Here is a 144,179-nt window from a genome sequence, read left to right as displayed (position 1 = left end):
GGCCCCGGGAGAGCTTGCGGCTCCTAATCATCCTACAGCCCCCAGCATGATGCCCTTTACCATGCCTTACTACTTCGGGGCCCCATGGTTCCCTCGTTACAGGGGAGAGACCCATACCCTAAGGGACTTTAAAGAAAAGTTGCTGGCATTATTCAAACTGTACCCTATAAATGCCGACCAGCAAATGGAAATCCTGCTGGCACAACTGGAGGGAGCTGCCCGTAGAGAAGTGTTATCCTGGCCGGCTCCTGAGCGGAGTACTATAGAACAGATATTCACCCGCCTCAGGGCCACTTTTGAAACTAGGACTGCCTCAGAGATAAAGATGCATTTCTTTGGCAAGAAACAGAAGTCCGGTGAGTCCCTCCGTGACTATGCCCTATCACTTCAGGAGGCTTTAGGGGCTGTAATGCAGATAGATCCCAAAGAGGCTGATAACCAAGACCAGACCCTGAGGGAACAATTTATCAACGGGGTGTCTAGTGAACAAATAAGGACCCAGTTAAAGATGCTGTCTGCCCAGCACCCTAACAGTACCTTTCTGGACTTTAAAGAACTGGCTATAAAAATTCTGGGGTCCTCAGTATCTCCTGAGTTGAGCACCCCACCTGAGTCATCAGCCTGCAGGCCAAAACCGCTTATCACTAACCGAGCTGAGGCCGGCCAAGCTGTTCAAGTGTCAGCTACCGATACTATTGCCATGCTGACAGAGCAAGTAAATCACCTCACTAAAAGTCTAGAGAAAGTGTGCAGAAAAATAGAGGAATGGGAAAAACCCATAATGCTAGAAGAAGAGTTCCTGTCACCTCCTAGGCCGTTCCCACCTCCATACCAAGAGACTCACCCCAGGGATCCTGGGAGGCGTAATAGAGGTCGCAAGAAGCCCGTGTGTACATACTGCAAAAAGCTGGGACACACAGAATCCACGTGCTGGCAGTTAAACGGGCAACCCCTGAGGCTGAGGACCAACCCTCGGGAGGTAGAACACTAGGTCCAGAGGATCCAAATTGGATGCCACGTTATGTAGGATCCCATCCTAAAATCAATATAGAGATCAACAGGATCCCCTTTGAAGCCCTATTAGATACTGGGTCTCAGGTCACTACTATTCAGCTGCCTGCATTTGAAAAGTTCTGGGACACCAACCAGTTGACCCAACCGCCTGAATCCTGGGTGGAAATTATCGCCAGCAATGGCAAACCAGTAAAGGTTCATGGATACTGGGAACCCACCCTGCAGGTGGGAGAAGTAACCCTGCCTCAACAGGGAGTGATCGTAGTACAGGCCGGTGACAGAGGAGGACATCCTGTCATTCTAGGCACCAATGTCTTCAAAAACTGTTATTCAGAAATACTTGCTGTATTACATCAGACTTTGCCCACTGCTTCCTCTGCATCCAGGAGGGTGATTCAAAAGACTATTACTGTGTTAAGTGCCCAGCAGAGGTTTGCTAATGGGAAAGGAGAAATTTGTACTGCCAAGATCCGTGATAATAAGCCTGTGACTTTGCCTCCTAATTCTCAAACTCTTTTATGGTGTCGTGCTGTCCTGGGAGTCGAAGGCTGAGATTATCCAGCCCTGGTGGAACCAATCCAGATGGAGGATTATCCTTATGTGAGAGCTGCCAAGTGCCTGGTGAACGTCTCCCAAGGTAAAGTACCTGTCCGTCTGATTAACCTGAGTAATCATCCCGTTGCGCTTACTAAGCATTGCCCTGTTGCCCAGCTGTCCCAGGTGTCCTTCCAAGACATCATTCGTCTTCCAGTGACAGAAAAGCCGCCAGCTGCAGACAGCGGATGTTCGCCGGTGACCCAGCCACAAGTGCCCTGGTGGGAAGAGCTCCATGTCGGGGACGAGAATACCCCCCAACGGCAACAAGAAGGGATTATACAGCTTGTCAAAGAGCACCACCAGGCCTTCAGTAAGCATGCCACTGATTATGGAGAGGTGAGTGCCATACAACACACTATACCTACTGGCTCTCATCCTCCTATCAAGGAGAGGTACAGACCTTTACCGCCTACTTCATATCAGACTGTAAAGGAAATGATCCAAGAGATGAAGGACTCTAATGTAATCCGGGACAGCCGTAGTCCGTGGGCTGCACCCCTGGTCCTTGTAAAGAAGAAGGACGGTGGTATCCGTTTCTGTGTGGATTATAGGAAAATTAATCAAATAACCCACAAAGATGCATACCCACTGCCCCGCATTGAGGAGTCACTAACTGCTCTGGGCTCCTCTGCCTATTTCTCCACATTGGACTTGACCAGTGGCTACTGGCAAGTACCCATGGCCCCTGCAGATAGGGAAAAGACTGCCTTCACTACTCCCATGGGCCTGTTCGAATTCAATTGTATGCCGTTCGGGCTATGTAATGCCCCAGGAACTTTCCAGAGATTAATGGAGCGGTGTTTGGGTCACAAAAACTTCGAAACAGTGCTGCTGTATCTAGATGACGTTATTGTGTATTCAAAAACATATGAAGACCATCTGAAACATTTGGCAGAAGTATTTGAAATCCTTATCAAATATGGCTTGAAGGTAAAGCCATCCAAGTGTCACCTGCTCAAACCTGCAGTAAGATACCTGGGGCATATAGTAAGCGGAGAGGGAGTGCAACCTGACCCTGATAAATTAGCAGCTGTCCGTAATTGGCCGGTTCCTACTACCGTCAAAGAGGTGAGGAGTTTCCTTGGTTTTGCCGGCTACTATAGACGTTTTATCCCCCATTTTGCTCAAATAGCTGATCCTATCCAGGAACTCTTGAGGGGGCAACCCAAGAAAAGCCCTAGAACTCCTGTGCCCATTGAGTGGAATGAGAAAAGAGAGATAGCGTTCCAATTGCTAAAAAAGAAACTGACCGAGCCTCCAGTGTTAGGTTATCCAGATTATAGCAAGCCCTTCCATCTCTATACTGATGCTAGCAAGCGAGGCCTGGGAGCTGTGTTAGCCCAGATCCAAGAGGGAAAAGAGAGAGTGATAGCATATGCAAGCCGCTCCCTGAAAGGAGCTGAGAAAAATGACCAGAATTATAGTTCCTTCAAACTAGAGTTCCTGGCATTAGTGTGGGCGGTGACAGAAAAATTCAAGGATTATCTAGCCGCCACCCCGTTCATTGCATTCACTGACAATAACCCTCTGGCACATCTCAATACAGCTAGATTGGGGGCCTTGGAGCAGAGATGGGCCTCTCGCCTTGCCAACTATAATTTCTCTGTAAAGTATCGTGCTGGACGTACTAATGATAACGCTGATGCTTTATCCAGGCTTCCCACAGAGACAGCTCCTGATGATGTGCGAGATGCTTGGGAAGATGTAGAGATGCCGGCTTTCTATAACAAATTTGCTCAACAGGATCAGGCTCGAGCTACCAATAACAGAGCTGCAGTTCCTTCACCCTCCAGTAGGCCTGAACCTAAGGAAGAAAGGTGGGTGAAACTACAGTCTGAAAGTAGAGTGCTGGGTGAGTTGTTGGACTTCATTACTAGTGGCAGAGCCCCTGAGAGGATCCGGCGTAAGAGTGCAGATCCTGAGCTCATCAAATTGTGGAGACAGCGCCATCAACTCTTCATACAAAAGGGCCTATTGCTACGGAGAAGCCTAGACCCAGTGTCCAACGAGAGAGTGCACCAGATTCTCATACCCCGACGAGATGCAGGTATGGTGTTGGAGATGTACCACAATCAATCCGGTCACTTTGGGGTCCAAAAGACTGAAGCTACTATCCGCCAGCGGTTTTACTGGGTAGGCATGAGAGAAGACATGGAGAAGTGGTGTCGAGAGTGTGTAGCCTGTGCCTTGAAACGAAGTGAGCACCATGATCAGAGGGCACCACTGAGACCCATTGTAAGTACCCGTCCTCTTGAACTTGTCGCCATCGACCATGTAAAACTGGAGCCTAGTCGCTCAGGGTATGCTTATGCCATGACTATTATTGATCATTTCACCAAGTTTGTTGTAGCAGTGCCTGTGAGAGACCAGACAGCCAAGACTACAGCCGAAATGTTCTGGAAGCATTTCCTCCTGCCCTATGGATGTCCAGAAAAGATCCTCACCGATCAAGGACCTGCTTTTGAGTCCCATCTGTTCCATGAACTGTGCCGCTTACACAACTGTAAGAAGATCCGGACGACGGCCTACCATCCTCAAGGTAACGGATTATGTGAAAAAATGAATCAGACCTTGATAGAGATGCTGAGGGCCGTGCCTCCTGAAAACAGAGGAGATTGGCCCAGTCTGTTGCCACAGCTCATGTTCACATACAATCATACCATACATTGTTCCACCGGGTATACCCCTTTTTACTTGATGTTTGGGCGCCAAGGGACATTGCCTGCTGATCATTCATTGGACATACATGTGCCTGATTGCATTAACCCATTACCTAACACCGACTGGGTTGCTGAGCACCAAAGGCGATTAGATGCAGCCAAAGCCATTGTTCAGGAACGTATGGACCTTGCTAGAGACCGACAGCAGAGAGACTATGATCAGGCAGCCCAGGCAGAACCCTTGACCATAGGGGCCGTGGTATGGTTAAAGAATAACCGTCGTACCAGCAAATTGGACAGTAAGTGGGAGCGAAGTCCCTATGTTGTCACTGCAATCCCAAATGTTGGAACTCACACTTATGAGATCACCCGGGAAGACAAGGGATCCCAAATTGTACACCGAAACCGGTTGAAGCTCTGCCTGACACCAGAACCTAGTGCCGAGAGTTCCGGATCTGAATATCCTGTGTCAGAGTCAGCAATACCGCCCGAGGATCCTATGCAGGCTGTCAGTAATCTCAGGTATGACGCTGATCCCATGCATTGGCTTCTGACACCGTGGTTGAACTTGCTGGTGCCTGCTCCGGCACCTACTGTAGTTTCACCTCCAGAAGAGCCGGTTCAAGATTCCCTGGATCCAGTTCCCCCTGTAGTGGATATTGTTGTTCCTGTTGTTCCAGTTGTTCCTGTTGTTCCAGTTGTTCCTGACCGAGGTCTCACGGATGGAGACCCTCCTGTTGCTCCTCTCCCTTCTACCTCGTTGCTAAGGGAAGAGGAGACCCCTGTGTTGAGAAGGTCTACCCGGATGACCAGGGGACGTCCGCCAGTCCGTTTAGGAGACTTTGATTATTCTGGTGGTGTCTCCTCCCAGACAGTTGCCATGGGAAATACCTTACTTGACATTTGTGCGCAAGAATGGACTCCTCCACGTGAGCCCTTGCCTGTGATACACCCACGGGAAACTCCTGGGTAGTTCCGTTATTTTGCTGTCCTTTTATTGTGCAACTTCATACTAAGGAACCGTGCCCGGAGACAGACTCAAAAGTACCTGAGCCTCTGAGATTCTTACTCTTTTAAAAGTAATGTGCCCAGAGATGGACTCCACCGAATGAGAGCCTCTGTGATTAATAAGAAATAACCTGGGTACGGACTCATGTTTGTTCTTTGAGCCTCCAAGAACTTTTATACTGTTTTATCCATTTTGCTGTTCTATCATGGACTTATTCATTGTCATGGACTATCCTGGTTATAATGTTACGCTGTGCCAGGTCAGCGCCCCCGTTCCATTCACTATCCTGAGAGAAGAGAACGACGCCCCTTGTCACTACCCTTCACTTTTGCCAATTGGACCTGATGTAAATGTAAATGCAGATGAATTACATGTATGTATGCCTGCATGTCTCTATTTTCTATTTCAGGTAGAGATTCCAGTTGGGCGACCCATGATGGAGTACGAGGTCGTACTCAGCTTAAAGCAGTGGGGTATGTAGTGTACGGGAACTGTAATACCCGTCACTACCAAAGTGTCACTTGGTGTGCTGTCGTCCCTCCTTAACTATGGAGAAGTTGGTATATGTCAGTTTTATAAAATGTCATGTAATGTAATGTTATGTATTTCCCTGTTACTGTGAAACTTGCATGTACAGGCCTGCAGGGGTGTCATTCCAGCTTCTAGTCGCTAGAGGGAGCTAGAGAGCCCTAGTTTATATAAGGCCCAGACAGGGAAGCAAAGGCCAGTCTAGACCACAGCTCAGAAGTTTCTAGAGCCTGAGGAAGTGTCCAGAAGTTGAGAGAGACAGAGAAGCAAAGATCAGGAAAGCAAGAGGTACTCAGAAAGACAGAGGAGGTACTTATTAAAGCTATAGCCAAGGAGATAAAGCCAGAACTAGGTTAATGGGCCTTGGTGAAGATATGCTATTTTCCAGGATCAGACAGAAATAGAGTGCTAGCTCCTGTGCTGCAAGTCCTGTGTTCAACACTCTGTAATCACCTTGCTGTAACTGAATTGCCTGCATCGACCGAATTGCAAAATCGACTGTATGCCAAGGAACTGCGATTCCAATATTGTCTCTGCTTGAAAACTACTAAAGTTGGAGTTCTGTTTTAATACTACGTTTCCTCAATTTATTCCTGCATCCGCAAACGGCGTGCCACCGTTTACTTGGCACTGGCGTCACGAACTATTTCTACCTATACCTGCCCTTGCAGAGAGTCAGCTGTACCAGGTTAGTGTATATTGCACTACATCACCCAGAAACACCTATTGCACACAACTTGAGTACGCTGCAATTCTCCTTAGGGAGTTATCTAAGTAGTCCCCTCGTCTTCACCCTTTACTCCCTGGACTCTGCTGCTACCTCTTGGAGCAGTCTCTGTTCGGTGATTGCTGACCCATGGGGATCAAGAAACAGTGGTGTAGAACCTGAGGGATCAGGCAAAATCATAGTCAGGAACAGACCAGGGTCAGGGCAGGCAGCTCTGAGTCAGTATGGAAATCAGGCATCATTCAGGCCAGGCGGCGAAGGGTCAAATTCAGAGGCAGGCAGAGGTCGATACATGGAAAAGCGAGCAAGACAAGTATCACACTTTAGCAGGAAAGTAGACAACTAGAACTTACAGTTCAGACACCCTCCTACTGGGGGAGGTGCCCTAAATACCCTAGGATGGCCAGCTATAGGCTTGGGAAGATTATGGTTTCCACCTGCTGGCCCTTTAAGAGCCAGAGAGAGCGTGTGCACCCTATGGGCAGCAAGATGCAGAGCTGACGGGAAGCAAGCCTCAGCCTATGTGGGGTCGGCGGAGCAGCTCTTCCCTGGCTACCCTGCCCACTCGGAATAAAAATAGGGATGCCGGCGAGCATGGGCCGCTGGAGAAGCGGAGCATGCAACCAGGTGAACGCTTTGGTGGCTGTGCCCAACAGAGAGATGGTGGTGGGCACTAGCCCCCGGACACAACCACAGAACTACACAGTTCCTTCCCTTCTGAAGTGAATGAGAGCAGGGCTGCAGTAACCAGCACCTTCAACTGCACAATGGATGTTACTGACAGAAACCCTGGGTTACCATAGTAACCATAACCCTACAGTAACTTACAATGGGTGGTGTACGGTAGTGACAGTGGTTGGCACAGTACTACGGTATGATACCGGTACAGTACTCTGGCAGGCAATGCCACACTTCTTTCTGGTACGTACACTGCCCCTGAGCCCCTAGGCAGCAATTTGTACGTTACGAGGGAGATCCGACACGAGAGATGACAGGGTGCTGATTGGTGGAGGAGGGGGAGGGAGCAGGACGCGCTCACCACCAATCAGCACCTCCAGCTCCAGGCAGCAGAGAGGAGAAGGACATCCTCCTGCTGCCTCATTCATCTACGGTAGTGGTAAGTTAGAACGTGCGGGCTGGCGGCAGTACAGGGTAGAGAAGCCGCCCAGCTCGCCCAGCGATGTACCCGTATGGTACCATAGATGGAAGCGCGGCTGCCAGCATGTATTCGCGGGCTAGCGGCTTCACTGAAGGCTAAGTGTTGGCAGCCTGCGCTGCTGTAACTCCTTCCCGCCTCCGATCAGCTGGGAGAGCGCCGAGGTCCTGCCCGCCCGCCCTGGCAGTTTAGGAGCCATTAGTGAGCGCTCCTGAGCTGCTGAATCCATAAATATAAAATTTATCTAGGGCTTATTTTTGGAGTAGGCCTTATATTTAAGCCCTACTCCCAAAACCATGCAAAATAGGGCTAGGTCTTATTTTAGGGGTAGGGCTTAATTTTGGGGAAACACGGTAGTTACCCCAAGGAGAACTCACCTGTCCACCCAAAATGTGGAGAGACTGACCTTTGTCAAGATGAATCAGGCTTGGATCAGCCAGGATTTCCACCCACCAATGCCTGATGCATCAGATTAGATCATCCATGTTGCCTCACCCAAAGCTTGACAAAAGAGACCGGTTTCTTCTGGCTACCTGCTTCAGCTACTATTCTGATGCTGCCACCCTCCTGATGCCACACATATGATGCCAAGTGCTCCTTCTTACACCCACCATCGTCAGCGGGTACTGTTATTGCCACCCAACTCCCCACCTTTGTCACCGGGTCACTCTGTGGTCTCCTGATGCTGCTGCCAGCTCATCACTCAGGTCTCCTCATGCTACTGCTGCCACCTCCTGTCACGGCTGAGGATGGGGGAAATCCTCAGCTGTGCGGTGCTGGAAGGTGTCCAGTCGCTACTCGCCAGGAACACAGAATTAGGGAGCAGGTCACCTCCTGTTGCGTCCCTAACGCTGACCCTGTCTCCTACCTGCATGGGCCGACCTTGATGGTAGGAGGACCCATGCGCAGGAACCTCGGATCCCTGACTTACCCTCCGACCGGTCCCTGGGCTAACGAGCAGGGTAAGACAACCCACTCCTCCTAGGCACGGAGGAGCAGGAGTCTCACTGGCCAAGCAGCATAAAGAAGGGGGTACATAAACAGGACTATGGATAAGACAGGTGAACCAAACAGTTCCACACAAACCTGTCTCAGCCTTGCTGACTGGAACCTGTGCTAAGGAAAGGCTGTCCACACAGACAAAGGTAAACAGCACACACATGAAGACACACAGGGACCAGGACATCCATAGCTGCACAAAAACCAAAGACACAAGACATCAACAGTACATCACGGTATTAGAACTTATGACCGGAAGGGTGGCCCTTACAAGAAGATGGAAATCACAGGAGGCTGCAACAGCAAAGCATGACTGAAGCAACCTACTGAGCCATGCCAAAGTGAGAGGCTTTATAGGCCTAAGAGGCCACACCCAACGGTCAGACACACCCAGTGACATCACACACACTGGGAAGGGAGTTAACCCTTCCAGCACCACAGGAAAGGGAAAACACAAACTTAAAAAGGAACAGTGTCCAACACAACAAACACACTGTGGTTGTTGCCGCAGGCAATGACATGGGTGGCAACCGTGTCCTGGAAGTCAGCCCCAAGGCCGGGACACTGCCACCACATGTACACAACGAGAAACGTTGCCACGGGCAACCACAGTGCAGGAAAGGTGTCCGTGCACACCACACAATACACAGAGTGCACACAGACTAACAACAGTGCATACATACACGCACACAAACTCCAAAGGGACCGCACACATACCTGTTGTCCGCGGCAACCGCACTTGAGGCATACAACATCAAGCCTCAAGCTGCGGTTGAAACAACAACCCAAACCGCGGGCAACTGTATGCGGCTCCCAAGGAGTCACGGCCAAAACCGTGGCCGTGACATCTCGCCACTCTGTCATTGTGCCACTCTGTGGCCTCCTCATTCTGCTGCTGCCACCTCCACACTATGTCACCTTGCCAGTCTGTGGCCTCCTCATGCTGCTGCTAACTGAATGCTATGTCACCTTGCCAGTCTGTGGCCTCCTCATGCTGCTGCTGCCACCTCCACACTATGTCACCTTGCCACTCTGTGATCTTCTGATGCTGCTGCCACCTCCACACTATGTCACCTTGCCACTCTGTGGTCTTCTGATGCTGCTGCCACCTCCACACTATGTCACCTTGCCACTTTGTGCCCTCCTAATGCTGCCACCACCTTCACACTGTCATTGTGCTACTCTGTGGCCTCCTGATGATGCTGCTGCCACCTCCACACTGTCATTGTGCCACTCTGTGGCCTCCTTATGCTGCTGCCACATCACACTATGTCACCTTGCCACTTTGTTGTCTCCTCATGCTGCTGCTAAATCAACACTATGTCACTGGGCCACTCTGTGGCCTCCTCATGCTGCTGCTAACTGAACACTATGTCACTGGGCCACTCTGTGGCTTCCTCATGCTGCTGCCACCTCAACGCTATGTAAATGGGCCACTCTGTGGTCTCCTCATGCTGCTGCTGCCACCTCCTCACTATGTCACTGGGCCACTCTGTGGTCTCCTCATGCTGCTGTTACCTCAACACTATGTCATTGGGCCACTCTGTGGACTTCTCAAGCTGTTCTCCCACCCTCCCCACTCCATGACTGGGCCACTAGTTTGCCTTTTTGGCCTGGTTGACATCATCATTTATTTGACCCGTCTTCTGATCCGTCAAAAGGAAGATAAAATAAGACGCACAACGGATCCTGTCTGTGTAGCAGCTGTAAGGCCTGTATGGTCCCATCAGAATTGGCTTATGATTTGGTAGCCAAAAGCAGGAGTGGGTACAAAACACAGAAGACATGCAAATATTCCATTCACGTGTCATCTCTGTTTTGGATCCACTCCTGATGGACTACTGACGAAACGCTGACCGAGTGAAGGCGTATGCTCAACAAACAGGATCTGTTTTTTGGGGGCTTTTTGTTCTTACGGATCAGAGGAAGGGCAAAATAATCAGTGACGACGTCAACACAAACTTACTTGCTGACACCCTCTCCACTCTGTCTGGGGGAGGGGGCTCTACTTGTATAAGCGTTTAATAGAACAGGTTTTGTAGACATCTATGAGGAATCAGCTGACGACGGTGTAAAAGAAGTGTGCTTTTTTATGCTACAGTAGGATCTCTGGCTTCTGCACAGTTCTTTATACCTGGTGCTAACATCGACCTATAAGGCTGAGTTCACACGGGCGAGATTTCCGTGCGGGTGCAATGCGGGAGGTGAACGCATTGCACCCGCACTGAATCTGGACCCTTTCATTTCTATGGGGCTGTGCACATGAGCTGTGATTTTCACACATCACGTTTCGTGAAAATCACAGCATGCTCTATATTCTGCGTTTATCACGCAACGCAGGCCCCATAGAAGTGAATGGGGCTGAGTGAAAATCGCAAGCATCCGCAATCAAGTGCGGATGCGGTGCGATTTTCACGCATGGTTGCTAAGATGACAGTCTATTCACTGTATTATTTTCCCTTATAACATGGTTATAAGGGAAAATAATAGCATTCTTTAATACAGAATGCTTAATAGGTGGTCAATTGAGGGTTAAGAAAAAAAAAAATAATTAACTCACCTTCTCCTCTTGATCGTGTAGCTGCCGGTCTCTTCTTACTTCTTTAATCGTGTGCTGCCGTCTAAAGATCCTGTGGTGACGTCATATCACATGGTCCAATCACATGATCCATCACCGTGGTATCAGCTTTCCTTCACATGCCCTCAGAAATGCTCTTCTATGAGTTTTGCTCAGTGATTTCATCTCCTGTGAGAATCTGTTGGCGTTCCTGTTGATTTCACATGCACCAGCACAAACTCTGCTGCCCCGCCCCCACATCCTGCTACATAGCACAGTTAGCAGCCACTGAAATATAGGCTGCTGGAACTTGCAAGTAACTTGGTAGTAAGATTTCATTCCAATCCACAACATGGCGAGTCTTACAATATGCTACAGCTTGTAATCAGCAGATCTATTTCTCACTTTGCATTCTGTAGAAAGTCCATTATTTGTAGACACAATAGATATTTCTGCTGATAATTTTAGTGCAGTGATCTACAGTCAGAACCATGGCGTTATAAGCAGGATATAGATCTCATTACTGACAGCTCTCACTACATGCACTCTCCTCTCAATACAGTATTGTGTGCAGTCCGCACAGTGAGCTGTCACTTTTCCCACACAAATTAGTGACGACACACAATGCTATGTACACATATAAGTACACAGTGGGGGAGATTTATTAAAACTGGTGTAAAGTAGAACTGGCTTAGTTGTCCATAGCAACCAATCAGATTCCTCCTTTCAGTTTCCAATGAAGCTGTGAAAAATGAAAGGTGGAATCTGATTGGTTGCTATGGGCAATTAAGCCAGTTCTACTTTACACCAGTTTCATAATATATATATATGAAAAAAAAATGACAGCACTCTCAAACACTTTATTCACTCCTGTGGTCGCAATGTTTTCAGCTCATTCACAGAGTCTCTTTTCAAGCTATGAGCTAAAACTTTGCGATTAGTGTTGAGTGAACTTGTGTTTTAAGTTCGGCGTACGAGGTTCAGGTTATCTAAGAATTCCATTATGGATTCCGCTACCACGGACCATAAGGGTCCATTCACATGTCTGCAACTGTTTTGCGGTCCGAAAATTGCGTATCCACAAAACACGGACACAGGCACTATGATAGAAATTACATGCTCTATTTTTTTTTTGCGGGCCCGCGGAACGGAAGTGCGGATGTGGTGGTGCTGTCCGCATCTTTTGCGGCCCTAATAAAAATGAATGGGTCCGCACCCCTTCCGCAAAATTGAGGAACGGATGCAGACCCATTATGCGGACGTGTGAATGGACCCTTAGTTATGGTCCGTGGTAGCAGAATCCATAACGGAATTCTTACATAACCCGAACCTGAAACTTGTACGCCAAAACACAAGTTAGCTCATCCCTATTTGTGACCACAAGGTTGAATAAAGTGTTTTTCTTTTCACAATTTTTTTGTGAGAATGCTACACTTACATATTCAGATGATGGATTATCTGTAAACTCACTGAGAGCAGCCTGCTGTGGATAGGAAGCACAGCAGGCTGTAGAACAAAAACGAAAAAAAGATAGATAAAAAGAACCTTCCAGAAGTTTTAATCTAAACAAGCCTGATGCATTTTGTCCTGTGGCCCAATGAGGTTAAAATAGAATTCTTTGGCCACAATAAGCAAAGGTATGTTTGAAGAAAAAAGGGCACAGAATTTCATGAAAAGAACACCTCTCCAACTATTAAACATGGGGGTGGATCAATCATGCTTTGGGTTGCAAAGAAAAAAAGGGGGTAAGTCAGCACATCCCAATGCGCAAGTGAACGCCACCATGGCTGAAACCATAAAAGCAAAAAACAAACAATGCAACAGCACTCTGCAATCATGCTTTGGGGTTGTGTTGTAGCTAGGGATGAGCGAAATGACTTCGGATGAAACATCCAAAGTCAATTCGCTTATAACTTCGTTCTAATACTGTACGGGTTCGGTTCCAAGTGGTACCTTGGAACCGAACCCGAGTTCGGGAAATGTTTTTTTACAGTACAAATTAATTTATGAAGTTATTGCGCAAAGTCTTGCGAGACTTCGCAAAGCAATAACTTCAGCTCATCTGAGCCAACACATTCTAATATTGTACGGAGCTCCTGCTTCCTACAGTATTAGAACAATGTTTTATGCTCATCCCTAGTTGTAGCCAATGGCACGAGAAACATTTCACGGGTAGAGGGTAGAATGGATTCATGAAATTCCAGCAAATTCTGGAAGCAAACATATCACCAACTGTAAAAAAGCTGAAGTTAAAAAGAGGATGGCTTCTACAAATGGATAATGGTGCAAGCTGAAGGTTTTTACCATGGCCCTCACAGTCCCCTGATATAAACATCATTGGAAATCTGTGGATAGACCTCAAAACAGCAGTGCAGCCCAGGAATCTTACAGAACTGGAACACTTTTGCAAGGAAGAATGGATGAAAATCCCTCAAACAAGAATTAAAACACTCTTGGCTACAAAAAAGTTTACAAGCTGTGATATTTGTCAAAGGGGATCCTACTAGGTATCTACCATGCAGGGTACCAACAGATTTGCTTCAGGGCCTTTTCCTTTTTTGTTATTTAAAAATGTAAAAGATGAAAATAAAAAATTAAAAAGTTTTTGCTTAACCCCTTCAGGACACAGCCTTATTTCACCTTAAGGACCAGGCAATTTTTTGCAAATCTGACCAGTGTCTCGTTATGTGGTGATAACTTTAAAATGCTTTTACTTAGCCAGGCCATTCTAAAATTGTTTTTTCGTCACATATTGTACTTCATGACACTGGTAAAATTGAGTCAAAAAAATTCATTTTTTGCAAATTTTAAACTTTCAATTTCTACTTCTACAATACATAGTAATAACTCCAAAAATAGTTATTAATTTACATACCCCATATGTCTACTTCATGTTTGGATCATGTTGGGAATGATATTTTATTTTTTGGGGATGTTACAAGGCTTAGAAGCAAATCTTGAAATTTTTCAGAAATTTTCAAAAACCCAATTTTTAAGGACCAGTTCAGGTCTGAAGTCACTTTGCGAGGCTTACATAATAGAAACCACCCAAAAATGACCCCATTCTATAAACTACACCCCTTTACAAATCTTGTTAACCCTTTAGGTGTTCCACAAGAATTAATGGAAAATAGAGATACAATTTCAAAATTTCCCTTTTTTGGCAGATTTTCCGTTTTAATAATTTTTTTCCAGTTACAAAGCAAGGGTTAACAGCCAAACCAAACTCAATATTTATGGCCCTGATTCTGTAATTTACAGAAACACCCCATATGTGGTCGTAAACCGCTGTACGGGCACACGGCAGAGCGCAGAAGGAAAGGAATGCCATACGGTTTTTGGAAGGCAGGTTTTGCTGGACTGGTTTTTTTGACACCCTGATGCACCCCTAGAGTAGAAACTCCATAAAAGTGACCGCATCTAAGAAACTACACCCCTCAAGGTATTCAAAACTGATTTTACAAACGTCGTTAACCCTTTAGGTGTTCCACAAGAATTAATGGAAAATAGAGATCCAATTTCAAAATTTCACTTTTTTGGCAGATTTTCCATTTTAATATTTTTTTTTCCAGTTACAAAGCAAGGGTTAACAGCCAAACAAAACTCAATATTTATGGCCCTGATTCTGTAGTTTATAGAAACTCCCCATATGTGGTCGTAAACCGCTGTACGGGCACACGGCAGGGCGCAGAAGGAAAGGAATGCCATACGGTTTTTGGAAGGCAGGTTTTGCTGGACTGTTTTTTTTTTACACCATGTCCCATTTGAAGCCCCCCTGATGTACCCCTAGAGTAGAAACTCTATAAAAGTGACCCCATCTAAGAAACTACACCCCTCAAGGTATTCAAAACTGATTTTACAAATGTCGTTAACCCTTTAGGTGTTCCACAAGAGTCATTGGCAAATGGAGATGAAATTTCAGAATTTAAATTTTTGGGCAAATTTTCCATTTTAATCCATTTTTCCCAGTAACAAAGCAAGGGTTAACAGCCAAACAAAACTCAATATTTATGGCCCTGATTCTGTAGTTTACAGAAACACCCCATATGTGGTCATAAACTTCTGTACGGGCACACGGCAGGGCGCAGAAGGAAAGAAATGCCATACGGTGTTTGGAAGGCAGATTTTGCTGGACAGTTTTTTTTGACACCATGTCCCATTTGAAGCCACCCTGATGCACCCCTAGAGTAGAAACTCCAAAAAAGTGACCCCATTATAGAAACTACGGGATAGGGTGGGGCAGTATTGTTGGTACGGTACTAGTTTAGGGTACATATGATTTTTGGTTGCTCTATATTACACTTTTTTTGAGGCAAGGTAACAAGAAATAGCTGTTTTGGCACTGTTTTTATTTATGTTATTTACAACCTTCATCTGACAGGTTAGATCATGTGATATTTTTATAGACCAGGTTGTCACGGATGCGGCGATACCTAATATGTATACCTTTATTTATGTAAGTTTTACATAATGATTTCATTTTTGAAACAAAAAAAATAATGTTTTAGTGTTTCCATAGTCTTAGAGCCATAATTTTTTCTGTTTTTGGGCGATTACCTTGGGTAGAGTATGGTTTTTGCGGGATGAGATGACAGTTTTATTGGCACTATTTTGGGGTGCGTGTGACTTTTTGATCGCTTGCTATTACACTTTCTGTGATGTAAGGTGACAAAAAATTGTTTATTTAGCACAGTTTTTATTTTAAATTTTTTATGGTGTTCATCTGAGGAGTTAGGTCATGTGATATTTTTATAGAGCCGATCGATATGGACGCGGCGATACCTAATATGTATACTTTTTTTTATTTATGTAAGTTTTACACAATAATATCATTTAAAAAAAATTAAAAATCATGTTTTAGTGTCTCCATATTCTGAGAGCCATAGTTTTTTCAGTTTTTGGGTGATTATCTTAGGTATGGTCTCATTTTTTGCGGGATTTGATCACAGTTTGATTGGCACTATTTTGGGGTGCATATGACTTTTTGATCGCTTGCTATTACACTTTTTGTGATGTAAGGGGACAAAAAATTGTTTATTTAGCACAGTTTTTATTTTTTATTTTTTACGGTGTTCATCTGAGGGGTTAGTTAATGTGATATTTTTATAGAGACGGTCGATACGGACGCGGTGATACCTAATATGTATACTTTTTTTTATTTATGTAAGTTTTACACAATAACAGCTTTTTTAAAACAAAAAAAATGATGTTTTAGTGTCTCCATATTCTGAGCCATAGTTTTTTTTATTTTTTGGGCGATTGTCTCAGGTAGGGGCTCCTTTTTTGTGGGATGAAGTGAGAGTTATATTGGTACTTTTTTGGTGGGCAATATGTATACTTTTTTCCCCCCTATTTGTTACCAATTTTTTTTAACTTTATTTGGGGAAAATGACGTTTTTTTGGGGGGGGGGGAAACTTTAAATTTTTTGGGGGGGAAACTTTCTTTTTTCAACTTTTTTTTTCACTTTATTTTTTGTCCCACTTTGGGACTTGAACTTTTGGTGGTCTAATCCTTTACAATGCATTCCAATACTTCTGTATTGAAATGCATTGGCTGTATGAGTAATACTGTGTTTATTACTCATACAGCTCCCGGCCTGTGAGATCCAGGGGGCTGGATCTCACAGGCACGTCACAGCCAGGCACGTCGTGCTGCCTTCCATGCCATCGGGTCCCCCCTACAGCCCCATGGGGACCCGATGGCACCGCCGATCGCCGCCGCAAACCGCAGGTAAAGCCGCAAACCGCAAGTCTGAATTGACCTGCGGTTTGCAGCGATCGCCGACACGGGAAGGGGGGGTGTCACGGGACCCCCCCCGTGCATTTAGCCAAGGTGCCTGCTCAATGATTTGAGCAGGCACCGGGTTCCGATCACCGCCCGCCGGGCGGCGGTGATCGAAAATACACAGGACATACCCATACGCCCTGTGTCCTTAAGTACCAGGACATCAGGGCGTACCGGTACGCCCTGTGTCCTGAAGAGGTTAAGTGGGGAATGTGTCATCTTTAATTTTATGCCTTTTGGAGATCATTTCACATATAACTTGCTTAACTGTTTACAGTAACAGTAATTTTGCTCAGGGGTGCCCAAGCTTTTGCATGTCACAGTATATTCCACTACATGGCTGCCTTGCTACCCCTTAGACCTCATGCACACGACCGTTGTGTGTTTTGCGGTCCGCAAATTGCGGATCCGCAAAACACGGATGGCGTCTGTGTGCGTTACGCAATTTGCGGAACGGCACCGACAGCCATTAATATAGCTCCTTATTCTTGTCCGCAAAACACAAGAATAGGACAGGTTATATTTTTTTTGCGGACCACGGAACGGAGCAACGGATGCGGACAGCACACGGAGTGCTGTCCGCATCTTTTGCGGCCCCATTGAAGTGAATGGGTCCGCATCCGAGCCGCCAAAACGGCGGCTCGGATGCGGACCAAAACAACGGTCGTGTGTATGAGGCCTTATTCTGGCCCTGTGCAGTCACTTTAACCATTTTGCGATCTCTGTCATACATGTACAGCGGAAGTTGGCACTTTTAAGATGGCAATAGCTGCCAGGTTTCTGCTCTTTCAAACAGCAGAGGCCCGTGGTGACTGTATGCAATCAGCTGTGGCATTTCAGTGGTGCAGACGTGGGAGGCTTGCGCTCCTGCAACCCGAACAGCGTTCCAAGGCTAAGACCGGAGAACCTATTATGTTGCGGTGATAGCCTGGAGGCTCAAGCAGGCTCCAATAGCTATCACTGGAATATTCCAGTACAGGCCCGCAGGTGACAGCACTGTATTGGAATACAGTAAATAGCCTGTTCTGTGATGGATATACTGTATACTTGTCACAAAACACAATTGGCAATCTAATGATTGCCAGTTATAGTCACCTAGAGTGACTTAAAACAAAGTTAAAAAGTTTTTAAAAATATAAAAAATTATAAAAGTTAAAATTACCCTCCTTTCCCCAAAATAAAAATAAACAATAAAAAAAAACACATTATAGGCATCGCTGTGTCTGAAAACACTGATTGTGCCTCAGGTGATGTATGGAGCGGGCCTGGTGGGTGATGGCGGTATCATACAGCCAGCACCCGCCCACACTAACAGGAAGCGGTGATCGCACCGCCCCTGTCATTTAACCCATTAAGCTCCGTGATCAACGCTGATCGCGGCACCTGTTATTGAAGGCAGAGGGATGCGGCTCCCTCTGCCTTCCAATTGGATCCCCCACAGTGAAATGGCGGGGCTCCGATCGGTTGCCATGGCAGCCTGGACGCTGCTGAAGTTCTCTAGGCCTGCAATGGCTTTCTCCATACTGAGCTATGCATGAGGCATAGCTCAGAATGGAGACTGTAAAAATCCTATTCACCCCAATAGAGATCTATTAGGGTGAATAGGAGAGGGGATCAAAAGATCCCATGTACTAGGCCCCTAAGTAAAGTAAAAAAAAATCAATATATTAAAAGTTTAAATCACCCCCCTTTCCCACTTTTACATATAAAAATATATAAATTAGGTATCGGCGCGTCCGAAAATGTCTGAACTATTAAAATATTTAAAAATTAAAAAAAAAAATCCTGTACGGTGAATGCCGTAATTAAAAAAAAATGTAATCACGTGATTCGCCATTTTTTTTCATCTTGTCATCTTGTCCCCCAAAAAATTTAATAACAGTGATCAAAAAGAACTACATACCACAAAAATTGTACCAATAAAAGATACAGTTCGTTACTCAAATAAACCTTTATACAGCTGTGTAGACCAAAATATAAAAAAAGTTATGGCTGTCAGAATATGGCAATGCAGAGAAAATTTAGATTTTTTTTAAAGTTTTGATTTTTTTTAAAGTAGTAAAACAAAAAAATATATACAAGTTTGGTATTGCCACATTCCTATTGAGCCGCAGAATAAGGATGTCAGGTCATTTTTAGCACACAGTGAACAATGGGATGTCAAAACCCCAAAAACCTTGGAATTCCGTTTTTTTATTTTTTATTTTGCCACACAAAGAATTTTTTTCCCGTTTTCCAATACGAGATATGTTAAATTAAATGGTGGCATTACAAAATGCATCTTGTACCGCAAAAAATAAGCCCTCATATAACTATGTGAACAGAAAAGTAAAAAAGTTATGGTTATTGGAACGAGGGGAGGAAAAAATAAAAATGCAAAAATGAAAATAGGCCTCGAAAACAAAGAGTTAAAATAGTACAATATTTATCCCATGCGGCGAATTACATAATGTAAAAAAATTTAAATGGACAATTCGCCTTTTTTGTCACTTCTCCCAAGCAAAGTAATGACACACAAACACACTTCACTTGGTATCACTGAAAAGTATAGATTACCCTGCAAAAAATGAGCCCTTAGGCTAATGGTGGAATGAGCAGGGCGAATCTCTGGCTCCTGAACATCTCCGGCTTATTTATTTTGGCTGCTATTTATCGCCGATGGGTGGCAGGAAGGGACTCTCTTCAACACCCGCACCCACGGATCGGGATTCTGGAGGTATTTCCCGCTTTTTTGGCTCGTCCGGACAGCCTGCCGACCCGCCGAGGGCAGCGTGTCTACCAATATGGCGAATGCAGCACGTGGGGCAGCCTCGCCTGCGCATACCCAGAACTCGAGTTCCTTGACATGTGGACTCTCCACACACCGAGACGCTAAGACCACCGTATCCCCGGGTTCCTCTGCAGCAGCAGCGAGTCCCAGCTCAGTGTCCCCCTCCTCTCCCTCCCTTTCCAGCAAGGAGGCTCCCCCACCATGACACCCAGGTCAGTGAGGTTGTCAGACTCAAAAGACCAAAATGGCGACTGGGACTGGAAAATGCACCTTAGGCCTCTTTCACACGAGCGTGGTGGATTGGCTCCGGATGCGTTCAGGGTGCGTTCAGTGAAACTCACACCATTTTGCAAGCGTTTTTCACGCCCATGATAAAAAACTGAAGGTTTACAAACAACATCTCTTAGCAACCATCAGTGAAAAATGCATTGCATCCGCGGTTGCTTGACAACTCTCAGGGACAACGCCATTATCTATAGATGGGGATACCCCTTTCATCTAATTGCCAAGAAAGATGGGAAAACAGCAATTTTTAAATCTCTAGCTGATTTGCCAAAACTACTGGAAGTCTTTGATCTGTCATCATTGGAACTCCCTGAGTGGCGAAGGCCACACTCATCCACTTCATTCCACCCCGCGATAGCTGGCAGACATCGGCGCCTAAGCCTCAGAGATCTTCAAGGCGACCTCAAGCACTAGTAGACTGAATAGCTCGACCGGAAGCTTATGTTATTTTCTTTTGTTTTCTTTTACTTTCCTTCCTTTTATTACAGGTCCATCTCTAGTTGCTAGCAGTGACTATGTCCCATAACAGCTTATCCTGGACTATTACCTTTGTCTGCCTTATTGGTTCACATTTAGGCTGTTAGCATATGATTTTTATGCCCTGTTACATATCACGTTACCTTCTTATTGATGTCGGAGATTAGTATGGCTGCCGTTTAGCCCTTGACTTCTATCCCCACTTGGTGTGACTGAGGTCATTGTTTAGTACTCCACTGAGCTGATCTAGCTGGCTCTCCTTTTTTCTGTTTGAATTTTCACCCCTGAATGTTATGTTTTTATACTCTCAACCTTGTACCTGTCTTCCCCACCATATGTCCTACCCTCCTTTTATGTCCCTACCCTGGGTAAGAGATCTGACTATTTTGAGAATTATACTGTTTACCTAACCACCATTATGACACCTCTCTCATTCTGCACCTACAACGCCAGAGGTCTCAACAAGCCTGAGAAACGTAGCCAGATCCTATACCGTTTCCATAAAAAAAGGGTTATGCTAGTCATGATCCAAGAAACCCATTTTAAGGCTACATCCACGCCCAGGTGTAATAGCAGATACTATCCTGACTGGTTCCATGGACCCAATCCTACTAAAAAGGCAGGAGGAGTCTCTATTGCTTTTCATAAAAATTTCCTCCCTACGGTCTTGTCCTCAGACATTGACCCTAGAGGTCAGTTTGTCTCCCTTAAACTCTCAGTTGATCACTCCATTCTCACAGTCGCTAATGTTTATTTTCCTAACCAGGGACAGATGACCTTCGGATCCAAAATCCTCAGACGCTTGGCCAGATTTGCAGATGGCTCTGCTATCATCCTAGGAGGTGACTTTTAAAGGTGATGGATCCAACCATTGATTCCTCGTCTGGTAAGTCCTCTGTCTCCCCAGTGTCCCTGCGCGTGTTCAGGGTCGACCTTGCGGCACTTCGGCTGGTTGACCTGTTGCGTGTTCTGCATCCAGATGTCAAGGACTATAACTTCCTTTCACAAGCTCACAATAGCTATGGAAGGCTTGATCACCTTTTTATTTCTCATAAACTCTTAAATTCTGATCCCAATTGCTCAATGGATGCTCTCTTATGGTCAGACCATTCACCTGTATACTGCCTATTATGCCCCCATTCCACACCCTCACTACTTGGAGACTAAATGATAACCTTTTAAATGACTTGGTCTGTATGATGGATATACAAGCCTCTATCCTGGATTTCACTAGGAATGAGCAGTCTGACACAACTGCAGCACCTGTGAAATGGGAAGCCCTCAATGTGTGATCAGGGGTTTATTCCTATCTCACGGAGCCAGACTCAAAAAAGAACGTTCATACAAGCTTGCCACCCTTCTTGCGGATCTTGATCACAAGGAGACCCTAAATAAGACTTCCCCATCTGACCAACTCAAAGAAGATATCTCTTCACTACGCCAGCAAATACTTAAGATACTAAATCAAAAATCCAGTGTATCCAAGATAAAATTAAACAAGGCTTCTATGAATACGGAGATAAATGAGGCAGATGGTTGTCGAGGGCACTCCACCCCCGGATAGCTCTATCATATGTGTCAATTCTTAACATGGCTTCTAGAGGCCCAGATCACTCTCCCTCAGAGATAACATCTGAGTTTAAAGAGGACCTTTCATGGGTCCAGACTTTATAAACTAAGTATCAGGGTATGTAGGGCATACAGCGGGGATCAAAAAGAAGGAGACGCCCATTGAGAAACAGGGCAGCCTCCTCCTCCCTGTACTGATGTGAAAATTAGCATACAGGGCGGGAGAATTTAACGGGGGACACAGTGGGCAAACGGAGCGGCGCTCAGAAAAATAGTAAGCGCTATTAGATCCCCGCTGTATGCCCTGCATACCCTAATACTTAGTTTATAAAGTCTGGACCCATGAAAGGTCCTCTTTAAGGCCTACCATGCCAACCTTTATAATCTTGGGGCTAGAGGAGGTGGCAATTTTGGGTCTACCCCTGAAGACATAAGACATTATTTAAGCCAGTTTGGTCCTACACGTATCTTAGATACCTCATCCTCTATCTTGGAGGAAGATTTTTCTTCCTCGGAGCTTCTGTATGCCATCAAGGATCTCAAAACCGGGAAAAGCCTAGGTCCAGATGGTCTGACTCCCCGTTTGTATAAGCTACTTGGAGAGGAGCTGGCTCCAACCATCATTCAGGCATTTAACTCAATCTCAAAGGATTGCCCTTTTCCCCACCAGGCTCTACAAGTTCACATTACAGTCATTCCCAAACTGGGCAAGGGTGCTTCCCTATGTGCCAATTACCGACCTATCTCTCTACTTAATGTAGATTTAAAGTTATATGCCAAGCTTCTGGCCCTGGGACTAGACCCACACTCCTGGATGCATTCATAGGGAAAAGGTGGGCTTTGTCCCGGGTAGGGAGGCTTATGATAATACCCTAAAGTCCATGGGTTTAATATCTAGAGCACAGCTTATGAAAACACCCTTCTGCCTGCTCACAGTTAATGCTCAGAAGGCATTTGACAGGGTTAACTGGCAGTTCTTGGCGGAGACACTGGTTTGTATAGGTGTCACGGTGGGGAATGGGGGGAAACTCCCCACTGTCCAATGTCTGAAATTAAGGAAAGCCACTAGGCCTGGAAGCCAGGATAAGGGAGATGGTCACCTTCTATGGCCACCCTCATCCTATCCCTGACCTCCTAACCTCATGAGCGAACCCAGATGGTAGGAGGTCTCATGCACCGGAACCTGGGCCCTACTGACCCGGTCCCTGCAATATGGAAGTCAGAAATAATAGATGGCCGATTCATCCACGACACGGATAAATTGGAGTCTCCCACAGGCCTAGTAACAAGGAGGAGACAGCAATCAACAACAGAACGGCAGGTAAGTGTCCTGTGGCCAGATGACCACAGACAACAGAACGACAAGATCACTTGCCAGAAGCCACAGCTTGCTGTCTTGGAGTTCCCCCTCTGGGGAACCCCAGGGACCCCCTTCCGGAGGTACAACAAACAGGACATGTTTAGCAACCATGCGGGATCATCCACACTATAGACAAACCACACATGGAACAAACAACTAGACAAACATCAACTCATAAGTGCAGCACCACACATAACAACAATGGGGAAGGGTAGACATAGGCAAGGACCTCAATAGCATCCAAGAAAGGAGCAAGCTCTTTCATACAAAGGCAGACTTAACAAAGATCTCAGTCTCACAACAGTATATGAAGAGACCTGAGACCACACCCAGCTCCACCTTGCTCACACCTGAACCATGAGCACACCAGAAAGGAAGGGCAACAGCCTAAAAGGGAAAGCACACACGCAAGCAATACAACAACACGTTGCCACTGGCATCAGCATGCGTGGCGAAAGTGTCACGGCAAACTACCTTTTGAGCTCTTTGGAAGTCTCAGCAACTTCAAGGTGAATATCCAGAAGTCAGAAATATAGAATTTCACCCTCCCTCACCGAGAAGCCACCCAGCATTCTCCTTTCAATGGACTTCACAATCAATTAATTACGCAAATCCTTCCCATCTTTTAAAATTATAAACCCGCAGCTCAGATCCATTGAGTTGAGTCTCCAGAGGTGGTCCTCTCTCCAAATCTCATGGTTTGGCAAAATCAATGCCCTTAAGATGGACATTTTACCCAGACTTCTGTATCTATTACAGACAATCCCTTGTGGGATCCCTCAAGCATTTTTTGCCCACCTGAGGAGACTGACTTCTCAATTCATATGGAAAAACTCTAGGGTGAGGTTAAGCTATAGTCAGCTGACGCATCCAAAGACCTCCGTCGGAGTGGGCCTCCCCAACTTTCTCACATATTACTGGGCAGCGATTGTGAATTGTGTCCTTGACCTTCTTTCGCTCTAAGAAATTGTGGGCGGAGATAGAAGATAAAACAGTGCCACACTTGGCATCGGGTATTTTTTGGCTCCCATCCTCTGCACAGGCCTAGTTGCCCCACCCTCAACCTTCACCACTCATGCTTTCTTTGGTGAAGTCATGGGGCAAGTTGGCATCTAAACTTAATCTAGTCACCAGGCACCAAGCCCTCTCACAGTCTTGGCAGATCACCCAGCTCTGCCTCCGGGCCTCAAATCTTTTCTGACCTTTCAATCCCCGAGTGGGAATTTAACTAGGGTTATAGACCTCTACAACAGTAATGGCTTACACTCTCTCAATGACTTATCACACCTTCTCCCTCATTCCCCCAGACATTGGTTTCTCTATTTCCAACTACGCAACTTCTTTAACTCCCTGGCACCTGGATCGCAGTTATGCGCCCCTCTATCAGACTTTGAAAAACTGTGTGTTGCGGACTCGGCACCTGGACACGCTTTCTCACTCATTTACAATTTACTGAACACTGGGGAGATTGGGGATGGGGCAGTCAATGCTTTGCCAACAGCCCCTAGGTTCATTATCACTTTGGAGGAAGAAATAGGCACCACTCTTACAGTGGAGCAATGGAGTAGTTCTCTATTATTTACTCATAAATCATCAGTGTCGTGTAGAGTGCAGGAACTCAACTACAAGATACTGACTCGTGGTATAGGACACCGGTAAACCTCCACCAGTTTTATCCTACTGTACCTGATAACTGCTGGCATTGTTCGGCAGCGGTCGGAACAATGATTCACATCTGATGGGATTGCCCGGGGGTGCCTCCTTTGTGGCGAGATGTATTCACCTTGCCCCGAACAGGGACATCTTCTCCCAGATCACTCTACGTTGGGGCACTCCAGAGATCAACTTGATGGCGACCCGGTTGAACGCGAAGGTGGACAAGTTCTGCTCCCTCTACAAGGAGGACAACCCTGTGGCGATAGACGCCCTGTCCATTCCATGGAGGTTCAGGCTGGCATACATATTCCCTCCACTTTCCATGATACCAAGGGTATTGACGAAAATCAAACAAGACCAGACCCCGGTCATTGCAATAATACCATTTTGGCCGAAGAGGTCTTGGTTCACCCAGCTCATGAAGATGAGTCAGGGCACATATTGGAGACTTCCCCTAACGCAGGACCTTGTGTATCAGGACACAGGTCCCTGCGTAGATCTGAGGAAACTCAATCTGACAGCCTGGAGATTGACAGGTCCCTACTAGAAGCTGGAGGGCTTTCTGCGGAGGTCTTGAGAACTATTTCACACTCCCGTGCGGAGTCTACAGACAAGGCGTACTCAAGAATTCACAAGATCTTTCTTCAGTGGTGTGCTGTTAAAGAGGTAGTACCCTCAGATCCTCCTCTTTCATCTATTTTACAATTCCTGCAGGACGGCCTGGACAAGGGTCTAAGCCCGTCTACTCTCAGAGTCCACACCAGTGCTCTCTCTGCCTTTCTAGGTAGACCATTATCTCAAGACCCCCTACTCAGGAGATTCCTCAAGGGAGCCGAAAGATTAAAACCTAGAATCCTGAGACCTATCCCTGAATGGGATTTATCCATTGTTCTAAAGGGGCTATCCTCTTCCCCCTTTGAACCCCTAGAGAATGTAGACCTTAGATTCCTATCTTTAAAGGTTACATTTCTACTGGCCATAACATCGGCCAAAAGTATTGGAGAGTTACAGGCCTTGGTGGCCGCTGAGCCTTATACCCTCTTTCTCCATGACTGTGTCCTGTTGAGATTTTTACCGACCTTTGCTCCCAAAGTTCCCTCATTCGGTAACCGAAATCAGACCATCTCCTTGCCGGTCCTGTGTCCTACTCCGTCATCTCCTGAAGAGGAAGCCCTTCACTCCTTGGACATTTCCAGGAATCTCAAAATCTAGCTGAACAGGACTGCGGACTTTAGAAAATCAGAGCACCTGCTGCTATCCTTCTCCGGTAAAAGCAAAGGTCTAATGGCCTCCAAACCCTCTCTAAGTAGATGGGTAAAAAAGGCAATCTGGGAAGCTTTTCTAGCCCAGGGGTTGGCTCCTCCATCCTTTGTCACCGCCCACTCCACGAGGGCAATATCGACATCCTTCGCGGAAAAAGGTTTAGTTCCGCTAGAACAGATTTGTGCTGCGGCTTCTTGGAGCTCCCACAGCACTTTCGTCAAACACTATCGCCTAGACTCTAGGCACTCTGAGGGGGTGGCATTCGGACGCACCATTCTGTCTGCCGCCCTCTCATAAAAAAAAAATAAAAAAAAATCTGTATTGAGTACCTATTAGGGGACCCTCCCAATTTGTTCGTGTTACTTGCTAGGTCCCCACTTGTGCTGCTGGTTAGGACGTAAGGGAAGCGTTAATTTTTAACGTAAATTTGTTTTCCCTTAGTCCTAACAGCAGGACACAAATTTCCCACCCTTGTGGGATGTGGGCAGTCTGCCCTTTTATAGGGGTGGGTTTTACTAATTATTTAATTAGTGCTTGGTAGGAAATTTATTGTCAACAAAAATTCCACCTGTCCTACCAGTTTCACAGGGGAGAACTCCCCACTTGTGCTGCTGTTAGGACTAAGGGAAAACAAATTTACGTTAAAAATTAACGCTTCTTTCTGGACACCAGATTATCTGCTTAGACGTTCATCCATGTAGCAGGATATATGTTTCTTCCTGCATGACCGAGATATCCTGGGTCTATCACCTCCATAAGCTTATTGCTAAAATGCTATCTTTTTACATGTTTAGTACATACATGTATAGATTATTCAACTAATTTGAAAAAAGTTTAAACTGTCCTGATAAATATATAAGAAAATACGAAAAATACATTTGACATCTTATGAATGATTTTTGTATTGTGTGTATTGTAAACTCTAGCCCATATTTACTAATGTATCTAGGCCAAAAATCTGTCTAAAAGGTGGTGCAAAATGGCTCATGTAGGGTGTTTACACTTTTGTCCTACAAGCTCAATGACAGAGTGCAGCTTATCGAAAAAGTGGCAGAGCTTTGAATGAAAGTGAATGGGGCTTAATATGCCCTATTTTGCGCTAAAATTTTGGCTGCCTGTTATTTTTGTGCAAAATCCGTGCCAAAAAAACTGTGTGAAACGGCTTCTAAGTTGTATTTCATATGTTAAATTCTCTGCCTTTTCTGAGATCAGTAGCCCTAGTGGGTAGTCATGTCAAAAATAATAATAATGATCTTTTTTTATATATCGCCAACATATTCCACAGCGCTTTACAATCAGGGGGTTCAAGAACAAATAGAGCCATAAATAACATAGCAACAAACAGGTCAACAGTTAAAACAAGGGGAACGAGGGTCCTGCTCAGAAGAGTTTACAATCTATGAGGAGATAGGGGGGACACAAAAGGTGACAACAGTTTTATACAATGGTCCGGCCATCTTAACACAATGGGGGAGTAGATATAAGGCTACACAAGCCAATCACCAGCCGATATCTGTAGTACTTCTGAGAGCATTATACCATATATCTTTGGAGGCTCCACTCATTTGTCTCATGATCACATATGGAAATCACTGACCAAAGCATTGATGTGTTAGGGTACTTTCATACTTGCGTTTTTCTTTTCCGGCATAGAGTTCCATCCTACGGGCTCTATACCGGAAAAGAACTGATCAGTTATATCCCCATGCATTCTGAATGGAGAGCATTCCGTTCAGGATGCATCAGGATGTCTTCAGTTCAGTCTTTTTGACTGATCAGGAAAAAGATAAAATCGCAGCATACTACGGTTTTATATCCGGCCAAAAAAACGGAAAACTTGCCTGAATGCCGAATCCGGTATTCAAAATACCGGAATGCCGGATCCATCATTCCGGTCTGCACATGCGCAGACCGGTAAAAAATTTAATTCTTTTTTTTAATGGATCCATTTGTCCGTGTGACAAACGGACAGACGGATCCGTTCTTGCAATGCATTTGTAAGACGGATCAGGATCCTGATCAGTCTTAAAATGCAATCAGTTGCCATACGTTTTGCAGGATACGGCAGGCAGTTCCAGCTAAGGAAATGCCTGCCGGATTCCTCTGCCGCAAGTAAATAGCCTTAACTAGGCCTAAATGTGTATAGAGAAATAGCTGTCAGTTGCTGATAAGACTGCCACCCATGGCTACTGAGCTCAGAAAGAGCAGAGATTTTACCTACATTCCAAGAGCCATAACTTTTTTAATTTTCCATTCACATAGGTATTTGATGGCTTATTTTTTGTTGGACAAGTTGTATTTTTTAAGGGCACCATTTAATTTATCATGTCTTGTATTGGAAAACAGGAAAAAAATCTTTGTGGGGTGAAATTGAAAAAAACAAACAAAATTCCGCCAAGATTTTTTGGGTTTTGAGATAATGGCATTCACTGTATGATAAAAATGACATAACTTGTGGGTCAATAAGATTATGGCTATACTAAACTTGTATCGTTTTTATTTTATTACTTTAAAAAAAGTAAACGTTTTAAAAAATCTAAAATTTCTTTGCATTGCCATTTTCTGAAAACCATAACTTTCCTTAAATTTCCATCCATGGAGCTGTATGAGGGCTTGTTTTTTTTTTTTAAACGAACTGTAGTTTTGTTTTGTTCTATTGATGTGGTATTTATGACTTGTTAATCACTGATCACTGTCAATTTTGCAGTGACAAAAAAATGGCGAATCGTGTTTTAAATTTTTTTTTATTTACAGCGTACATCACACACGAAAATAATTTTTTTTACATTTTAATATAATATGTTTCTTTTTCATTTATTTATATATGTGAAAATTGGGAAAGGGGAAGATTTAAACTTTTAATATTTTATGTTTTATTTTACTTTTTTTTACTTTTTACCTAAAACATTTAACCCCCTTTAGAGGAACCGCATTCTTGTGCCTTACCTCACAGATGCCGCAATCACTGTTGGCATCTAAGAGGTTAAATGATGGGATTAGGCGCAATTGCCATTCCCCGTCATTAAAGCCGGGTGCTTTCTATAGTATAACAGCAAGCACCCGCCGCGTATGGAGTGGGATCATCACAGAAGTCCGCTTTATACATTCCCTCACACATTATCACTTACATATATATGATAATGCGTGAAGGTGTTAAGGGTCTGAACAAACACAACTTTGCAATGGCATTTATTTTTTTTATGACATCTGGGTTTTTGTGACTTTTTTTCTTCAGGTATTTTTTGCAAATAGTTGCTCAGATTTGCTAATGTGTCTGTGCCTAGAATCTGTCTAAAAAGTGGTGTAAATTGGTCCAACTAAGCTTAGCAGTAAGGGGGGATGGGACTTCACAGAAAAGGGTCACTTCCTAAACTGTGATATTTTGCACCAAAATTGCACAAAAATCTTGATGTAAATATCTGTCTCAAAGTAAGAGTTCATGAACATGAACATATTTTTTTCTGTGTTCATTCCTTTATTATTGCAGCTCATATTCGGGTCCATTCACAAAAAAATGGAAATGACTCCATGTGCATTCCGTGTCTGTATGTCCGCATGGCCAGGCTACAAAAAATAGAACATGTTCTATTATTGTGCACAAAACGGACAAGGATAGGACTGTTCTATTCGGGGCTGGCCCTTCCGCTCCGCAAAATGCAGAATGCACATGGCTGGTATCTGTGTTTTGCGGATCCAAATTTGCGGACTGCAAAACACCCAATGGTCGTGTGCCTAAGCCCTAAGCCAACCAATAGTTGGTGTAGAGTCATAGAAAAGTGTCTATTCCTGCACCAATTTATCATCCAGCCTGCGCCCCTGTGGTAACTCTGGTGCAGGTCTAGACAGCCGGTCTAAGCTTACAGGGGCAGATTTATCAGAACTGTTGCAAAGGAAAACTGGCTTAGTTGCCCATAGCTACCAATCACATTTCACCTTTCATTTTACAAAAGAGTTTTGAAAAATGAAAGGTGGAATCTGATTGGTTGCTATGGGCAACTAAGCCAGTTTTCCTTTACACAGGTTTTAATAAATCTGCCCCACACAATCTACATGTAGAGAAGGTGATATGAAAGTGCCATTTTTGAAAAGAAGTCACAAAGACAAATAATGTCACCTAATTAACAAAAAGACCCGTAGCAAAAACAAAAAACGCTTTTGTGGTCTGCATTTTATATTTTCCATAGACCTGAAGCTAACATCTTGAGAAAAAAATGCAGCGAAAATGGAGATGCCACTAAAAATTACACATTTTCAAAGACTTATTTGTGTTTTTTTGGGACTTTATTAAATAGTTTTATGGTCAAATATACATAATTAAATGCAGTATATGTGATGTTTGGAGTGACTTGTCTCCCTTTGGTATTTCCTGCTTTGGGGCATGTCACTATTACATTTATAAGTTTGGAAAAAATGCAAAAAAATAAAAATTGTGAAAAGTGTGTGAAGATAGCATAACTTAACTTGACCTAAAGGAGTTGTTCAGTTTTTTATGGAAAATGTATTCACTTTTAAATGAAAAGGCTTCAATTCATCACATTTTTAAAGGGAATTTCCAGGATAGGACATCAGTATCTGATCGGTGGGGCACCGACAGCTGGAACCCCGCCGATCAGCTGTTTGAGAAGGCATTGGCACTCCAGCTTTTCCTAGGCCAGGTGATGTCACATGGGCTAGCTCCTCTGTCACATGGGCTAGCGCAGCACAGCACAGCCTCATTGAAGTGAAAGGAGCTGAGCTGTGATACCACGCACAGCTGCTATGCAATATATGGGTCTGTGCTTAGTTTGCTGAAAGAAGGCTGTGGCGTTACTGCGAGTGCTGTGGCTTCTCAAAAAGTTGATTGGCAGTTGTCTCAGATGTCGGACCCCCACTGATCAGATACTGATGACTAGGGATGATCGAATCGACTTCGGATGAAACATCCGAAGTTGATTTGCATAAAACTTTGTTTCAATACTGTACGGAACGAGCGCTTTGTACTGTATTAGAATATATTGGCTCCGATGAGCTGAAGTTATTACTTCACAAAGTCTTGCGAGACTTCACATAATAATTTCAGAAATTGATTTATACTGTAAAAAAACATTTCCTGAACTCGGGTTCACTTCCAAGGTACCACTTGGAACCGAACCCGAGTTCGCGATTTTTTTTTACAGTATAAATCAATTTCTGAAGTTATTATGAGAAGTCTCGCGAGACTTCGCGAAGCAATAACTTTGGCTGATCGGAGCCAATACATTCTAATACTGTACGGAGCGCTTGCTCCATACAGTATTGAAACAAATTTTTATGCAAATCGACTTCGGATGTTTCATCCGTAATCGATTCGCTCATCCCTACTGATGAACTATCCTATTCACTTAAATTTTTTGTTCTTTTAGGGGACTTGAACATGCGACCTTCTGATGTGATGAGGTCCTTGCAGTTCCCTCCAGTGCAGAGCGAGCTTCAGTGCGTTCAAGTGTATGTGAGAGTGTGTATATATATATATATATATATATATATATATATATATAATTTTTTTTTTAATATTTATTATTAAACCCCTGAAAACCGCTTGAGACATTAAAAATGGGCCAATTGATTACAATGAGGTCCTTCTGTTCTTACAAACAGCCAAAAATAGGACAGCCATGTAACAACCCTTACTAAAATGGCCGTCATGTGAATGTAGTCAAAGAGTGTTGTACTGAACAACCTGTATGATTTATGAATAAAAGAGACTGCAGACTGATACTGAGGTGTCAAGATTAGCTGTGAATTAAGAAAATGAAGAGAAGAGCCAGGCTGGGGACCAAAAATGAATAGGGACCCATCCTAGGCATCAGAAATTGGAGGCAGACCCATGCTGGCGCTCAGAAAATAAGAAGGGACACATGCTGGGGCCCAGGAATGAGAAGCGACCCATACTGGGGACCAGGAATGAGGGGGGATCCATGCTGCAGACTAGGATTAAAAGGGGAGGGGGCAAAGCTAGGGCCAGTGAATGAAAGGGGAGCTGTTCCAGGGACTAAAATAAGAAGCAATACATTTAAAAAGTGAAACTCATATAGATTCAATACACACTATTTTAAGCGTTTATTTCTTGTTGATGATTATGACTTACAGCTAATGAAAACCCCAAAGACAGAAAATTAAAATATTGTGAAAAAGTTCAATATTGTAGACTCATGCCCCAGATGTCATAGCAAGCAATTGAAGCCCCACTATTTCACCATGGGAGCACCAATAGGAGGACTGAGGGAAACCCTCCCTCTGTCTAACCCACAGATCTGAGGGTATGAGGGATTAAATGACCAGGATCAGAGTAATCTCCACTCCTGGTCACTGCTGGCGGGTGCCTGCTTTAGGGTCCATTCACACATCTGCAATTGGGTCCGCATCCGTTCCGCAATATCGGGAACGGGTGTGGACCCATTCATTCTCTATGGGGCCGGAAGAGATGCGGAGAGCACACAATGTGCTCCCCGCATCCGCATTTCCGGAGCGCGGCCCCCGAACTTCTGGGCTTTGGCCCCCGAACTTCCGGGCCGCAGCTCCGCAAAAAAATAAAACGTCCTATTCTTGTCCGCAATTGCGGACAAGAATAGGCAGTTCTGTGGGGGGTGCCGGCCGGGTGTATTGCGGATCCGCAATACACTACGGACGTGTGAATGGACCCTAAATATACAGCTGGCACCAGCCACATATACAGTGAGCTAAGTTTATAGGTACATCATGGTCGGTTAAAGGGATAAGCTTCATTCTTTATGCATTTTTCTTTCTGGAGACTTAATCGACCATTTGTCTGTGCAATTTTTTTATTATTCATTGTACTTTTGTTTTAGTGATTTTAATGTGTATAATGTACTGGCATGTATCTATATGCCAGTACATTAGCCTGTATAGCAATAGTAAATAGGCAGTTGTTAAGGCATACATACTGTAATCATGCTTTCATAACAGGACATTTCATCAAACAGCTCTAGGGTCCTTTAGTGGACCTGGGCTGTCTACCCATGATATTGTCCAGAGGTTTAGTTCAAGTAAAGTGGTCATATGACTCTTAAATATGGGGTGGTGAAAAGTAACATTTGAGAAAGTGTGCATTTTTTTCCAGCAGCTGTGGGACTTTTTTCTTGATATTGTGTGTGGTCTCTTGTTTTAGGATTAGGGTAAGGTTTGGGGGTAAGGGTTGTTTTGTGGGATATAAACTCTTAGAATGATTTTGGGGTGGGATTAGATTCGCTTAAAAAGCCTTTACATTCTAGGAACAATCATCTACCCATACAAGGTATGCGCTCAACTGTGTCACAGGTATTTAGGAGGGTCCTTCATTATTGAACCTTTTGAATATTGGCCACGTTGATTGTGGCATTCAATATGTTTCTCTGATGTGAGTGATTGGAAGTGACTTTATATTTTGTGGAGGACAGGTGTAGGCATGCACTTGCCTTTCAATACCAAATGTAGTCCTTCATAAAAAATAAAAAAAAGACCAATAACGTTTGTGCATTTTATATGTTGATTTTGGTGTGGAGCCATAGAACAGATGATCCTTTGATTACTGGCTTAATAATCTACTTCTGGACATGTTCATTCTATGGAGAGTGCTGTACTGAGCAAAAATATATATGCATATGAGGATTAACAGCCCTACAGTTCTCTGATAGCGGCTAATGCACTTGTGTTTTTACAGCAAACTTAATTAAAACTATTAAGAGAAATCCAAGGGCTGAAAAATTCATTGACATACACTGTCTCCATTTATATGAGGACAAAGAATTACTGTCTTGTGTCAGCATTTCCAAGCTTCGATCTTGCAGGAAAATGTTCTTATGCTCCCATTTAAACAAATAAAAAGACTATGAAAAATATTTTTTGTTACTTTTTCTCCTGCTTTTAAAATGCCAGTATTTTCTTTAGTCGATTTTGTGCCTTTTAGAACATGCCCTTATTAAAAGAGAGTGTTAATTTTAAGTCCCTATAGGATTAGTTCCTATGTAAGTTTGAAATGTGCTCCCTCTCTTGTTACTGAAGCTGACCTTTCAGAGCCCTATTTGTTTTTATTACAAATGCTTGTTCTACATCCATTTCTGTTTGTAAAAAATGATCACATTTAAAAAAAATGGTAGCTGTATATTTTACGTGTTCATGTATTGATGAATAAACAGACTAATCGTAATCTGAAATTGTTGAATTGATTTAAAAGTTCTGACGTACAAAAACCATCGGTTTGATTTTGAACATTTAAGGCGTACCGAATGTGTAAAGGATGTTTTCTCTGCATTGGAGGGTAGAATCAATTTGCCAGGTTTGAGATTCTTAGCAAAACCAAAAATAAATGAAAGGTTTTGTCCAGTCTTTTAAATAAAGTTGAATGATTGTATAGTGAAGTCGTGCAACTTTTTAAATCAGATAATTTTTATTGAAGTAAAAATAAATACAAATGTATTAAAAAAATACAATAACAAAATCCCCCATAACCCCAACATTATAGGAAGAGAGCAGCAAATTTTACATATTAGTCAGATACATTAGAATATGTGCAAATACACAGATCACAGTAATGAATTCAATAACTGTCGTGCAACTTTTTAATATGCTTTGTATTTGCACGTCTCACCATTTGCAAGATCTCTGCTTGTTTATAGTGAATGGACACATTTAGTAAAACCAGTACAGATTGAATAATTCCCAGCGGTAAGTTTGCTACAATTGTATCCATTATAAGCAATATTGTGTAAGGGTACAGCCACATGTTCAGGTTTTTTGCCAGAAACCTTTCTGATCCCCACCAGAGCTTATTATAGTCAATGAGGATCTGGTGATATCTGGCTATGCCCGATAGGGTAACAATAGTAGTCTGTTCCTCTGCCGGAACAGACTACTGGACTTCGCAGAGCAGATGTGAACCTACCCTAAGGGCTCATTCACACGGCCGTATGAACGGATCCGCTCCCGTTCCGCAATTTTGCGGAAGGTCTGCGGTTCCATTCATTTCTATAGGCCCTCAAAAGATGCGGACAGCACACCGTGTGCTGTCTGCATCCATTATTCCGTACTGCGGCTCCACAGAAAAGTTAGAACATGTCCTAGGAATAGGCATTTTAGGCATTTTCTATTATGGTTGCGGCTATATGAGGTCCGCAAATTGTGGAAAACACATGGCCGGTATTCGTGTTTTGCCGTCTGAATGGGCCCTTAGATATATACATGAACAGCACATTCTATCATGTGTGTCCTAATGTTGATAACATGTATGAGGCTGTAGGACAAGATATTTAGATCAGGGAGGGATGAGTAGGGTACACTAGACCACTGGTTTCCAAACGATGGTCAGAGGAATTTCATGGTTTTGTGGCAGGGCCTCTAGTGTTCCACAGACTGGCTGCCCAAGAGACTGGGGCATATTAATATTTATATATCCACTACAGGGGTCACATTTTTGTAACGTGATGCTACAGTTAAGGTGTTGTCAAAGTGTTATCCATTAAGTAAGTGAATATTAATGAAGCACATCCTCCACTAGACTATTGGTGTCCACCAGTAGTGAAATTAGCAGGACATTCTTAAAGGGAATGTATCACCTATAATTTTTTTTATGACCGTTATTACTAAATATATATCCTTTTTATCTAATCTATTTTAATTTTCTAATAGTAGATTTCTTTTTTACTGGACATAGTTATGGGCCATCTTACCTGAGCTGTTAACAGCATTTAGAGATATGCTTTACAGCAGCCACATGAGCAGTAGACACAATAGACTGGAGGGGACCTCATTGACTTCTATGGGAGAGTCTTCTGGGCATGCTCTGTGACCTGTGCAGAGGTCATTGTACAAGGAAAGAATAGATAAGCTCTGACAATCACCTATTGTGAATGGTGAATTCTGTACCTCACATATCAGTACACTGCTGTATATACTATATATCTGTACACACTGCATCTATTATACCTCGTACTTCACATATCAGTACACTGCTGTATATATACTATATATCTATACACAAAGCATATATTATACCTCGTATCTCACATATCAGTACACTGCTGTATATACAATATATCTGTACACACTACTGTACATCTATTATACCTTGTATCTCACATATCAGTACACTGCTGTGTATACTATATATCTGTACATATTGCATCTATAATACTGTGTAATATATGCATAATATATGTATAATACATATACAGAGCAGTGCGTTGATGTGAGACATACAAGGTATAATACTGTAGATACAGTGTTTACAGAAATATATGATCAGTTATACATTATGGTCACTGTGTGTGTGAGGTACATGAGGTAGTGGTCGCTGTAACTGTCTGAAATATTATACATGAGTGAGCAATGAGTAAAAACAGGGCATGGGGGGGGGGGTAAATGACGAGAAGTGGCGGACCTCCTCTTACCACTCCATTCCAGTCTGTATGGATCAATGCAGAGCTGATTGTGAACTTCTAATACTTGCTGTTGTCATCACAGGTCCTGGCAGATGTACCTTTCAAACCTAGGAATTACACCATTTTTGGTGCAGTTCCTTTGCTAGATCCTGCAGGACCTGTGATGTTGAAGATGATGTCATCACAGATGTTGGCAGATGCACCTAAGAACTAGACTTTTCACTGTGCAGTTCCCTTACAGGACCTGTGATGACATCATCAAAGGTCCTTTAGCTTTAGAAAGATAGACAGGAGCAATTAGTGTGCGGGGCCTCTACTCCACTGCGGGCCCCTCTTCCTCACAGGCCCCATAGCAGCTACGTGGTCTGCCTATATGGTAGGTACGCCATTGACTCACAGTATGATACCCTTTATGTGCCCTTTAACAGAATAATGCACCATTATGTTCCCCCAACACAATATGACATTCTCCACCTGGATGCATTGGTCAGAGGTTAGGGATTCCTGACTCTGGAGATAGGTGCAGGTCCACAAGGTCGGACCTGCATATTTCAGAAGCTTATTGCATATCCTGTGGATATGCCATAAATGTCTAAGGTGGGAATACCCTGTTATTTTCTTGGTGGAACTTTAGAAACATTCATCTTTGAAGTAAAGGTGATTATTTGTCACTTAAGAGACGGAAATCAATATTGGCTTTTTGATGCACTTGGCTAAAGGCAGGTTTATACCGCACGATGATACAGCCAATTGTCGGGATGGAAGTGTTTCTTCCTGACAGTCGGCTGCTCGCTCAGTGAAGTAGACCACTGCATTTTCACAGTATGAGGACGAGGGATCGCTCTTGCGATCATTGTTTCTGGGCAGCAGATCGCTGTTTTGACAGCACGATCTGCTGCCCAGAAATGATGATTGGTGGTGCCAACAGCAGGATCACCCGATGAATAAACATTTTGCTTGTTTATCGGGTGAACAGTGGCACATTTAGATGGACAAATTGTTAGGAACAAGCGTTCACAGGAATGGTCATTCCTGATAATCTGCCTGAAAATCGGGCAGTGTAAATCCACCTTAACCTTCTCCTCCCAATGCTACTTTTTATGGGTTTGTGTGCTTTCTCACTCTTTCCCTGATTTTTATCTTGATTAGTAGAATTCAGTTCGACATTCTTGTGAATCAGCACCGATTTGACCTGATAAAGGAAGAGCATCTACCAAAATAGTTTAGCTTGCACATTACTCATTTCTCCACTACAATCATCTCACCACACCCACTGAAATCATGTACTGTAATGCACAGATGAGCCGTGTGAGGTTTGCTCATTGCAGAAGGCCTTTGCTATGGTAGATAAAGGGGGAGCATTGGGCTGGGGACTCCCCTGTCTTACATCTATATTGAATAATTTGGCATATGAAAAGCTAGGTCTTAAGGTTACAATCTCTTTTAAAGAGATTATCCCATGACCAATGTAAAAAATGAAAATCATATAGTACATGATAATCTCTTTCTCACAAAGCTAGAACCAGCCCTGTACCTCACATGGAACCAGAGGTCTCCACATTCACTGCTCTGCTAGATTTATATCAAGCTGGCAGCTCACGAGGAGTGTCCTTTCTCAAGGGGTGTGTCCATACTGCTCCAGCTCTCTACCTGTAACTATCACAAACTAGATAAGGCATTTTGGCAGATGAAGGATGGAAGTGAGCATGTGCGACCACCTCAGTAAGGTGGACAGAGAAATAAAGAAAAGAACAACCAGCAAGAGGTGCTATGCATATACATATTATTGAATAACTCAGTGTCTATACAAAATTTTTAACGACATGCAATTACAAAAATATTCAGGTCTTGGTTTAAAAAATGTAGAATATTTTTTGTGGGACAACCCCTTTATTTAGTGCTTACGGATGAGCGAACTTCAAGTTTTGAAGTCTGGGTTTGGGTATACGCTGAATTGCATTACCACAGACCATAACGCAATTCCATAATGCCTTTAAAGGAATTCTGTTATGCATTCCGTCATTGAATTGCATTATGTTCCATGTTAACTGAATCCATAACGCAATTCAGCGTAAATCCGAACTTCAAAAACTGAAGTTCGCTCTTCCCTAGCAGTGATGTTGGAGCTGAGATTTTTCTGTCTGAAGTTGTAGATACAGTGTTAATAGGTCCAAAAAAGGGAGAACTGTAGTTACCTTAGACCACATGCTGTTACAGTATATGAGTTTGTGCATAGTTGGAATGATTCATTACACCATTAGAACTTTGGAGGGGTCATTTATCAAACTGGTGTAAAGTAGAACTGGCTTAGTTGCCCATAGCAACCAATCAAATTCCTCCTTTCAATTTCCAAAGAAGATGTCCAAAATGAAAGGTGGTATCATATTGGTTGCTATGGGCAACTAAGCCAATTTTACTTTACACCAGCTTGATAAATGACCCCATTTATTTATACCAACAGCCTTTGGTACTCCAGGTGCTGTGAAACTACAATTCCCAGCATGCACACTTGCTCGGCTGTTCTTGTAACTCCCATAGAAGGGAAAGGAGGATTCTGGGAGCTGCAGTTCCAGAACAGCTGATGTGCCGGACATTGCTGGTCCCTGATCTATACGTTTGCTGGTAAGAATGAGCATTTATGTTGGGTTTCCACTGAGCAGCAGTGATGTGGCTGCTGTTTGTGGTCAAAACACCCTGGTGGAAACACAGCCACATACAGATGACCAAGAGGTTCTTAAAACCATCTGATACAGGTGTTGATGGTGAATGCAGATATTTCAGCATTGTAGGACTTAAGGCCATTAATTCTGAGTGTTGTGAACAATCAGAGTTTCATTTAGTGTTACCATCTTCTGTCCAGGATCCAAAGTCTTTTGTTAAAAACTTCCAGTTGTTTAAAACTAGAAAACGATAGGTGTTGGAGATATAGCATGCTTGGTTTGCCTTGCTGAGATCCGAAAAGATGTACAGTCGTGGCCAAAAGTTTTGAGAATTACATAAATATTGGAAATTGGAAAAGTTGCTGCTTAAGTTTTTATAATAGCAATTTGCATATACTCCAGAATGTTATGAAGAGTGATCAGATGAATTGCATAGTCCTTCTTTGCCATGAAAATTAACTTAATCCCAAAAAAAACTTTCCACTGCATTTCATTGCTGTCATTAAAGGACCTGCTGAGATCATTTCAATAATCGTCTTGTTAACTCAGGTGAGAATGTTGACGAGCACAAGGCTGGAGATCATTATGTCAGGCTGATTGGGTTAAAATGGCAGCCTTGACATGTTAAAAGGAGGGTGATGCTTGAAATCATTGTTCTTCCATTGTTAACCATGGTGACCTGCAAAGAAACGCGTGCAGCCATCATTGCGTTGCATAAAAATGGCTTCACAGGCAAGGATATTGTGGCTACTAAGATTGCACCTCAATCAACAATTTATAGGATCATCAAGAACTTCAAGGAAAGAGGTTCAATTCTTGTTAAGAAGGCTTCAGGGCGTCCAAGAAAGTCCAGCAAGCGCCAGGATCGTCTCCTAAAGAGGATTCAGCTGCGGGATCGGAGTGCCACCAGTGCAGAGCTTGCTCAGGAATGGCAGCAGGCAGGTGTGAGCGCATCTGCACGCACAGTGAGGCAAAGACTTTTGGAAGATGGCCTGGTGTCCAGAAGGCCAGCAAAGAAGCCACTTCTCTCCAAAAAAAACATCAGGGACAGATTGATCTTCTGCAGAAAGTATGGTGAATGGACTGCTGAGGACTGGGGCAAAGTCATATTCTCCGATGAAGCCTCTTTCCGATTGTTTGGGTCATCTGGAAAAAGGCTTGTCCGGAGAAGAAAAGGTGAGCGCTACCATCAGTCCTGTGTCATGCCAACAGTAAAGCATCCTGAGACCATTCATGTGTGGGGTTGCTTCTCATCCAAGGGAGTGGGCTCACTCACAATTTTGCCCAAAAACACAGCCATGAATAAAGAATGGTACCAAAACACCCTCCAACAGCAACTTCTTCCAACAATCCAACAACAGTTTGGTGAAGAACAATGCATTTTCCAGCACGATGGAGCACCGTGCCATAAGGCAAAAGTGATAACTAAGTGGCTCGGGGACCAAAACATTGACATTTTGGGTCCATGGCCTGGAAACTCCCCAGATCTTAATCCCATTGAGAACTTGTGGTCAATCCTCAAGAGGCGGGTGGACAAACAAAAACCCACTAATTCTGACAAACTCCAAGAAGTGATTATGGAAGAATGGGTTGCTATCAGTCAGGAATTGGCCCAGAAGTTGATTGAGAGCATGCCCAGTCGAATTGCAGAGGTCCTGAAAAAGAAGGGCCAACACTGCAAATACTGACTCTTTGCATAAATGTCATGTAATTGTCGATAAAAGCCTTTGAAACGTATGAAGTGTGTGTAATTATATTTCACTACATCACAGAAACAACTGAAACAAAGATCTAAAAGCAGTTTAGCAGCAAACTTTGTGAAAACTAATATTTGTGTCATTCTCAAAACTTTTGGCCACGACTGTAGACCATTGTTTGCATGGATTGTAATATTTTTTAAGCAGGTTGGTTTTGCTGGACTATATTAGTTGCCACACACAGTCTTGGAAGTCATTTAATTTTGTTTATTTGCCTTGAACATGTAATTATTTGCAATCCAGCATATTATTCCTATTCAATGTATCCTGTTTATGGCCAACATGCTCTTACATTATACAAGGTATTAGATAAACTCTGTTTTGACTCCTTAATTTAAGGCTCAGCGGGTTTCACCTCTGATGTCTATTTTACTAATTTGTTTTTCTCATCGTGCATATTTATGACCACTTTCTGGGCTTGTTTCAACTTCCTTAATTAAAACCATGATATCCCATCCTTTAATGGCATCCAAAAGGCAATAGTTAATGAGAATAATTGTTTTCAATGCATTCCACTTCTGAAGCTTTGATGTTCACCAAGTTGCCTCCTCATCTCTGCACCAGAAGGTTGTCATTTCCCTCATTTTTATGTTAGTTCAAGAAGAAAGCTTTTACAAATTAGTGATATTTGTCCCTTGTATTTTATGTCTTTCTAATGCATTGATAAAGTTAACTGAACCCATTGCTGTGCTATATACAAGTTTGAAAATACTGAATAATCTGACTTTATGTCCACTGCTCGATTACCAAGATTTATGAACACTCAGGTTTTTTGCATGAAAGTTTTACTAATGTTGAGGCTAAGGGTGCTATGACATGGGTGTTAGCAACCACAGGTAGTGCTTGCGGTTTACTGCTAATTGCTGGTCTAAACCTGGATTTGCAACTTGAAACTAATACAATTTAGTGATAAATCATGAGCGCTACTTACACCCGCTAATGCTCATGTGTAATAGCACTCTAAGTAATGCTTTAGTTAGATTTTGGTCAATATCCATCTAACCAGTATTATTCAAGACATCCAACCTCAGTTTGAGCCTAATTGGTCACCATGGGTTCAGTACCTCCACCAAAATAGTGATAAGCACCCTGAGCCAGGGGCGGGCCTGGAAAAAACCTAAAAGTGGCTCCATGTTGTAGATGGGGCAAATTTTCCCCACTTTTTATGCCCTCCGCAAAATTCACAAAGGGTATCCCCCCCTCAAGGGACGACCCATAGTGTCAGGTGTAGGATCTATTACCCACAGTATGAGCACTTATGTTGATAAGATTCTGCGCCCTTTTGTTTCATCCCTTCCCTCTTATATTAGAGATACATCAGATCTGCTACTTAAAATTGAAAATATCTATGTGGACGAGAACGTACATTTGGCGTCTATTGATGTAGAAGCTCTCTACACAAGTATCCCAAGTATTTGGTTATGATAAATTTGATGGTGCTCCTGGGGATCATCAAAGATTTGGTTATTTTTTATAATCTAACCCTGACTTGTACTTCTCAATAACATTGTCCCTTACTTGTTTGGAGAGTTCCTTGGTCTTCATGGTAGTGTTTGGTTAGTGATGCCTCTTGCTTAGGTGTTGTAGCCTCTGGGGCCTTTCATAAAAGGTGTGTATATGTAATGACAGATCATGTGACACTTAGATTGCACACAGGTGGACATCATTTCACTAATTATGTGACTTCTGAAGGTAATTGGTTGCACCAGAGCTTTTTATGGGCTTCCTAACATACGCACATGACAATTTTCTGTTTTCTATTTCTAAACAATAGTTTTATTTATATATTTTTCTCATTTCACTTCACCAACTTAGACTATTGTGTTCCGATCCATCACATAAAATTCATATTAACAAAACTTTGAATTTAAGGCTGTAATGTAACAAAATATGAAAAAAGTCAAGGGGGGTGAATAATTTTGCAAGGCACTGTACATTGTGTGTCAGGACGGATCCGTTTGGCTCCGCTTCGTCAGGTGGACAGCAAAACGCTGCAGGCAGCGTTTTGGTGTCCGCCTCCAGAGCGGAATGGTGACTGAACGGAGGCAAACTGATCCATTCTGAGCGGATCCTTTTTCATTTAGAATGCATTGGGGCAAAACTGATCCGTTTTGGACCGCTTGTGAGAGCCCATGATGGATATCTGCTGGTAGCCATCCCCTGTGATGTCATAGCCCTATATCATCCTGCGTCCTGTGAGCTGAGCATAGGGAGAGACGTGGTAAACACTCATGTGCTAGGGACAGTGTTTCTGAAAACGATTAATAGAAGAATATTGGAGAGGGAGAGTGCAGGGAGACTGCAGGGAGAGTGTATCGCCATATGCATCACGTTGAAGTGCACCGACATTCAGAGTTAATCTGTTATTTTAGTGATACAGTTAGTGTGCCTCAGTATTAAAGGCAGGTGTCATATATCACAGTGTGCATCATTTTCTAGTGTACCAACATTCAGAGTAAGCATGGAGTTTCAGAAGCTTTCAGGCTCCCATGGTAGCTAACCGGAGCACCACGATTTCACTGAGGGAGCTCCGATCAGAAGACAGAGGGAGCCGCATCCCTCCGCCTTACTTCACAGGTGCCGTGATCGGTGTTGATAGCGGCGTCTGAGGGGTTAAATGACGGGGTTCGTTGGGATCGCTGTTCCCCCTCATTGCGGCCAGGTGTCTGCTATATGATACAGTAAGCACCCACCGAGGTATGGAGATCCATATATTCCCCCACCGTGACATACGGATATACCTGATTTATAATGATTCTTGACAAATTAATATGGAACTAATCAAATTTCTTTGCTAACTTCGGTGAAGTTGCCAAATGGAATTCTTTAAAACTTTGCTGATCTATAGTCATCATATCAGATTGGTGGGGTGTGACATTTGGCTCCCCTTCTGATCAGCTGTTTAATGGGGCTATGGGGTTATGTCCTGTTTATTTTTTATGTCGGTCACCTACCTGCATGCAGCCTACTTCAAATGAATAGGATGAAGCTGCAATAGACTGCACCACCCCTACTAAGTAGATGGCATGTAGATAGACAGATCAATGGAAACAATGAATAGGCTACACGTTCCATCGTCAAGGTTTCTTCAAATAGCTGATTTGCCTCATGCACATGACCTTATCCATATTGAGAATCTGCAAAACAACGGATACTGGCCATGTGCACCCTGCATTTTCCCCTTTTGCACATCCCACACTATGTTAGAAATGCCTATTGTTCTCTGCAAAATCGACAAGAATAGACACATTCTATTTTTATTTTATTTTTTTGCAGAACCTCAGAACGGACATACAGTGAAAAATTGGCTTCTACCTCTTGGGGGTTTTATGCCTTCCTCTGGTTGAACTCTGCAGAATAACAGGCTGAACTGGATGGACACATTTCTTTTTTCAGACTTACATGCTGCTATGTTCTTTTGTATGGGAATGGGCTAAAGGTGGCCTAATAAACTATTAAAGGGAAGGGAAGTTTATAGAATAATAAAACATTTTTTTAATAAAAAAAATGAAACTTATTCGATTTTATACTTACCGTCCTGATCCCTGTCTGGTCTAACGCCACCGCTGCCTCCTACCTACTGTTTTTGTTGTTGTTGGTGGCAGCAGTGATGAGTCTGTTACGCATACCACTGAGGCCAGTAATTGGCTGCAGTGTTCACGTGCAGTATTTGGCACGTTACCACTGCAGCCTAAATATTATATCATGGCTACAGTGGCAAGGAGGAAAGGAGTAGCAATGAAAGACTGCAAGTGCTAAGAATAACTTTTTTTAATTATTATTCTGATCAGTGGCGTAACTACCGGGGAGGCAGCTGCTTCGGGGCCCAGCGCCCCGGTAGCGTGTGTGACAGTTTATTTTAAAGTTAGTTAAATATCGATTCTTGTCTGACCAGGCCCCCTCGCTAATGTGATCTAATCTTACTGTCTCCTGATGTGTCTGGGATTCGAACCCACAACCTCCAATGTATCAGTGGCAAAGCATTTACACACACAGCCAAAAAGGCTGCATTGCAACTGATTGAAAAAATATGAGACTTCTACTGTTATAGCTGGCTAAGTGTACATCTATACACATGACAGCTGCCCCAACACACCCAGCACTGCTATATCTCTATATGACAGCTGTCCCAGCACACTCAGCTCTGCTATATCTCTATATATGAGCAGCTGTCATGTGTATAGATGTACACTTAGCCAGCTATAACAGTAGAAGTCTCATATTTTTTCAGTCAGCAGCAAGGCAGCTTTTATGGTCTTGTGGTTAATTGCTTTGCCTCTGATACAGAAGGTCGTGGGTTCGAATCCCAGCAGAAACTTTTCTGAAATACAAGCACTGACTCCATATATGGACATACAGGGCGGGACACAGGAAGAGGCTGCATCGCATCGCTGACATGGAGGTAAGTAGAGGTGTTTATTTTATTTTTTTAATACCCGACTGTTACTGCCATGGGGGGAGCGGGAGACACTTGATACTGGCACATGGGGGGAGGGGGGTTGGCACCTGATACTGGCACCTGGGGGGGAGGGGGGTTTGAGGGTTGGCACCTGATACTGGCACATGGGGGGGGGAAAGAGGCACCTGATACTGGCACATGGGGGGGGAGAGGGGTTGACACCTGATACTGGCACCTGAGGGGGGGGAGAGGCACCTGATACTGGCACATGGGGGGGGAGGGAGAGAGGCACTTGATACTGGCACTTTTTTTGTGGGGGGGGGAAAGATGGCACTATGATACTGGGACATGGGGGGGAGGAGAGAGGCACTTGATACTGACACCTGGAGGGGGAGGGGGGATTGGCACCTGATACTGGCACATGGGGGGGAAAGAGGCACCTGATACTGGCACCTGGGGGGGAGGGGCGTTGGCACCTGATACTGGCACATGGGGGGGGAGAGAGGCACCTGATACTGGCACATGGGGGGGAGAGGGGTTGGCACCTGATACTGGCACATGGGGGGGGGGAGGGAGAGAGGCACTTGATACTGGCACTTTTTTTGTGGGGGGGAGATGGCACTATGATACTGGGACATGGGGGGGAGGAGAGAGGCACTTGATACTGACACCTGGAGGGGGAGGGGGGATTGGCACCTGATACTGGCACATGGGGGGGAAAGAGGCACCTGATACTGGCACCTGGGGGGGAGGGGCGTTGGCACCTGATACTGGCACATGGGGGGGGAGAGAGGCACCTGATACTGGCACATGGGGGGGAGAGGGGTTGGCACCTGATACTGGCACATGGGGGGGGGGAGGGAGAGAGGCACTTGATACTGGCACTTTTTTTGTGGGGGGGAGATGGCACTATGATACTGGGACATGGGGGGAGGAGAGAGGCACTTGATACTGGCATGTTGGGGGGGGGGTTGGCACTTGATACTGGCACATGGGTGGGTTTGGCACTATGATACTGGTACATGGGGGGAGAGAGGCACTTGATACTGGCACTTTTTTGGGGGGGGGGAGATGGCACTATGATACTGGGACATGGGGGGAAGAGAGAGGCACTTGATACTGGCACATGGGGGGGTTTGGCACTATGATACTGGCACATGGGGGGGTGGGAAGGAGAGAGGCACTTGATACTGGCACATTGGGGGGGAGATGGCACTATGATACTGGGACATGGGGGAGGAGAGAGGCACTTGATACTGGCATGTGGGAGGGGGGGGGTTGGCACTTGATACTGGCACATGGATGGGTTTGGCACTATGATACTGGCACATGGGGGAGAGGCACTTGATACTGCCACTTTTTTTGGGGGGTGGCACTATGATACTAGGACATGGGGGGAGAAGAGAGAGGCACTTGATACTGGCACATGGGGGGTTTGGCACTATGATACTGGCACATGGGGGGGCGGGAAGGAGAGAGGCACTTGATACTGGCACATTGGGGGGGAGATGGCACTATGATACTGGGACATGTGGGGGGGAGGAGAGAGGCACTTGATACTGGCACATGATGGGGGGGCATCTATGGGGACACTTACTGGCACATTATTGGGGGGCATTATGGGGGACACTAGGCCGGCAGCCTATCAGAGGCCGGACATTGAGGGGCATCTACTGGGGCACTATATATATGGGGCATTTTATACTGGTACATTATGGGGGTACTAGCAGGAAGGGGGGAGAGGAGCACTATGGGGGAATTTACTGGGGGCACTATATAGGGGTATTTTATACTGGGACATTATGGGGGCACTATGGGGGCACTATGGGGACATTAGCTCAACTGGGGGCATTACAAGGGGGTGTTTTTGCACTGTCACATTATAAGGAGAATTATTACTACTGGGGGGGCATTATAGTGGGCTTTATTACTCCCCCATGGTATGACCCCCTAGTAGCAGCACCAGCCTCTCCCTGCTCTGCTATCCTTCTGCCCCTTCTCCAAATCTTTATTATGAAATCTTTCTCATTAGGATAAAACACAACATCAGCTCCGCCGAGCCCCCGGCCAAGTGCTGAAGTGGTGTCCGAGATCCCCAAGGGTCAAGTAACTGTAAGTTTTCATATGAAATATGTTTATGTTATACACATATAGCCTACACTGTGCCACACAATATACAGTATACCTCTACACTGTGCCAAACAATATACAGTATACCTCTACACTGTGCCACACAATATACAGTATACTGCTACATTGTGCCAAAGGAGTGGGGTTTACACAGGAGAAGGGAGGTGCGAAGCGCGCTGGAGGGGCCCTTACAAATATTTGCTGTGGGGCCCAGTCACTTCTAGTTACGCCCCTGATTCTGATAGCTTCTCTTCATATTCCTATTCAATATAATAAATTGGACAACCACTTTAAGTAGATGCTCATACAACCTAAAATATGGTATTCTTGTTTTCTATATAGAGTTGTATCGAAAAGTACAGTGGTCTACATGATTCAATACAAATAAGGGCACCTTTCGGGCACTTAATAGTTAACAGATTTTCCAATGTACACTGACAGTATACCACAGATGTGGTGTGAATTGAGTCTTATCTATACACTCGCCCTTACAGGTCTATAAGGGTACTTTCACACTTGTGGCAGAGGATTCCGGCAGGCAGTTCTGTCGCCGGAACTGCGTGCCGGATCTGGCAATCCGGACGCAAGCGGATGCATTTGTGAGACGGATCCGGATGCGGATCCATCTGACAAATGCTTTGCAATACCGGATCTGTCTTTCCGGTTGTCCTCCGGAAAAACGGATCCGGTATTTATTTTTTCTCATTTTTAAAGGTCTGCGCATGCGCAGATCGGGAAACCATATCTGGTTTTCCGGAACACTTAGTACTGGATCCGGCATTAATACATTTCAATGGAAATTAATGCCGGATCTGGCATTCCGGCAAGTGTTCAGGATTTTTGGCCAGAGAGAAAACTGCAGCATGCTGCGGTATTTTCTCCGGCCAAAAAACTTAAGAGGGAGTGAACTGATGCATCCTGAACGGATTACTCTCCCTTCAGAATGCATTAGGATAAAACTGACCAGTTTTTTCCGGTATTAAGCCCCTAGGACGGAACTCAATACCGGAAAAGAAAAATACTAGTGTGAAAGTACCCTTAGTGTCCAGCAGGTGTCCTCATTTCCATTTCCCGAATTAACTAGATTGGAGTCCTCTTCAAATGCTTACCTACAGGCTGTCTGCTTATAAAATATCCTTCTTCAGATTTGTGTTGTGTTTTGCTGCTTAATCTTGTCTTTGCAATTATATATGTTTATGAAGTCACATAAATCAGTAGAAGTTATTATTTATACACTTATGTTACGCCGGAAGAAAATAACATTGGCTCTGTTGGTGATGGCCTTTGAGTGAAATTGCCTGCATTAATCTTTGTTCCTCCTGTGGATTCATATGTATTTTCTTCCGTTTCCTTCACTCGTCTAATGTTCTTCAGGTTTTTGCACTGCTCTCCACAGCTTCATATGGTTTCCAGATGCAATGTGATTGAACAGCACATGGGCATGAATGGCTTTGCTACTTGGCCTGAAACTTACTGCTTTCCTCCCTGATTGATATTGTTCCTGATATAATTATCTCTAATATGTACATAAATAAATTAAAACAATCCTTGTGTTTAGTTTGTAACATTGTTAATCATAGAGTTGGGGGATCTCGGACATTAAAGAGGGATCCATGTGGGATTATTAACATCCCAGATGTGGATTGAGAGTTTTGGCAGGAGTTTTTCCCACTCTTTTGGTTTACTATCTTTGTCCAGAATTGATCTAGAGATGGAGATCAAAATGTATTGGTTAAATATTAACCCTATAAATGATCATTATTGGGGGAAAACTGCTTCTTCCACCAATCATGGTCTCCTATCGGTTAACAGAAAGGGGGGCTGATGGCTGTTCAGCTACTTAAGTGTCCACATCCGTGCTTCCGTTCCACGGCCCCTCAAAAAAGATATAGCATGTCCTATTCGGACAAGAATAGGCATTTCTATCATAGGACTGGCCGTGTGATGCGAAACGCACACAAGCCGGTGTCCGTGTTTTGCGGATCTGCAATTTGTGGACTGCAAAACACATACGGCCGTCTGAATGAGCCCTTAATCTGATGATTCCGCAAAAGTCTAATGTCTCTGTACAAAAAGGTGTGGTTGCTGGTAGTCCGTTGAGAAAGGGTATGTCTTTTGCATTTAATGAATCTCAAAGCAAATGGCCAGCAAGCTGTAAATATTGGCATTAGAGTGTGCATTTTGTGTGGGAGGACACCCTATGTCTAGAAGTTTTAAAAAGGCCATTTTACACAGCCAGGCCTCTACCTAAGGCTGGTTTCACAGTTCTGGAATGTATTGGATAACACTGACAGCATTATGTCAGTGTTATACAATACATTCCAGAACTGTAAGAGTTACATAGCATCATAAATCAATATAATGCTATGCGAACCCATCAGTGCTATGGAGGTCAGTACGGGAGCTTCCGCAGACACACGCTGTGAGTTCAATGCGTTGAACTTGGTCTTATGAAATCAGCCTAAGAGCTTCTTACAAAAACCTGGATAGCAGTAAAACTAGAGAGCATGCTTCCTTGGTTAAAGTGCTTCTCAAACCCACAGCGGAGCTATTAATGAATGGTTTTACTACCGGTTTTGATTTACCTTCTCTTTCTAGTTCGAGTTTTGCATTTGTGGATAATCTGTTATCTGGTAAATTGCATCTGGAGGTGGTATCTCAAAAATTGCTCAAGGACAAGTTGGCGGGTAGAATTTTAGGCCCATTTGCTTCTCCCCCTTTAGAGAATTTTCACCTATTGCCATTGGGTGTAGTCCCAAAGTGGAAACTGAATACTTACCTGATCATTCACCACCTGTCCTTCCTGTAGAGGCAGTCATTGAATGATGAAATTGACAAATCTTTAGCTGGGGTTTCTTATGTTAATTTTGAGTCTGCTGCTACATCTGGTTTTTTGGAGCATTTTTGTCTGGGCATTGGTGTGCAGAATCTTGCCACCTGTCGTGGATAGCAAATGCTGTGTTTGAAGTTGGAGTTGTTTCCTGTGGTAGTTGCATTTGTGTTAGGCTACATTCACACGTCCGTGGTGTGTTGCGGACCCACAAATTGCAGGTCCGCAACACACCAGCCCGTCACCCCCATAGAAATGCCTATTCTTGTCCGCAAGCGGTGGACAAGAATAGGACATGCTCTATCTTTTTGCGGAGCTGCGGACCCAAAATCGGGGCCGCGCTTCGCAATTGCGGCTGCAGACAGCATACTGTGTGCTGTCCGCATCCATTCCGTTCCCATAGAGAATGAATGGGTCCGCACCCTTTCCGCAAAATTGCGGAAAGGATGCGGACCCATTTTGCGGACGTGTGAATGGAGCCTTATGGGATCATTCTTTCCGGATAGGCAAATTTTTCTCCACACAGATAGTAAGGGTGTCATGTATGTGGTGAATTGTCTTTCTTCTAAATGTCCTATGGTGGTGCAGCTGTTGAGACATTTGGTGTTTTTATGCTTGGAACATAAAGGGTTTATCCAGGAAATAATGATGACCTGTCCTCAGGATAGGTCTTAATTATCACATCAGCAGGGGTCCGAGTCCCGGCAACCCCTGGTGACAGGGGCGTAGCTAGAAATGACTGGGCCCCAAAGCAAAAAAAATTTATGGGCCCCCCTCCCGGATCTCCCATGTGTGTTTTGCGGATCCGCGAATGCGCAAAACATGGACACCGGCAATGTGCGTTCCACATTTTGCGGACCGCACATCGCCGACACTATATAGAAAATGCCTTTTCTTGTCTGCAATTGCGGCCAAGAATAGGACATGTTCTAATTTTTCGGGAACGCAATTGCGGACCCGGAAGTGCGGATCCGCAATTGCGGATGCCGACAGGACATAGCGTGTCCCCATAGAAATGAATGGGTCCGCAATTCCGTTCTGCAAAATGCGGAACAGAATTGCGGACGTGTGAATGGACCCTTACCCCTACACCATGCAGTACAGAATGCATTATAAAATCCATACCCCATGCCATACAATATACAGTATAGTTCATACACCATGCTGTACACAGTATAATCCATACACCATGCCGTACAATATACACAGTAACCCCACAGTGTAGGTGTTATACTGTATATTGTATGGCATGGTGTATAGATTATACTGTATACTGTAGTCATCTATAGTGCCAGGTGCGGACACAGACAGCAAAGGGCCCCTGTGCAACAAATGTGCCTGGGCCCCCGTGCAACAAATGTGCCTGGGCCCCCCACGACAATGCCAAATTCTCAACCTAACCTATTCTATTCTAACATTACATACACCACTACAAAACATAAAGGGTAAGGCTATTTTCACACCTGTGGCAGTACGATCTGGCCACCTAATCCGGCAGAAAATGCAAGGAATCGACTGTACACAAAGCACAGCATGCAGCGGTTTATGTCCCGCTGATTCTCTGCATTTTTGCCAGATTGTGGCCAGATCTCTGCCGTACCCCATTATAGTTAATGGGGCTGGCGGGCATTCTGTCTGCATCCAGCAGTGCCGGATCCAGTGAATTTTCAGCTCGAACAGCCTGCCAGGATCACTAACGCAGATGTGACAGTAGCCTCATACAGAGCCACATACCTTTTACATCCAGGGACGTCTCCTCTGATGTAGATGTTCTCTTTCTTCATCTTCTCCATTCAGACCAGACCACCGTGATAATTTCTTTCAGCCATCTCACGTCTCTGCAGAGTTTGACAGACATCTTAGTTTCCTACTTTTCCATCATCCTCCAATTAACATCCCATCATCCACCCCCAATACTGAGAAGCTGTGCTCCCCAAAACTATACTGCAAAAAGAACTGTGCTAAGCTGATGCTGTGCCAGGGTGCCCCCACAGTAATGGTGCCCCCAAAGTAATGGTGCTCCCAAAGTCCCAATAATAGTAATTATTTCTTTGCCAGAGTGCATTTAGTAGTAATACAGTGCCCCGAACAGTAATTGTGTCCCACAAGTAATAATGCTCCCATAGTCCCCCAGTTGTAATAAAGCCCACCATAATGCCCTGATAGTAATAATTCTCTTTATAATGTGTGACAGTAGAACCCCACCCCCCCTTATAATGTGCACCGGTACAAAAAATGCCCCGTTGTGTGGCAGTAAAAAAAGAAATCCCTCCTCTTAGTGCCCCTAGTAGAGCCAATGTCCCCAGAGTGCCCTCATATGTTCCAATGACTCGTACTGTGTGCCACTACAAAAAACACTTAGTGCCACCAGTTGAGCTTAGGTGCCCATAGTGACCTTATAATTTGTGGCAGTATAAAATACTCCTATATAGTCCCCCCAGAAGATGTCCCCATAGTGCTCCTTCCCCGTCTCCATAGTGCCCTCCATAATGTGGCACTATAAAATGCTCCTATAGACTGCCCCACATAGATGCCTCCATAATGCTTCTTTCCTCCCTTCCCCATAGTGGCACCAAAATGGGTGCCAGTATTAAATGCCCCTATATAATGCCCTCATAGTGCTCTTGTCCCCCACTTCTCCATAGTGCCCCCCTATAATGCGTGCCAGTATATAGGGCCCCCAGTAAATGCCCCCATAGTGCTCCTTCCCCTCTTCTCCATAGTGCCCCCATAATGTGCCAGTATATATGTAGTGTACGGGGACTGTAATGCCCGTCACTACAAAAGTGTCACTTTGTGTGCTGTCGTCCCCCCTTTATTATGGGGAAGTTGGTATATGTCATCTTTATAAATTGTCATGTAATGTAATGCTATGTATTTCCCTGTTACTGTGACACTTGCATGTACAGGCCTGCTAGGGGTGTCATTCCAGCTTCTAGTCACTAGAGGGAGCTAGAGAGCCCTAGTTTATATAAGGCCCAGACAGGGAAGCAAAAGTCAGTCTAGTCTAGAGCTCAGAAGCTTCTAGAGCCTGAGGAAGCTGAGAGGGAGACAGAGGCAAAGCGCAGAGAAGCAAGAGGTACTCAATATAACAGAGGAGGTACTTTATAAAGAGAGAACCAAGGATATACGCCAGAGTTAAGGTATTGGGCCTTGGAGAGGATTTTCTATGTCCCAGGATCAGTCAGGAATAGAGTGCAAGCTCCTGTACTGCAAGTCCTGTGTTTCACACTCTGAAATCACCTTGCTTAATCTGTATTGCCTGCATCGACCGTATTGAAAAATCAACTGTATGCAAAGGAACTGCGCTTCCGTGAATGTCTCTATATTTAAAACTACTAAAGTTGGAGTTCTGTTTTAACATCACGGTGTTCCTCAGTTATTCCTGCTATCAGCAAACGGCGTGCCACCGTTTAATTGGCACTGGCGTCACGAACATTTTCCTACCATCACCTGCCTATGCAGAGAGTCAGCCGTCTCAGGTTAGTGTTTATTGCACTACTACACCCAGGAACACATTTCTATACACAACTTGAGTACGCTGCACCTCTCTTTTGGCGTCACGAACAGGATATGCACGCTTTATAGTGCAAGAAGCGTGAACTTTGTGCCTTATACAGTTGCCCTGTGACCAAAGTGACAAATTACCTGTTTATTGAAAGTGGACTTTGTGGACTGAAAAACATACCCAAAGTGTACCTAAAACTTCTAAAAAGTGCTGTGCAGTGTTGCGCTACCAAGAGGAAGAAAATCGCCACATTGGAGTGTGGTTTTGTGGACTTTTTACAATCCTGCTTGCTGTCAGTGAATAGACAGCGTTTATACCTAAAGATGGCTGCTGGGCTTGCTGAAATAGCTGCTGCGTCATCTTCATCCCGAAAAGGCGGGAAAAATTGGCGCCTTTCTGAGGAAATAGCGGGAAGAAGTTCAAGGTCAGGCGCCACTGCTTATCTGGACATTTGCATGTCGGCCAGCATGGACTCCGCCTTCCCCATACTGGAATACCTGGGGGGCGGCCTCCCAGTGCAATGGGAGGAGCTGGCTGATCTTATTGGCGCCACCCTATCGCTCTCCAGAGAAGGATCGAGCATGTTGGAAAGTGAACAGAGCGTTGCTGCAACGTCCGCACCTGAGATTGCAAAGATGTCTGATATTGGTGTAGAGCCAGAGGAGGCTCCACCGGCCTACTCTCCGGGACCGGAGAAACCCGCCTGCCGCCCAAGGGAGAAAGAACCGGAGCCCTGCTATGGCTCCTGGAGAGACTTCTTTCAGCCCTCTTTCAAGTGGTCGTCACTTATGGCAGAGATCCGGGAGGCCGCCATAAAGCGGAATACCAAGACCAAGATCTACTATGAAGAGTTGACTAAGACTATCCATGAAAGACACACCAACACCCAACCCCGCCTGGAAAGGAGAAAGGGAGTGGTGGTGTCCTTTGACAAAACCCGTGGCTACGGGTTCATCCAAGACTTTCTGACTGGCAGAGACCTATATGTGAAAAGAAGGTCTGTCAAGAGAGACTACCTCCCTTCCTATCAACATAGCCTCCGCGAGGGAGAGGAAGTGGAGTTCACCCCTGCCGAGAGCCTGAGAGGCCCTTATGCAACTGCCGTGACCCGTCCCAAGCGAGCACCTGAGGACTGGGAGGCAGAAGAAGAAGACTACTCTGGCTGCGAGCGAGAACCGGAACGCTCTTCAGAGCCGGCCCATCACGCCTTCCAGGAGCGGAGCTCCTTCATTGGGCCTAACGTCTTCTGGCAGCCAACCGTGTTGGAGAAATGGGTGAGCCCCTATCCTTCCCCCGAGCTGCCTCGTCGGGAGAAGACCATACAAGATATGGAAAACTTGAAAGGACTTCATGCTACCTTGGAGAACATCCGGAAGGGTCGGAGACCCGATGCGCCACCAGAACCTGCAGAGGCCGAGTCCGAGCCGTCATTCCCTGTACCTGCGCCGGCGACGCCAGCAGATGACAGCGACTCTGACACGGGGAGCATCGGTGAGCAGATTGTCCGGCTGGAGGAGAAGTTGCGGGAGCTGCGCAAGATCGCGACCGCCAGGATCCAGACGCCGCCAAAGAAGGACGAGGTAAGGGTGCCTGTCACCACCCGTAGACCACCTTCTGCTGCCACCGCTCCATCAGTGCCCCAAAGGAGACCTCCGTTTGCTGTGAATAGCTGCGCAGAGCCCACTGGACCGCTTGCGACGGCGGTAACCACTCCATTCCATCCCACAATTATTATGCCGGGACCGGTACGGTCCACCCAAGGGTTTACCCCTAGGCCCATGGGGCCAATACCTATTAGGGGCCCCTTCACCTTGCAGCTGCCCCCTAATACAGTTATGTGGGCCCATCCTCCTGTAGAGGACTACTACAGGCCGTACTTGCCAGCAGAGCCAAGTGGTTATGATATGCCACTGTGAATCAGCCTGCTAGGCCTTTGATTTATTTCACCGAAGAAGTATGGTGTTAACCCTTCCAGGACAGAAGTCCTACGTTTTCCTGGTCCTTTGTTGCGGCTGCCAGTTCATCCACGGCTCAGTGGTAGGTGTTGGCCACTGAAGTAATAAAGCCAACAATGCCACGTTTGTTTCCAGGACCTCCTGCCTGCTTTTGCTACCCCACGCCAAGTTGTGCCTGTTCCTTAGTTGCACCTTTTACCCTTCACCCCCTTTTCAGGTTGATCAGGGGTATTACAGCACTTGTCTTTGCTGTCCTTTTATTGTGCAACTTCATACTAAGGAACCGTGCCCGGAGACAGACTCAAAAGAACCTGAGCCTCTGAGATTTTTGCTCTTTTAAAGGAAATGTGCCCAGAGATGGACTCCACCGCATGAGAGCCTCTGTGATTTAATAGGAAAATAACCTGGGTACGGACTCATGTTTGTTCTTTGAGCCTCCAAGAACTTTTTATACTGTTTTATCTATTTTGCTGTTCTATTATGGACTTATTCATTGTCATGGACTATCCTGGTTATAATGTTACGCTGTGCCAGGTCAGCGCCCCAGTTCCATTCATTATCCTGAGGAGAAGAGAACGACGCCCCTTGTCACCACCCTTCATCTTTGCCAATTGGACCTGATATGAATGTAAATGCAGATGAATTACATGTATGTATGCCTGCATGTCTCTTTTTCTATTTCAGGTAGAGATTCCAGTTGGGCGAGCCCTGATGGAGTACGAGGTCGTACTCAGCTTAAAGCAGTGGGGTATGTAGTGTACGGGGACTGTAATGCCCGTCACTACAAAAGTGTCACTTTGTGTGCTGTCGTCCCCCCTTTATTATGGGGAAGTTGGTATATGTCATCTTTATAAATTGTCATGTAATGTAATGCTATGTATTTCCCTGTTACTGTGACACTTGCATGTACAGGCCTGCTAGGGGTGTCATTCCAGCTTCTAGTCACTAGAGGGAGCTAGAGAGCCCTAGTTTATATAAGGCCCAGACAGGGAAGCAAAAGTCAGTCTAGTCTAGAGCTCAGAAGCTTCTAGAGCCTGAGGAAGCTGAGAGGGAGACAGAGGCAAAGCGCAGAGAAGCAAGAGGTACTCAATATAACAGAGGAGGTACTTTATAAAGAGAGAACCAAGGATATACGCCAGAGTTAAGGTATTGGGCCTTGGAGAGGATTTTCTATGTCCCAGGATCAGTCAGGAATAGAGTGCAAGCTCCTGTACTGCAAGTCCTGTGTTTCACACTCTGAAATCACCTTGCTTAATCTGTATTGCCTGCATCGACCGTATTGAAAAATCAACTGTATGCAAAGGAACTGCGCTTCCGTGAATGTCTCTATATTTAAAACTACTAAAGTTGGAGTTCTGTTTTAACATCACGGTGTTCCTCAGTTATTCCTGCTATCAGCAAACGGCGTGCCACCGTTTAATTGGCACTGGCGTCACGAACATTTTCCTACCATCACCTGCCTATGCAGAGAGTCAGCCGTCTCAGGTTAGTGTTTATTGCACTACTACACCCAGGAACACATTTCTATACACAACTTGAGTACGCTGCATATAGGGCCCCTATAGTGCTTCCCCTCTTCTCCATAGTGCCCCCCCATGTTGTGCCAGTATATAGGGCCCCCATAGTGCTTCCCCTCTTCTCCATAGTGCCCCCGTATTGTGCAAGTATATAGGGCCCCATAGTGCTTCCCCTCTTCTCCATAGTGCCCCCGTATTGTGCCAGTATATAGGGCCCCATAGTGCTTCCCCTATTCTCCATAGTGCCCCCCCCCATATTGTGCCAGTATATAGGCCCCCCCCATATTGTGCCAGTATATAGGCCCCCGTATTGTGCCAGTATATAGGGCCCCATAGTGCTTCCCCTCTTCTCCATAGTGCCCCCCGTATTGTGCCAGTATATATGGCCCCAATAGTGCTTCCCCTCTTCTCCATAGTGCCCCCCCATATTGTGCCTGTATATAGGGCCCCCCCATATTGTGCCAGTATATATGGCCCCAATAGTGCTTCCCCTCTTCTGCATAGTGCTGACCCGCCCCATATTGTGCCAGTATATATGGCCCCCACCCCCCTTCTTGCCACAGTATGGTATAAAATTAAATTATAAAAACAATAAACTCATATACTTACCTCCATGCTGCTGTCAGCGATGCGATGCAGGCCTCTTCTGGCCTGTGTCCCGCGCTGTACGGCTCAGGCGGCGCGATGACGTCATCGCTCCGCCTGCACCGGCCTCTGATAGGCTACAGGCCTAGTGCCTGTAGCCTATCAGAGGAACGGGCAAGGGAGATGCCTCTCCCCTGCTCCATTCACCTGTATCGCTGTCCTGAGGACGGCGATACAGATGAATATGGAGATGAGCGCTTCCACAAGCTCATCTCCACTCCTGCTGCTGCCACAAGAATAAAAAAAATAAAATAAAACTCAGCCGGCGGCCCGGGCCCCCAGTGGCGTAGGGCCCCATAGCCATTGCTATGGCTGCTATGGCGATCCCTACGCCACTGCCTGGTGATCAGCTGTTTCAGGAAGCTACAGCGTTCATCGGAGCTCTGGTAAGTGCAGCAGGCTCCCAGTAGCTTACCAAGCACAATGCCATACATCATATCATGGCTGAGCTTGGTATCGCAGCTCAGCCCCATTGACTTGAAGAAGCAGCGTTGCTCATAAAAGGTCCAGCCTCTTCTAACAGCTGATCAGCGGGGGTCCTGGGAGTCTGACCCTGACTATCTGATATTGATGACTTATCCTGAGGTTTAGTCCGTGTGTCATCTGTATTCCATGGACACTACTAGGCTGAAAATTTGTTTCTAGAGCATCTACTAGCAACGATCCATGAAAACCACAGATCAAACATGGGTGATATCAGTGTTGTTTCTGTAGTTTTTATGGGCCCATAGACTATACTGTGGGTGAGGGATCCATAATCATGAACAAAATAAGGCATGCGTCTATGGACCCATGGTATTTTAGTGTGCATATCTAGCATTTTATACAGCAAGGATGTTACTTTCTCTGAAGAGCTTTATGGTTAACAATCACCGATAAGAAAAAAAAAACACGTGAAAACGCCATTAAAAATCCAAAGAGTGAGGAATGATGTGACCTTCAAGTAGCCATAAGAAAGCCATTGTAATTCTGCAAGATAGTTAGAGCTGTGGGTCTGGAAGCAGTAGAGTGGGGTGAAGTTAGGATGAAATGGAGCTGGAGAAAGAGAGAGGGGTTTAAGTAGGGGAGAGGTCCTGGAAACAATAGGTCATAAAGGGCTCGTTCACACGACCGTGTGAAGCTCATGCTATGGACCGCAAACTGCGGTCCGCAATGCACAGGCACCATCCGTGGGGATGCCGCATGGGGATCGCAGACCTATTCACTTGAATGGGTCCGCGATCCCTCCGTTCCGCAAAAAGATAGAGCGTGTTCCGTGCTTCCGTTCAGCATCTCCGGATTTGCGGACCCATTGAAGTGAAATGGGTCCGCATCTGTGATGCGGAATGCACACAGAGCGTTGCCCGTGTATTGCAGATCCGCAAATGCGGTCCGCAATACGGCAACGGGCAGCAGGCGTTCGTGTGAATGAGCCCTAAGTGAGAAGAAGTAATAGAAAGCTGATTGACTAGGAAAAGTGTGAGGGGGTCTAATATATAAAAGGTGAGGCTGGGGGTAGTCTGAGGCATAAAAATGGCAGACCCAGAGCATGCTGCGATTTGAAAAAAAATTTCATTGACCCAAAAGCACACCTTAAGGGCTCATGCACACGGCCGTTGTCTCGCCGTGGCGTATTGTGGCCCGCATACGGCAGGTCCTCAATACACGGGGCACGGGCCGTGTGCACCCCGTATCACGGATGCGGACCCATTCACTTGAATGGGTCCGCAAACCCAGAGATGCGGTGCGGAAGCATGGATCGGAACCCCACGGAAGCACTGCGGAGTGCTTCCGTGGAGTTTCTGGCCATGCCTCCGCACCGCAAAAAAGTAGTGCATGTACTACTTTTTTTGCGGTGTGGACCGTCGGATGCGGATTGCGAACCCCATTCAAGTGAATGGGTCCGAAATCCGCATGCGGCTTCCCTATGGTCGGTGCCCGGCCAGCACACGGTCGTGTGCATGAGCCCTTAGAGTGACAAAAACTCTACAAAAAATGCTGGTTTGTGGATGGTCTCTTACACAATGTTTTTTTTTTCTTTTTCTTTCGAAGAATGCTATAGTTTTAGTGGCATTTTTTTTTAAACCAAAGCCAGAAGTGGATTTAAAAGGAATGGGAAATATAAAGAAAGGACTAAGGCTGTAGTCACATATAGGTTTTGTTCTGCCTCCAGCAGGGAGAGATTAATTTCAGTTCATGTCTATTTCAGTTCTAATTCATACTGCTGCAATCTCTGTATTCCTGTAGTTATTAGGTAACAGCACCATCTAGTGGTGGTATTGCTCCTTGTTTTCTTGTTAATAAAGATTATTGTATTGTTGGGTGCTAAGCATTGTGGGTGCAAAGCATTCTGGGAAAGAGAATCCCAGTCTCCATTTACAGGACATCAGCAGAACTGTTCCATGCAGCTCTCCTTCTTAAACTCCACCATCTTTGTGCAAGTATATCTGGTGAGTGAGATCTACCTTGTCTCAGGGATATTATGTTATGCAGTGATGTTTAGCTAGCTGTAGTGTTACTCAGGGAACATGTTGTAGCTGTTAGAAATTAGATATGTAATCCTATGTATAGACAGCCATTTTGGGACATGTGCTTAGAGTTAATGTAATGTTGTAGTACATGCTGTTCTTTGCTTCCTGCTGTACAAGCAATCTTGTATGCTTTATACTTATACAAGCTATTTGTATTCTTATAGTTTTACCACACATCAATTCACAATCCTGTTGACCAATAAACAAATTAGACTACAGAAAACAGTCCTCTTATTTGGAAGACAGGAATGGTTTATACTAAATGTCAGACTGCACACTGTGTGAACGTGTATGAAGAAAGAACAGGTTTCGTAATTTTTTTGGTGTTTTGTGTTTTTTAGGCAACAATTCCAGCTCCAGATGTTGCATAGGATGCAGTTTTTGTGGTTGACAACTGCATGGTTTTTGGGGCAAGCTATTGGTTGCTTCAGTACTGTAACTGGCCTTGTAGGTGGCGGTTGTGGTATTTTTGCAGTGTCTTTTTCAATGACTTTGCTGCACTAAAATCTGCATTTAAAATATAATATTGCGGCTTTTTTGTCTTTTTACTGCATGGTGATTTATAGCTGTCTGCTGCACTTTTACCACCCTGGGTTAGTGTACCCGAAAAGGCCCTGTGACATACATGTGTAACAACCATAGTTTTATAACCTATTTGCCAATTGGTTGTGGCTACACATGGTTGCATTGTCCAAATAACATTTCATTTCTTTTACTCTTTTGAAATTTGCTCCTGCTATATCATACTATGGGCACATGCACACGATCGTAATGTTTTGCGGATCTGCAAATTGCAGATCCTCAAATTGTAGATCCACAAAACTATAATAGAGCAAGTCCTATCCCTGTCTGCAATTGCGGACAAGAATAGGCATTTTCTATCTGTTTTTGCGGGGCCACGGAATGGAACCACGTATGCGGACAGCACTTGGTGTGCTGTCCGCATCTTTTGCGGCTCCATTGAAATTAGTGGGTCCGCACCCATTCCGCAAAATTGCAGAACAGATGCAGACTCATTCATATGGCTGAGTTCACACTTCAGTTATTTGGTCAGTTATTTCCATCAGTTAGGCTACATTCACACGAACGTATTTTGTTTCCGTGTCCGTTCCGTTTTTTTTGCGGATAAGAAGCAGACCCATTCATTTCAACGGGTCCACAAAAAATGAGGACAGCACACCGTGTGCTATCTGTATGTACGTTCCCTAGGCCTGCAAAAAAAATAGAACATGTCCTATTCTTGTCCGATTTGTGGACAAGAAAAGGCATTGTTACAATGGATCCGCAAAAAAAAACGGTTGCCATACGGACCGCAAAACACATACGGTAGTGTGAATGTAGCCTTATTGTTAGCCAAAACCAAGAGTGAAGCCTACTCAGAGATCAGGTAGGGAAAGATCTGCACCTGTTTTGTGTTTTTGACCCGCACCCGATTTTGGCTCATAATAACTGATCACATAACTGAAGTGTTAACTCAGCCTAACCAACAAGTAATATGAATTAAACAATGACAGCCAGGGACCAATAGCTTTTTGTGAATGTAATCTCACACAGTGCAGGATTGGGAAGACATTGGTAAAATAAGTAGAAGAGGTTGCATTATTTCATCACATTTATTTAACATATTATCCATTAAAATTTGTACATTTCTCTTTTCAGGATGTAATAATTAATAAGCCATATTTACAGTATTTAAATTGCATTTTTCCAAATGAAAACATGTGTAAAAGAAATATACACCTTAAGCAATCTATATACAATTACAGTTCCCTGATCGCAGTTTAAAGTCATTCAATACAATGCTAAATTTAATTTCTATGAATATATATATATATATATATATATATATCAAAATGCATTGATTGTTACCTGGAAAATTATGACTTGAAATTATAAATACCGAGATAAAATACATTCTTTATCCAAAGCCATCTATCAAGTTTCATTCCTCTGAGCAATGAGAAAGGTTGTCAGTCTAGACTTGTGGCTATGTTCACACGGCAACAACATGCCTTTTAAAACATTTTACGTGGTGCAATACTGGTTCAAAATACTACCGAAAAACATAGTATTTTTATACAGCTACTTTAAAACATGCTTCAGAAGTGGCATGTACCATTTTACTTCTTCAAAGCATTTTTAATGCTGCGTTCCCTATTCAGTTCAATGGCAATGGTATAAAATAGATTTATATTAGGAACGCATTTGGTGCATATTTGGAGGTGTAAACACTACCAAATGCAACTTTTTCTCAGAGAGATTAGCTTCTACCGTCTTTCAGCACACATATTTTGCCATGTGAACGTGAGTCTTATTCTGCACCATATTTCTGAAGAGTGAACCCATTTATAGCCATTTTATGTACTTCAATTATTACTTTATTTGCGCAAGTAAAGTTTACTACACATATCTGTGCTGTAGATGCAAAGAGATTTAATAAGGGCAGCTTAGAGTATGGTCTGTTACATATAACATAGTTCTCTGAAGGTCTATATAGAAGAAAATAGTTGTACAGGACTAAGATTATTTTGGCTTGAAAGGGGTTGTCCGGGATTTTAATACTAATGGCTAATGACTAATCATAGATCCGAAGTCGCTTCGGTCAAAAATTAGTTTGAATGCTGTTCAGAGATCCGTCTCCATTCAGCGTCCAAATGTAGGGGCTCTGCCAAGGTGAAATTCGTTATCTCCAAAGTCGCGTGAGACTTCGTCGAATAACTTCGGCATTCGATTATTCAACTTGAAAGCAATTTTAATACTGGGATCTGAAGTCAGCTTCGGTACCTAGGTATGTCACGTGACACACGTCGCCGTGTAGCGCTAGCCATAGATCTTTATGATGATAGAGATGATAGAGTTAACCCTGCATACATGTACAACTGCACTGGGCTCCTGGACCATGGAAGGACATTTTTTTAACTCTTTCCTTTCCAAAGCACACAGTTTAGAGGAAAAGTGCTTAAGACACCTTGTAACACTTTGTGATCCTTATTGTTATTATCCCTCTAATGGCATCAAGATGGCTGTATGCAGTAAACTGAGAATGCTTACATATATTTAATAACTAATGGTATTTATTAACTCATAAATACAAGCAAAGCCATCAGTCAAGCAGCTATTGTATTTATGCACACATCATTTATTTGACTGCCCTTAATAAATGACCCTAATATCTATCGGATTTCAGTTCAATATCTAGCTCACTTCAGTTGTGTGCAGGAGGCCTTTACAGTATCTCCTGCACACAAATGTATTAAGGCTCAGTACGAGCTCTGATTTGTAAAAAGTTATAATATGGCACCTACATGCTTTCTAGAAGCGACTCAGTACAAAGCTGCAGGAGCTCCACATGCCTCCATACAGTGCCCGGTGGCTCTGCCTTGTACATGAGACCTAAAAGGTAATATAAGCTCCACCATTAGGACACAGCCACATGGATAGGTGTCTGCATGCAGTTTTGGAAGTCAAAATTAGAAGAGGATCATAAAAAGAGAGGAAATATAAACAACAGATACAATTCTCCATTTTTTTTTTATTCACTCTTGGTTTGGCTTCCGAAACTGCATGCAAAACGCTAACTGTGTGGCCGTACCCTTAGGTTGGAATTATCGCCTTGAAAAGTTGGAAATAGTTAGTAAATCTTTTTGCCTTTGTGGGTTAACAGCACCAAATAAATAAAGCGGTTACGAATACATAATGCAATTTCTGAAACAATATGAAAATAATTCTTTAAAAAAGTAACACCTATATACAATTGCATAAATAAAAAACTAATACTGTAGGCTTTTCCAAAAAATCTATCGTCAAAGTAAGCAAAAATAGTGCAAAGCAAATATTATTTTTTTAAGAAAATATTTTAATATTCCTCTTGAAAAAAGCAAACCATATATTAATATTATGTCCACCATATTACTACATGTTAGGCGTTACCCATTCCCAGAGTCAAGGCCACAACTACAGTGTATTAACAGAAAACTGTGACATACGAGAGTCCTATGTTGGACTAGACATGTACAGTCCTTGATATTCGGAAACTGTAAGGTAAATATATGAAACAATCTATAGGTTGGAATAGTGGGCCTCTTGCTTGGTTTAGAAAAGATACTGCACTGATCTCCTGTGACAGAATGCATTATTGCACAAGACAACAAAAAATAACAGGAACAATATAAAAAGAACACTCAGAAAAATTATCAAAAAATTGACCTAATATGGTTCCATACTGCTTTGAAATGTAATACTTTTTTGTGCAGCCATTTTCATTTGTGTTCAGGACTTTACAAGATCAATTGCATTCACAAGCATTTTATCAAGCAAGTACAGGCACAAGGTGTGTTGATGGTGGCAACCGGCTTCTTTTTCATGAGGTTCCCTAGATGGTGGTCAGAGCCCCATCTCTGTATCTGGCATCATCACATACACCAGTAACAGTATTACATGTAACTAAAGGGCTGGTATGCCTCTACCTTTTATTGGCTTTCAAGGATTTTTAAAAAATGACTTTAAAAAGAGGACTTTACTCCAATACATTTTTTCCTATTCGCTATTTCTTACCAATAGTTTAAGTAGATGGACTCAAGTAGCTGAGGAAATATTTAAAGTGTACAACAAAGGCTTGTTGGGAAATAAATATAACTGAGTAAGAAAATAGAAATGTCTTAGATTACGAAATTTTTAATACAATATATATTTTTACGCATTTGAAGTCTCATCAAACAATCTTTGCATTATGACATTTTTCTCCTTTCGGCTTTTTCTTGTGTTAGTTTTCAGTTGCTATAGCAAGCTATAGTTTTATTTTTTTTCTTCTATATATTACTCTATCCTTAACAGAATACCCCTCAATGCACAGATATTAGGAACCTGTCTGAAGACGTTCTCCTTGGATTTCATTTGAGCCCTGTTTCACTACCCTCTTTTAATATCTATTATCGTAAGTGATATGGTTTTTACATTTTGAAATGATAATGCTCAAACAGTGATAAGATTTGTGCCATCAATAGTGAAAACAAGGTTCGCACGGTCATTTTCAGACATATCTAGTAGGTATTCTCGCCTGTGATATATTTGTGTGTGTGTTATGCCATAATAAGTACTGCCAAATGATTATAAGTACATCTTTGAATATGTCTATATATTGGCCAGTCTTTTCTGGATATTCTAGCATCAGTTGGTATGGATTGGCTAAAGTACTATAAAGTCTTGTTTAATATGGCCTCCAGACAGACTCATCCATTCTTCCAGTGCTTGTTAGACTGGTGGGAGAATTGCTATGACTTCCATCTGCATCCACTCCATCATTCTGGTTGGTCAAGTTGTGGTTCATCAAGTTGTTTCCTGCTGTCACACTGGTGCAGGAAGATAGCATTCTTGAAGGAGAACGCTCACCTGCAACCATAGAGAACTGATATGATCCAGAAGATGTGCCATAGTATAAATGATATGGAGATGCATTGGTCTGGAATGGTCCACTTTGATTTTGAGATGACCCAGGATATGGAGGTGGAAGGTAAGTGGGATGGAAACGTGTAGTAGTAGGCATACCGGTCACGCTGATTCCTCCAATTCCAGTTGTTGAGGGAGATGCCGTATAAGAAAAGGCAGAGGACATGGCACCAGGGTAATGCACACGAGTATCAGAAAATCTGGTTTCTGTGAGAGACGGTAAAGTGGAGAAGGAGCGGTCAAACTGTCGAGGGTCGGAGAATGGACTTAAATCTGTTGCTAAAAGGATAAAGAAAAAGATGAATTGGTTCAATGAAATGTAACACTCCTGCAGTTCATAATACATTTATATATCAGAATGGTTGTTTGGTTGCTATAGGATGTATTTGTACTTTTCCCTGTACTTAGCTTTACCTATAATTTTTCAACTAAAGAAAACCAGATAGTCATGTATATATAATTTTTTCCAGTCTGTGTTGTATTTTCTGATGATAGATCTTTTTCAATTCTATTTTCTGTACATGATAATGTACGGAGCTACTATTAACAACAATTAGAGATATACTTTACAGCAGCCATATGAACTCTAAGAAACAACAGACAGGATATGTACACTGCCTTCTATAGGAGAGCTTTCTAGACATGTTCTATGGTCCGTGCAAAGGTCTGGTGAAACCAAGATTGAACTTATTGTCCTAAAGTTGAAGAATCATGTCTAGAGGAAACCAGGCATTGCTCATCATCTGCCCAATACCATCCCTACAGTGAAGCATGGTGGGGTGTTTTTTAGCGACTGGAACAGGGAGACTGGGCAGGGTTTAAGGAAAGCTGAATGGAGCAAAGTTCAGACATATTCTTAACCCTTTCACTACCAGCCCATCCGACTAATTACCGCAACCGGCAATAATGCCGATCGTGGTAATTAAATGCTTTAGATGCCGTGATCAAGTGAGATCACGGCACCTGAATGCGCAAAAATCCAGAAGGTCACGCTTCCGGGTTTAGTACTGAAGCTCCGTGCGGGCAATTGGGACTTCAGTACATGCGCTGAATGCTCTGAATCTCTACGAAGAAATTCAGAGCATTAATGCTGCAATTCTTATTTTGGCCACCAGATGGCAGGCCAACCTAAGAAATCAACAAAATGCAAAGAAATTTTTTAATCGTTTATAGGTCAAAATGAAAAATTCAAAAACATTTTTTATAAGATCATTTATGAGCCTTAAAATGATGATAAAAAAATATAAAAAAAGTAAAAAAATATATTAAAAATAAAAAAAGTTTAAAAAACGCCCATAACATTAAAATAAAAAATAAAAAATCCAATACAGCGAATGGTGTAATGGAAAAAAGGGTCAAAATGGCCAATTTGCCATTTTTTCATTGCTTCTCTTACCCAAAAAAATGAAATAAAATGTGATCCACAAGTCATGCACACTCCAAAATGGTATCAATAAAAACTATGAATTGTCCCACAAAATGAGCCCCTAAACAGCTCAGTAGACATAAGTATAAAAAAGTTATGGGGGTCAGAATATGGTGATGTAAATAAATAAAATCTCAAAGTTGACATTTATTTTTACACTATTTACACATAAAAACCCTATACATATGGGGTATTGTTGAAATCGTACTGACCCAGAGAATGAAGGGCATGGGTCAGTTTTGCCGTAAACAAATCGCCGTGGGAACAAAACCCCTAAAACGGTGGTGGGATTGCGTTTTTTTCCAATTCCACCCCATTTGGAATTTGCAAAGATGACACAGGAGTGGCTTAGGGACTTAGGGAGTGGCCTAACCAGACCTCTGACTTGAACCCAATCAAACATCTCTGGAGAGACCTGAAATTGGCTATCCACTGACGGTCCCCATCCAACCTGACAGAGCTTGAGAGGATCTGCAGAGAAGAATGGCAGAAAATCTTCAAATCCAGTGTTGCAAACCTTGTGACATCATACCTAAGAAAACTGGAGGCTGTAATCGCTGCCAAAGGTGTTTAAACTAAGTACTGAGTAAAGGGTCTGAATACTTATGTTAATGCAATATTTTAGTATACACAGATAGCTCTCTCTGTATACACAGTCATAGAAAGAAGGCTGTCAATCACTGATAGGACCATCTCCTTAAAAGGGGTATTCCCATCCCAGACAATAGGGGCATATTGCTAGGATATGCCCCCATTGTCTGATAGTTGCGCGTCCCACCTCTCGGACCCGCACCTACAATAAGAACGGAGCGGGGAGAGCTGTGGCTGGAGGACCCCGGATTTCCCGGGGTCCGTCCACCACCAAGCACTGCTCCCATAGAAGTGAATTAAAGCGCACCGTGCACGAGCGGCCCCTGCTCCCATTCGTTTCTATGGGGCAGGCAGAAATAGCTTAGCCAGCACTCGGCTATTCTCGGCGGCCCTATAGAAGTGAATAGAGGGCGGCTGCGCATGCGCAGTACGCCCTCCGTTCATTTCCCCGCTCCGTTCTCATTGTTCTCATCCTAGCGATATGCCCTCATTGTCTGTGATGGGAATACCCCTTTAAGTATAGCATTACTGTTGCTAGTAATCTAGAGCTGACCACAGTTGAATAGATGTCTCCCCGACACAGTTGCCATTGAGGCTTACAGTGAACCCCAGCTTTTCTGCTAGAAGCACATTTGGCTGATAGTCCTATCTTTTCTTTGAAGAAGGGAACAATTGTTTATATCACAGGTAGATTTCTGGTATATTTTAGATATCCACTAAGTGATGTTCTGGCAAAAATGATGTGTTGCCTGCTTAATGGTAACACTAAGCCATAGTGACTTTTATAGCAGATTCACATGCAGCAGGTTTGTTACAGACATTTTTGCAGTTAATAATCTGTTCCATGCATCTAGCATGTGGATGGACTTCTGTAAACTATTCAGATCAATGGGACAGTCCTAAAACATTCTGCAAGGTCATAAAGTTTCACTTGATGTGAGCATACACAATCACAGTCATAGCATAAGCTCGTGGGTCCTAGGGAGGCAGAAGAAATGCTATTTAAGTGGCAACTCTGTTCCCGATTGTTGTATATCAGGATCTGTGCAATTATCTGACATCCATGGACAAGATTCAGATGGCAGTGGAACACGAATGCAGCACTTTATCAGTTGCAACCAGCGGAAAGTGTTGCGGTTTAGTAGACAAATGTAAAAAAATTAAATAAAATAAGAATTACTGTGACCACTAATTGCTATACAAATTTTATAGCTATACAGTTGAAAAGTATCATGTGCCCTTTATCAAATGAGGACAAGTTCATACAATTCCCCCATTGATAAATAGGGAATTTCAGCTACCACACCATGTAAAGGATTATAGTACAAAAACCAAAGGAAAATGTCCCACTAATTGCACAGTAGCAAGATTGTTCACTTCATTGCGTGATTCTTAATGTCATACTTAATCTGAATAATTCACACAAGGGAGAAGTTCTTCTAGATGACATTACTGTACATGCGTCTAAGTCATCCCTGTGCCAATAATCCATCAGAGAGCACACAGATCAAACACTAAGCCTGAAAACACACTGGTGCAGTTTTGACGAATTTTTTGGAGCCGAAGATCCAGCAGAAGTCTTTACTTCACAATTGTATTTGACTTAAAAAAAATGCAGTAAAACTGTCAAAAAAAACTATGTGTGACAACTGACACGTGATGCATATGCAGGGGCAGATTTTACCGGTATTTTCATATATTTTGCCTTGCCCGCTCCTATATTGCTCTGTATAGTACAGCCTGCTGGCTGGAGTGTTGAATTGCACTTTTGCTTTGCCAATCAAAATATTTCAAGGATATGTTTATTTTCTTCTCATAATCACACCAGCTGCTTCACCAAGTGAATGGGCCCATTTATCCTTAAGAATTTGACCATTGTAAGACTGAGCCCAGGGACCAAGAACTTCCAAATCTGACCTGATCTATCTACGGAAATGTCAATGTTTTGGATTTGGAGAGCGGCAAGGATTGGTATGTATATAAATTAGAAGCCATGCAGAGGTCACCGTTTCTGATTAGTATCGTCCGTGTTCTTGGCTTATGCTGCTTAGTAAGGCTCAAAATACATCTCATGTGCTTGCTGCCTATGTGAATACATCCACAAGCACACAATACATCATGCACATGAGACATGGGGAATATATCGGAGGTAGATGACGTGTTATGCCTGTCATCTCTTTAGACATGTCTGTTGTAGTAACTACTTGCATTCCTCATGTAATAACAATTTTGGAGCATTTATTCTTATGACTCATGACTCAATATTCCTGTATTATTCCTGCTAGAAATTATATAGCAGTCTGCAATGAAGGTACAGATAGGTGCTACCATTTGGAGGTGTGTCTCTGCACAGTTTGACACTATTCAATCTATTCTGCCAGTGTCAGGCTGTGCAGGGACACCCTCCAACTGGTAACATCCATCTGGACCTTGATTGCAAACTGCTAGCAGCCAGGCACCATGGACACATTACCTAGATCTCCAGATCTTGCATCACAAAGATCCCCCCCATTCAGTTGCGTCATTCTGCATCCCCCTCTTCTCTAGTGACCTATGCTGCACCAGTGTATTTGGGGGCAACCAAAACTTCTGCTGGATCCTTTACTCATATAATGCACTTTGAAACTTTTGAATTACGGTAGATTTTGTATTCGACGCACCCACTAGTCGGGATGAGCGAACTTGTGTTTTCAAGTTTGGCGTACAAAGTTCGGGTTATCTAAGAATTCCGTTATGAATTCCGCTACCACGGACCATAAATTTGATGTCCCGAACCCGAACCTTGTACGCCGAACTTGAGAACACAAGGTCGCTCATCCCTACCCACTAGCATCTCTTTGTAGTAGTGTCTGGGGACATAGACCTTTTATATTTAGAAAGTTGTCTGAACTCAATAATGGAATGAGCCTCCTACATTTCTGCATGTACCATATACATGCAATAGTCAATGCAAGACAAAAAGCCAGAAAAATGATCTTCATCACAAACAGGACTGTAAAGTGAAAGATAGCAGATCTCCAACACGTTTCAAGTACTATCAATAAGCCTTATGGTTTTTAGATGTTTTAGTTTTAAACTGAGTCTAATGTACTGACATTACATAAAAGAGAGAAATCGAAAGCAAAAGAGTTAATATCCGAATAATTTACTGATGTCCGATTCTTGCAGTCTGTTATTATAACTCTATTTATTTTCAAACCCCCAGAGTAAAGACATCTTGCAGAACGTCTGTTCCCCCATTCAGTTGGATCTTAACCAAACCCTAGAATAGCTTTTCTGTGGTTCCACAATGCTTGGCTGAACAGATACGTGGAATTCATTAATAAATTTAACTTCTCTTCATAGGATTGTACCCACATTCAGGTTGGCATCTACTGTTATACCAGCACACACGGTTTTAGCACGGATGCATGCTCTATTTTGTCCGTGTTCACTGACCCATCACGTCTATTATAGTCTATGGGTCTGTGAAAACCACGGATGCAACACGGGTACTATCCGTGGTTCATTGATCATTAGGAAGAGATGCTTTGAAAATTATTATTTTTCAGCTGTCAGGAAAACATGGATAAGACACGAACAGCAAAAAACGGACACACGGACCCAACATGGATCCATCACGGACATCTTCATGGAGGCATCGCTGACCACCTTTTCACAGATTTAAGCACGGACACGGACGTGTGAATGAGGCTTAATGGTGATGTATAAAATCAATACATAGGTATTTTTGCAGTCGTGCGTCTTTATTTCAGCATATACTATACTGTACTGTATATGAAAGTCTATTACAGTCTCAAAGTAGTTAAATCCTCTGCCATGATATTATGCTATGAGTATGGAAATTTCCCGCTCCTGCTGACATTAGATATCAGTCCCTAAATAACGGTGTATATTGTGTCTCTCATAGTCAGATTCTTGTGGGGAACTGGAAATTCCAATGCTTGCTACTAGATGTCAGACACAATTACGGTAAGGCGGCTGTATGATGTTCAGGCCTACTTCATCCTAAAAGGACATGGCTTTGAAAGTTTCCACAGAAAATCAACTCTTGTAAAAACATCTAAATTAGAGGTAGCTCTCCAGAACACAGAGGAGGAGGTAATGTTCTACTAAATATACCAAGCAAATACATGTCTCTCTCTTTTCTATTAATCCTGATGCATTTCACTAGAGTAAAGTATATAGCTTTAGATATAAGACATGATTTCAATGAGCCAATGGTTTTTTGTCTTGGCTATGCTCAAGGGAAATGAAAAACCTGGGCAGCATGGTGGCTTAGTGGTTAGCACTGGTGCCTTGCGGCACCGGGGTTCTGGGGTCTGACCAAGGACAACATCTGCATTTAGTTTGTATGTTCCCCCTGTGTTTGTGTGGGTTTCCTCCGGGTGCTCCGATTTCCTCCCACAGACATACTGATAGGGACTATATTTGTGAGCCACATTGGGGACAGAGTGATGCTAATGTCTATAAAGCGACGTGGAATATTCCCCCAGAGGAGAAATCAGGGGTCGCAATTTCTAACTCCCTTCTATGTAATGAAAAATCAATTGGCAATGTATTCCTACCTTTACAAAGCTGTAAGAAAATGTGCTGTATAATTGTTATAGAAAGTTAAGGGTCCTCCTTAAAGTGGTTGGCCCATCTGGGACATTGATGGCATATTGCTAGGATATGCCATCAATCTCAGATTGGTGCAGTTCCCACCTCTGATACCTGCTCCTATCTCCAGAACCGGGCCCCTCGAAATGAAGGAGCATGCTCTCTCCATTCAAAAATAGCAAGCCCCATAGCAGTGAATTGAAAGGACACTGCTCAAGCTTCGCCACCTCTCCATTCACAATTATAGGAATACCAGAGCTCCCATTGCAGTGAACATGGCGGGCTACGCATGCGGAGCTGCTATCTGTACACTTGAGGAGTGCCATTCTGGAGATAGGAGCAGGTCACCAGAAATGGGACCCACACATATCCTAGCGATATGCCATCAATGTCCCAGATGGGAATACCTCTTTAGGCTACATTCACACGAACATATTTTGCGGACCGCAGAACACATACGGTCGTGTGAATGTAGCTTTACATAGTTATTTCTGTTAGGGCTCATGCACACGACCATATGAATTTTGCGGTCAGCAAAAAACGGATCCGTAAAAAATACGGATGACGTCCGTGTGCATTCCGTATTTTGCGGAATGGAACAGCCGGCCCATAATAGAACAGTACTATCCTTGTCCGTAATACGGACAATAATAGGATGTGTTCTATTTTTTTGCGGAACTGAAATATGGACATACAGATACAGAATGCACACAGAATAACTTGCGTTGAAATGAATGGTTCCGCATACGGTCCGCACAAAAATCGGAACTGAGACGGAAAGAAAATACGTTCGTGTGCAGGAGTCATTTGTTTTACAGTATGTCTTCTTATTGTATAACATTTATTTATATAAAATGAATGACAATGCTTGTTTCCATTTCTTGATAGAAAGCTGTGATGGAGAGATGCCCAAGAAATATGGATAGTATAAGTAAAGTCTACATCTTTCTGTATTTCAAAGACTAATTTATAAAATATGGACGCGAGAATGAAGTAGTGCAACAGATTAGTATGCCTACTCACACACATGATCTGACGCAGTGCATGCTGGGTATGGAGGCAACAAGCTGACCACTGATATCTACAATTATACCAAAACTAATTTATTTCTTTTTTTTATTTACTACCTTCAACTTTACATGCAATATTTGAGAATATATTGTTATTAACCAAACAATTCCTAAATATAAAAACACAGGGGGACTATGAAGAATTATTCCCTGAAATTGTCCTGACCTCCTGTCTGTATGTAATGGACTACTATTTACCATGTGTGCAGATCGGACAGTTCTACTGCAAACCTCTCTACTGCTGACAGTTTGGATGTCAGAGAAACCATGCTATTAAGAAATTAGCCCAGACACTCTCCTTTAGGCCTCTTGCACACAAATTTTTTTTATTTCCGTTCCGTTTTTTTGCGTTCCGTATACGGACCTTATACGGAACCATTAATTTCAATGGATCCGCAAAAAAAACGGAAGGTACTCCGTATGCCTTCCGTTTCCGTATAACCGTTTTTCGGTCCGCAAAAAACGGATCCGCAAAAAATACACATGATGTCCGTGTGCATTCCGTATTTTGCGGAACGGGACAGCTGGCCCCTAATAGAACAGTACTATCCTTGTCCGTTATTTGGACAATAATAGGACATGTTCTATCTTTGAATGGAACGGAAATACGGAAACGGAAAGCATATAGAGTACCTTCAGTTTTTTTTGCAGATCCATTGAAATGAATGGTTCCGTATACGGAATGCAAAAAGCGGAACGTAAACGGAAAAATAAAACTTTCATGTGCAAGAGGCCTTATTGTCCGCATAACGGACAAGGATAGTACTGTTCTATCAGGGGCCAGCTGTTCCGTAAAAAACGGAATGCACATGGACGTCATCCGTATTTTTTGCGGATCCGTTTTTTGCGGACCGCAAAATACTGAAAAAGCCATACGGTCGTGTGCAAAAGGCCTTACTATATTATTTGCAAACTTTTTGAAATCATGTGTTCTATTTGACATGCTCGGTTTGTATGTCCTTCATTAAATACCTTGATGATACCATTGAATTGTTTTATATAGGGATGAGCAAACTTCTGTTTTCAAGTTCGGCGTACAAGGTTTGGGTTCGGGTTATCTCAGAATTCCGTTTTGGATTCCGCTACCACGGACCATAAAACTTATGGTCCGTGGTAGCGGAATCCATAATGGAATTCTTGGATAACCCGAACCTTGTACGCCGAACTTTAAAACAGAAATTCGCTCGACGCTAGTTAGATATAGTCTGGTGGCAACTACAGGTATATGCTTTATAAATCCTTCTCTTTACTGTATATTAGTAAGGTTAACACAGTAGATTCGAGTACATTTCTAGGACCTGTATCCACAGGGTATTTTTTAGTTCTCTGAAGTCTTGTTCAGATGACACCTCCACCCATGAAAGTCGCAACTTTAGTCACTGTTTTTTCATTAGAATGTTATCTACTATTTCCTTTTCCTTGTTTCTTTCTCACCTTTTACAATATGCAACTTTCCTGTTCCATTATCTATATCACGACAACTGATGTTTCTTTTAAAGTCTAACTGTCATTTCAGATAATTTTTAAGAAAAAGCTGCCATGTAGGTGTACGTGAGGAATAATACTTTCTGGCCATATACCTCTGCAATCTGTAATTCTTGGGTTCTTCAGAACTAGTGTGGAGTCTAGCTGTAATCATGGCTGTCCAGACACAGGACATGGATAAACAGAATAATCTGCTCCCTAACTCTCTGTAGCTCACCTGCAGAAGCAGGAGCGGCTAAGGGAGGGCATTTTAAAGTACTAATGAGCAGTGAAGTTAGAGAGTAAATCACTTTTCAAGCTGCGCTCTTAGTCTCGTTGCCCTCCCTGCTCTTCCTCCTCCTCCCCTCTCTATCCTCTCCATAGAGTTCTATATAACCTGATCCTTCAGTGAGCAGGCAGGTCTTCAGTGAAGATGTGCTATCTAAGCATTATCAGTAGGAGAGGAGTCTGACAAGAGGAGAAGGAAGTTTATTTCTTTGATGATATGTTACAAAGTTACATATAATCGCTTGTACTATTCATTTATGAAAAAAATGAAACAACTGTTACTCTTGAAAAAAAATCTTTAAAAACCACTATATTAAGCACCATATTTGTGCCATAATTTGCAACTTTTCTTAGCAAGAGGGGGACGGAGCCTACCACAGCCTGCTGGATTTGCTATAACTTATGCCGGAAACTTCTGGCACACAGAGAGCCAGCGATGCGCCTAATTAATAGGCAAATGCCTCTTGATAAGTAAGCACATCTTACTCCAGAACAGGGATCAAGGCTGGTGTATGGAAACATCAACCTTGATAACTGTCCCCACTGCACAAGGACTAAGGCTACTTTCACACTAGCTTCTCTATTTTCCGGTATTGAGATCCGTCATAGGATCTCAATACCGTAGAAAAACGCTTCAGTTTCGTCCCCATTCATTGTCAATGGGGACAAAATGTAACTGAACAGAACGGAATGCTCCAAAATGCCTTCCGTTCCGTTTAGTTGCATTCCCATACCAGGGGAGCAAACCGCTGCATGCTTTGATTTTCTTTCCGTCATGGGATGCGGAGCAAGATGGATCCGTCATGAACACCATTGAAAGTCAATGGGGACGGATCCATTTTCTATTGTGTCAGACTGCGTCAGAGTTAAACGGATCAGTCCCCCGTTGACTTTCAGTGGAGTTTATGACGGATCCGTCTTGGCAATGTTATAGATAATACAACCGGATCTGTTCATAACAGATGCAGACGTTTGTATTATCAGTAACGGAAGCGTTTTTGCTGAGCCCTGCCGGATCCAGTAAAAACGCTAGTGGGAAAGTAACCTTAGATGGTAAGGGGGTACACTGCCACCTTAAAAGCAACCTCCTACAGTTTATTAGATTACATGTAAAGCACTAATATAATGCTTTCATAACTCACAAGTACTACTAGATTGATAGAGAGACATAAGGGAGTGGGGTGATCTATGGAGAGCGAGGGGCCCGTATGCTGTTCTTCTACAGTGACCCTCTGCATTCTATTTCTCGCCGACTACAGACGTGCTTCTTATAGTCAAAATGTTATATATATATATATATATATTTGTGTGTAGTGATATGAAAGACATGAAGCAAACATTCTGCACAGTATTCTTATTCCTATATATATATACATATATATATATATATATATATTGTTTTACATGTTATTGATTCAATTTTAAAAATGTGATATTTTTTCTCATGAGAGGGCTGCTGCCCATAACTACAATACCTTATTCAGTCATTTTGACCAATTTATCTGCTCCCTTGGCACAGAAGAAAACTTAACACAATGGTGCTCTTAGTGTGACCACAGAATCAGACATACATGTGGGCCTTTAAACACACAGATGCACATACATTCACGTGCTTGCCTTTCAGTAGCACAGCCTTTCCAATGACAGCTCTGCAGTGTTTTGTTTAATTGCATGCCAAATACCTCCAGCCTGGGGGCATTTCCCATAGAGATGAAAAAAAACCTTGTTTCCAATCCCAAAATACTGTTAACAGTTACACTGCCAGCAAAAGTGACAACAGGCATGTTCCAGCTTTGAGGAAGCTGTGGGAGATATCTGCTTAAAGTTTCAGTTACGTAAAGTTATCTGCAGTCCTGGTTCATACTGTGCTGTGACATCTTCAGACTGCAGTGTGTGGATTTGTAAGTGAAAACCATATGTACAACATATCAGCTTCTTATCTCGGCACGGACAGAACATAGACGGGAAAGGGTCCTTCAATTCTGTTAATATTTCCAATAATTGGAGAAAAGCAGCCACTAGGAATTCACTACCTTCATACTGATCTCTCCCATTAGGCCTCCTGCACACGAACGTGTGCGCCCCGTGGTCGTGCTGCGGCCCGCAATGCACGAACACCGTCCGTGGGGCAGCCGCAGCGGATCGCGGACCCATTCACTTTAACCCATTGACCCATTCACCCATTCCGGCCGTTCCGCAAAAAGCTAGAACATGTTCTATCTTTTTGCGGAACGGAAGTACGGGACGAAACCCCACGGAAGCACTCCGTAGTGCTATCGTAGGGTTCCGTTCCGTGCTTCCGTCCCGCACCATTCCGCATCTCCGGATTTGCGGACCCATTGAAGTGAATGGGTCTGCATCTGCGATGCGGAATGCCCACGGAACAGCACCCGTGTATTGCGGATCCGCAAAGTTCGTGTGCAGGAGGCCTTGGTCAGATCACTTTAAGGCCTCATTTAGGCCTCTTTCACACTACCGTATGGCTTTTTCAGTGTTTTGCAGTCCGTTTTTCACGGATCCGTTGTCCCGTTTTTTTTTTTCTTCCATTGTGTTTCCGTTTCTGTTCCGTTTTTCCGTTCTATTTTTCCGTATGGCATATGCAGTATACAGTAATTACATAGAAAAAATTGGGCTGGGCATAAAATTTTCAATAGATGATTCTGCAAAAACGGAACAGATACGGAAGACATACGGATGCATTTCCGTATATGTTCCGTTTTTTTTGCGGACCCATTGACTTGAATGGAGCCACGGAATGTGATTTGCGGGCAATAATAGGACATGCTCTATCTTTCTACAGAATGGAAAAACGGAAATACGGAAACGGAATGCATACGGTGTAGATTTTTTGCGGAACCATTGAAATGAATGGTTCCGTATATGGACCATATACGGAACGCAAAAAACGGCCCGTAAGGGAAAAAATAAATGGTCGTGTGAAAGAGGCCTTACACTTAGGTCAGTATTTTGGTACACTATTAGGGCTCATGCACACAGCCGTAGACGATTTTGCGTTCCACAAATTGCTGATCCGCAAAACACTGATACCAGCTGTTTGCGTTCTGCATTTTGCAGAATGGAACGTCTGGTTCATAATAGAACAGTCCAATCCTTTTCTATAATGTAAAAAAGACTAGGACATGTCCTATATTTTTGGGGGTGCCACAGAACAGACATATACAGTAGATACGGACAGCACACAGTGCTGAAGTTTGCAAACAATGCGGATTGGATGCGGACAAAAAATACAGTCATTAGTAAGCCACAACCAGATGTCCAACACGAGGAAGAGGTGCAAATCCTGTTCTTGCCATTCATGTTGCATTGTTGGTTTTGGCTTACAATAATGACACAAAATGCAAAAGTGTGAATAAGGCTTAATTTGTAAAGGAAAAATTCAGCTCACAGGTATACACATACTGTATACTGTATTAGGGAACTGATCTGGGTGCAAGGTGCTTCGGAGATTAACCACTGCTTTCAATGAACTAACTACGTTTCTTTAAATTGGCAACAATGGTCACTGCTAGGTGCCAGATTATGATATATTCTGGATTATCTGCAATCCGGATTGAATGGGTCTGCAATCCGGAAGGTCGGTGCGGAACAGATGCACGGAAGCACCACGGAGTGCTTCTGAGGGGTTTCTGTACGTGCCTCCGCACCGCAAATAAAATAGAACATGTTTCATTTTTTTTAGGTGCGGACGGATCACGGACCCATTCAAATTGAATGGGTCTGGATCCGTTGCGGCACCGCATGAATGGTGCCCGTGCATTGGGGACCGCAAATTGCGGCCATGTGAATGAACCCTAAACCAGGCACAGTGCCTTGTAGGACTAGCTAAACTAAATGCAATGACACCTTTTACTCAGTGATCCATTGCTTTATTCTGAAAAAAAAAAATTGTTATGTGCACCGAGGGTGGGGTCAAGCCACTCTTTACACCCTTGCTCCAACTGCTTCCTCTGCCAGACCCTCCTTCTCCTTTTTGATGGACAAGGCAAAATGACTATCCAGAAACCTGACCATGCCAATCAAGAAGGAGAGAGAGGGTCTGGCAAAGGAAGGAGGAGCATGGGGTGCACAGAGTGGCTTGGGTCTACCCTTGGTGCAATTAACTACTCATTTGCATATGGATTAAAAAAACTTTTTTTTTCCAGACAGAAGCAGCAGATTGCTAAGTGAATCATATAATTACTTGCAAGGTATTGTGCCTGTTTTATCAGTGGATCTCCTGGTGATTCCCTTTAAAATGTATTTATTTTATATACTTAAACACGCAAACACAGGGATAACATACAAACTCCATGCAGATGTTATCCTTAGGGCTCTTTCACACTTGCGTTCTTGTCTTCCGGCAGAGAGTTCCGTCGTCGGGGCTCTATGCTGGAAGAATCCTGATCAGGATTATCCTAATGCATTCTGAATGGAGAGAAATCCGTTCAGGATGCATCAGGATGTCTTCAGTTCCGGAACGGAACGTTTTTTGGCCAGAGAAAATACCGCAGCATGCTGCGCTTTTTGCTCCGGCCAAAAATCCGGAACACTTGCCGCAAGGCCGGATCCGGAATTAATGCCCATTGGAAGGCATTGATCCGGACTTAAGCTAAACGTCGTTTCGGCGCATTGCCGGAGCCGACATTTAGCTTTTTCTGAATGGTTACCATGGCTGCCGGGACGCTAAAGTCCTGGCAGCCATGGTAAAGTGTAGTTGGGAGCAGGGGAGCAGTATACTTACCGTCTGTGCGGCTCCCGGGGCGCTCCAGAGTGACGTCAGGGCGCCCCAAGCGCATGGATCACGTGATCGCATGGATCACGTCATCCATGCGCATGGGGCGCTCTGACGTCATTCTGGAGCGCCCCGGGAGCCGCACGGACGGTAAGTATACCGCTCCCCCGCTCCCCGCTCCCCGCTCCCCGCTCCTACTATGGCAACCAGGACTTTAATAGCGTCCTGGGTGCCATAGTAACACTGAAAGCATTTGGAAGACGGTTCCGTCTTCAAATGCTTTCAGTACACTTGCGTTTTTCCGGATCCGGCGGGCACCTCCGGCAACGGAAGTGCACGCCGGATCCCAACAACGCAAGTGGTAAAGAGCCCTTAGTTGTATTCGATCCTAGGACCCCAGTGCTGCAAGTCACCAGTGCTAACCACTGAGCCACTGTGCTAACCATCTGCATAAAATGTGTCTAAGGCTACTTTCACACTCGCGTTTTGGCTTTCCATTTGTGAGATTCGTTCAGGGCTCTCACAAGCGGTCCAAAACGGATCAGTTTTGCCCTAATGCATTCTGAATGGAAAAGGATCCGCTCAGAATGCATCAGTTTGCCTCCGTTCAGTCAGCATTCCGCTCTGGAGGCGGACACCAAAACACTGCTTGCAGCGTTTTGCTGTCCACTTGACGAAACTGAGCCAAACAATGTAAGTCAATGGGGACCGATCCGTTTTCTCTGACACAATAGAAAACTGATCCGTCTCCTATTGGCTATGTTACAGATAACACAAACGGATCCGTTCATGACGGATTCATGCGATTGTATTATTGTAACGGATCCGCCCAAATCGCGAGTGTGAAAGTAGCCTAATCTGGTTCACTCTTTTATCACTTAGGCCTCATGCACACGACCGTTGTTTTGGTCCGCATCCGAGCTGCAGTATTTGCAGCTTGGATGCGGACCCATTCACTTCAATGGGGCTGCAAAAAAAAAAAGGACAGCACTCCGTGTGCTTTCCGCATCCGTTGCTCCGTTCCGTGGTCCGCAAAAAAAAAAAAAAAAAATGTCCTATTCTTGTCCGTTTTGCGGACAAGAATAGGCAGTTATATTAATGGCTGTCCGCGCCATTACGCAAATTGCGGAACGCACATGGACACCATCAGTGTTTTGCGGATCCGCAATTTGTGGACCGCAAAACAAACAACGGTCGTGTGCATGAGGCCTTACTGAGCATCATCTCTGAGAAGCAGAAAAGCACTGCAGTTTCAGAAGCAGGCTGCTCACCAGTCCCGAGAGAGCAGACAGAGAGGTAAGACTAAGCATGTGTGTCCACCTCGGCACATTCACTGAGGTGGACACAGAAACACTCTTCAATAGATTCAGCAGGTGGTGCTATCCTAACATTATGGCAAATGTCCATTTGCTTGGATTTCAATATTAGAGAGAATGCTTTTTCCACTGCATATAAAATTCTCTAATGACGTACATATTCATTTTTATTGTATAGTATTATACTGATGTTTTAGCCTAGAGCATATTAACTGGGCCCTATAAATCCTGTTCTAAATAACCAAATGCAACCATTAGCAAGAGAAACCATCAATACTTATCCATATTTCTGTCTCTTCGTATATTTCTTAGTAAAAGGGTAAGATAAATATGTATAAGAGCAATAACAGATCATCTTACCTTGTATTTGTGTTTGAGCTTGGTTGCTAAATGGGTTTGGGTTAGTCAGTGAGGGTCTTGGATTAGGATTGGGCTGAACCCTTATCCCCTGCCTCCGTATTAGCTCCAGATCACTGTAGCGTTCTGAGAAATGCTTGCTTGCCTGCTCTTCATGTTTTTGCCGGTGCCCTGAAACATCCAGAGATGATAGTTTACCACTAACATGAAGAAGTCACCAGTACATAAAAGCTTCTGTGATATCCTCTTTTGTATTTGTACCTGTTTTTGACAAACCTACATGGCAACCATCATGACCAGCATTATACATTTCAAAGGGGCTGTCACTCAACTTTCCCAATCCATGGAATGGCAAATTTAACTACTTGTGCAGCTGTATTGGAGCAGTAGTATTGATGGAAAGCTGGATGACCACCCTTCTGATAAGGCCTCATGCACACGACTGTTCCGTTTTTTTTGGGGTCCGCAAATTGCGGATCTGCAAAACACGGAAGCCGCCCGTGTGCCTTCCGCTATTTGCGGAACGGAACAGGCGGCCCATTGTAGAAATGCCTAATCTTGTCCGCAAAACGGCGCTACGTAACGGAAGAACGGATGCGGACAAGTGAATGGGTCTGCACCCGAGCCGCAAAAACTGCGGCTCGGATGCGGACCAGAACAACGGTCGTGTGCGTGAGGCCTAACTGAAATGGTATGCTCATGCGGCAGATTTGCAGAAAAAATGTCTGCAACTGAAAATCAGTTTCATACATTTGAATGGGTTTGTTTCTGCAGCTTGTGCGTGGATTTCTGCGAACTTGTTTAGTAAGATGAATGGGGCAGAAAAGAGAAAGAAATCTGCCATGTATGAACAAAGAAGTCATAAAATGGAGAATAAAAAGAAATATATTCAATCATTTCTTGTGGTTCTCTGTTGCATATTTAAACTTTTAGACAGAAAACTTAAAGGGTACCTGTTAGCAGTATCAACCCTATGAAATCAGTCATACTTCCTGATAGGGTTGTTTCTACTTAAAGAGGACCTTTCATGGGATAATGTGTTAGAAACTGGTCTGCTTACCAGATAGGGCGGCCCCTACAGATGCAGGCACTTTTTTTCCCTTCCAAAATATACCTCCGCTACCCCGCAGTTTTTGACTCCTGATATGTTAATTTAAACCATCGGTACAGGGAAGAGGATACATTTGGTTTTCTCAATGGTCGTCTCCTTCTGGTAAGCAGCTTTTTCTCTCTGTTTGTGATGGTCTCCGTTGCGATTGGACCCTGCTACAGCCAGGGAGAAGGAGACGCCCATTGAGAAAACCAAATGTCTCCTCCTCCCTGTACCGATACTCTAAATTAGTACATCAGGCGCCAAAAAGAGTGGGGGACACAGCGGCGGAACGGAGGGTAATTTAAAAAAAAAAGTGCCTGCATCTGTAGGGGCCGCCCTATCTGGTAAGCATACCAGTTTCTAACACATAATCCCATGAAAGGTCCTCTTTAAAGTTATACATGTCTTGTGAAAATTGGTTGCAGCATTTCCGAGAAGAAAGACTGCAGATTTATGAAATGGTCTTTGTTGCCCATAGCCACACATTATAGCGAGTTTTTCATTTTTTAAAAGCAGATTACAAAAGTTGTGCTGTGATTGGTTATTATGGCCAACAAAGACCGTATTTCTTTTAGACAGTTTCACAAATATTCCTCTTATTCTTTATGCAAATGAGGGCTTCGGTGCACCAAGAGGCATGGCCAGCACTGGCAAATTGAGAAGAGAAGCTGAGGTGCTCCGAGGGGCTGGGCCCGCTCCTTGGTGCTCTGAAGCACTAACTTGAATAAAAAATGTATTTTTTTCCTCTGGGAGATCTCAACCAGTCTTCCCAAGACAGGTATCAGGTTAGGCCTCATGCACGCAGCCTTATCCATTTTGTGGTACACAAACCACAGATCCTTAAAATATGGATACCGGCCATGTGCATGCAGCATTTTTCTACTAGAACTGGCTATTCTTGTCCGCAAAACAAAGAATAGGACATGTTCTATAATTTGTGGAACGGCCACACGGATGTGGACAGTCCACATTTTTTTGCAGCCCATAGAAATGGATGGGTCCATATGTGATCCACTATATATGCGGATCAAATTCGGACCACAAGTACGGTCATGTGATGTCTAATCAGCAAGATCAACACTACCAGGCATTATGCTTGGTTTAATAGGATTCATCCTGCTGACAGGTCCTCTTTAAAGGGGTTGTCCCATTACAACAACTTATCCCTTATCCATAGTATAGGAGATAAGTTTTTGATCGATGGGGAGTCCAACCACTGGGGCCCCTGCCAATCACGAGAACAGGGGCCTTTGTTCCCCCATTTCAATGGACAGCGGTCACGCATGTACACTCCCTGGCAGTCCCAAACATGCCTGCAGCTCGATTCAGAAGGGGAGCACGGGCCCGTTCTTGTGATTAGTGGAGATCCCAGTGGTCAGGCCCGCACCGATCAGACACTTACTCCCTATCCTGTGGATAGGGGATAAGTTCTCACGATTGGACAACCCATTTAACATGTGAAACAAATCTGTAATAAGAGTTTCATATTTAATATTAATATACGTTTATTTTTTCCGATAGATCAAGGACTAATATTAAATTCCAATTGCTTGCGAAGTGTCTTTTTTGGCTAATGAAACCATTATGATATCTAAAATTAGAGCAGTTATATAGCAGATTGTTACATCGTATGTACAGGCATCTGGTGTACATATGACATCAAGTTCTGTTCTTTACTTTAATAGATTTCAGTAAGTCACAAAATACTTAGCACCCGTAACACACAGCGTTTTTAGGAAAAATGCTAGTTTTTTTGTGATCTACCAGCCGTTGTCACTTTTTTGGCAAAAATTGTGGCTAGATGTTTAGATGAATTAGGAAAAGCACTACAAACATGTTTTTTTTATGTCATGTTTTTTGAATTTTTGGTGCTGTTTTTAAAATTGTAGCATGCTCTAGGTAGGGCCTAAGAAAACCATGCATGGCATTTTTTACAAGTCTCAAGACTTCTGCAAAATAGTGTGTGTGAAGGAAGCCTAGGAGTAGATCGGAATGACCAACTGAAACCACCTTTAAAGGTGTTTTCCGGGTTTTTAATATTGATTAGCTAATCTTAGGATAGGTCATCAGAATCAGATCAGTGGGGGTCCGACTTCTGGCACCCCTGCTGAACAGCTGTTTGAAGAGACTCTGACGCTCTAGTGAGCACCCTGACCTCCTTGCGACTTACCAAGTACAGCCCTGTCCATTGTATAGCGGCTGTACTTAGTAATCCGGCTCTGCCCCATTCACTGGAACCTAGTCACCTAGGCCATATGATGAATGTGATGTCACTGGCCTAGGAATAGGTTGCAGTGCTCACCAAGTGCTGCAGCCTCTTCAAACAGCTGTTCGGCGGGGCTGCCAGGAGTTGGACCCTCACTGATCTGATATTGATCCTGAGAATAGGCAATCAATATCAAAAGCTCAGGCAACCTTTAAAGCCAATTTAAAATTTACTAGAAAAATGCATAAATAGCAATTCTATAATACATTACTATAATCTGAAGTGTTCAGTTACAAGCATAAGTTCTCCAATATTAACCTTTGGCACTGCAAGCAATTTCAAATTGATCAGCCCCCGTCCCACTTCTTCTCCACCTACCACCCCCTGTTTCTCCTCCCCCAGGAGCTATCTGCGGGAAGGTGATGAGAATTGTATTAATGCCATGATACAACAAGCTATTGTTTCCCTTGCTTGTAAGGAAATCTCTTGATTTTCATTATATTTAAGTATTATTTGTTGCTTCATAAAAAATTATTCTGACCATTATCTGATATTTCAATAAATGTATAGAAATTCTGACAAACTATTTATGTTAAGACTTAAAAGGGTTGCCCCATTACAAAGACTGACTATGGTCTGACTGCTGGCGCCCCACGGATCGTTAGAACAGGGACCCTGTGTTCCCGTTTGAATGGAGTGGCAGTATGCTCCCTCAACTCTATGGGACTGCTGGAGACAAGCGCTCAGCTGTCTCTGGCAGTTCCATGGAGTTTAATGGAGCAGCAGTCCATGACCACTGTTTCATTCAAATTGCGGTCCCCATTCTTGTGATTGATGGGGGACAGCGATCAGGCCCCCGCCGATCAGACACTTTCTAACGGGCCAGTCCCTTTAAGTTTGTCAAGTAGATTCAGATCTTATTAATAACTGAGCATCCAACAAATATCGAGGGACATTCATTAGGACCGACTGTCATGACCATGGTCATGGTCATGGTCGTGACTCCCCCGCATGCAGTTGCCTGCGGTTTGGTCTTATTGTTCAACCACTGGTGAGTGCTGTTAATATGTTGCCTCACGTGTGGTTGCCGCTGGCAACATGATGTTTTGGCAGTATATCGGCCTGAGCGGTTGCTAGGCAGCTTGCTGTCAAGTGCATGCGGTTGCACCTGTCTTGGTGTGTTTGTATGTGTGCACTTTCCTTGTTTGTGGTGCACAAGGTTTTGTATGTGTGTATTGTGACACTTTTCGTCACCTGCGGTTGCCCGTGGCAATGTGTGGTTTGTGTACATGTGGTGGCAGTGTCTCGGCCTTCTGGCTGTTTCCCAGGACATGGTTGCCACGCATGTCGATGCCGGCGGTAACAGCTGCAGTGTGATTGTTGTTTGTACACTTCCCCTTTAAGTGGCTTTTCCCTTGCCTGGTGTAGGAAGGGTTAACTCCCTTCTTAGTGTGTGAACACTGTGTGTGTGTGTGGGTGTGGCCACTTGGGGCTATTTAGCTCCTGCTGGATGCCAGACTCTGAGGGGTACTTCAACCATGGTTAGCTGATGTCATCCTCCTGGTTATATACCATCTGCCAGTGAGGGCCACCCTTGTGGTCATAAACTTTATGTCCGATGTTTGAAGATGTCTTTATGGTCTATCGGTTTATTGCAACTATGGATGTCCTGGATTACCTGTGTGATATGTGTTGTGTTCTGTGTCCCTCATATGTTTGTGGACAGCAGTAGTTATGCATGGGTTCTAGTCAGCGTGGCTGTGGCAGGTAGGTTTGGAACTGCTTTAGTTCACCTGCCATATTCATATGTTGTATTTGTTTCCCCTTCCTTGTAGCATAGCCTGTGAGACTCCTGTTCGTCCGCATCTAGGAGGAACAGGTCGTCTTACCCTGCTCCTAGTTCAGGGCCACCCTGAGGGCTAGTAGGGACCCCAAGGTTCCGGAGTATGAGCCCTCCTACCATCAGGGTCGGCTCATACAGCTAGGAGTCAGGGTCAGAACTAGGGACATAATAGGAGGTGACCTGCTCCCTGATTCCTGTCCTGTCCTGGCGAAGCAGCGACCATCATCTTCAGTCATCGCACGGCTGAGGGTTTTCCCCATCCTCAGCCGTGACACCAACATTTTACAAAGCAGTTTTAATTGATCCCCCACTGATGTCATATGCGCCACAATTATTAAGGGGCCCATGTGCAGATCATGTGCAAGAACTGAAATGCCAGGCTGGCTGTAGCTGGTCCCTTAATGTCTACTCTCCACGCCACTGGCCTGGCCCTGTCAAACAAAAAGGCAAGAGAGGGACTGGCAGAGGAAACAGGAGGAGCGAGGGTGCAGAGTGACTTGGGCCCTCCCTCAGTGCACTTAAATGCTAATTTGCATATGGATTAAAAGTACATTTTCTGCTGAATGAAGCAATGGGTCGCTAAGTGAAAAGTACTATTGCATTCAGCTACAAGGTATTGTGCCTGGTTTGCCAGTGAATTTCCTGGGAACAGACTTCTTATAAAAAAAACACACCAACCGAGCAGCATATTACGGATGCTTCGTAAAATTAAATGTGTGTGTGTGTGTGTGTATATATATATATATATATAAATATATATATAAAATATTGAATTCTGCAGCACATCCAGAAAAACGTGAGTTTATTCACCAAAGATACAGCAACGTTTCAATCCTCTCAGTGGGATCTTTCTCAAGCAATAGTGAATTTTATTTCTGTATATATATAGTTGTATAAAAGTTTTGTGTGTGTGTATATGTATGTATGTGTATATATATATATATATATATATATATATATATAATATATATATATATATATAAAGTGAATAAATGACACCGCGGCACGTCCGTTGGTGAAGAAAAAGTGGAATCCTTTATTCAGCTGTGTATATATATATATATACAAAAGGAAAAGATTTGGCAGCACCAATTCACAATAAATGCCACGGGTGCTATGTCCCAGGGTATAGCTTCTTACCCAAAAAATGTAGAAGGAAACGGACAGCACTTCCAATAGAAAATCTTGATTTAATCGACCCAAGTGGGACAGTGAGGCAACATTTCAGCTCAGACACAGAGCCTTTTTTCAGCTTGAGAAAGGCTCTGTGTCCGAGCCGAAACGTTGCCTCACTGTCCCACTTGGGTCGATTAAATCACGATTTTCTATTGGAAGTGCTGTCCGTTTCCTTATATATATATACACACACACATGAGATGAACGTACTACATTTAAGTAAATGATTTTACGATATGCTTCAATGTATAACACTGTTACGAGGCAGAATACTGTGATAATCGCTTATCAAATATATCACATATCATCAGCATACTAAATTACAGGCCTGCATATGAGTCTGGTATGGCTAATGTTTAGTCAACAGAACAGCATTGTATTCATTTTAATATAATACTAAATCAATATTTAGTTCACATCAGATGTTCCTGACATCTACAGCAGACAGTATTGTCAATAATAAGGAAAAAAGTTTGGGTATTTTCCTGGAATCGGTTGGGTGAAATTCTATATGCTAAAATGTAATGCTAGATGTGTTCCGAATTAGGAGCAAGCAAATTAAATTGTAGTCTTGTACTGCAATTAATAATCCAGTAGGGAGATCTGTGATGTCATATGTTTCTTTTTTTCATTGAAGCCCATGTCACCAGTACTGATGAGGTGAGTAATTTAAACTGGTATTTCACGCTAATAAATATGCTCATATGATCATTGGGAAGAAAAATATGAACATGCATAAATTTTCCGTAAGTAGCGTTTTCCTACACTTCATGTTTGATGATAACTTGCATTTATGTGCTCCTTGTTAAGGGTTCTTTGAGTTCTTTGATGTCGGTCTTCTGTCTATTTATCTTTGCTGAATTCTCTGCAGGCTCTTTGTCAGCCACATTGCCCGCAGAAAGATTAATATTCCCACCTCTAAAGTGGGAAGATATACAGCAAAAGGATGAAATGGGTTGGTCACACTGAATGCTTTTGCTTCAGAGGACAGGGCAGTGGGAATCTTTCACTTTGCCTTAAGCAATTGCACCAGTTATGGAAATGCTGTTTTTCTACTGGAAAGAAAATAAAAGTTTTTTCTATATATTTTTTAAATAAAAATAGTAATAAAACAGTCAGTTAATTGCTTATCACTTCAAGTTGTGATTTCCTACAGTCATAACGGTCAGTGGTAAGCAACACTTTGCCTTAATAATTTCTCTAGTCATATTTTGAGTGCAGTTGACTAACCTGTTCCCATGATGTCATATAAAGACATTGAGCTGTCTAAAACATTTCCGTAGTCTAAATGCCCTGCATACAGAAGCCTGGATCTTAAATCCCCTGACCCTTGTAAGAATGACATGGGGGGAAAGGGATATTGCAGGTGTATTCTGGTTATTTCAATGAATCCTGTATCCACAGGATAGGAGATAACTATTAGATCGGTGGGGTCTGACCACTGGCACCCATACTGATCATAAGAACAGGGGCCCAGCACGCCATGGGGCTCCCTGAAATGACTGGAGTGGCAGTTTGATCATGCTCACTGCTGCTCCATTTATCACTGGAAGGTTCTAATAAAGTAATGTGTTTTTGATGCAGCGTGCATTGAAAGGGTTTTCCGAGATTTTGATACTGATGACCTATCCACAGGATAGGTCGTCACAATCGGATAGGTGAGGGTCCGACACCTGGGACCCCCGCCGATCAGCTGTTTGAGAAGGTAACAGCTCTCCTGTGAGCACCGCGGCTGTTTCGCAGCTTATCTAGCACAGCGCCATACATTGCATAATGGCTGTGTTTGGTATTACGCTCAGCCCCATTTACTTTAATGGGGTTGTGAGCGCCGCTGCCTTCTAAAACAGCTGATTGCCATTGGTCTCAGGTGTTGGACCCCCACCAATCAGATACTGATAACTTATCCTGAGGATAAGTTATCAGTATAAAAATCTCAGAAGACCCTTTTAAAATGTATACACTAGTGTAACTGCAGAGGCTCTACTTCTCACTCAACCTCTTATCTCCCCTGCATTTCAGTCTGCCACTCATCTCCCTGTATGTGAACAAACTTTTTGTGCCCATAGCAACCAATCACAGCACAGCTTTCATCTTTACCCATATTGTCAGAAAATAAGGTCCTTTGTGATTCACAGTGGTAATCTCCCTACATGTGCTGTGTAACAGACAAGCTGGTTGTTCCCCATAGCAACCAATCACAGCACAGCTTTCATTTTATTACAGTGCTTCTTACAATACTGTAGACCTATAGTCCCCAAAATGCCCTGATGGTTGCAGGCTGGTGGCCAGGGAGCCATAGGTTGGTAAACGTAGGTCTACAGTATTGTAAGAAACGCTGTGATGGGTTGCTATGGGCAACAGGCAGTTTGTATTTTAGCCGGCGCATGCAGGGCAGAGGAGAGGCAGAGTAAGAAGTAGTGCCTCAGCAGTTAGTGTATAAACTACATCCTGCATCATTGCTTGTTATAGGGGATAACCTTTATATCAGTGGGGATCTGACTGCTGGGACCATCATCAATCACAAGAACAGGGGGCCCTATAGCCTATGGGCCCCCTTGAAACAAGCAGAACAGCAGCTTAAGTGTACCATGCTGCTCCATTCATCTTTATGGGTCTGCCAGAGATAGCCGAGTACAGCGCTCACTATTTCCTGTAGCCCCATAGAGATAACTGAAATGGCAGTGAGCATGCCTGACCTGCCACTCCAATTGTTTCAGGGGGCCAAATGGGGTACTGGGTCTCCGTTCTTGTGATTGGTAGGGGTGCCAGTGGTCAGACCCCGCCCAGCCACCAAACTAATAGTTATCTCCTATCCTGTGGATAAATTGAAATAACCAGAATACACCTTTAATATCCCCTTCCCCCATGTCATTCTTACAGGGGTCCAGGGATTTGAGATCCGGGCTTCTGTATGCAGGGCACTTAGACTATGGAAATGTTGTAGACGCCTCTATGTCTTTATATGACAAGTTAGTCAACTGCAGTCAAAATATGAATTCTTACATTTGACTAGAGAAATTAGGTTGCAAAGTTTTTTATGACTGTAGGTGTTGCAGATACATCAGAGGAAATCACAACTTGAAGTGATAAGCAATTAACTATGTGTAGAAACTGACTGTTCTGATACTAACCATTTTGATAAAAAATATAGAAAAAATATATTTTATCTTCCAGTAGAAAAACATTTCCATAACTGATCCACTTGCTTACTGCAGTGATGACATCATCTCTACCTGAATGAACCTGAGAGTTTCCTCTGCTATGAGGAGGATGATGTCATTGGCGCATGTGGTGTAGACATGAGTGCTGCTGGGAACGCAAAGGCCAGGCGCACTGTGCATGTGCCGATAGTGTAGACTACAGTATAGGTGCAAAATTTCAGGGCCAGATGAGATGCCTGGTCCTGTCAATCTAGGGGACAGGGACAGGTGGTGTTAATGAATTGCAGGGAAGAGGAGCTCTATGCTCTCAAGAGTTCAGGCTCACCCCTGTCCTAAAGACCTAATTTATATGTTAAAAGTGATATACCCCAGGAATAGCGCAACAGAGACAAATAAAGTATTGTTTATTCATCATGATCAATCATACCAGGCATTAGTCTGGTTTAATAGGGTCGATCTTGATACCTCTTTACAAGGCTATTTGCAATAGTTAGACTACTTTTACATCTGCGGTTTTCTTTTCCGGTATTGAGATCCATCATAGGAACTCAATACCGGAGGAAAACGCTTTAGTTTTGTCCCCATTCATTGTCAATGGGGACAAAACTGAACGGAATGCACCAGAATGCATTCTGTTCCGTTTGGTTGCATTCCCATGCTAGACAGAAAAACTCTGCAAGCAGCGTTTTTCTATCCAGCATGGGATGTGGAGCAAGACGGATCTGCCATGATACACGATGTAAGTCAATGGTGGCGGATCCGTTTTCTCGGACACAAAAGAAAATTGATCCAGCGCCCATTGACTTACAATGGTTTTAGTGCTGGATCTGTCATGGCCATTTTAGAGATAATACAACCGGATCCATTCAAAACAGATGCAGCTGGCGGAAGCGTTTTTGCTGATCCATGACGGATCCAGGAAAAAACGCAGATGTGAAAGTAGCCTTAAAGTGACAGTAGCAAGAAGATGGGACCATACACCTGGCTTGGGAATAGCAGAGTTTGCCTATAAAAACATCCTAATGTAAACCTTTTAGATTCGAAGAGGAAGTTGAAAGTAAAACAAAGTAATACACTCACCTAAAGAATTATTAGGAACACCTGTTCTATTTCTCATTAATGCAATTATCTAGTCAACCAATCACATGGCAGTTGCTTCAATGCATGTAGGGTTGTGGTCCTGGTCAAGACAATCTCCTGAACTCCAAACTGAATGTCAGAATGGGGAAGAAAGGTGATTTAAGCAATTTTGAGCGTGGCATGGTTGTTGGTGCCAGACGGGCCGATCTGAGTATTTCACAATCTGCTCAGTTACTGGGATTTTCACGCACAACCATTTCTAGGGTTTACAAAGAATGGTGTGAAAAGGGAAAAACATCCAGTATGCGGCAGTCCTGTGGGCAAAAATGCCTTGTGGATGCTAGAAGTCAGAGGAGAATGGGCCGACTGATTCAAGCTGATAGAAGAGCAACGTTGACTGAAATAACCACTCGTTACAACCGAGGTATGCAGCAAAGCATTTGTGAAGCCACAACATGCACAACCTTGAGGCGGATGGGCTACAACAGCAGAAGACCCCACCGGGTACCACTCATCTCCACTACAAATAGGAAAAAGAGGCTACAATTTGCACGAGCTCACCAAAATTGGACTGTTGAAGACTGGAAAAATGTTGCCTGGTCTGATGAATCTCGATTTCTGTTGAGACATTCAAATGGTAGAGTCCGAATTTGGCGTAAACAGAATGAGAACATGTATCCATCCACTGATGGCTACTTCCAGCAGGATAATGCACCATGTCAAAAAAGCTTGAATCATTTCAAATTGGTTTCTTGAAAATGACAATGAGTTCACTGTACTAAAATGGCCCCCACAGTCACCAGATCTCAACCCAATAGAGCATCTCTGGGATGTGGTGGAACGGGAGCTTCGTGCCCTGGATGTGCATCCCTCAAATCTCCATCAACTGCAAGATGCTATCCTATCAATATGGGCCAACATTTCTAAAGAATGCTATCAGCACCTTGTTGAATCAATGCCACATAGAATTAAGGCAGTTCTGAAGGCAAAAGGGGGTCCAACACCGTATTAGTATGGTGTTCCTAATAATTCTTTAGGTGAGTGTACATTATATTATATACATTTATTTTTCAAATAATGACTTGCATAGTGTCAAATATTACACCAAGGGGAAGTTCGCTGATCATTTTAATACAATTAAAAACATGCCGTGTCCCGCATTTCCTATGAAGTTGATTCATCCGTGTAACATCTGTTTACCAAGAGCAAGAAGTGTTGCCAAAAACCTGCATTTGTTAAAAAATCTTTTTAATGCAGCCAAGAATGACAGAGAGGCTGTTAGATAAAGGAAGGAGCATGAAAACAATCAAATCTCACTCCAAGCTGTTTAAAATACATGACACTATGAAGTCTTTAGGTGCCACCCACTAGGAAATAAGGATGAGCTCAGGGAAGGGAGAGATATCCTTAGGCACACCAGTAGAGGGTACCTCAATTCTTTTATACTATGGAGCGCTTTCTTCTTAAAGGGGTATTCCTGTTGTGTGACATGATCACCTATCCACAGGATGGGTGGTAATTATTAGATCAGTGGGGTCCCACATTGATCATAAGGACAGGGACCCATGCTGCCGCTCCATTCATTTCTATGGCAGTTTCAGAGATAACTGGTTGCTGTATTTGGCTATCTCCACAACACCATGATTTTCCAGAATTTGTTAAGTTCCCATAGTAGTACCCCTCTTTCTCAGCTTTCCGTTGGTGGACCTGTTATGTATTAAGTGATTTTTTTTAAACAGGCAACCCTTTGAATTATCTCTGTTCTTTCTCATGTAGCTGAATAATAAAGGTCCTGTTACATGGACTAAGGTTCAGGGCAATTATAGGGAGCAAGCATTCGTACAAATATCCTAATAATTGCCTCGTGTAAAGGTCCCACTGATCACCTGGCATTCGCTGGGTGATCACATTATTAATGCAGTACCTAAAATCATTGTATTCCAGCAGCACTTGCCCTGTGTAAAGAGGGATGTGCTACCAGCAAACAATAAATCTGTTCGTCCCCTTACAGAGGAGATGATTGCTGTATGTAAATGGAGCTCACCCCTTTGCTTAACATTTAGGCAGTTATCATTCCCGATAATTGCCTGTGTATTGGCCTGTGTAAAAGGACCCTAACACTTATCATATATAGTTAACTGTTGCAGTTGTGGCTTTCAGCCTAACAATTTGAAAGCAACATAATACTAGTAGAAACTGATGATTCATTTCACCCAATTTGCCGATTCACACCCGTTTATGAGATGCAAAGTGTGAATCAATTCGCCTATTATTTTCATAAATTAGCAAAAATGAATGTGAAAATTGGCAAACAAATTACTAGTGCATCCTAATACCTGAAGAATTTACTTCTGTGTACAGAGCTATGTGAGGACTTCTTTCTTGCTTACTGGCTTCCTACTTAAGGGGTTGTCCTTGTTCAGAGCTGAACCCGAACATAACCCCTTCTTCACCCAGGTAGACCCTCTGAGTGGAGAATCATGCTCCGATGTTCTCTCTTGCCCTGCTCTGAATCGCAGAGGACAATCGCTGTTTTGTTGATTTTTACACTGCTAGGTGGAGGCTTCCGCTCACCAGTGATGTCAACGGCATTAATGGGCGGGCTTTAGCGCTGCCCTAGCCTGTTTTAAAGGCTAGGGCAGTGCTAAAGCCCGCCATTAGTGCCGGTGACGTCCCCTGGGCTCACTGCTAGACGGAAGCCTCCGCCTAGCATTCTCATGGTGAGACCCAGTATGTCACCAGATCTGATGAAAAAGCCCTTGCCCTGCACCATTCAGTGCAGGGCAAGGAAGAGCATCGGAGCATGAAATGAAGGGGTTATGTCCAGGTTCAGCTCCGAACCCGGGCAACCCCTTTAAGTCCTGCTGCAGGCAGGGCTTAACAATCAGTTTGCTATGGCAGGCCTGGGAGCCTTTACAAGGCCCCAAGCTGCCATAGCAACTGATCTGAGCCCTGTGATTTTGCCACAAGGGCTCTGATCTGAGGATGGGGAGAACTCCTTCATCTATCCCCTTAGATGCTGTGGTTGCTATTGGCCGCTGCATATGAGGGGTCAAATGACTAAAATCGAAGTTATCTTTAATTCCAGTCATTGCAGCTTAGTATCATCTGTATTAAACAGCCAGCATGCACCACATATGGAGTGGACTGAGCTTACCTTTATGTAGTGTTGCAGATAAAAAGATGTTTTTAACATTAAAAAAAACTGTGAAATTGCTTACGTAATTCTTCTTTCCTGGAGTCTGAGCAGCACCATGACTCTAATGTATGTACATAGACATACAGGAAAGCACATTTTGTGTCATTTTCTTCCTTGCTTGGTGCATTTTTGGAGTTTGTGGCATTTAAAAAAAATATATATACAATGCTTTCCTGTATGTTGTCGCAGCAGCACATCTCTTACGTATGTCCTGCTGCTATCTACGCTAGCTATAGGAACAAGAATCCCCCCTACCTCCCCACCCCCCAATAAAATGCATGAAAAATGTTGTGTGAAAGCACCTTTAACATGTTTTTCCTAAAATCAACTACCTCAATTTTCTAGCATTCTTTTTCAATGCTTAATTAATAAATATAATTGAAATGGTGATTTGGAGATTGACTGCTTTTTATGAGCACTAATGAAGTGCAACATTACACAGGAAATTCATATTTTTTCTCTCTTCCTGTGTCAACACTTCACATTAAAATGTCCAAACGTATTTTCATGTTTTGTTCTATAAATTTCAATATGTGTGAACATTTCTTAAGTATGTTTTTGCTTTCAAATTACAAATTTTCATAAATAAATAAAATATCCCAGAGTTATTACAAAACATATAGAAAATACCTATAAAAATCTCTATTTTTTTTATAGCCCCCTCAATTGTTGCATGTGATTTATACAGTTTCCACTAATGTATATAACATGTTTATTTGTTCATTAATATGTAATATGTTTTTTGTGACTTTTCATTATCAGCCAGTAAAATAAGCTTTAGGTGGTAATAGAAAAGAGTAAATTGGTTGTGAAGAACATACCATATTTTTCGGACTAAAAGACGCACTTTTTCCCCGAAAAAAAATGGGAATAGTCTGAATGTTAATGACCGCTTCCATTATAGAAGCGGTCATTAGCATTCGGGAGGCACGGGGAGGTGAGGGCAGCTTTGCAGTGGCTGTACTCGCCTCCCCTGTTCTTCTTCCGGGTCTCGCTGTGGTGTCCTGATCGCGCAAAGTGGCAGTACGTAGTGTACATAAGCATGCACTATGATCTTATGCTGTGTGCGTCAGGTCACAGTACACAGTGGGAACCGGAAGAAGCGGTCTGGTGAGTCCTGGATATGCTGTGCCATCCAGAGCAAGCGAGGTAAGTTGATTTTTTAAAGTCTGATTTGAGGTGTGATGAGGTTATGGGTCCAATCTGAGGCTGATGGGATCTTATTGGGGTCTGATGGAAAGCTGATGGAGGCTGGGGGTCTGATCTGAGGTTGATTGAGGGGTCAGACTGAGGCTGATGGACCTTGGGGGTCTGATTTTGGGGTGGGATCAGAGGTCTGATGAAGAATGGGGGTCTGATTTGGGGTCTGATGAGGATTAGGGTCTGATGAGGATCTGATCTGAGGTCTGTTGAAGAATGGGGGTCTGATTTGGGGGCCTGTTCTGAGGTCTGATGGAAATTTTTTTTTTTATTATTTTCTTCCTTCAAATCCTAGGTGCATCATATAGTCCGGTGCGTATTATAGTCCAAAAAATAAGGTATTTCAGATATAGTGTTCTATTTGTTATGGTACTAGAAACAGTTACAGTATAGTGGATTTCTGGTGGTTAGCTCATCAACTGAAAATGACATATAGCCCTGTACATGTAAGAGATGTTTGCCTGTTTTTTGATTTTTTTGATTTTCCTCAGCATTTGCTGTTTGGCTGCTTTTTAGCTCAGCTCCATTAGGAAACAGCTAGGATCTGTGACTATAGCATAGCTACATTGTCTACATGGCATCTGAGATAGTCTGAGACACACCTCTTGGCTAGGCTGGACATCAGTGCATGGAAAGCTGATTTCTAGTACAGCAAGGCAGGGGCATAGCTAGAAATAACTGGGCCCCATAGCAAAAAAATTTTATGGGCCCCCCCCTCCCGGATCTCCCACCCCCACATACCTCTCAGACCTCCCACCCCTTCCAGAGCTCCCACCCAAACACCCCTCCAGGACCTCCCATCCCAACATCCCCACACTCCTCTTAGACCTCCCACCCCCACACCCATCCAAAATCTCCCACCGCCATGAGTATAAAAAAGTCAGAGGAAAAACCAGATAAGTATATGAACATTTTTAGTCAAAATTGAAAACCATTCAGTAAGACAATATCATCCAAATATCCGTGTATAATACCATGACATATAATAGCATCATATACTATATAACCCCCTGATGTCACAGATATCCCCTCTTCCCCAGATATAATGGTCCAGACCTCCAGGGTCCTTCTCCCCTCTCCTCCCCAGATATAATGGTCCAGACATCAAGTGTCCTGCTCCCCCCTCCTGCCTATATAATGGTCCAGACCTCCAGGTTCCTGCTTCCCCCTACTCCCCATATATAATGGTCCAGACCTCCAGGATCCTGCTTCCCCCTACTCCCCATATATAATTGTCCAGTCCTCCAGGGTCCTGCTCCCCCCTTGGGCCCTTCTCCTTAAATATAATGGTCCAGACCTCCAGGGTCCTGCTCCTCCCTCCTACCCAGATATAATGGTCCAGACCTCCAGAGTCCTGCTCCCCCCTCAATATAATGGTCCAGACCTTGGAGATCCTGCGGCTCCCCCCTCAATAAATTGGTCCAGACCTCCAGGGTCCTGCTCCCCCCTAAATATAATGGTCCAGACCAGACCTCCAGGGTCCTGCTTCCCCTCCTCCCCAGATATAATGGTCCAGAGACCTCCAGTGTCCTGTTCCCCCCTATATAATGGTCCAGACCAGACCTCCAGGGTCCTGCTCCCCCCCTCTCCTTAAATGTACTGGTCCAGACCTCCAGCCAGGGTCCTGCTCCCCCCTCCCTCCTCCCCAGTCCCAGATATAATGGTCCAGGTCGGACTCCAGAGTAAGTTTTACCAGTCCTCACTCCCCAGCCAGAGTCAGCCAGCCCTCACCTCAGCCACTTGAACATCTGCTCGCCCAGCTGCCCACACTCCAGCAGCGCTGCCAGGCCCAGCAGCACACAGCTTCGCTGTACGCTCCGAGTCCGCCTCCTCCACTTCCGGCCAGTAGGAGTCAGGACTGCTGCCCAGACTGGGAGCGGGACCACTACCTCTCTTCACTGCAGGTACGCCTCTCTGTCCCCGGTCGCCCCCTATCGCATCGCCAACGGCCCTGCAGAGATAGCGCTTTTTCGGTCTGTCCTGCTGGAGGGGCCTGCAACGCTACGCCTGTACGCCACTCGCCACATGAATTTAAAAAAATTATAATAATCCTCAGCCAGCGGCCCGGGCCCCCAGCGGCGTAGGGCCCCATAGCCATTGCTATGGCTGCTATGACGATCCCTACGCCAGTGCAGCAAGGGCAAAATGATAATAAGTAGAGATAAGCAAAGTTATGAAAAATTCTATTCATATGCTTCGCTGAATTTCACAAAGAAATTTGATTTGGGAATATTTATTTAGTCACAAAGAGCATTTCTTTGTATGTAGCGGGCTACAATTTAGAACTTTTTGGGGTTAATCAGGGTAAAAAAAATACTCACCATTTGATAGCATAGAAGCCGTCGCAGTCATCTTGATTGAAAACACCACGCAAAATCTTGTGCCGGAGTGATGACGTCATATTTCACCCCTCTCGAGATTTCACGCGGTTTCTGCAATGAAGATGGCCGCGAAGGCCTCTTCGCACGCAAATGGATGAGGTGAGTGTTTTTTTGTTTTGTTTTTTACCGCCATTTCAGGAAAAATGTATTTGTTACCACAAAATGCGAGGAAGTTCGGCTTCACAAATTTTTCCTTCGATTTGCTCAAGAAGAATAATAAGTGATCAGTAACCACCATTGAAAAAAAGAGCCTGGAGAATCACTTTAATATTTCGATTGTGGAAACTGTGGAAACAGATCTGTCGACTTACAGGGAACCTATCACCTCGCTGAGGGCAGCATAGTGTAGTGACAGACCCCCTGATTTCAGTGGTCTGTCACTTCTGGGCTGGCACTCAGTACTTTTAGAGTACTTATATGCTGTACCCCGTAACACATGCTAGCGCTGTAAGGGGGTCACCCAGATGAGACTCGCTCTCCCCCACCTCTAAACAATGACTGATAGGTTTATTTCCTATGCGAAGCAGGAAAGAAATCTGTCAGGGGCTGCGAGTTTCATCGGACTCATCTCTCTCGCAGCACTGGTGCAGGCTTCGGCAGGTCAGTACTCATAAAGTACTGACTGCCAGCCCAGAAGTGACAGGCCGCTGAAATAAGCAGGTCTGTCACTATGCTATGCCGCCTTTAGTGAGTGCAGCATAGTACAAGTGGCAGGTTCCTTTCAATATCCTGTCGCATGTATTACTACTAGTAGCCAAAATGCAAAACTGCTACTGGCAGCACTGAAAGAATTAATCAGATGCATAGTTTTTGTGTGTTATCATGATGGAAGTGTTCCCCCACCCCTCAAGGCAGGGGCTGCAGTGTATGCAGAATTAGGGGAAGTGCTATCCTGATGAATATACTGGAATTATAAACTATGAAACTGGTGTATTCTTTCTTCTAGTAGCCAAATGGCACTTTTTTGTGTTGTTTTGACTACTAGTAATATGAACCGGTAGCAGTAATATCCTGAACTTGCATAGGGTAGCATATTAAGATGACAGATCTGATTTGATCAAGCTTAAATGGGTAGTCCAGGATGTATTTTTTTTATTTCCACCCACAGCCTGGAATACCTGTCGAGAAATACTACTCACCTGTCCTCTGTTGCTCTGTTCCACCTCCCTGTGTCCTGTGCTGCCTGGGGACATGTAACCGCTGAGACCAGTCATTGGCTGCAGTGGCACATGTGGCCCCTTTCATGTAGAATTTGACAGATGGAGATTGGAAGACCGGTGAAGACAGGGAGCCAGAATGGAGCAGTGGTCTGCAAGTGTGTATGGATTTTTCCAGCAGTATTCCAGGCTGGGATGCAACTTAAACAAAAGAAACACATGGACAACCCCTTTCAGTATATGTATTTGATTAAATAATATCAAATAGAATAACCAAGGTCAACTGATGCACATCAAAATTAAAACAACACTGGCCGGAAAAAAAAAAAGACAGAATTATTTAAACAGAGCCTTACATCATTACATTTGTGTCCAGTAGAAAGCAACTATATGATGACATCATGGAATCATTTCATTTTAGGATGCAGAAAAGCTGGGCATAAAGTGTCAATACCTTTCTGTGACCATATAAGCACATAGTCATATGACATAGATATCTAGTAGAGGGGACAACATATCAGTATATACACAATATTATTTCCTAAGGTGGGCCTCGACAACTGCTAGGTGCAACAAACCAGGTACATGAATTCTAGAAGGCTAAACCCAATAACGTCAACTAATCCACCAAACTTTGGCATACAGTGAGTGGCGTAGAGTAGGTTGCCAACACCCGGGACAAGACGAGCATTGCACCTCCTAACCTGTGGACACGAACCTTTTTATAAAACCACACTTACATTATACCAAGACCAACAGTACCAATAATAACACTATATAAAAGCAAAATAATACAGCAACACCATGAACACAGAGGACCAGAATATTACCACCATACTGATACAGAATTAAAAAAAAGCTTTATCAAAACCAACATTACCAAATATTTTACTCTATAAGAAATAAGTAATACTGCCAAGACCATGAACATGTATTACCACCAGATAGCGACTGAATATTGCACAATACTGCATACAATATGCTGTACAAAGACCAATATTACCACCATACACTAACCATATAGTGGTATTGAACTGGCTTAGTTGCCTATAGCAACCAATCAGAGTCCACCTTAAATTTTTCACAGCTCCTTTGGAAAATGAAAGGGGAAATCTGATTGGTTGCTGTGGGCAACTAAGCCAGTTCTACTTTACACCAGTTTGATAAATCTCCCCTATTGTTTTCTCTTTTGTATCTAGCCCAAACCACCATGATTTCTCCCAGTATTGATAATGCCCTCCTATAGTGCCCCAGTATTTATAATTCCCCCATAATGCCTCAGGTATTTATAATTACCCTTTTAGTGCCCCTGGTATCTATTATGCCCCCACCCCCTGAAGTGCCCTCAAGCAGTTATAATACCCCCTGTAGTGCCCCCAGGCAGTTATAATTTGCCCCTGTAGTGTCCCTAGACAGTTATAAGGCCCTCCGGTAGTGCCCTCAACCAGGACCACCCACAAACCCACCAATGCAATCCTATTATGGCTCCACACAACCTACCAGTTGTATAGAATTGTAATACGGCATCCTCAATAGTGGATAACCCCTTACTGTATCTCCGTACATCTCCAATTTCATTCAGAGGCACAGAGTTTTTCTTCTTCTGTTGGATTCCATACTCTTCCCTAGAATCACTGCTTTAGATGAGAATATCTCCATACAAACAGCACCCGACATGCAGTTCCACACTAGTAATTTCTATAAAAAACATCATTGCAGTGGACTCAAAAGTGACGTATAGTGGCTTGCAAATTCAGTTGCATTATTAGTGCATAAACACCAAATGCAAACTACAGTATCCACCATATAGTGAATGTGAATAAAATGTAATGTTTAAAGGGGTTGTTTGGTTTCAGAAAAGAGGGATATGGAATACTAGGGAATGGATGAAATTACAAATACCGCATTACTTGCCTAGTAGATCCTGTGCTGCTCTCCTCGCCAGACTTTGTTTACCTGGTTGCAGCAATGACATCATGTTAACAACACATGACTGCTGCAGCCAATCGCTGGCCCCTGAGGTGAAAGGATATTGCTGACATAATTGTCAAAATAATTGTGTTGGGGAAGGAAGAAGTTCAAGATTTCCATGTTTGAAATGTTTTTGTTTTGCATAGATAATTATGCAACTTGATGTGAATATCTTAATAACCCAATGGCATACCTTTCATGGATGCAGACCATGCAACAGCTACAGCTGCTCCTTATGTTTCCGACATAAAAAACACTTCCTTGTCAAGCAGATGCCACTAGAGGGATCTCAGTACAAAGAAATGATTACAGCTTCCATTGCAGTCAATGATAACTGTATTAATTTTCTACTCACTAAGCTCCATGTAGTGGTGGCTTCAGGCAGCCAGTTTTGTAATATATTATCTGAAGGGGTGCAGTAGATTTATGAATGTATTTAAGCCAGTTGTCTGGTGTAAATTCATTTATATATATATATATATATATATATATATGTGTATATATATATATATATATATATATATACTAGCGGCTCACCCACTGATTTAGGTGGATCAGGTGCTTTGTCTATATGACTTCACCCCGTCACAATGTAATAAATTAAGAGATTAAATTAAAATTAAATTAAGAAGTGTGCCTTCTATCATATTATCTCATTCAGAAATATGCTGTTCAGAATGAGTGCCATATTTTTGAAGCACCTGTTCCACTTTTTCTGACATAGAAGTGACTTTTAAATATAAAAATTTCGTCTGATGGGTTACAGCAATCTTAAATTTTGGAAGAACTTACTTCTTGGCTCTCGTGGCCCATCAACAGTCACTTTAATGGCTCTGTGGTATGTGGCCACCTGCGTAGGACTTGAAAAAACTGTGATTGTGAGAGTGAAACTCTTGCCTGAGAATGAAAAGAGACATATCAGTTAATTAATATACTACTGTTCCCAATATACATAGTATATGCTATATATAGTATATGCTATGGTCCATAGATTTCCATATGATATCTTCACCTAGTATTCCAATTCTCAGCTAAATATTTACTATAAACTTATTTCTTTAATTTCCTAGTCTAGTAGGAGTATTGGAACTGTGGTTGACAATATAGTATACATTAGATGCCTTGTGGTAAGTAGTAGAAATCTGGGTCAGAATTACACAAAACGATTATTCCATTCCTAGAATTATGCGTGCTATCACTTCCTGTTAATGATGTGGAGAAGATGACAAGTAGAAAAATGTACTCTGTGAACACAAAGTCGTGTTCAATTTAGCTTCATACAGTTTGGGTCACGCTGAGCAGCTTCAATTTGCCAATATATAATCTAAAATAAAATGTAATATGTAAAGGGCCTTATTGTTTGTTTCCTCTTTTCTTCAGCAAGTCAGCACATAGATCAAGGATGTCAAAATTTCCTCAACAGCTTGGATGCATATACTAACAATAGAGACATTTAAGATGTTGGGCCATAAGAGGAAAAATGTGCAACAGAAAGAGGGTCATCTTAACTAATCCTGTCTAAGATAAAGACAGCATAAACTTGGCGAATCTTACTAGAAGTTAGATACTTTTCTTTATTCCAGCTGACAGGATACCATTATTTTGCGCCAAACAATGGTTCACATGCCATTGAGATGAGCAAATTTCTTGAAATTCTTTTTCAGTTTGATTCTAAGGAATCAGTTGAAATATTTGTTTCAGCATACAGTGCCTGTCAGTGACTGACAGCTATCTCTGTATACTCACACAGGAATGTTATCAATCATTGATAACTCCTCCCCCATGTACAGATATCAGTGACTAGCAGCTATCTCTATATACACACTTACACAGGGAATACTATCAATCATTGATAACTCCTCCCCCATGTACAGATATCAGTGACTAGCAGCTATCTCTATATACACACTTACACAGGGAATACTATCAATCATTGATAACTCCTCCCCCATGTACAGATATCAGTGACTGGCAGCTATCTCTGTATACACACTTACACGGGGAATACTATCAATCACTGATAACACCTTCCCCATGTACAGATATCAGTGACAGGCAGCTATCTCTGTATACACACTTACACGGGGAATACTATCAATCACTGATAACACCTTCCCCATGTACAGATATCAGTGACAGGCAGCTATCTCTGTATACACACTTACACGGGGAATACTATCAATCACTGATAACACCTTCCCCATGTACAGATATCAGTGACTGGCAGCTATCTCTGTATACACACTTACACGGGGAATACTATCAATCACTGATTACACCTCCCCATGTACAGATATCAGTGACTGGCAGCTATCGCTATATACACACTTACACTGGGAATACTATCAATCATTGATAACTCCTCCCCCATGTACAGATATCAGTGACTGGTAGCTATCTCTATATACACACTTACACGTGTAATACTATCAATCACTGATAACACCTCCCCCATGTACAGCTATCAGTGACTGACAGCTATCTCTGTATACACACTTACACAGGGAATACTATCAATCACTGATAACACCTCCCCATGTACAGCTATCAGTGACTGACAGCTATCTCTGTATACACACTTACACAGGGAATACTATCAATCACTGATAACACCTCCCCCATGTACAGCTATCAGTGACCGGCAGCTATCTCTGTATACACACTTACACAGGGAATACTATCAATCACTGATAACACCTTCCTCATGGTCTCACAGACTGCTACCCTGTTAAAACGTAGCCTTTAATATAGATCCAATAAAAATAACCCCGAGATATAGATAATAATATTGAGAAAATAACAAAAGAATCCAACAATCGTATAGCGGGCAGTTATATAGGCATGGATGCAGGTAAGTTGATGAATGGGGTACTGTCCCTAGCCCTCACCCTACACTGTAGGCCCTGCCTATAAGACGGAATGGCCACCCTGATAGGGGGGATCCCATATCAGGAACCTCCTCAACGCCCTGGGATGGCCCTGATTGGGGATAGGTGACCTCTCACTAAATTATGAATAATCTACCACAAGCACACAAAATAATAAACAAGTATAAACCAAAAATAATACACCAAAAATAATAAACCTAGTGTGAACAATGAAATACACACTAATGCAAATCAAACACCATTACCCCAGTTGCCAAGTCAGATGGTATAAACAATGATACAGTATTATATATGATATTGATGTATCAATACCAGATTCTCGTAGTCCCTTTAGCCCCAACGCGTTTTGCCCAACTCAATCTGGGGCTCATCAGGGGACAGAACGGTGCACTTAAAATAGTGTCACCAGCATATGCTTAACGGACACGGTTAATGGTTAATTAGTAATATATATTTAACATGGATATCTCCCCTATCATGGTTAATGCAGATATCAAATTAGGTGTGCTGCCTTACATGAACATCAGATAGTTTAAATAGATTTGCCACAATCATGATTCATGTATACACTGTCGGTCATTACACCTCCCAAGGACTGCACTTTACGGTAACAAGGTAAATGTGCTATCTAAGGCAGATAGTCACAAGCTACTTGCATATTGCCCACGGATATTGGCTGGTGCAGGAGATGGACCTCAGAGTGACATGGCAGCGGTGCCCGGATGGAGGAAAAGGTCCACACGTTGGCGACGTCCGTGATGAAATAACGGATGGATATAATACAGGCGTGCCGATTTAAGTAGGCCGCCGGGCCTGCCGGAAGATCATGTGAATTACTCAGTCACGTGATCGTGCCCTGAACTCATGTTGTTAGCGCGAGAGTTTCTCGGTCCACATGACCGGGGGCACGGGATCCCGTTACTCATCACATGACCAGAACTGGCTGTATTCTAACAACCACTAAACACATAGTGATAATAAGGGCCGGTCATGTGGCCGGGCAGCCGCAAGGGGACAGGTAGCAGATAAAATGGCAGCACATTAAAAGAGCATAAATATGGAAGAGATCGGTATCAATGATGGTTGTTATGAACATGGAACCCATAGTAGTAGTTAAAATGAACTAAGCTATAAGGTTATTTAATAACATTAAGTGGGCCAAAATTCTCGGTACTAAAGGGGATGGCTACAGATTCCCAATATTACCATAAAATTAAACAGAGATAATAAGGTATTTGTGATACTGGCCTATTTAGATAATGGTTGGCTGGTCAATTAGAGGAAGCACGTGTATTCAATACTTTCATTGAGACCAAGAGGTATGACAGTGTTAAAGGTATATGTCCATCTCGACTCCTTTTGTCTCAACAGCCTATCGAAGTGGCCACCCCTAATAGATTGTTTAGTTGTCTCAATCATTGAGAATCGTATCGTTTTTATATTGCCCGTGTGGTGAAGCAAAATGTGTCTTGACAGGGGTTTTTCATGTTTTTTGCGAATGCCACCTATATGTTCAAGGATACTCTTTTTAAACATTCTGTATGTCTTTCCCACAAATTTAAGTCCACAGTCACACTGAGCCAGATATACAACCCCAACCGTGTTGCAGTTGTCAAAGGAACAGGCTTTTTAGATCCTACCTTTTGTACCATCAGTAAGAGTGTCACCCACTACAACATACGGACATGCTCTGCATTTGAACGTGCCTACTTTTCTGTTGGACAGCCATGTACTTTTCAGAAGGGTTTCAAAATGGCTATGTACCACTGAGTCCCCTATACTGCATCCCCGTCTAAAGGTAACTGCTGGATAGTCAGGGAGAACCTTTCCCAGATCAGGATCCGTTTTTAAAAGGGACCAGTATCTACCTAAGATATCCCGGACTTGATGAGATGGAGTATCATAAGTACCAACAATTCGAATCCTTTCAGATTGATCTTATTTCTTTTTAGATTGAAGCAACATGGTTCTGTACATGGTATTGGCATAATTCCATGCTTCATATAAGCAGGAGTCCGGGTATTCCATTTGTTACTATGCGCTTCCTGTTCCGGCCCGGCGGTCATGTGACCGCCGTGACCGGAGTGTGCAGGAGCTGTGTGAGGTCTCTCAGAGACCTCGATCAGCCCTGCTGTGAGGCTGTACAGCGCTGGATTGCTGCTGTACAGCCTCTCTAGGGGTGCATTTGTCCTGTAACTGGGGCTACTATGTCAGCCCCAGTTACAGGAGAAATCAACAGTGAAAAAAAAAAGAAAAAGTGAAGTAAATGTCCCCCAGAGGTCTTGTATGACCTTATGGGGGACGAAAAGTGTAAAAAAAATAAAAAAAAATAAAGGGTTGAAAAAATAAAATAAAATAAAGTTTCACATGTAAAAAAAAAAAAAGTTCCCAAGTAAGGAATAATTTTTTTTTTTTTTAAAATAGAAAAAATAAAATAGACATATTTGGTATTGCCGCGTCCGTAAAAACCAGCTCTATAAAAATATCACATGACCTAACCCCTCGGGTGAACACCGTAAAAAAAAAAAAAAAAAACTGTGTCAAAACAAGCAATTTTTGTCACCTTGCATCAAAAAAGGTGCAACACCAAGTGATCAAAAACGCGTATGTCCCACAAAATAGTACCAATAAAACTGTCACCTCATCCCGCAAAAAATGAGCCCCTACATAAGAAAATCTCTCAAAAAATAAAAAAAATATAGCTCTTAGAACATGGAGACACTAAAACATTATTTTTTTGGTTTCAAAAATGCTATTATTGTGTTAAAGTGAAACAAATAAAAAAAAGTATACATATTAGGTATTGCCGCGTCCGTAAAAACCAGCTCTATAAAAATATCACATGACCTAACCCCTCGGGTGAACACCGTAAAAAACAAACAAAAAAAAACTGTGTCAAAACAAGCAATTTTTGTCACCTTGCATCACAAAAGGTGCAATACCAAGTGATCAAAAACGCGTATGTCCCACAAAATAGTACCAATAAAACCGTCACCTCATCCCGCAGAAAATGAGCCCCTACATAAGAAAATCTCTCAAAAAATAAAAAAACTATAGCTCTCAGAACATGGACACATTAAAACATAATTTTTTTGTTTCAAAAATGCTATTATTGTGTAAAACTTTAATAAATGAGAAAAAGTATACATATTAGGTATCGCCACGTCCGTAACGATCTGCTCTATAAAAATGTCACTTGACTGAACCCCTCAGGTGAACGCTGTAAAAATAAATAAATAGAAACTGTGCTAAAACAACCAATTTTTTGGTCACCTTGCCCCATAAAGTGTTATAATGAATGATCAAAAAATCATATGTACCCAAAAATAGTACTAATAAAAGTGGCACCTTATCCCCTAGTTTCCAAAATGGGGTCACTTCTTGGGAGTTTCTACTGTAAGGGTGCATCAGGGGGCTTCAAATGGGACATGGCATCTAAAAACCATGTGGAGTTCCTTTTCTTCTGCGCCCTGCCGTGTACCCATACAGCAGTTTATGACCACATGTGGGGTGTTTCTGTAAACCGCAGAATCTGGGTAATAAATATTGAGTTTTGTTTGGCTGTTAACCATCGATGTGTTAAAGAAAAAAATTTATTAAAATGGAAAATCTGCCAAAAAAGTGAAATTTAAAAATTTGATCTCCATTTTCCTTTAATTCTTGTGGAACGCCTAAAGGGTTAACAAAGTTTGTAAAATCGGTTTTGAATACCTTGAGGGGTGTAGTTTCTACAATGGGGTCATTTATGGGGGTATCCACTATGTAGGCCCCACAAAGTGACTTCAGACCTTAACTGGTCCTTATAAAGTGGGTTTTGGCAATTTTCTTATAAATTTGAAGAATTGCTTCTAAACTTCTAAGCCTTCTAACGTCCTAAAAAAATAAAATGACATTTCCAAAATGATGCCAACATAAAGTAGACATATGGGGAATGTTAAATAATAAATATTTTATGAGGTATCACTTTCTGTTTTAAAAGCAGAGAAATTGAAATTTAGAAAATTGCGAATTTTTCAAATTTTTGGGTAAATTTGGGATTTTTTCATAAATAAAGGTGAAATATTTTGACTCAAATTTATGATTATCATGAAGTACAATGTGTCACGAGAAAGCAATCTCTGAATGACTTGGATAAATAAAGGCGTTCCAAAGTTATTACCACATAAAGTGAGATATGTCAGTTTTGCAAAATTTGGCCTGGTCAGGAAGGGGGCAAATGGCCCAGATGGCAAGTGGTTAAGTGATTTTGGGTGAAAGCTATTCCATCTTAGGAGACTGTTTGTTGAGGTCTTTTTGCAATATAAAGTAGTCTTGATGGAGTTATTTTCACCTCTTTCGACTCGTGTATCAAGAAACGTCCTCTTTAGTATCAGACCACAACAAAAAGAATGTCATCTATAAATCTGGACCATAGCATGATATGTCTGGTCCAGTGGGTCATGTATTCGGAGAAGACAACGGTGTCTTCCCACCAGCCTAGGAGCAAATTTGCGTAAGTTGGTGCACAGGGGCTACCCATCATGGTACCCCTCAGCTGGTGGTAGAAGTGACCGTCAAAAACAAAGTAGTTATGGGTGAGTATGAAGCTTAAGAGCTGGATTACGAAATAGTTGTGTTCGCTCAACTCATTGGATCTAGAGTCTAGAAAATACTTCACCGCTGCCAGATCTTTATTATGGGGAATAGAGGTGTAGAATGCCTCTACATCAATTGAGGCTAACCATGTATTTGGCTCAATAGTTATGCCTTCAAGGCGCTTAAGGAGATCTGTAGAGTCCCGTAGGTAAGATGGTAATGCTACAACAAATGGACAAAGTATATGATCAATGTATGTGCCTGCACGTTGGGTCAGGCTTCCAATTCCAGAAACTATTGGTTGGCCCTTGAGGGGATTGGTTCCCTTGAGTATCTTAGGGAGACCATAAAAGGTGGCATTTTTAGGCAAGACTGGTAAGAAATATTCAAATTCCTTCCGATCAATCAACTTCTCCTCAAGGGCCTCCGCAGCATCTGGGACAGTTCCTGTACAAACAGATCAGTAGGATCAAATTTCAATCGTTCATAGCTTTTTTTGTCGGATAGAAGTGATAGACACATATCTTTATATATGCGGTCAAAACAACAATATTGCCGCCCTTATCTGAGGGCTTGATTACCAGATTTTTATTCATGCCTAGTTGTTGTAGGGCTTCCATTTCTGTAGGTGTGTAGTTCCTATAGCACTGAGTGGGTTCAATCAACTCTAGGTCTCTTATCACCGACCTCAGAAACAAGTCAATGTTGACTTCCCCCAGTGTTTTTGGGGGCATCTTAGTACTTTTGTTTCTGAGATCGGTGAAGGGGCCTTTTCCCCTCGGAAGTTCAATATCATCTAGCAACTGTATCAAATCATCAAATCCTTGTAGGTCACTGGGTTCAAGTCCTAGTTCCAGACACCTCTTATTATCAGATGAACAAAAAATCTTGTGCCACCGTAGTTTCCTGATGAATAGGTGAAGTTCCTTCACCCATTCAAAAAGGTTAAATCGGGTGGTAGGTACAAACGATAGACCTTTCGCTAAAATAACCTGTTCTGTTTTGGATAGAGTGATTCCTTAAAGTTTCAGGATCACAGATTTATTTGAAATTACTTCTAATGTTTCCTGCCTTGTTGGGACACTGATTGTGCACGGTCCCTGAGAGTGTAAGTGTTTATGGATGTCTGGCCTAAAAAAGACGCCGTGTTCATATTGGGAGATGATGAGAAGGAAGCAGGTGAGAAAGATAATCCTAGTGGAATTAGTGATGAGGATGATTTCATTAGTAGCTCCTGTTCCCTCTCTGTAGTTATTGACTCTCCCCCTGTGAGGGGATTTTGAAGGCCCCATTGTTTATAGAGGTATTGAGATGATTGTTGGTTATCCTTATACTGTGATCTAGGGGTTGGATTTCTATATGTTCTCCTAGAGCGGCCTCTCTCCCTCCAATTTGATCATCGATTTTGGTATTGTTGAGGTTGACCACACTGTATATCAGAACTCTCAGCCTCAGAAAGAGAGGTTTCTGTCGCCGACCCCTTCTGATTAGACTGCGTCACTTCGTATGCCGTTTTATTTCTGAATTATGTCAAGTCTTTGATGAATTGTCGGTGTTTACGTTCTACCAGGGCTGATTTGAACCTATCAATGTTTTGTTGTAGTTCAAGTTCACTTATCGAGAAATCAGTGTGATCAATTAGTTTTTTTTATTGTTTCTCTATCGTTTTGATATTGATCTTTTCTTGATCTAGAAGAAGTCTCATAAGGCGCAGTAAACTTTCTGTAACCTCTGGTTCCCACTTGGATATCAAATCAGGGGTACAGATATGTTTAGCTGGTCTTATAAAGATCTGTAAACCCTTACATAATGGAGTTCTTGATGTAATTGTCAAAAGACTGAATTTCCCACCACGAATTGAGGCATTCTTTGTGAATGTTATATAAATCTCTAAAAGTTATTGATGGAACCGTGGTATCTGCTACCCGGTCACATGACCAGCCCTTATTATCACTATGTGTTCAGTGGATGTTAGAAAACAGCCAGTTCTGGTCATGTGATGCGGAGCAGGATCACGTGGTCCCGGTCACGTGGACTGAGTAATTCACATGACCTTCCGGCGGGCCCGGCGGCCTACTTAAGTTGGCACGCCTGTATTATATTATATCATATCCATCCGACATTCCATCAAGGACTTATATAGCGCTACTATATTCCGCAGCACTTCACAGACATTAGCATCCAACTGTCCCCAATGGGGCTCACAATTTAAGGTCCCTATCAGTATGTCTTTGGAGTGTGGGAGAAAACCAGAGAACCCGGAGAAAACCCACACAAACACAGGGAGAACATACAAACTCTATACAGATGTTGTCCTCGGTCGTATTTGAACCTAAGACCCCAGCGCTGCAAGGCACCAGTGCTAACCACTGAGCCACCGTGCTGCCCATTTTCCTTGTTACCGTAAAGTGCTGTCCTTAGGAGGTGTAATGACCGACAGTGTATACATGAATCATGATTGTGGCAAATCTATTTAAACTATCTGATGTTCATGTAAGGTAGCACACCTAATTTGATATCTGCATTAACCATGATAGGGGAGATATCCATGTTAAATATATATTACTAATTAACCATTAACCGTGTCCGTTAAGCATATGCTGGTGACACTATTTTAAGTGCACCGTTCTGTCCCCTGATGAGCCCCAGATTGAGTTAGGTGAAACGCGTTGGACCTAAAGGGACTCTGAGAATCTGGTATTGATACATCAATATCATATATAATACTGTATCATTGTTTATACCATCTGACCTGGCAACTGTGGTAATGGTGTCTGATTTAGATTAGTGTGTATTTCTTTGTTCACACTGGGTTTATTTTTGGTGTATTATTTTTGGTTTATACTTGTTTATTATTTGATGTGCTTCTGGTAGAAAAATATTCATAATTTAGTGAGAGGCCACCTATCTAGTGGGCCACCTATCCCCAATCAGGGCCATTCCAGGGCGTTGAGGAGGTTCCTGATATGGGATCGCCCTTATCGGGAGGGGGGGGGGGGCATTCCGTTTTATAGGCAGGTCCTACAGTATAAGGTGAGAGCTAGGGACAGTACCCCATTCATCAACTTCCTGCCTATATAACTGCCTGTTATACGATTGTTGAATTATTTTGTTATTTTCTCAATAATATTATCTATATCTCAGGGATATTTTTATTGGATCTATATTAAAGGCTACGTTTTATCAGGGTAGTAGTTTGTGAGGCCTTATTGATTATGTACTACCTCTATTTATTGGACCCTGTGACGGGTTATTGTCTCAGCTGTGAATCCCAACACCTTCCTCATGTACAGCTATCAGTCACTGACAGCTATCTCTTTATACATACTTACACAGAGAATGCTATCAATCACTGATAACATCTCCCCTGTGTACAACTATCAGTGACTGACAACTATCTATGTATATACGCTTGCACAGAAAATGCTATCAATCACTGATAACACCTCCCCCGTGTACACCATCAGTGACTGACAGCTATCTCTGTATACACACTTACACAGAGAATGCTAGCAATCACTTATAACACCTCCCCCATGTACAACTCTCAGTGACTGACAGCTATCTATGTATACACACTTACACAGAGAATGCTATCAATCATTGATAACACCCCCCTGCAGGGGCGTTGCTGGGGTCTCAAAAGATCCGGGGCCCAAGCCTCAATGAATATTGCCCAATTCTCTTGCCCAATCGCCCCCCCCCCCAACCACTCCCCCTGCAAACACTAGCACTGAAGACATTTTACTGTACTTGCTATACAGCAGCACGTATCTTTCACATCCAGTGCCTCCCAGGTGACGTCTCCTCTGATGTAGATCTTCTCTGTCATCATCTTCTCCATTCGGTCCGGACAACTTCTCTCAGCCGCACCTCGTCTCTGCAGAGTGTGACACACAGACATCTTAGGCTACTTTCACACTTGCGTTAGGTGCGGATCTGTCTGGTATCTGCACAGATGGATCCGCACCTATAATGCAAACGCTTGTATCCGTTCAGAACAGATCTGTTTGCATTATTCTTTTTTTTTAAAAGTCTAAGTCAAAACGGATCCGTCCTGACTTACATTGAAAGTCAATGGGGGACGGATCCGTTTTCAACTGCACCATATTGTGTCAATGAAAACGGATCCGTCCCCATTGACTTACATTGTAAGTCAGGAGTCTCAGGACGGATCCTTTTGGCTCTGCATCGCCAGGGGGACACCAAAACGCTGCAAGCTGCCCCCAGTATTTATAATATCCCCTACTGTTATAATGCTCACCCTGAAGTGCCCCAGTATTTATATCGCCCCCTACTGTTATAATGCCCAGACAGTGCCCCATGTATTTATATTGCCCCCTACTGTTATAATGCTCGCCTTGAAGCGCTCCCAGTATTTATAATGCCCCCTGCAGTGCCCCCTGTAGTTATATTCCTCCGTTTACTGTCCTCAGAAATTATAATTCCTCAGCCCCTCCACCATACAGTCCCATGTAAATAATATTATTTTCCTCCTCCTCCATAGAGTCCCATGTAAATACCATCACACCATCTCTCCAGCCCCCTCCAATATACAGTCGCATGTAAATAACATCCCTCTCTATCTACAGCCCCGTCCAAAATACAGTCCCACGTAAATAACTTCAGACCTCACATACAGTCCCAGTTAAATAACTACAACTCCCAACATTGCTCTGCCTCTCACGCTGAGTAATCTACCCCTTCACTTACCTCTCCTCATGTAGCAGACCTCACCACAGCTTCTTCCCAGGACTTCTCTTCACTGCTGAGCTGTCCTGTCCTGCACTGGTCACATGATGGTGACATCATCACAGGTCCTTTTCAGCTACTGCATTTAGAACTGATCACAAGGACTGTGATGTCATCACAGGTCCTTCAGCTCTTGCAAGGCATTAGATTCCTGAGGATGGCAATACAGTTGGATCTATCTAGCAGGCAGTACTTTCTGGGCCTGGGACAAAACATCAGGGGCCCAGACCCCGAATGTTTTACCCGAGCAACGCCCCTGCCCCCCTGTGTACAGATTTCAGTGACTGACAGCTATCTCTGTATATACATTTACACAGAGAATGCTATTAATCACTAATAACACCTCCCCATGTACAGCTATCAGTAACTGACAGCTATCTATGTATACACACTTACACAGAGAATGTTATCAATCATTGATAAGACAGCCCCTGGGTACAACTATCAGTGACTACCAGCTATCTATGTATACACATTTACACAGAGAATGCTATCAATCACTGATAATACCTCCGCCGTGTATGACTATCAGTCACTGATAGCTATCTATGTATACACACTTACACAGAAAATGCTATCAGTCACTGATAAGACAGCCCCCTGTACAACTGAAAGCAGAAAAAGCAGAGATTTTGATAAAATTTCAAATTTTATTTTTTCCACAAAGCTATATAAATATATGCTCAGCTCCTCCTGCCTCAGATTGCACTTTTGAGGTGGCAGGTCCTCTTTAAACAGATAATGAGCAAGAATGCCCTCCCTGGATCAGATTTGGACCTCCATGGATCTGATATGGACAGACCATCAATACTCTTGTTATGGGTAAAATGTATGCCAGTGCTGGTGCAAGGAATATTATGACACCAACAGGAAAGACAACATTACCAGAATGGAGGCTTTCTTTACACACCTTTATAAAAATTTGCTTAGGTAGACTGTTAAACCATTATTGTATGCAAAATGTTTGGATAGACATGAGACTATTATAATCCCTTATTTTGAAATTACATCAATACACTCAAGATGAATCAGTTCAAAGACCAGACTTAGAATTATAAAGCATTCCGGTTTGGAAATTTGTTTTGGAAGCATGAAAAAAACTCTAACAGGATAATTAAGTACAGAAATAAAAGCTTAATTCCTAAAAGGGCAGATTTTCCATTGCCAATCTGCAGTCAGTTAAGTACAGAATTTGAAAAAAAAACAACAACAACTAAAAGTATGCATTTTAGGAAACAAGACGGAAATGTTAAAGACATGTTAACACTGCATCTAAACAGTAGTTACAGACCATAAAACCTTTTATCCATATTTGTAGATATGAATATACAGATTTACATTGACAGGATTCAACTAGTTAAAGGAGACAACTACCTTGTCAGTGGTCTGCATCCGGTGGCTGTACAACTGTTGCGAAATTACAAGGCTATACACACCATGGAAAGCTGCAGATTGACATGGCATGATGGGTCTTGTAGTGGTACAATAGCTGGAGGGTCACAGGTTGAAAGCCGCTGCACTAAATTGCTACTGTCAGCATCCACAGCAGAAATCTTTAGATCCTTATACTTGCTTACTTTCCCAGATTGTCTGGGATTCTCCTTAAGAAAGGGACACCTTCTGGAGACCTTCTGGACTCCCTGGGAGTGAAACCTCTCCAAAAGACTGCCTTTTGAAAAAGACCACCCTCCTAACCAGATCAGGTTTCCCGTGACAGATTTAAAAGCCTCAGTCATAATAAGTCTCATGTACAGTAGGCTCTTTAACTAATAGATCAAAAATAGGTAGATTTCCCCAAATTTGTAAAATTAAAGGAATTTTGCTACCATTATACTGTAGGTTCCTTTCCATTCCAGCAGCTATTATAAAATGCAGTATGAAAGCTCAGTTCGGTGATGATGCCCTCATGACATGGATCCAAAAATTCCAGTCAGGGGGGTGGTAGGCAGAAAATGGCATCTAGCTACAGAGAACTAAGCCACCTAACCCCTCTAATTTTGTCAAATGACTGAGTGGGTTGACAAAAACGGTCATTCCACCACATGGTTATTAATATATTAAGCTATTTACAGACTCTTGTTTGGGGATATGGGAAGGTGTTTCATGGGTGCAGGGTCACCATCATTAGTGTGTTTTACAGGGGCTGGTACTGATGACTTTGGAATGTCTCTTAGACATATAGATTACTGCTTGTAAAATGCTACATTTTAGATTTACTTACCATAGAAAAAACATTTTGCTATGTAACCTTATAAAAAGACTTCTCATATGTGACCCATAATCTTGTCTAATACGAAACATGAAACCTATAAGTTAAGAGTCTGAGCACTGGTTCGATTTAATCCTCAGTAGGTCTGAATGAATGAGGAGGGGTGGTGCCATGTCTGCTCTGTGGTCTACTCTAATAACTTGAAGGATGCAGAAGGTTTTGTGAAGACGTCAGTAGTTACAAAAGCAGTTCCCCACTACAGCTGAGCGGGAGTTAGAATTGATGAAATGTTCATAGTTGAGAAGGAAAGTTTCTAATAGTTTTAAAAATGGTGAATAAATCATTTGTGTCAGAGAACAAGAATGCGACCATCCAATTATACTGAGTTTCAATGAGACTGGCATCATGAAGCAGGGTGGGCTGTATTCACGGACATGCGTCTCAAGCTGAAGCACTGCTCAGCAGGTATTGCAATCTTTTGACACAATATCATTGTAGGCTTCATGTATAAAACAATGCAAGCAGTGCAGGCAGATTGTAAAGCGGTTTTGCACAGATACCAGCTTGCATACCCCCACTATAACAAATGACAAAATGTATTGTTTTCTATAGACAACTTATTTGGTTATTGTCACCATTAATGTTCTAGTCTCTCGCTTTTTATTTTTTATTATAAAAGAACCTGAATGATGTTTATTATAATAATTTGGCATTTTACTATGTTATTGCTTGGGGTAAAATCATTCTCAGGCAGTGTGAATTTTATTTGTAATGACCTGCCATTTATCAGATTATGGCATAATTAAAGGGGCTGTCCAAGTGTTTTATACTGATGACCTAGGCTCCGGGTAGGTCATCACTATCTGATTGGTGGGGGTCCAACTGCAAGCAATCCCGCCGATCAGCTCATAGAAGAGTGAGCGCCACAGCCTCTTCCTAGGCCAGTGATGTTCCATAGCCTAGGTGCAGTTCAGTCACATTCAAGTAAATGGGGCTGAGCTGTGATACCAGGCACAGCCCCTATCCAGTAGACTGCGCTGTGCTAGGAAAGCTGTGAAGAGGCTGCAGTGCTCTGATGAGTGCTGTGGTCTCTTCGAAGAACTGATCAGTAGTGTTGGGCGCGAATATTCGAATTGCGAATTTTAATCGCAAATATCTCCACTTTGAGAATTTGCGAAGATTTAAAATATTGTGCTATATATTTGTATTCGCGAATATTGTAGATATTCCCTTCTTGCTTGTGTGCCAATGAGAAGGCTGCAATGTCTTTGTCTGAGCTTAGCAACATCCCTAGCAACCAATAGGAAAGTTGCCTACCCCTTACTATATAAGAACCTCCCAAGCAGCCATTTTCTACAGTTTTATGGAGTTGTGAGAGAGAGAGAGCAGTGTTATTGCTGTGCTCTGTGCTTTGCTGTGTCATTACATTAGATAGTTAGTTAGCTTATATATATCATACAGATAGTTAGTGGGAGATAGTCAGTATAGGTTAGATCGTGATATAGTGGAGCTGATAGGTTCTGCTGTCCAGACATAGTGCTGTAATGTCACAACAATACTTAGTGCACCAATCAGTAATATGTAGTCAGACCTGTTAAAATGTGATGTTGCACGTATTGCGGCAAAAATATGCGCATCAATAATTGCAGATTTTCGCAATCGAAAATATATTAGAGCACTATAAAGCTATTGTAATGTTCTGCCATGCTAACCATTTTCTCCAGTCTCAGGAAGCTTCCACAGCCTGTATTGCACGCGCAATACGTGCATATTATATTGCTGATTTTCGCAATCAAGAAAATAATCGCGAATACTCGAATTCGTGAATATATGATGAATATTCGCCAAAATATTCGTGAAATATCGCGAATTTGAATATTGCCCCTGCTGCTCATCACTACTATTGTCCCAATTACATGCTTAATTTCAGATGAAAGCCAAAGACAAGCAAGCAGGTGTATGTTATTGTTTCACTGCTCCCTGTGATGAGATAGTAGTTCTGGCAAATCAAAGGAACAAATATGTATTTAGTTTTAGACTACAAGTCATGCTGTTGATTTGGCCCCCAAATTGCAAATTATGACTGCTTGGGACCCCCAAAATGTGATTTTTAATAGAGTTTACATCTTATTCAATATATATTTTTGGAATCCTAGTTGCAATCTTTACCCACTGGCATTTTACATCTACTTCATCCAATGAATATTAATATTAGATATCCATCTAAAGTATATTTGTTATACCATAGTTGATCATTTGGATTAAATAGAATATGTTTTTGTCTTTGAAGATGTCTTTTGACTCCTATTAATCAAGATGGAAATAACTGCAAGCTAAGCATAATAGAAAGGTTGAACTAGGGATTGTTTGTTGGCCCAGCCAGACCATATGTTGGTGCAACGGTATATGCACATTGATGTAAAATGTAAATTCAGTGGGGAAAATCTACTAATCCTATGGATGGCGTAAATTTAGACAGGCTGTGAAGACCTTTGCCAGATTTATCACTGTGGTCCAGGCTGGATGATAAATTTGACACCAGAATTGTGGCACAATCCTAGCACAAACCATTGCATTTTAGACTACGTCCCTTCCTGGTAAGCCATTTCCCTTTTTCAGACTAGGCGCAGAAACCTGTATGCATTGAATTGCACCACTTTTTGGAACAATTTATCTAGGTGTACTCACATTATTAAAAGTGGGCCTATGTGTTTAGAGGTATTCCCAGTTTTATTGTCCTCCAAACTTTGTAGCATTTTAGGCTACAGTTGTACTATGGTAAGTGCATGTTAGTATGGCGTAGTCAACATTTGGCGTAGTCAACATTTGTTGTGATGTAAATTGCCCCATCCAGATAATACATTTTAAAACTAAAACACTAATTAAAAAGTTTATTACAAATTAAGCTTTAGCGATATTTTTCAAGATAAAATAAGATTACATTTAGTTGACATATTTTGGTAGCAAAAATTGGAGGCAAACTAAATGGTCAGGCAAAGGGGAGAATGACGCTTACAACAATACATGCACATCAGCTGATTGTACTTCATAAAATGCACTTTTTACGTTATTTTAACGACAATAGAAAGGAGAAAAAGCCACGCACACCCAAAATATCAGTAAGGATACAATGTATATAAATGTATAATATATTATGCAGTGCATACATTATGGGTAATGAAGAATTAACACAACTACAAATTGTCTTGTATTTCTGACATAACTCAACATCAACTAAATAGTGATAAAGTGAGGCCTACCTCTTCCACTTCTACCAACAAAGCGAAGATCATTGAATCGAGCTACTTGATTCTTCATGACAGCGGAAGCGTTTCTCAACTCGGCTGAATAGTTCTCATCATTTCCAGCCATCACTGTTACTACTGTCCCGTCAGGCACATCACCCAGTGCCACAACCTGCAACGAGACAGCCATGTTTAGAGAACTATGCATTGCATTAGTTACCTATGAGTTTTAAATTTAGTCAAGTGTATATCACAAGTGCTACTAATACACATTGATAATACCAGATGATAGGGGAATGGTGCGAGCACTCAGTAAATGTGGTACCTAGAAATAAATAGGACTGATTTATAAATCTAGGCTATCCAAATTCTTCATGTGTCATCCACAGAACTACATTTGTCATCTTGCATGAATTATGGCCTATTTATTTCATTAAACTTCTAAATATTATATTGTTTAAAATCAAATCAAAATTATTTATTTTGCAAATTTCTAGTTCTAATCTAACAACCAACAGGAACAGATCTGTTTAAACGATGAATCTGCCCCAATGGCTTCTCATTCATACTATATTGTCTATATGCCATTGCTGATCATCTTGTAATATATATTACAATGCAGGTAGACATTTACAGGGTAAGGGCATTTTGTCTTCCAGATGGTTTGGATGTTATGTGTTAGGTTACATTTCGGGCATCATTTATATAATATACTATAAGTACATTAAAAAATAGTCAAAATTGGGTAGCATTCTCCAGACAATGAGTTGTAGCATCAGTGCATATGAATTTATGATGTTATCAGTACTGCACAGCAAATGCTCTTTATCAGAGATTCTTATACAAGGCATTCCAATATATATGAATTTCAGTGCAAGAATGGCTTTAATGATCATCTTTGCTAATGATGATTAATAAGATACTTGGACTTCAAAGGTTTCTGATGACACGGAAATCACTCAAAAGCATTTAAATAATCATAATTTGTTATGTAGTTTTAAATTGCTAGATTTCAAAAATGTTAGACAAATGATAAATGATTTAAAATTATGTTCGAATTCATCTTTTGTTGTTATTTCATAATAAACATATTTTACTTCATTCTTAAGAATCAAGTTTCATATATTTAAAGTTTTGGACTATTTTATATAAATTTTAACATTTCTTTAAGATGTATGTTGTGAACCGTATTTGTTCCTACAGGTGCTAGTAATAATAATAATAATAATAATAATAATATACCGTATATATTTGCCTATATTAGTATGCAAATATATATTTTGTTACTTATTAGGCATTATTGTACTGTACAGAGAATGCACATGCATTGGTCTTTGTATCTTTTGTACTGTTTTTGTTTTTCCCTTTGCCCAGTTGGGTTTTTATAGTCTGTTTCCCATTTAGATTCTGTTCTTGCTCCTCATGCAGTATGCTTTGGCACTTTTTTCATGATTGTTAGTTATTGTTCCTCTTTTTTCATTTTATATATATATATATATATATATATATATATATATATATATATATAGTTTCTTCCCTAATAATTGCATTTAATATTGCAAATAAAATACAGTTTTTCAATAATGCAATAATGTTTATACTTCATCATAGATCATTAATCATAATTAATAGACAGTCAATAGTTTACATGAAAATTGTGAATCCTATATAATTATTGTCCCATTTTATTCTGGAGATGGATAGCCTTTTTAAAACAACAGCCTAATGAAGCATCTACTGATAGAGACTCTCTTTACTTTTAAGGTTTTGTGAAACCTCAAACCTTCTTGTTTATTACTATGTTAACTTTGTCTTTGCACGTTATTTCTCTACAGAACTTTTCTTTAGATGTGCATGCTATCGCTTCTCTTCAATCTCTGACCACAGATATCTCATGTTCTCCAATGTGTAGAGCAGCAGCCCACTGATTTCCCATCAACAGACACAGCACTCAAGCAGCACAAAACTTGCTATTTTATACGATTTCTTCTATATAGAATATTGCAAAAGCAAAGCATAGTACAGACTATTTTACACAGAAAGCGTCTATTTGCAGTTTTATATGTTTCTGTGAATAAAAAGTCATTAGATTCTTGATATGTGTTTCCGATCGTACCCTAGAATTAACTGAATTAGAATTAGAGTAAAATTAGGAATGACAAATGCATATTCAAACTATAAAATGATACAATTAAGATATGTGATAAAATAAAAGGATAAATCTATAGTAAGTGGCTCAGTGAGGGGACTACTATGGTAACACAGGTGGATGCACATTGGAGAACATGAGATATCTGTGGTCAGAGATTGAAGAGAAGCGATAGCGCGCACATCTAAAGAAAATTTAGTGGGGAAATAAAGTACAATAACCAAGTTAACATGGTAATAAACAAAAAGGTTTGAGGTTTCACATAGTTTGCTCCACTTCAAAAGACTGTAACTGTAAAGGGAGTCTCTATCAGTAGATGTTGCGTTAGGCTGTTGTTTTTACAGAATTTTATGGTTAATGTAGGGTTTTTGTTCCTGATCATTACACTTGATATTCTTCAGAAGAGGAGGAGGAGGAGTGACAATGAGGTTGAGACTGGTTTGTGAAGTGGTGTACCAATCATACCAAACTGTATGCTAAAATCAGTCCTCATGCAGAACATTTGGTTAAGCAATACCAACACAATAAACCATGAAGAAAAATATGACTGTCAATTTACAATGGTCTATCCTACTATTTATGACAGTGGGATTTCTTTTTCATCTGCACTGCTAAATGAGTGCCTGCTAGATCTTATCAGTTTGTGAACTGCGCAGGAATAGATTTCTTATATAAACCATATATTTTAGACCATTGCACGACTGCACAGATGCAGTATTGATGAGTTTGCCATTTGGCTCGACTCATATTGTCTGTGGTTTTAAATAGGTCTGACGGAAAACCTGCCACATTATCTTACCCACAGAGATCTCTCATAATGCCCAAAAATATAGGCATAAAAAAATAAAAAAAGTACACTAGGCTAACTCTAATATAGAACCCAGTATACCGGGCATGTGAAATGATGACTGTTACGTGGAATACGTGGAAGTTAGCAGGTGCAATAGTCACTAAGCATCAAAGTATGAAAAGTACATTTAGACATCTACTACAAATATGAAACTTCTGCTTAATTTTCCTGATAAGTGCACCGCCATTTACCTTAAATGCTACTGGAAGGGTCTTGTTGCATCTCCAATGTGAAGGCAGGACAGAGCATAAGAAGTTGGGGCTGTCAGTCCGGACAAGTTCTCCAGCGTGATCTGCGAGGACATCCACTACAGTTCTTATCTCCATTCTCGTACGTCCTGTGCCAGAAGAGCTGATGGTTCCATTGCTGTCTCCCATTTTACCGCAGGAGAAGGTAGTCGATGGAGGAGTAAAGCGCCGGCTGGTGCTCGGGTCTACTGGAATACGCATTACAACAAGAAGAGTTAAAAAGCGTCAGCCACTGGGTCTAAACTAGAAGTTTAGTGTCTCTTTCACAAATTTTAACTCGCAGTAAACCAGACAAGGCACTCAATTCTCATTTAAGATTGGTTATCACAGATCTTTTCTAAAAAGAATAAAAGAGTCCAGAGATCAGTAGCTCAGGAAGTGACTGTCTGATCTGAAATCTGCAGGGGTGGTGGAGAAGGGGTGTTGCATGCAAAGAAACTCTGTGCCCAGCCTCGTCTTCTCAAGTTTCTGCACCCTCCTTAAAGCACCAAAACCACAAAAAAAAATGTTACGAAGTCTACAGCTATAACAGCGATCCAAGTAGCAATGCTTAGAAACTTTACAAGCACTGGTTGTGTGATATGGCAGCTGGTTCTCCTGCAAAAGTCAGATCTAAGGCTGTAAAATGGACGCAGTCAATCAGATGACTAAGAACAGTAGTTTTCTTTATATAACAGTCCAGAAACTCTACGAAATGTGAAAAAAGGCATGAGAAAACAGAAGTTAGCACACATCTGTCTTCTTCCTGATGGTCATGAAAAGAGCAGTCAGCATAAAAAGATGTGGGGGTGGTTAAAAGTTTTCTCTGAAAATCTCAATTTACTTATGGAACAATCCCAGAGACGTGTTACAGAAAGTCAAGCCAATGTAGATAAAAAATAAACTTCACTACATTCCAAGTCACAGGTCACAGTGAACTGGAGTCTCCTTTTATCTCATATGCTGATGCATGTAATAATCCCAACAGTTTCCCTCTACTGATCTGCCCAGAGAAAGTGCAAGAGTCGTGTCCTGTCATCCAGCATTTACACCAGAGCTGTCACAGGGAGGGGAGGAGAGAGCAAGTGTGACTGGCAAATCAACAGTGCAAGCCCTGTCTATAGGAGACCAGAAGCTCACAAAAGGGTGTGCCTGCAAGACAACTCCCCCTGCCCATGTAGAGAGGGAGCCTGCTCCGAAGAGAGAAACATAGATGTACTCGAAGAAATGCAACAATCAGGCATGACCACAACTTGTATACAAAGTATTTGCATGCATTCACCACCCTAGTACAATAATCCACTGATCATTATTAATAATGGCAACCTCAGATAGATGGATATGTAGAGAGTAAAGTTACAGATGGTATATGTGGCTATTAGGTAAGGAGACCGGAAAAGATAGATAGACAGATAGATAAGATAGGCATATGATATATATATATATATATAATATATATATATATATATATATATATATATATATATAAAATCTATTAGATGATAGATATATGAGGTAGATAGATCATAGAAATTAGGCGGACATAGATAGAAATTTCAGATAGATAGAAAGATATAGATAGCTCATAGAAATCATATGGACAGACATAGAAATTATAGATAGATATAAGATAGAGATAGATAGATCATAGAAATTAGATGGACAGACATAGATAGAAATTACAGATAGATATAAGATAGATAGAGATAGATAGATCATAGAAATTAGATGGACAGACATAGATAGATAGATAGATAGATAGATAGATAGATAGATATGAGTTAGATAGATAGATAGATAGATAGATAGAAAGAAAAAAAAATGAAAATAGCAGCAGCAGGATCCAGGATCAAACCAAAAAAAGGAATGAGATGCAAGCCCAAGGGGACTAGACCACTGACCAGAAAGTAAAAAATGCAAATTGACAGATAGATAGATAGACCAGATGGATGATAGGTAGATATACTAGAAGGATGATAGTTGGATATACCCGATGGATGATAGATAAATAGAAAGATATATTAGATAAGATGATAAATAGATAGATAGATAGATAGATAGATAGATAGACAAAATGGATGGTAGATAGATTAGATAGAATTACAGATCACATTTAATAGTTCATTACATTCATAGAATGAATAGATAATTGGAAAGCCAGATAGATAGATAGGAGATAGATCACTGGATACATGTGTGCAACAAAGAATGTTTGCTGCATTCCTTTTTTGTTTGGGAATAGATACAGTACACAGATGGATGATAGATAACATATACGTAGATTTAGATTTTTAGATAGATAGATAGAACAGATAGAGTTGAGATGACAAGTTGATTAAATAGGAAAGATTGATAGATACTTAATAGATTAGAAAATATGTGCTATAGATATGAGATAGATAGATAGATATGAGATAGATAGATAGATAGATAGATAGATAGATAATAGATAGATATGAGAGAGATACATGGATAGATAGATAGATAGGAGATAGGTAGGTAGATAGATAGATAGATATGAGATAGATAGATAGATACTGTAGATAGATAGATAGATAGATAGATACTGTAGATAGATAGATAGATACTGTAGATAGATAGATAGATAGATACTGTAGATAGATAGATAGATAGATAGATAGATATGAGATAGGTAGATAGATAGAACAGATAGAGTTGAGATGACAAGTTGATTAAATAGGAAAGATTGATAGATACTTAATAGATTAGGAAATATGTGCTATAGATATGAGATAGATAGATAGATAGATAGATAGATAGATAGATAGATATGAGATAGATAGATAGATAGATATGAGATAGGTAGATAGATATGAGATAGATAGATAATAGATAGATAATAGATAGATAATAGATAGATAGATAGATAGATAGATAATAAATATAAGATAGATAATAGATAGATATAGATAGATAGATAGATAATAGATAGATAGATAGATAGATATGAGATAGATAGATAGATAATAGATAGATAATAGATAGATAGATACATAGATAGATAGATAATAGATAGATAGATAGATATGAGATAGGTAGGTAGATAGATAATAAATAGATGAGGAATATTTTCATGCAGAATAAAACTTTAGTTAATATTCAGTTTGTATTTTATTAATTTTTCTCTCAATAGGAACTTAGGATATGATTCCTGTTCATCTAGATTTCTCTTTCTTCCCCTATATTTTTATAATTAATAATTTACGTTACCAACAATTTGCATTAAAAGGAAAATTGCTTAATGGTTTAATCATTTAAGCCTGGGATAAAGGAAACTGTCCGCTCAACAATGGAAAAGTCTTGTGACTTATCTACTGCATGTCTAGTATGGTGAGGAGCCTTCCGCTTAGCACTGAAGTCGGCTTTTATTCTTTATTATAATATAGTATAGTATAATATAGTACTACATAATACGCTAAGCTATAATATATCCTTTTCATTTGATTATTAATTGTTCATTTTTGTTCCATACATTTAAGAAAATGTAAATAAATTTTTATTTTTAATCTTCAATAATTCAAAATCCTTTATCTAGTTTGTTATAATAGGACCTTAGAATGGGGACCCTCCACTTGTGCCCCACTTATCATATAGCTGGTGGGCGGGAGACATCAGTATTATTTTCTAGCCTGCTTCTTTTCATATTATTTAAATTATCCATTTCAGGGAATTGCGAATATTAGCAAATTCTTCATATCTTTTGATTATTTAGCTGTAAAGCATTGGAGTACTGGGGATAGAATGCTTCAAGAAACTGAATTCCTTGCGGCTGCTAGATCAGGTACCACCAGTAGAATAGAGCTACCAGTAAAGTTCTTTTTTTAAATTCCACGCCATTTTCAAGATTCTTGTTTGCATCCAGATGCTGAATACCTAGACAGACCAAGTACTTTTCACAGCTGAGGATATGGAACAATTTCATCCAATCTACGCAATCCTTTGTGAGCATACTGCATCACTAGCCTAAATGGACATGATATTGCTGCTATGTCTGTGGATAGTAATTCATTTCTTGCTAGGATACAAAAATGAACATCTTTGCCGCACAGGTTCTTGCATTGTCCTCTAGTGTCATTTAAAACGCTGCTCAGCAATTTCATTGTCATTTCTGTTTCTGGGAAAGCCGGGTGACAAGATTATGTATTCACTGGATTTACTGCTAAATTGAGAGCAATAATGAAAAAGAAAATGCAAACCACAATTTAGTATATTTATAAGGGTGAGTTCACAGATTTTTGTGGCAGTTTTTTCAGCCAAAGATAGGAAAGGGTTAAGGGAATGAAAAGTATAAAGGTTAGGCTACTGTCACACTAGAGTTTTTACTGAATCCGGCAAGGTTGAGCAAAATCGCTTCCGTTACTGATAATACAACCATCTGCATCCGTTATGAACAGATCCGGTTGTATTAGAGGGGATATGATAGAAACTTCTAAATACATAAAGGGAATAAACAAGGTAAAAGAGGAGAGAATATTTAAAAGAAGAAAAACTGCTACAAGAGGACATAGTTTTAAATTAGAGGGGCAAAGGTTTAAAAGTAATATCAGGAAGTATTACTTTACTGAGAGAGTTGTGGATGCATGGAATAGCCTTCCTGCAGAAGTGGTAGCTGCAAATACAGTGAAGGGGTTTAAGCATGCATGGGATAGGCATAAGGCCATCCTTCATATAAGATAGGGCCAGGGGCTATCCATAGTATTCAGTATATTGGGCAGACTAGATGGGCCAAATGGTTCTTATCTGCCGACACATTCTATGTTTCTATGTTATCTGTAACATTGCCAAGACGGATCCGTCATGAACTCCATTGACAGTCAATGGGGGACGGATCCGTTTCCTATTGTGTCAGATTGTGGCATCTTGTTCCGCATCACATGACGGAAAGCAAACTGCAGCATGCTGCGATTTGCTCCCCGGTATGGGAACACAACTAAACGGAGCTGAATGCGTTTTGGAGCACTCTGTTCTGTTCAGTTACTTTTTGTCCCCATTCACAATGAATGGGGACAAAACTGAAGCGTTTTTGTTTCCGGTATTGAGATCCCATGACGGATCTCAAGACCAGAAAATGTTAACGCTAGTGTGAAAGTACCATAAGACTTATGCTTCCTGCTGGATCCACTTCTGGCGTTGGCTTAAAAAACTGCCTCAAACACCAATGTGTGAACCCCCCTTTACTGTGTGCGGATGTGTTTTTCTGTAAATTTATTCTGAGTCCTGCAGTGCTAATCAGTGTGTGGAGAACTTATAGCGCTGTTCATCCTGATCCATCCGATTCATGATAGCAGTATAGAATGGAGCAGCAGCGGGACAGTGAAAGGCAGAGTCTTGTGCTATACTCTGTACAATCATGCAGACTGATACGTCCGTCAGCACTTTTTGTTTTATTTAAATATATATATATAGTTAAGTTTCTGCCAAATAAAGTTGTTGTTTTTTTGCTGTAAACATTTTATAATTTTTATTTATAATTATAGAAATCATCTATCTGCCATCTATCTATCTATTATCTATCTATCTATCTATCTATCTATCTATCTATCTATCTATCTTCTATCTATTATCTATCTATCTATCTATCTATCTATTATCTATCTATCTATTATCTATCTATTATCTATATATCTATGTATCTTCTATCTATTATCTATCTATCTATCTATCTATCTATCTATCTTCTATCTATTATCTATCTATCTATCTATCTATCTATATATATATCTATCTATCTATCTATCTATCTAATATCTATCTATCTATCTATCTATCTATCTATCTATCTATTATCTATCTATCTATCTATCTCATATCTATCTATCTTCTATCTATTATCTATCTATCTATCTATCTATCTATCTATCTATCTTCTATCTATTATCTATCTATCTATCTATCTATCTCATATCTATCTATCTATCTGTCTGTCTATCTATCTATCTATCTATCTATATCTATCTCATATCTATCTATTATCTATCTATCTATCTGTCTATCTATCTATCTATCTATTATCTATCTATCTATTATCTTTCTATCTATCTATCTATCTATCTATCTATCTGTCTATCTATCTATTATCTATCTATCTATTATCTTTCTATCTATCTATCTATCTATCTATCTATCTATCTATCTATCTATCTATCTGTCTATCTATCTATTATCTATCTATCTATTATCTTTCTATCTATCTATCTATCTATCTATCTATCTATCTATCTATCTATCTATCTATCTTCTATCTATCTAATATCTATCTATTATCTATCTATTATCTATCTATCTATCTATCTATCTATCTATCTCATATCTATTATCTATCTATCTATTATCTATCTATCTATATCTATCTATTATCTATCTATCTATCTATCTATCTATTATCTATCTATTATCTATCTATTATCTATCTATCTATCTATCTATCTATCTATCTATCTATCTCATATCTATTATCTATCTATATATATATATCTATTATCTATCTATCTATTATCTATCTATCTATATCTATCTATTTCCTATCTATCTACTATCTATCTATCTATCTATCTATCTATCTATCTATCTATCTATCTATCTCATATCTATCTATCTATCTATCTATTATCTATCTATCTATCTATCTATCTATCTATTATCTATCTATCTATCTGTCTATCTATTATCTATCTATCTATCTATCTATCTATCTATTATCTATCTATCTATCTATCTATCTATCTATCTATCTATCTATTATCTATCTATCTATCTATCTATCTATCTATCTATCTATCTATCTATCTCATATCTATTATCTATCTATCTATATCTATCTATCTATATCTATCTATTATCTATCTACCTATCTATCTCATATCTATCTATCTATATCTATCTATTATCTATCTATCTATCTATCTATCTATCTATCTATCTATTATCTATCTATCTATCTGTCTATCTATCTATCTATCTATCTATCTATCTATCTCATATCTATCTATTATCTATCTATCTATCTATCTATCTATTATCTATCTATCTCATATCTATCTATCTATCTATCTGTCTATCTACTGTGGAGGAAATAATTATTTGACCCCTCACTGATTTTGTAAGTTTGTCCAATGACAAAGAAATGAAAAGTCTCAGAACAGTATCATTTCAATGGTAGGTTTATTGTAACAGTGGCAGATAGCACATCAAAAGGAAAATCGAAAAAATAACTTTAAATAAAAGATAGCAACTGATTTGCATTTCATTGAGTGAAATAAGTATTTGAACCCTCTAACAAAAAAAGACTTAATACTTGGTGGAAAAACCCTTGTTTGCAAGCACAGAGGTCAAACGTTTCTTGTAATTGATGACCAAGTTTGCGCACATTTTAGGAGGAATGTTGGTCCACTCCTCTTTGCAGATCATCTCTAAATCCCTAAGGTTTCGAGGCTGTCTCTGTGCAACTCTGAGCTTGAGCTCCCTCCATAGGTTTTCGATTGGATTAAGGTCCGGAGACTGACTAGGCCACTCCATGACCTTAATGTGCTTCTTCTTGAGCCACTCCTTTGTTGCCTTTGCTGTATTTTTTGGGTCATTGTCGTGCTGGAACACCCATCCACGACCCATTTTCAGTTTCCTGGCAGAGGGAAGGAGGTTGTCGCTCAGGATTTCACGATACATGGCTCCGTCCATTTTCCCGTTTATGCGAATAAGTTGTCCTGTGCCCTTAGCAGAAAAACACCCCCAAAGCAAAATGTTTCCACCCCCATGCTTGACGGTGGGGACGGTGTTTTGGGGGTCATAGGCAGCATTTTTCTTCCTCCAAACACAGCGAGTTGAGTTAATGCCAAAGAGCTCTATTTTGGTCTCATCAGACCACAGCACCTTCTCCCAGTCACTCTCTGAATCATTCAGGTGTTCATTGGCAAACTTCAGACGGGCCTGCACATGTGCCTTCCTGAGCAGGGGGACCTTGCGAGCCCTGCAGGATTTTAATCCATTGCGGTGTAATGTGTTTCCAATGGTTTTCTTGGTGACTGTGGTCCCTGCTAATTTGAGGTCATTAACTAACTCCTCCCGTGTAGTTCTAGGATGCTTTTTCACCTTTCTCAGAACCATTGACACCCCACGAGGTGAGATCTTGCGTGGAGCCCCAGAGCGAGGTCGATTGATGGTCATTTTGTGCTCCTTCCATTTTCGAACAATCGCACCAACAGTTGTCACCTTCTCTCCCAGCTTCTTGCTAATGGTTTTGTAGCCCATTCCAGCCTTGTGCAGGTCTACAATTTTGTCTCTGACATCCTTGGACAGCTCTTTGGTCTTTCCCATGTTGGAGAGTTTGGAGTCTGCTTGATTGATTGATTCTGTGGACAGGTGTCTTTTATACAGGTGACTAGTTAAGACAGGTGTCCTTAATGAGGGTGACTAATTGAGTAGAAGTGTCTAACCACTCTGTGGGAGCCAGAACTCTTAATGGTTGGTAGGGGTTCAAATACTTATTTCACTCAATGAAATGCAAATCAGTTGCTATCTTTTATTTAAAGTTATTTTTTCGATTTTCCTTTTGATGTGCTATCTGCCACTGTTACAATAAACCTACCATTGAAATGATACTGTTCTGAGACTTTTCATTTCTTTGTCATTGGACAAACTTACAAAATCAGTGAGGGGTCAAATAATTATTTCCTCCACTGTATCTATCTATCTATCTATTATCTATCTATCTATCTATCTATCTATCTATCTATCTATCTATCTATCTATCTATCTATCTATCTATTATCTATCTATTATCTATCTATCTGTCTATCTATCTATTATCTATCTATTATCTATCTATCTGTCTATCTATCTATTATCTATCTATCTATCTATCTATCTATCTATCTATCTATCTATTATCTATCTATCTATTATCTATCTATCTATTATCTATCTATTATCTATCTATCTATCTGTCTATCTATCTATCTATCTATCTATCTATCTATTATCTATCTATCTGTCTATCTATCTATTATCTATCTATTATCTATCTATCTATCTATCTATCTCATATCTATTATCTATCTATCTATCTATCTATCTTCTATTATCTATCTATCTATCTATCTATCTATCTATCTAGCTTCTATTATCTATCTATCTATCTATCTATCTATCTATCTATCTATCTATCTCATATCTATCTATCTATCTATCTATCTATTATCTATCTATCTATCTATCTATTATCTATCTATCTATCTATCTATCTATCTATTATCTATCTATCTATTATCTTCCTATCTATATCTATCTATCTATCTATCTATCTATTATCTATCTATCTATCTCTCATATCTATATCTATCTATCTATCTATCTATCTATCTATCTATCTATCTATCTATCTATCTATCTATCTATCTCATATCTATCTATCTTCTATTATCTATCTATCTCTCTATCTCTCTATCTATCTATCTATCTATCTATCTATCTCCTATCTATCTATCTATCTATCTATCTATCTATCTACCTTCACCATCTCCCTACGAGAGGATTACAATGATGTGTATGTCATGCTGCCTTTACATTTCTTACCACTAGTGGTCACTGCGGTAACACTAAACTTGGGAATCAGTAGAACTTGTTAATAAAACGATGCTTCGAGTTTAAATAAAATATCACAGCTTACCAGTATCACTGAGGCCACTTAGACCTGTTCTTTAGCACTTCTAGGGGAATATATCAACATAAGTGTGACTTCATATACTGAAGATTTCTTGCAGAAAACTTGACTTAAAATCTACTCTCTACATCTGAATGGGGTTATTTTGTCAGCAAGTACACTTACACAAATCGGACAGTCACAGAAATGTCTGCAACAAATTTGCCTTTTGTGACTTCACCCACATAGGGGCAGCACTTACACCGTACAATAGTACATGGAATACCTATTGAAAGGAGCTGTAGGGACTGCCATGTACACGAGATATGCACATCATTTTGATTTCATTGGTGTTATTGTGGCCAGTTAAACTCTACGGCAAAAAAAATTGAAAACCCTACATACATAGAGGGAGATTTATCAAGGCCAGCGTCTGCACCACTGGATGATGCCCTTAATGTATGATGAGGCGCACACTTCATGCAGAAAGCTTTAATAGCAGCTGATTTACCTCTGGAAGTGCCACAACAGACATGATCTTCCAAATGGATCTTCTTGCCCTGGCCAATGCTGGGCAATAAATAAGCGCTGATAGAGAAGTTGGCGCTCATTTATAGTGCCTTTCATATATGCCGGCTCGGACTGGCTCGCAGGGGTACAGGTGAATCCCCGGTGGGCCCCTGAGCAAGATGGGCCCCTAGTCTCCCACCCCCTGCATAAGTGGCACATAGCACAGTAGACTTACTGCACTACATACATATATTCAATGTACAGCACCTCATCCAGCCTATGTTCATATAAAAAACTTGATAGATTATTAAAGAAACTCCCCAGATTATTATTATGGACACGATCAGAGCTGAGAGGACTTATAGGTGTAGAGGAAAGCTACCAGTGTCGTCTTCTCCCCAGGATCTACCTTCTCAGATGTGCTACAGGGACCCCATATTCAATCATCTGGTAGCATCTTGCAGCTGTGTGAGCAGGTAATATCTGAATGTATCCGTACGGTGGGCCCCCAAAATAAATTTTACTGGTGGGCCCTAGGCACTCCAGTCTGATACTGCATATATGTGCCTTTTATTATGATTGTTCATCCCCCATTCACTTTGCATATTGTCAACAGCACATCCTCTGCTTATACAAGGTAATGTGCTGCTGGCAAACATTGGTTTTTGGCCTTGCATGAAAGATGGCAATCACCCGTCAAGCAAGCATTTTGCCCTTTGAGTTATAGGAAGCACATGGACCAATAACTGACCTGATTCTCAGCCACTACAAGCAGGCTCTTATGCTTTGGTGTAGTATGTAAAGCTGACAGTAGACATCAGATAAATTGCAACCAATCCTACTAATTTCAGTGAGACTATCAGCTGTGTATGAAGTCTCCAGACTGTCCCCCAATGGTGATGATGGTCTAACTTCATAAACCTTCACAGATATCATATTGTGATGTCTCGGTTCCATGTCAGAAGATAAAATGTGGATTGCCCAATAAATAAAAGCTTGGTGATACCCAGAATTGGGCATCAAGAAATTGGCTAAATTATTTTTAACTGTAACCATAACATGCAGTGCAGCGGGTATGACTTTTAAACGTATGGATTTCTATAAAATTCTTCTGACAATCCCATTAGGGTCAATTGCTTGATGCTGAAATGACTACTTATTAAACCAAGAGGAAGATGCATTCACAGACTGTAATAATTGCCTACTTTAAGGGTTAATATCACTTGCTGTTTTTCATGTAATTTGTAAAAATACTCCAGGAAAGCAGATTTTGTATTAATAATTCACAGTTCCACTGCTTTCTGTAAAGCATTTAAGTACTGTACATTGCTGATTCCTTGCCCTCTAATATATTATTGATGTTTGTTTCCCACAAAATGGCACTGTCCGGTGAAAGATTTGGATTTGAATCTACAAATTGTTTAAATATAAGCAGACAATGGCCGAGATGCTGTGCATCCCTTTAAGAATAAAGCATGTGCATAAATTGCTGAACACACATGCACAGCTAGATCTACATAGATGCATGAGATGATTTCTCTAGCTTATATCATGGTAGTCAGAGAGGGCCAACTATAGACAGGATATATTCATGAATTATAGGATAGTGATACATGAGAAGGGCTCTGTTATGAGGATACTGTGGTTGGCTTTACTGGAGAGGGTCCATGGCTCCACTGTGGCTGGGTTTATTATGGTTGCTACTCTTATAAGGAGACTTGTTTTATTAGGAAAGCACTATAGCTGTTTTTCCCGGTGGAGAGGACTTTCTGGCTAGCACTATTGTGAAGGCACTGGGGCTTCAAATGTTATGATTTTAATGTCAATGGAAGCAGGAGAAAAGGGACATCCTGCAAAAGCTGTTCCTCAAATCTGTTTATTGATGTGTAAAAACTACACGTTTCAGGGCTAGACCAGCCCCTTCCTCAGGTATTACACCTAAGTAATACCTGAGGAAGGGGCTGGTTGAGTCCTGAAACACTTAGTTTTTGCACATCAATAAAAGGACTTACTAAGGATCTGCCTGTCGAGATTCCATTTGAAGAGCAGCTCTTGTAGGATGTCCCTTTTTCCTTGATTCTACTGACGTTTCCTATCTGGACACCCTCTGACAGGACAGTGAGGCAGCAGCTCTGCATATTCTTACTTTGGCACATTGGGCTGTTGTGCTCCCAGCACAACACCCCAAGGTAACTGGTACTTACACCCTCCGTCTTTACATTTTGAACCCCACATTTATGTATGCTCTGTTTGTGTAACTTTATTAGATTTATTGGAAGATGATTTTATAGTGCTATTAGGGGGCATAATGCTTGGGTATGGTATGGAGGATGGTAGTTGAATAATCCTTGTCTGGTGAAAGATAAAATGGTTACAGAAATAGTATCATCTGGAAGCTAAAAGTAGCCTGAAAAAATTCAATTAACATTTTAGCAGTTTTTCAGAAAAATGGCACAGTTTTTGATGCTGTTTTTTTTTTGTCAAGCCAGAAGTGAATTCAAGATGTGAAATATAAAATAAAAGTTTTTTTTTAAAAAGTGCTGTGTGAGAAACCACTATTATGATGGTTTTTACATTAACTACCCTATCTGAAGTGTTACTAGTCAACTCTAGCAGGTAATTTGTACCCATGCTATATGGAGGCTGATAACTGGACAAACTAGATATCGAGACAGAGAGACCCAGCACACCATAGACAAAGCAGGACAGGAATTTGGCAATCAGAAGTGCTGCAAGGAATCTCGTGCTAGGGGTTTCCCGCAATCAACAGGAAGTGTTTCAAATGAGTCTAAGAAACAGAGAAATACAGATATGTGAGCCCTCCCGTTGCTTACAACTGGCTGACTGGGTCAACATACTGTATTAGTATGAATAGTATACAGTGTGCCACCATTTAGGTGGAATGTCTCAAATATACATTATATTTACATATTAAACCATTATTTAGTAATATACCCCCTTATATAACTGTTAAGAGCATGCTACAGCTGTCTTCCACAGCTGTAGCAGGTTCCTTCACTTGAAACAAGGCAAACCACATTGTGAAGATAAGCCCATTTCTGCAAGAAATTCAAGGCTTTTACTAACTGCAACATCAACACCTGTGACACAAGAGTAACATCCATATCATGAATTATATACCTAATAATAGGTTTCTTTCTTGGGGACTTTAGAATAATTTTAGGACTTGTAACTCAACGCTTATCATATCTCCGGTCATCCAAGCCCTCCATAAACTGTCTTAGCCTTACTTCATGTGTCCAGTTTAGTGAGAAATAAGCAGCAATCTAACATGTATGATAAGTAGAAATATGCTACTTGTATTACCTGTAAGACGGCTAGGCTAGGTGTCTGCAGGCTTATGATTATTACTGCTCTGTTTTATGTGGTCACAGCTGGTATGCTGTGTAGCATTCTAGAAATCAGTAAAAACCACATAGATTTTGCATACTCTTTATACCTTCGTACCTTGTTATTAGATCTTATATATTTCCACAAAAAAATGAAAAATTGCCATAAAGTTCATCTATTATTTTAGAGAAAATCTCCAACAGGCAGATAAAATGTTTCATAATGTTCCCCTTTTCCAACCCTCTTTGATAGATGTTGTAAAAATGCACGTTACTGTACTTACCCTTATTTATTCTATCCAGTGATGACAGTAGCCATCCCCTAATTTGGGCATTTAGATCCCGCATCGTCACTTGTTAGATCCAGTCTTTGTTGCAAGGTAACAACCTAAACATAGTCAAGAGCTGCCTATAAAACTTAATACAAACTTATTCATAAGGAATTCAAAAGGAGTTTCTAGTATGCACTTCTTCATTACTCCATAGGCAATCATAAATTAATAGATGAGATAAAGAAAAAGATATGCAATGGTATATTGATATTAATGGAACACTAAACCTAGAAATGAAACTAAAGACATATAAACTTGTCCACAGTTTGTCAGTTTTCTGTATTTTTTAAATTGTGCTAAAACAAACAATCTTATAAAAATTCTGCAGAGAACACAGGGATCTATTTCCTGTCAAGCCTTTCCATTTTCAGTTGGTGAATGGCTGAAGGGACAGGGCTTAGACAAGAAGGCTGGGCTTAATCACTCTTCTGTCCTATTGAAGACAGAGAAGAGGATCAAGGCCCAGGCTACAGACAGGATTGGGGGGAGGGCATGGTTGTTCTCTAGGAACACATACTATACAAAAAGATTCTTAAAGAGTAACTAAACCTTTATCTAAACTTTTAATATCTTCCGCCTAATGCCCTAATAAAACTAACTCTAAGATACTTTATTAATGAATTTCTATTTTTACTACTTTTTTTCCCACCTAAAGCGCACCATTCACTGGTGAGCTTAAAACTCTGTTCTCTGTACACTGTTGCGCTGTCAGTGGTGTACGGAGTACATTTTCTCAATTGGCAGGAGCAGTGCAGGGAGTACAGGCAGGAGCGCCCATTGCTGCTCCTGCCTGTGCTCCCTTGACTATTACTAACTCTTGGCATAGTACATGGTACTATGTACTATGCCAGGATTAGCTGAGCGGAGTGGGCTACTGCTTCTGCCTGCTCTGCTAAGCTAACAGCTGACATGCAGTTCTCTTAGCTTAATGGAGCAGCCAGAAGGAGCCCGCTCCGCTCAGCTACAGTAATCCTGGCATAGTACATGGGTACAGGGTACCTATGTGCTGTGCCAAGAGTTAGTAATAGTCAGGGGAGCACGGGCAGGAGCAGCAATATGCGCTCCTGCCCATACTCACGGCGCTGCTGCTGCCGCCCATTGATAGAATGTACTCCGTACTCCGTATACTGCGTGTACAGAGAACAAAGTTTTAAGTGCACAGTAAATGGTGCGCTTTAGGTAGCAAAAAGTGTAGTAAAAAAAATAATTCATGAATAAGGTATATTAGAGATAGTTTTATTAGGGCATAAGGGAAAACATATTAAAAGTTTAGATAAAGGTTTAGTTACTCTTTAATGTATGTACTCTTGTATATGGCCAGTGATAGATAGATAGATAGATAGATAATAGATAGAGGTTTGAGTACTTGGACATGCTGCTCTCTTTAAAAAAAAAATATAAGAATGGCTTAGCGGCCTGGCAGAAACAGATGTAAAGTATAAATCACCTGGTCCAACTGGCATATACCTAGCAACCCTAAGGGAATTAAGTAATGTGATAGATTATTATTTATGATATTTAAGGACTCTATAATGAGTCTGTTCCACAGTATTGACACTTAGCAAATTTGGTCCATAATTCGAAAAGGGTTCAAAAACTGATAGGCCGGTAAGTCTAACATGTGTTGTGCAGTCAATATATGTCATATATCTTGATTTCATCAAAGCATTCCATTTTGTGCCACATTAAAAGTTAGTATATAAAATGAGAATATTTGGACTAGGGGAAAATGTGGGGTACCTCAGGTGTCAGTATTGGGCCCTATTATGTTCAATATATTTATTAATGATCTTGTAGAAGGCTTGCACAGTAACATTTTTGCAGATGACATTAAACTGTGTAAAATAATTAACACTGAAGAGGACTGTATACTGCTACAGATGGATCTGGATAGATTGGAGGCTTGGACAGATAAGTGGCAGATGAGGTTTAACACTGATAAATGTAAAGTTATGCACATGGGAAGGAATAATGCAAGTCACCAATACATACTAAATGGTAAAACACTTGGTAACACTGACATGGAAAAGAATCTAGGAATTTTAGTGAACAGCAAACTAAGCTGTAGAAACCAGTGTCAGGCAGCTGCTGCCAAGGCCAATAAGATAATGGGTTTCATCAAAAGGGGCATAGACGCCCGTGATGAGAACATAGTCCTATCACTTTACAAATCACTGGTCAGACCACACATGGAGTACTGTGTACAGTTGTGGGCTCCTGTGAACAAGGCAGACATAGCAGAGCTGGAGAAAGTACAGAGGGGCAACTACAGTACCCTGAAAGATTATCAAAATTAGGGTTATTCACTTTAGAAAAAAGACAACTCAGGGGAGATCTAATAACTATGTATAACTATATCAGGGGTCAGTACAGAGATCTCCCAAGGAGACAAGGGGACATCCTCTGCATCTGGAGGAAAGAAGGTTTGTACACAAACATAGAAGAGGATTCTTTTTGGTAAGAGCAGTGAGACTATGGAACTCTCTGCCTGAGGAGGTGGTGATGGTGAGTTCACTAAAAGAGTTCAAGAGGGGCCTGGATGTATTTCTGGAGTGTAATAATGTTACAGGTTCTAGTTACTACAGAGGGGTCGTGGATCCAGGGAGTTATTCTGATTGCCTGATTGGAAGGAAAATTGGCTTCTACCTCATGTTTTTTATATTTTTTTGTCTTCCTCTTTTTCAGCCTTGTAAACTACGTTACTAAGTTTTAGTGCAAATTGTCAGTAGCTTATAGCTTGGACAGGCAAAAATGCAACAAAGTCATTAAGAGACACGTGCCTCCTAATAATTGTGATGCATCTTACTCCAGCACACTCTAGACTATGACATCAGTCTTAATAAATTCCACCCATAACCTATATGGACAGCAGGGTAATTGACAATATAAAGTTTAATACATATTATTTTCACGTTCCTTTCTTCTTGGAATTTATTGTTCAATTTACCCTTTTGTGTTAAATAACTTTATGTCCACTATTTAATGGGTATACTGTAGATGTTTCAAAACCATTTGCATATCTTAAAGATCTTGTGGTATCCTGGAAAATGAGGAACACCACCAGTAATTTCAGTTCCTTCCTAAAGAGCTTGTCCATTCAAGAATATTGACCAATCTGGCACATTTTTCCATTTTTTTTTTTACACGTAAATACAAATATGTGACATTGTAAATTGCAGATATGTTCTGAGCTTTTATCACAGACAGTCAAATAATAGAAAACCCACTGTGGTACTTTTTTCTTTAAATTTCAGAATGCATTATTTAGGCCCCTTTCACACGGGCTAGTTTTCTGTACGGGTGCAATGCGTTCACCTCACGCATTGCACCCGCACTGAATCCGGACCCATTCACTTCAATGGGCCTGTGCAGATGAGCGGTGATTTTCACACATCACTTGTGTGTTGTGTGAAAATCGCAGCATATTCTATATTCTACATTTTTCACTCAACGCAGGCCTATAGAAATGAATGGGGCTGCGTGAAAATCGCAAGCATCCGCAAGCAAGTGCGGATGCGGTGCGATTTTCACGCATGGTTGCTAGGAGACGATAGGGATGAGCAACCCCGGATCCCATTAAAGTAAATTCACAGTATTATTTTCCCTTATAACATGGTTATAAGGGAAAATAATAACATTCTTAATACAAAATGCTTACTAAAATGTTGATTGAGGGGTTAAAAAAATAAATCTTTCGGGACCTGCAAAAGGATCTTTGATGACGTAATCGCGCTCACCACGTATAAGCGTGGTGACATCAGCGCAGGTCCAGCTGAATGAAGATAGAAGGATCTCCTATCTTCATTCAGCAGGACCTCCGCTGACGTCACCGCACTCACCACGTGGTGAGCGCGATTACCTCATCAAAGGTCCTTTTGTAGGTCCTGAAAGAAGACGATGCCGGCGAGCGTCCTCTGGCAGCTCTTGTGCCAGACTGAAATCTACAGCAGCTCTGAGCTTCCCTAGATTTCTCTTTTCATTTATACCAGAAAACTGGTGTAAATGAAGATAAATGTGCCTGGACATCTGGCCTGCCCCCTTCCTTCACCATGCCCCCTTTTTGGAAAGTGGTGAGGGCGGCATACAAACACCACTTGTGACATTTAAAAAGTCAGAATAACAGTGTTTGGGACTTTTTCTTCCAGAAAACTGCAGCAAGGAGAAGATAAATGTGTATAAAAAAACGCCAACATTTAAAACACTGCAGAAAAAAAACACAAAAATTGTCAAAAAATAAATAAAAGACTATGAAGGAAATGTATTAAGCTTCTACTTTAGTTTTCTGGTGTAGTAAAGTTGCAAATTTTGACGCAGGTTCTGGTTTGCACCAGAGTTTGAGACTTTTGAGATATTTTCCCGCTTTCAGACACTCTCACCTTTTGTGACATTGTCGGGCTATAGGCAAGACCTCTGCGGCCTAACATATTTAATAACTACATTTCACCTGAAATATACTCCTGGTCCTGGCCAGAGTAGATTTTAGTTCTCTCGCATAGGCGGCCTGAGATGCCCCACAACTATTAAGAACCATATACTTCTTAAAGGGGTTGTCTGAGTTGTGTAAAAAAAAACAAAGCAGTTAATCTGTTTGTCAGCAATATATACATAAGCTAAGCAAGTACTCATTTACTTAATTCTGTTCTGGCCATTTGTTGACATGCAGTTGCAGAGCTGTTGGGGTCGTGTAACAACAGTTTTTTCTCATGAGCATTTGTGGGTGTCAACAAAGACTGCCTTTCCCCTACCCCTGCATTTCAAAGGAAATTAATAAAATTGCTGCCCAGTCTACAGTCTGACTGCTGGGATACTTATGTTGTATGTGTGGGACTACAAGTCCCAGCTGTAGAGTACAATGATATTGCTAATACACACAGGATGTTCCCTCTACCTGTTCTTGTGCAATGCTCTGCAGACACTTCTTTACAGCCAGCAGAAAAGTACAGAGGAGAGGACACCTCTGTTTTTTTGTCAGCTCTGTGTTTGCAGGGTGAGGAGTGAGGGAAGACCCTGTGCACAGCATTTATCTCCTCAGTGCCTGGAGAAGAGGAAACCGTGCAGCTGCTCAGTACCCGATGCAGAGCCTCCATCCCTAAGTCTGTGCTGCTGATGGTAGAAGGGGTTAAACTTTCCTGAAGAATCCAGTGGGAGGGGAGACACAGCTAAGCCAGTGGATCGGGCATGCAGGAGGCATGGCTTATCACTCCAACCAGCACAGCCTTCACAGTGATCTTTTGTGCATAGAGGCAGACCTGCTCATCCTGCTCCTTCAGGCTTGTGCATGGAACGTCATCAGAGCAGGGAAAAAGCCGATATCACAAGTCATGTGACGCTTGGCTAACAGGGCCACTGTAGATGAAGTAAGTCAGTTGAAAACCCCTTACATTTGTTTAGTTAGATACATACAAAAAACAAAAAATAACTTTGACAACCTCTTTAATAATTGTGGAGCATCTCACACTAGCATAGGACAGATTAATACCAGTGTATTGCAACAAAATTCTATAGCTGGTCTGGATCGTTATGAGCTAATAGCAGTGTCTGTGTTGGCCAGTTACTGTTTGCCCAATTGTTTGGCCAATTTTGAGATCTCTGCTTCTCCTTTGTTGACCAAAATATTTAAGTGTAGGTTGACAAGAGTCTGTTACCTTACTTTAATGGAAGGGCACTGGACATGGCTCCAGTCAAATAAATGTTTTACAGTCATGTTTAGTCTAGTAATGGCACAGGATCTGGAATGGCTATTGCCCCTAAGGCCTTTTTCACATGGCCGTAGTGCTCCCATGGCTGTATTGCGGGCCACATACGGTGGTTCCGCAATAAACGGGTCACCAGCCGTGTGCATTCCGTATCACATATGCGGATGCTTAAATGGGTCAGCAAATCCAGAGATGCGGTGCGGAACGGAAGCACGGAATGGAACCCCACGAAAGCACTATGGAGTGCTTCCGTAGTGTTCCGTTACGTACTTCTGTTGTGCAAAAATATAGAACTTGTTCTATCTTTTTGCGGAACGAATGGATCGCGGACCCCATTCAAGTCAATGGGTCCGCGATCCGCATGTGGCTGCCCCACGGTCGGTGCCCGTGCATTGCAGACTGCAATTTGTGGTCCGCAGCACGGGCCCGGCCAGCACGCGGTCATGTGCAAGAGGCCTAAGGGTGAAGAGGCTACAGCGAACCACTGTCCTATTAGAGGATGGTTCTATTTTAAAAGACCTCATTGACAGACACGCTAAACGCGCACTGAAATACAGTTACCAATTTGTTACTTGCATAAGTAAGCCTGTCTTGCTATGACACTACTGATGCTCTATGTGACTTCCTAATATTTTGATGATATGGATACTAAATGTCAAAGAAAACGTATCCTGTCGCCCTTTTCATTTACTCACTGATAAACTTTATTTATATAAGACCGGAAAACCCGTTTACGCAACATCGTATATTCCAGTCTCATTCATTTCAAATTGGCATTTGTGACATGACTTAAGGTAATTGTGTCTGATATTGGCGTGGGTGCACCACTTTGGTGCTCTCCCCATTCATACTCAACTGAAGTTTGCTTGTCTACCATCATTTGGATGTGAAAATTGAGGCACAATAGGAAAATGCCTTTAGGTACCCCAACAAACAAATGGGGTCATTTATCAAACTGGTGTAAAGTAGAACTGGCTTAGTTGCCCATAGCAACCAATCAGATTCCTCCTTTCATTTTTGACAGCTCCTTTGGAAAATGAAAAGTGGAATCTGATTGGTTGCTATGGTCAACTAAGCCAGTTCTACTTTACACCAGTTTGATAAATGACCCAAAAGTCTTTAGGCTATTTGACTGAATATCTGGATAGGGATGGACCTCTAACCTACTAAACCAAGGTTGACACTCTACGTACCTTCTACAAGGTCTATCATTGTAGACCAGATGGAAACTTAAATGCCTACTGTAGATCTGGTGCAGCACACCTG

The 144,179-nt window shown here is 42.1% G+C and overlaps 1 protein-coding gene across 1 annotated transcript; it reads right to left on the bottom strand.

The window, feature by feature from the left end:
• Positions 1–62,325: 62,325 nt before the first annotated feature.
• Positions 62,326–124,384, bottom strand: RUNX3 (RUNX family transcription factor 3). Its single transcript, XM_040424473.1, has 5 exons — positions 123,335–124,384; positions 120,160–120,316; positions 103,268–103,372; positions 82,012–82,179; positions 62,326–66,441 (listed from the first exon to the last, which is right to left on the bottom strand). The coding sequence occupies exons 1-5, from the start codon at positions 123,590–123,592 to the stop codon at positions 65,924–65,926; spliced, it is 1,206 nt and encodes a 401-aa protein (XP_040280407.1). The 5' UTR covers positions 123,593–124,384; the 3' UTR covers positions 62,326–65,923.
• Positions 124,385–144,179: the final 19,795 nt, after the last annotated feature.

This window comes from Bufo bufo, chromosome 3 (genome assembly GCF_905171765.1).
Source record: "Bufo bufo chromosome 3, aBufBuf1.1, whole genome shotgun sequence".
NCBI lineage: Eukaryota > Metazoa > Chordata > Amphibia > Anura > Bufonidae > Bufo > Bufo bufo.
This window is presented reverse-complemented; position numbering and strand designations above follow the sequence as displayed.

Coding starts and splice junctions, on each gene's coding strand:
- RUNX3 (XM_040424473.1), bottom strand. CDS start 123,592: ATGCGTATTCCAGTAGACCCGAGCACCAGCCGGCGCTTTACTCCTCCA. Junction 120,317..123,334: donor CCCTTCCAGTAGCATTTAAG/GTAAATGGCGGT, acceptor GTCTCGTTGCAG/GTTGTGGCACTGGGTGATGT. Junction 103,373..120,159: donor TGTTGGTAGAAGTGGAAGAG/GTAGGCCTCACT, acceptor TTTCATTCTCAG/GCAAGAGTTTCACTCTCACA.